Genomic DNA, 112,539 nt, shown 5'->3' with positions numbered 1-112,539 from the left:
TTTCCTTTGAGAAATTATATTTCTAATTCATGTGTGTGAAATGATGCCAGTATGTAGCTACAATACTGAGTATAAAGACAACGCTTTAAAAAAAAAGCTGTTTTTTTCTGTGCACTGTCCGCCAAATCCTCCCAAGTCACTTCTCAATAAATTTGTAGCAATAAGCAAAATAAATATCATTAAGATTGTGTGATTAAGTGTTCTCTTTTTAACTCCTGGGCCAAAAGTTTGAATGATTCCTGTGACCTGTCCAGGGACGCGGACTTAGAAAAAATATTGGGGGGGCCCGGGAAAGCTCATGAATAATAAATAAGCTCATGAATATGCAAATAAAGTGGCTCCGGCCCTAAATAGGGCAAGCCACGCCCCCCAGCCAGCCGATTGGCTGGCTGGGAGGTGTGGCCAGTCGGGATTCCCCTGTTCTCGCGGGATTTCCGGCAGTGCCTTGGCGATTAGGGCGCGCGGCTGGCTGGCTGGCGAAGGAGCAGGTGGGGAGGAGGCGGGGGACGGCGGCGGCGCTCTGCTGGAAGGGCGCCCGCCCGAGATTATTGGGGGGGCTGAGCCCCCCCAAAAATTTTTTTGAGGGGGCTCGAGCCCCCTCAAGCCCCATGGAGTCGGCGCCTATGGACCTGTCCCACTTGCACATCTCTGGCAAATGACCTTTATTATAAAGAGTGTGACCTGATGCTTGTTTTCTCACAGAGCTCTTCACAAGGCTTCAAAGTTTGAGACTTGCACTCAGAAACAGTGATAGGAAACAATCTAACATATTGCTTTGTTTTAAAGTGATTGTGCTTTAGTTACACAATCACTTTCCATAAAGTCTGCTGTTTGCCTTGTGAGGTTGCTTAATGGTTCGCCTTCCCAAAAGCAAAGCCCCTCTGTAGTCCCTATGCAGTGTTAAATGTCCTCCTCCTTTCTGCCATTCCTGGATTTGGCCCTTGCACCATCCAAAGCAGGAACATAGGAGAGCAAATGCAAAGGGGATGGTGGTTTAGGTTTGCTGATGAGCTGCATAGCAGTGATGAGGCTAGCAAACTTCCCATTGAAATGGAATACTTTTATTTACAAGTACTGTAACTGTATAACAGGCTAGGAAAGCCTTTTGGGAATTTCATATGGCTGCTCTTGTGTCAATCTGGGCATGAAGAACAGAGGTTCTGCAAATTAGTGGATTTATTTTATCCTAAACTTTGTTTTCAATAAATTAAGGACCTGTGATTTTCATATATATTAGAAAGTTTATACTGGCAAATCAAAATTCAAGTATGTTCGCTGCTGCTAATTAGTGCTCATCATAGATTTTTGCATTCCTTCCAGTCTTTTTTAATTCTTTTAGTTCAACTGATGGATGCAGATTTAAATTCTTGGGTTTCAGAACTGACGTTTAAAATGCCATTGACACAAGTACTTAAACACAGTACACAGAAACCACTTGCAGGACCAGGCATCAGGGTCCCCAACCCATATAAATAAGAGACCAGTAAGAGTGGTTTTGGGTAAAAACAGGCCACAGCTTTATTGAATACAGATTAAAGAGGTTTGGCTTGGGCATGGGGCAATCTAAATACTTCCGGCCCGCTCACTGGAAGTGACGCCTGGTCAATCCAGGTGGGGGTTTCTAAGATTTACATCAAATAGGGTGACTTCTGCAGGGACCACCGTCTGGGGGAGTCCCTTTGATCCTGGCCCCTCTGGGCATGTGGATGTAGCCACTCCCCCCGATCCCTTTAATGGGATACCCTAGCATTTGGAGGGGCAGGCAGAGACTACAACCTTGCCTCCATCCAAGACAAAGGATTGCCCCAATGCCCAAGCAGTTGTGACGATTGCGATGAGGTGGGGAAAACCACCAGGTCAGAGCCAATTAGCCCGGTGGGCAAATTCCTACCCGGCTCCATGAAGAACACCAACCACAGCAAAGTCATCGACTATCATCGTAAACCAAGGGTGGATGGGCAGGGAAACCCAGCGAAGGAATGAACAGGTAGTGCCCTGGGTGCAGGCTGCTTAAATGGGCAAGGGGCAGATCCAAGGGAATGCTACCTGCTCCTTCAGTTCTGCCCCCTGGTACAGCCCATGTCCCCAGTCTGCATCCCCATTAGCCAAAGCCAGGAACAGGCTAGGATCCTTTTCCTGATAGGCAGCTGGGGCTTATGCCTCCACCGCCCATCAGGAAGGGCACTGAAGTTCAAGTTCCCTCATTGGGGCCCCAGTGAAACCTTTGCCATCCTGCAACGCTGCCACACCAAGAGCAGCATTTCTTTCTTTTAGCATATGCTAAAATGTGGAACTGCATAACATGAGAAACTTGCACAAGTCATTAAATTTCAGGATTGTCACACCAGCAAATCCTTTACATTTCTCTCTTAAAGCAAGAGAAGTGAGACAAAAGGGCAGGGTCAGCTGCAAGGGCTCTAGCGAAAGCGACTCCAGTCATAAGGGTGTTGCACTGTTGGAACTCACAAAATGTTCCAGGGTAGGCATGAAGGAGAGAAAGTCTCTCCATGGGCAACAGCACCAGGGGCCCTTACAGTGCTGTTGTCCTGCTGTAGTCTCAACCACAAAAGAGATACTGTAAAATTGGAAAGGTTCAGGAAAGGGCAAACAAAAGCATCAGGGGGTGGAGCAACCCACCCACCCATGTGAGGAAAGGTTGCAACATTTGGGACTTTTTGGTTTAGAGAAAAGATGAATAAGAGGTAGAAGTTTGTAAAATTATGCACCTTCTAGAGAAGGGGGGTAGAGAAGTGTTTCTCTCTGACATAACACTAGAACACTCGTGGGCATCCCAGGAAGCTAAGCAGTGGAAGATTCAGGACAGGTAAAAGAAAGGAGTTTTTCATGCAGCACATTGTTAAACTCTGGAACTCCATCCCACAGGAGGCAGTGATGGACACCAACTTGGGTGGCTTTAAAAGAGGATTAGACAAATTCATTGAGAGGACTACAAAGGGCTATTTGCCATATGCCAATCTTCTGCCTCCACAGTTTGAGAATGTTTCTGGATAGCAGTGAATTTGTCTACCCCATGTTTTAAAATTAATCCATGGGGGGGGGACATGGATGCAAGAGCTCTCTCCCCTAATGCAGTTCCCAACAAACTGGTATTCAGAAGCATTATTGCCTTTGACTTGAGCCAGAGCATAAGAATCATGCCTCACAGTCTTTCATAGTCTTATGATCCTTCATGAATTTGTCCAATACTCTTTTAAAGCCATCTAGGTTGATGGCCATCACTGCCTCCTGTGGGAGTGAGTTCCATAGTTTAACAAGGCACTGTGTGAAGGACTTTCCTTTCATCTGTCATGAATCTTCCAGCATTCAGCTTCATTAGATGGCAAAGGCTGCGGGGTATTTAATCTGGCTCTACTCGCATCAATAGGCTGGCTGCACGATGAAAAACCCTGAACAAAATCAGGGTTCTAAATTGCCCACATGATTACAGGAGGCTCCCTGCTGCACAAGGCTGCCCACCAATTCCTGGAGGAGGGCAATTTGGAATAAGGGTGGGGTGGGGTGCTTGCCTCCACAACCTTCAACATTTGTCCATTTAGTTAAAAATAAGGAGCTTAGTCAGAAGACCTCCGCACAGAAGTCCTGCAATTCTACAGGTCCAGTTCCTGAAAATATGTGCTGTGTACATGTCAGAAATTATGTCTGATGCATCCACAGCATGTACTATATTCCCTCCCACAGTGATGTGTCCAGACAGAAATTATATAGGTGCAGCTCTCCCCCCCAACAGTTGCTGTGTACATACCCAACAATTTATGCCTGATGCATCCACAAAATACACAATGTTCCTTCACCATGGCAACATGTGAATGTCAAGACAGCTTCTGCAAATGCAGCTAAGAATTTCTACCTGATGTGCGCCCTTAAAATTTCTGCAAGCACAAAAGACTGTTGAGTCACCAGAACAACATGTAGTGAATGTCCAGGCAGAAATAGTACAGATACACTTCTTCCACCAGTTGCTACAAATACAGATGAGGAATTCCTGCTCCAACACACAGTATACTCTTCACATAACAAACTAAGCCCAATTGTCAATTGAAAGAAGACACGGTGTAAAAGAAATCTGGCCAAATTATACACTGCCTCAGATCCTATACAGTGGTGCCTCGCAAGATGAAATTAATTCGTTCCGCGAATTTTTTCGTCTAGCGAATTTTTCGTCTTGCGAAGCACAGTTTCCCATAGGAATTCATTGAAAATCAATTAATGCGTTCCTACGGTCAAAAAAAGTCCAAAGAAAGCCAAATTTGGTACAACAAGAGTTTATTAAGTGCTCTTTAAAGTCACACATACTGTAAAGAGCATTTCAAAATTCAAACCCAATTTTTTTTTTAAAAAAAAGCAGAGTGGCCCAATGGTGACAGAAAATCATAAAAATGCTGAAAAAAACCCAAAAGCTTCCAGATTCTTGCAAACCCCTCCCCAACTGTTCCCCCAGCCACCCAGCACACAAAAATTCAAATCCAGAAGTTTTTTTAAAAAAAACAGCAGAGTGGCCCAATGGTCACAGAAAATCATAAAAATGCAGAAAAAAACACACAAGCTTCCAGATTCTTGCAAACCCCTCCCCAACTGTTCCCCCAGCCACCCAGCACACAGAAATTCAAATCCAGAATTTTTTTTAAAAACAGCAGAGTGGCCCAATGGTCACAGAAAATCAGAAAAATGCAGGAAAAAAACCACAAGCTTCCAGATTCTTGCAAACCCCTCCCCAACTGTTCCCCCAGCCACCTAGCACACAGAAATTCAAATCCAGATTTTTTTTAAAAAAAACAGCAGAGTGGCCCAATGGTCACAGAAAATCATAAAAATGCAGGAAAAAAACCACAAGCTTCCAGATTCTTGCAAACCCCTCCCCAACTGTTCACCCAGCCACCCAGCACACAGAAATTCAAATCCAGATTTTTTAAAAAAAAACAGCAGTGGCCCAATGGTCACAGAAAATCATAAAAATGCAGGAAAAAAACCACAAGCTTCCAGATTCTTGCAAACCCCTCCCCAACTGTTCCCCCAGCCACCCAGCACACAGAAATTCAAATCCAGATTTTTAAAAAAAAAAAAAACAGCAGAGTGGCCCAATGGTCACAGAAAATCATAAAAATGCAGGAAAAAAACCACAAGCTTCCAGATTCTTGCAAACCCCTCCCCAACTGTTCCCCCAGCCACCCACCACACAGAAATTCAAATCCAGATTATTATTTTTAAAAAAACAGCAGAGTGGCCCAATGGTCACAGAAAATCATAAAAATGCAGAAAAAACCACAAGCTTCCAGATTCTTGCAAACCCCTCCCCAACTGTTCCCCCAGCCACCCAGCACACAGAAATTGAAATCCAGAATTTTTTAAAAAAAACAACAGAGTGGCCCAATGGTCACAGAAAATCATAAAAATGCAGGAAAAAACCCACAAGATTCCAGATTTTTGCAAACCCCTCCCCAACTGTTCCCCCAGCCACCCACCACACAGAAATTCAAATCCAGATTATTTTTTTTAAAAAAACAGCAGAGTGGCCCAATGGTCACAGAAAATCATAAAAATACAGAAAAAAAACACAAGCTTCCAGATTCTTGCAAACCCCTCCCCAACTGTTCCCCCAGCCACCCAGCACACAGAAATTCAAATCCAGATTTTTTTAAAAAAAACAGCAGAGTGGCCCAATGGTCACAGGAAATCATAAAAATACAGAAAAAAACACACAAGCTTCCAGATTCTTGCAAACCCCTCCCCAACTGTTCACCCAGCCACCCAGCACACAGAAATTGAAATCCAGAATTTTTTTAAAAAAACAACAGAGTGGCCCAATGGTCACAGAAAATCATAAAAATACAGAAAAAAACACACAAGCTTCCAGATTCTTGCAAACCCCTTCCCAACACCAAGTCCTTGAATTCCAAGCACCCCAACCCAAAATCCAACCCCCCCCCAAAAAAAAGGTTTTAAAAGCTTAACTTACCAAATGGCTGCAAAAGAAGTTTTGGAAAAGCTTCAAAAATCACCAAAGTCTTTAAAAACCTCAAAAAAGGCTACTATGTACACTGCGTTCTATGAGTTGCTCCTCGAAGTCAAGTCGCAACTGTATTAATGGTGTTAAGAAAAAGGAAACAAACTTGCAAGATGTTTTCGTCTTGCGAAGCAAGCCCATAGGGAAATTCGTCTTGCGAAGAAGCAGCTCAAAAACGGAAAACCCTTTCGTCTAGCGAGTTTTCCGTCTTTCAAGGCATTCGTCTTGCGGGGCACCACTGTATACCAAATTTCATACTGACACAGTCAATTGTTTTAATTTTATAAATAATAGAATTTAGAAAAGAACCAAGGGAAACAGGGATTCAAATCCCCACTCAGCCATGAAGCTTGCTGGCTTACCTTGGGCCAGTCATAATCTCTTAACATAACCTACCTCACAGGGTTTTCAGGAGGATAAAATGTAGAGGGGGAGAACAGCACAGCCTTTGACTCACATATGAGGAAAGATTGCAGTGTTTGGGACTTTTTAATTTAAAGAGAATGCAAGTAAGAAGAGACATGATAAAAGTTTATAAAATTATGCACCGCCTGGAGAAAGTGGCTAGAGAAATGTTTCTCTCTGCCATAACACTAAACAGGATTAGACAAATTCATAGGGGATAAGAATGTCAAAGGCTACTAGTCACAATGGCTGTGCTCTGCCTTCACAGCTGGAGACAGCAATGCTTCTGAATACCAGTTGCTGGGAACCGAAGGAGGGGAGAGGGCTCTTTTGCCCAGGTCCTGCCTGTGGGCTTGCTATTGGGGCATCTGACTGGCCACTGTGAGAACAGGATGCTGGACTAGATGGGCCACTGGCCACATACTTTCCCTCTAGTTAATTTGTGAAAAATCAAAGACACTCTGCTTTAGAAGAAGAAACAGTCCATTGCCCAGTTTCTGACCGTCTTGACGCCAGAAAAAAAAAAAAAAAGGAATATGCAGGCACAATCTGCCCTTGCAGTGAAGTTCAGTGACCCTCCAGAAATTTCTCGTTTGCTTTAGCATAACTGCATGTTGTAATGCTATTTTGTTTCTTGCACCACTATGCATGCTGGTTTTGTAATAACTGCCTTCGTGGAAGAGACCAGAACATAGACTGTCTCGCCAGAGTGGTGCATGCGTTATCTCCCACCTGGACTACTGCAACGCGCTCTACATGGGACTACCTTTGAAGGTGACCCGGAAACTGCAATTAATCCAGAATGCGGCAGCTAGACTGGTGACTGGGAGTGGCCACCAAGATCACATAACACCAGTCCTGAGAGATCTGCATTGGCTCCCAGTGCGTTTCCGAGCACGATTCAAAGTGCTGGTGCTGATCTCTAAAGCCCTAAATGGCCTCGGTCCTGTACAGTGGTGCCTCGCAAGATGAAATTAATTCGTTCCGCGAGTTTTTTCGTCTAGTGAATTTTTCGTCTTGCGAAGCACGAAATCCCATAGGAATGCATTGAAATCCAATTAATGCATTCCTATGGTCAAAAAAAGTCCAAACAAAGCCAAATTTGGTACAACAAGAGTTTATTAAGTGCTCTTTAAAGTCACACATACTGTAAAGAGCATTTCAAAAACTGAAGGAACAATAAATTAAGTTTCTAAACATGACAGGAAAAACATTTTAAAATCAACAAAGTGTACATTACATTTTCTAAGACTCTGGGGGACCACTCGAAGAAGGTTCCTCTTCTACTCTTTGCTTCTTGCTGAAGAACCTGTCCATGGTCTGCTGCTTCATCCGCCTTTTCAGCACCTCCCTGAAAGGCGGCATGACCGCCGTATCAAAAGTGTTCGCAAGGTCATGTGCCACGTGCTTGTCAGGGTGGTGCCGCTCTGCAAAAGCCTGCACATCCTTCCACTTCATGCAAATGTCCCTCAGTTCTTTGGAGGACAGCTGTTCCTCAGTTGCTTCCTCCTCTTCCAGCGAGGCCTGCTCCTGCGCAGCCTCTGCCTGCAGTTCGACCAGCTCCTGGGTGGTCAGCTCGTGGTTGTGCTCCTCAACCAACTCGCTGATGTCCTCCTCTGTGACCTCCAGGCCCATGGTCCTCCTCAAGGCAACAATGTCCTGTACCACTGTTGACTCTGGTGCATCAGAGTCACTTGGTGCCACACAATCCAGCCACAGGCTGCGCCAAGCGCAATTCAAATTTCTCTGGCTGATCCCTTTCCAGGCCGTGGTGATCATCTTCAAGCAGGTGACGATATCGAAGTGGTCCTTCCAGAATTCCCGCAGGGTGAAGGTGGTGCAATTAGTCACCTCGAAGCATCGCCTGAAAAGCTCCTTGGTGTAGAGTTTTTTGAAATTGGCGATGACCTGCTGATCCATCGGCTGGAGCAGTGGTGTGGTGTTAGGCGGCAGGAACATGATGTTGATGAAGCTGAACTCCTCCAACAAGTCCTCCTCAAGGCCTTTAGGATGAGCAGGAGCATTGTCCATCAGAAGCAAAGCCTTCAGTGGCAGGTCGTTGTCCAGAACAGCTGGGCGGTTCTTCATGATCCAGGTGACTCCCTTGGCTGCATCAGTCGCAAGGATCTTCTCCCTCATCTTCAGGATGGTCCCGATGGTCAATGGGTTCCTGCCGTACTCCCTGGCGAGGTCTGTCACACGCATTCCACCGTCGTGCTTCTGAATGATCTCCTTCTTCATTTCCAGCATCACCTTCTCCTTCTTCCTCTCGCCGGCCTCTGCAGCAGCAGTCTTCTTGGGTCCCATGGCAGCACAGCTCCTAGCTTCGTAAACTCAGAAAGAAAAAAAATCAGTGCTTCACACCCAAAAAATTCAAAAGCACCCAGCCACCCACCACACAGGAATTCAAACCCAGAACCAAGTCCTTGAATTCCAAACACCCAACCCAAAATCCAAAAACCCCCCAAAAAAGTTTTAAAAGTTTAACTTACGAAATGGCTGCAAATCACCAAAGTCTTCAAAATCCTCAAATGGCTGCAAAAGAAGTTTTGGAAAAGCTTTAAAAATCACCAAAGTCTTCAAAAACCTCAACTTTTCCCCCAGCCACGCACCCACCACACAGAAATTGCAAACCCCTCCCCAACTGTTGCAAACCCCTCCCCAACTGTTCCCCCAGCCACCCACCACACAGAAATTCAAACTCAGAAATTTTTTTTGAAAAAAAACAACATGGCCTAATGGTCACAGAAAATCATAAAAATTCAAAAAAAAACCCACACAAGCTCCCAGATTCTTGCAAACCCCTCCCCAACTGTTCCCCCAGCCACCCACCACACAGAAATTCGAACTCAGAATTTTTTTTTGAAAAACAACAACATGGCCCAATGGTCACAGAAAATCATAAAAATTCAGAAAAACCCACACAAGCTCCCAGATTCTTGCAAACCCCTCCCCAACTGTTCCCCCAGCCACCCACCACACAGAAATTCAAACTCAGCAATTTTTAAATAAAAAAAACAACATAGCCCAATGGTCATAGAAAATCATAAAAATTCAGAAAAACCCACACAAGCTCCCAGATTATTGCAAACCCCTCCCCAACTGTTCCCCCAGCCACCCACCACACAGAAATTCAAACCCAGAATTTTTTTAAAAAAACAGCAGAATGCCCCAATGGTCACAGAAAATCATAAAAATTCAGAAAAACCCACACTAGCTCCCAGATTCTTGCAAACCCCTCCTCAACTGTTCCTCCAGCCACCCACCACACAGAAATTCAAACCCAGAATTTTTTTTAAAAAAAACAGCAGAGTGCCCCAATGGTCACAAAAAATCATAAAAATGCAGAAAAAACCAACACAAGCTTCCAGATTCTTGCAAACCTCTCCCCAACACCAAGTCCTTGAATTCCAAACACCCCAACCCAAAATCCAAAACCCCCCAAAAAAGTTTTAAAAGTTTAACTTACCAAACGGCTGCAAAATAAGTTTTGGAAAAGCTTCAAAAATCAGCAAAGTCCTCAAAAACCTCAAAAAAGGCTACCACACTATGTGTTGCTCCTCGAAGTAAAGTCGCAACTGCACCTCTTCAAGCAAACACCCTGGGTATTAACGGTTTTACGAAAAAGGAAACAAACTTGCAAGACGTTTTTGTCTTGCGAAGCAAGCCCATAGGGAAATTCGTCTTGCGAAGCAGCTAAAAAAACGGAAAACCCTTTCGTCTAGCGAGTTTTCCGTCTTGCGAGGCATTCGTCTTGCGGGGCACCATTGTATACCTGAAGGAGCGTCTCCACCCCCATCTGCCTGGTTCCCTGTAACTTGGCTTCTCGCAGTGAGGGAACCGCCAGAAGGCCCTCGGTGCTGGACCTCAGTGTCCGGGCAGAACGATGGGGGTGGAGACGCTCCTTCAGGTATACTGGGCCAAGGCCATTTAGGGCTTTAAAGGTCAGCACCAGCACTTTGAATTGTGCTCGGAAACATACTGGGAGCCAATGTAGGTCTTTCAAGACCGATGTTATGTGGTCTCGACGGCCACTCCCAGTCACCAGTCTAGCTGCCGCATTCTGGATTAGTTGTAGTTTCCCGGTCACCTTCAAAGGTAGCCCCACATAAAGCGCATTGCAGTAGTCCAAGCGGGAGATAACTAGAGCATGCACCAGTCTGGCGAGGCAATCCACGGGCAAATAGGGTCTCAGCCTGCGTACCAGATGGAGCTGGTAGACAGCTGCCCTGGACACAGAAGTGACCTGCGCCTCCATGGACAGCTGTGAGTCCAAAATGACTCCCAGGCTGCGCACCTGGTCATTCAGGGGCACTGTTACTTCATTCAGGACCAGGGAGTCCTCCATACCCGCCCGCCTCCTGTCCCCCCAAAACAGTACTTCTGTTTTGTCAGGATTCAGCCTCAGGCACTCACACAGGACTTTCACCGCCTTCACTGGTTCTGATTTGAAAGAGAGGTAGAGCTGGGTATCATCTGCATATTGATGAACACCCAGCCCAATCCCCCTGATGATCTCTCCCAGCGGCTGCATGTAGATGTTGAAAAGCATGGGGGAGAGGACAGAACCCTGAGGCACCCCACAAGTGAGAGCCCAGGGGTCTGAACACTCATCGCCCACCAACACTTTCTGGACACGGCCCAGGAGGAAGGAGCGGAACCATTGTATGACAGTGCCCCCAGCTCCCAGCCCCTCTAGACGGTCCAGAAGGATGTTATGGTCAATGGTATCAAACGCCGCTGAGAAATCCAGCAGAACTAGGAAACAGCTCTCACCTTTGTCCCTAGCCTGCCAGAGATCATCGACCTGTGTGATCAAGGTAGTTTCAGCCCCATGATGAGGCCTGAATCCTGACTGGAAGGGATCCAAATAGTCCGCTTCTTCCAGGCATGCCTGGAGTTGTACAGCAACCACTCGCTCAATCACCCTGCCCAACAATGGAAGATTTGAGACTGGGTGATAGTTGGCCATATTGGCTGCATCTAAAGATGTTTTTTTAAGAAGCGGTTTGATAACCGCCTCTTTCAGCGGGTCTGGGAAGTCGCCCTCACAGAGAGAAGCATTCACCACCCCGCAAAGCCCATCACCCAGCTCTTCCCGGCTAGCTTTTATAAGCCAGGATGGGCAAGGATCAAAGAAACAGGTGGTTGGTTTCACTCGTCCAAGCAGCCTGTCTACATCTTCGGGGGTAACAGATTGAAACTGGACCCATGCAACTTAACTAGACAGGACTCTAGCACTCTCCCCCCACGGCCCAGCTTCCACGGTGGAGTCTACCTCTTCCTGAATCTAAGTGACTTTATCTGCAAAAAAACTTTGCAAAATCATTGCAGGAGACCATGTGGCCTGTACTGGGCCCCGATGGAGCAGGTGATTCCGCTAAATTGCTAACCACCTGAAAGAGTCTCCTGCTGCTGTTTTCCACAGATGCAACAGAGGCGGTGGAGGTCTTCTTCGCCGTCACTATCGCCACTTGGTAGGCTCGACTTTGAGCTCTAACCCATGTACGGTCAGATTCAGAATGAGTTATCTGCCACCAGTGCTCTAGCCATCTCAGTGACTGTTTCATTGCCCTCAGATCCGTGGAAAACCATGGGGCTGTCCAGGCTCCATGCAATCGGAGAGGGCGCTTCAGAGCCGAACAGTCAATAGCCCTGGTTAACTCCACATTCCAGCGGGCCACCAGGGAATCAGCTGAAAGGCCATCAACATGGGATAAAACATCCCCTACCACTCTCCGGGAACTATTTGGATCCATTAAGTGGCAGTTTCAAAGGAAACTAGGCAAAGGAAACTAGGCAATTTGCAAACTGGCACAGTGAACTGCAGTAGTGAACAAGCCAAATGTCAATTTCGTGGGGTCCGCTGGTCTGAAATATTATTACTGAAATATGAAAAGTACATGTTTTCATGATGTTTCCAATGCATATTTATTTGCTCTAGTGAGGGTAAACTGGTCCTAGCCTGTAAAATTATGCTCTGTGCATTGTTTAGTTTTTTAATAAGTCAAGACATGCTGTAACTTTGGTGCAATTGGCAGGTAAATGCCAGCATTGGAAACTAGCTGACTGTACACTTATTATTTGCCCATGTAGTGAGAGAATCAGAAACAGTTGAATGGTGTGACACAGGGAGACTGAGCCCTTTCATGATGCATAGCCAAGTTGCATGTGTGCCTTAGAGAATGGCAAAGAATGCAGAAAATGCATGTTTGGGTGTGTTTTTATAGCTGAGGATACTGTCCTTCTGCTTATAACATGGCCATGCAACATGATGCAATGAAATTACAGCGACGTATTTTCTAAGTTTGTAAGTTTTCAGTTCACGTCTTTGAGCTTTTTTTTTTGAAATTTGCAAACCCCATGGTTTGCTATACACCCAGGTTCCCCCAGACATTTTCCCTGATTTTTCAAAATTCCACCTAGACACCAGTTCCAATGGATGAATCCTGGATACATCCGGGGAATTCTGGGTTTATGGCAGCCCTAGAACTGTCTAAACAATACAACCCCAACATTGGTCATGTTACCCAGCTTTTTTTCAGCCGGAAATCACTGGAACTCAGTTCTGGTACCTCTCAGGTGGGTGCCATTGCCATTCTAAGAGAACAAGGGAGGTGTTCATGCTGCACCTCTTTTTCTAGAAAAATAACACTGCCCAGCACCCATTTTCAGTGGGGGTATCTGTCACAGCCTCCTCTTCTGCTTTTTTTACTGGGATATCTTTGCACAGGATTGCAAAGTTATAGGGTTGTGTAGGGTGCCTCATGTTGTCTTTGCAAATGAAGGAAGAAAACATGAGCAAATTAAGCCCTAGCAAGGCAAACACAAGCTGCTATAAACAGAAGAAATGTGGAATGTTTGAAGGGCATTTCCGCAGAAACAGGAGAAAACAACACATTTCTGCAGGAGAGATACAATTCCACAGCAACTCTCAGATATGATATAGACTAAATTGTATTCTCCACCATATACATTTTCTTAAAAAAGCGTATTGACAGCACTTCTTTTGAGGCTTATTTTTTTAAAAAAACATGATAACAGTTAAAGATGTTTATTTCCGAAGTGGCTGTCCTGTACTGAGTGTTTCATAACATGACTTCTATCCTTCATTTTGCTCTAGTCAAATTCAGAACTCAGCTGCAGGAACTAAAAACAAAAGGAGACCCAGTCACATATCTCTGGAACAGCATGGAATTTGGCCCTCAATTTTTATGCAGATACATGTTTTTCTCCTTCTCTTGTAACACCACAACTCCTGCACACCCTGGGATTCTAAATGTCGTAAGATTCAGGACAGACAGAAGGAAGCCATTCATGCACTGCCTTGTAGAACTATGGAGTTCCCACTGGAGGCAGTAATGATCACCAACCTGGATGGCTTGAAAAGCGGATTATACAAATTACTTAAGCTCTTCTTACTGGATGGAAACTGAGGGCTATTGTCTTTACACCCTGCTTGTGAGTTTCCTTGGGGGATCTGGTTGGCTGCTGTTAGTTACTGAGTGTTGAACTAGATTGGACAGAACATCTGACCCATTTGTTACATGCTGGAGAATGGCACGTGGCTAACAATTCCCTTGCTTTTTGTTGTTTGCAGCTGTTAAATGTTCAGAAAAAGTCAGAAACCCAAGGCAGTATAAGTTCCTCAACTAAGTTTCTTCAACATTTGTCAGTGACAACAGCTCACTCATAGGAACACAAGAACCAAGCTGACTGGACTACGCAAAAATAATGCCAAGCATGAACTGACCGTTGTTGACAGTTGAAAGAGCATGCACTTACTTGCCATTAGAATGTTCATCTACCAACGCTTATACAATTGGTTAGAACGCGCCTTGTAACATAAAATGTGTTAAACCCAATACATAACACTCCTCCCCCCAACTTCCTAACAAAAGGAACAAACTAGTCATCAAGGTGTGCTGGCCTTTTCCACTCCTGCTGGGACTGTGCCTGTTCCTGTGTCTGAGTGGGTGACCCAGGAGGTTCCTCCGGTACCCATGGTCTGAGTGGGGCGGTCAGCAAGGCTGATGGAGGGGGTCACTGCCGATGAAGCCACTGAGGATTCTGGCCTGAAGTCGCCCTGCTGGGGTTACTCAGTCACCGGCAACCTGTCTGGTTCCCACCCTGGCCTGGGCACAGAATCTCTTGAGGTACCCATTTCTCTGTCCTCTGGTTCCGCTTGAAGTTTCGTGTTCAGAGGTGCTCTGGCTCTGATATGGTTGATGTGTCTCTTCCAAACCAGTCCCCCCTCCAACCCTACCTTGTAGGAAACCGGACCTGTACAGCGGGCAGTGATACCAGGGACCCAACCCTATTTGGACCCATAGTTTCGGAGGTACACAGTGTCCCTGGGGAGAACCCTCTTGGAGCCCCCCACACCACAGTGGATGGCCGTTGCTCAAGAGCCCGGTTGGGGTGCATACGATCAAGGAGGGTAGTGAGCAACTCCGCCAGGCTCCGGCCAGTTACTGCGCTTCGGGTGATGTGTTGAGCCAATAAGAACTCCGCTAACCAGAGAGTCCAGTCTCCATGCACCATGCACCTAAGCGCATCTTTGGTAGTACAGACCATGTGTTCAGCTTGGCTGTTAGTGGCCGGGTGAAAAGGAGCGGAACGAATGTGGATTCCATTCTTGGTTACATTATCACTCACCAGTATATCTGGAAAGCCGTGTGTTGCAAATAGCTTCCTGAATGCGTTTACAGTAACTCTAGAGGACACGGTTGAGGTCGGCACCACCTCAAGCCACTTGGACTGAGAGTCGACTACTATTAGGAAGTGTTGGCCCTGAAAAGGCCCCACGAAATCCATGTGCACCCGAGACCATGGGGACTGTGTGGACTCCCAGGACTGTACTGGTGCCTTGGGTGGATCCGGCCGGGAGACCTGGCAGGGCTCGCAACATTTCACCCAGCCCTCTATCTCCGCATCTATGCCTGGCCACCACACATAGCTACGGGCCAATGCCTTCATCTGGACGATCCCTGGGTGAGACACATGCAGCCCTTCTAAGACTTTTTTCCTTAACGGGGGGGGGGGCTATGACACGGCTACCCCATAACACACATCCTTGGCGAGTAGACAGCTCATCCTTGCGGGCTGTGCAGCATAAAATTTCTGGACCCGGCTTCCCGGGCCACCCCCTCCCCACCCAGTCCGAGACACAGGACAACAGCCTATCCTTCACAGTCGCGGAGGCAATGTCCTTCACATGCAAGGGCTGGTCCGGTAAGTCTTCCTGCCGCAGGATCTGCATGTCCAATGCTCTTGGTTTCCTCCGCAGCTGGCGCATGTTCCTCAAGGTGCGTCAGATGATCGCTGGTTTGACGATGCTCTCGTAGCTTGGGAGCAGTGGTGTCGGTTGGATCAGTCGAAAGCTCGGTGGACATCCTCATTGTGGGAATCTACGGAAGACAACCGGTCTCGCTGGATGTGGTGAGTTCTCCTTATGTGGGTTGTGGGCCGCCTCGTGGGCATTATTCTTCTCAAAGGCTGTAGCCATATTCATTGCTTCCATCATCATAATAATGTCTTTTGCCAGCAGCTTGCGGCAGAGACGGCTGTCTGATGAACCTTTCGAGAAGTCCCTTGGTGTCAGTGAATTGGCAATACATTGCAATCGCCCAGAGCGCTGTGATGTATTCACTCACTGACTCTTGTGCTTGTTGCTCTCTATGAGCAAAGTCGTAGTGGTGGTGGTTCTTAGTTGGCTGAGGCGTGAGGTGCCTTGTCATACATAGCCTGTATCAGCTCATGGAAAGTGCATGCCACTATGTCCCTGGGTGCCATCAGACCTTCCAGTAGAGTGATGGTAGAACTTCCCAGCACCATCAGTAGCACATCCGCCTTGTCTGCCTCCCTAGTGAAGCCTTGTAGTCGGACGTAGCTCCTTATTCGGCGGAGGCACTGCGGCCATTCTGTAGGATGGCTCATATCAAAGTCTGGTGGCAGCCGACTATGACTGGTAGCCATCCTCGGACCTGGGGCAGTCGCTTGTGCAATTGTGAGTGGTTGCGAAGACACGGCAGGTGCAGTCTTGTTTCCAGGACTATTTGCTGAATCCAGTGTGGCGGTGAGGTCGCGCTTACTGCGAGGTGGCAGGCGGCGGTGCTGTGGTGCGGTCTTGGGCCTCTGGCAGCCGGTGGGAGCTCATCAATCCCACCCTCGTCACTAGTGTTAAATGTTCATAAAAAGTCAGAAGCCCAAGGCAGTATAAGTTCCTCAACTAAGTTTATTCAACAGTTGGGAGTGACAACAGCTCACTCATAGGAAAACAAGAACCGAACTGACTGGACATCGCAATAATAAAGCCGAGTATTAACTGACCGTTGTTGACAGTTGAAAGTGCATGCGCTTACTTGCCATTAGAATGTTCATCTACCAACGCTTATACGTTTGGTTAGAACGCGCCTTGTAACATAAAATGTGTTAAACCCAATACATAACAGCAGCCCTGCCCCAAGGCAATACAGTCGTACCTTAGAAGTCGAACAGAATCCATTCCAGAAGTCCGTTCGAATTCAAAAATGTTCGGAAACCAAAGTGCAGCTTTGGATTGGCTGCAGGAAGCTCCTGCAACCAATCGGAAGCTGCAGAAGCCCCGTCGGATATTTGTGTTCCAAAGAACGTTCTCAAACCAGAACACTCACTTCTGGCTTTGCGGTGTTCGGGAGCCAAGACGTTTGAGTACGAAGGCGTTCGGGATCCAAGGTACTTGAAAAAGGAAATGACTGGAAGAATCCGAGACCAGGGAGAAGAGTCGGTGGAAGAAGATTGGAGGAAATTTAAAATTTATTTACAGAAACATTGTAAAATTTTTGAATGTTGATGACGTTGAAATGAATTAAAGGGGTTCTAGCAACAAGGCAAAATGTAAGATGGGATTGATAATAAACTAAATTGATTATGAATTTGCTGAACCAACTTTTAAAAAAGGGATACAAAAAAGGGAGGCGTGAGGAAGTCAGGAAAATAAGTTAACTAAAGAGGAGTTCAAAAAGAGGGAGTTTTGTTTTTTTGTTTTTTATGTGTTTTTCATTTTTCTCCTTTTTTGTGTTTAATGTTTGTATTTTTGTATTTTGTATTTTTGTATTTTGACTTTGTATTTTTCTGTTTTTGTACTTTTTTCTTCTGTTTTTGTATTTTTTTGAACTTCTTTATTGAGAAAATTTAATAAAATATTAATAAAAAAGAAAAACAGAAAAAGGAAGTTTACTGAGCTGCTGGTAGGCTGCATATACAGTAGAACAGCTCAGGAGTTATGAGTGCAGCTTGGAAGAGTCTCCCCTTTTACACGGTTTCCCCTGCCACTTGAGAATGCGATAACACAGAAGGCTGGTTAGGTCATTCAAAAATTTGGCAGCATAGGAGAAAGCCTTTGACAATATTTCTTGGAGCTTTATGAAGAAAAATCTTCAGGGGATGGGGGTTGGACAGAACTTCAAAAATGGTATAGGTGCGATATACTCTGAACAAAAAGCTAAATTGATAGTAAACAATATGGTTACAGAAGAGTTTAAAATAGAGAAAGGGACACGACAAGGCTGCCCAATTTCCCCATTGCTTTTTATTTCAGTTCTGGAGGTTTTGCTAAATATGATTAGAAGGGACCATTCGATTCAAGGTATTCAGGTCGGAGTTAAACAATACAAACTTAAAGCCTTTGCAGACGATCTCGTTATGACACTACAGGAGCCGATATCCAGTACTAAGAGGGCCTTAGAAGTAATCCAGGATTTTGGTCAAGTGGCAGGTTTTAAATTGAACAAATCAAAAACTAAGGTTTTGGAGAAAAACTTGACGCCGATAGAGAGAGAGAGGTGTCAGAAAGAGACAGACTTAACTTTAGTAAAGAAGGTAAAATACATGACATCTAAGAATGTGAATCTATTTAAACACATGACATCTAAGAATGTAATCTATTTAAACACAACTATGAGAAATGCTGGTCAGAGGTGAAAAAAGATCTAGAAATTTGGACGAACTTGAAGCTTTCCTTGCTGGGTCAAATTGCTGTTATTAAGATGAATGTATTGCCGAGGATGTTATTTTTATTCCAATCATTGCAAATTATTGATAAGATGGACTGTTTCAAGAAGTGGCAAAGAGATATATCTAGATTTGTCTGGCAGGGCAAAAAGCCCAGAATAAAATTTAAAATTCTTACTGATGCTAAAGACAGAGGGGGGTTTGCCCTGCCAGACTTAAAACTTTATTATGAGTCAGCAGCTTTTTGCTGGCTGAAGGAATGGCTGCTTCTTGAGAATACAGATGTTTTGGATCTTGAAGGGTATGACAATGTATTTGGGTGGCATGCATATTTATGGTACGGCAAGATAAAAGCACATAAGGCATTTAAAAACCATATTGTCAGGAAAGCATTGTTTAATGTCTGGATAAGGTATAAAGACTTTTTGGAGAGTAAAACTCCAAGGTGGCTATCACCTATGGAAGCGAAAGCTCTGAAAAAACTCAACATGGAAGCTAAATGGCCAAAATATTGGGAAATTTTAGAACAGGAAGGTGATAAATTGAAATTGCAGAGTTACGACAAGCTTAAAGAGAAGGTGCGAGACTGGTTACATTATTTTCAAATAAGAGAGGTTTATAATTTGGAGAGAAAAATTGGTTTCCAGGTGGAAAAATCAAAGCTAGAAACAGAATTGTTAGAACCCAATTGTCAGAGCTGCTCGAAGATCCTAGCTCACAGAGGATCACGCTAGCCAGCGATCATTAAGTAAAAGTCTTTATTGAGTTACAGTTTCCATTTTCAAGCTGCTGCGTGCAACTCTACGTCTAGTAGCTAGATCGGCGAAGCTCCGTCTGATTCTCCGCCCCTTGTGCACCAACTTAATATCCTAGCCCTGCTCCACCTTTTCCGCCTGACTGTTCTCCTCTGGGTCCCTCTGCCCCCCGGGGTTTCTTCCTTCCGGGATTCTTCTGACGCTGACCCGGACCCTCCTGCCTCCTTGCGCCGGGCTTTAGGACCTGGCTCCCTTTCCGGGCTGCTTACTGCGCCGCCTTCCTCTGCATTTGAACTTGGCGTGCGCGCCCAACCTTCCACTTTCCGCTTAACCGTTTCTTCGCTCCCCGATGGAGGTGTGGCCACTCCTGACTCATGCCCCCCCTCCTGTGGTGAGCTGCCAGCGCTTGCCCCCTGGCTCCCTTCCTCCTCCCTGCTCCCTAGCGGTGACGCTGGTCCCGATTTCCAACTGCTCTCCTCTGAGTCCCCTCTGGCTCTATCTTCCTGGGGTGCCCCCCTAAACTCCCCCCTTGCCCTGGCCACTGGTGCTCCTTTCTGTGAATCCTCTGATTCACTGGAAAGACTCGGAGATCTCGGGTCGTCGTCATCACTCATCCTTTCTTCTGCCTCCTCCCCTTCGCTCTCTGTTTCCTCCCTTGCCCTTGCCTCTGCTCCTAAACCCCTGACATCCATCCCCCCCTCGAAGCCCCCCATTCCCCCCTCCCCTCCTTCCGGTGCTGGAACTGGGTGCTGCTGTTGCAAAGGGACGAATGTCGGATATCGTTCGCTTCCCGTGGCGGGCCTCCATCTGAAGGCTCCCGGGTCTTCCTAACTGCTCCCGTCGACGACGGTCACCTCCGCTTCCATCTCTGTGCCGCTGTGCTCGAAACCAGGGTCGTCCCCGAAAACGTCCATGTCCGTCTCTCCCTCACTTCCTCCTGGCGGCGTTGCTCGTCCTGGGCATTCCAGCCACTTTCTGCGGAACTGCTCCTCTGGTCGATCGTCCCACCAATACGAGGGTTCTGATGCAGATCCCGAGGGTGACCCCTCCGGGGAACGTACGTCTTGTGTTGGGTCCTCGTCCGAGTCGAACCCCCGGAAAGTGCTGGCCGAAAGCGTGGGCGTGAAAAGCCAGTCGTCGAAAAAGTCTGCTGGCATTGGTCTATGTGGGAAGAGGGCGTGAAACTCGTCTTTGAGTAGAGGTTCGTCCAAAGCGTAGCCCGGCACCCAGCTGTTCGCACTGGCCAGGGTGCCCTCCTTGGCGAGAAAGTATTCTACCCCCTCCTCCCCCCATCTGGAGTCCAAAATCTCCGTGACTTCGTTGATGCGCTCCTTCTGTGCCACTCCCGCGTGCCCTGTTCTGTCTCTGACCGGACTCGGCGCCGTTCCGGGTTCTTGGAACCTGTGCGGTGCCTTGTAGGGAGTGAGCACCGATCTGTGGAACACCGGATGCATTCTGGAACCCTCCGGAAGTGCCAGTCTGAAAGCTACCGGGTTGACCTGCTCTTCGACTTGGTAGGGCCCCAGTTGTTTATGCCCTAGTTTCTTCTTGGCCAACGACCTGGCCGGCACTGCGTGGGCTGCTAACCAGACCCAGTCTCCCACGTGGAGCTCTTCGCCAACCCTTCTGTGCTTGTCCGCTTGTACCTTGTATGCGTGTTTGGCCAGCTCCAGGTGGCGCCTCAGCTGATCGTGGACTTCCTGCAGCTCCGACGCGAACGCATCTGCTGTCTGCGGCTCCCCCTCCCCCATTCTTTCCAGTCCCGGGAAGGTTCTGGGGTGCCTCCCATTGTTGGCGAAGAACGGCGTGACCCCCGTGGACACGTGCTTCGTGTTGTTGTAGGCGAACTCGGCAAGCGGCAGGTAATCCACCCACGTCGCAGGCTGTTGATTTGCATAACATCTCAGGTACTGCTGCATGATGGCATTGACCCGCTCCGCTTGCCCGTTGGTCTGCGGGTGTCTCGCCGACGCCAGGTTGATCTTGACGTTCAGGAAGCCCATCAGCTTCTGCCAGAAATTCGAGATGAACTGCCGCCCCCGGTCGGACAGAATAGACCGTGGCAGACCGTGAACCTTGAACACGTGGTCTATGAACAGTTTGGCGGTTTGCTCCGCCGTGGCCACCTTCGCACACGGAATGAAATGTGCCATCTTGGAAAACAGGTCCACCACCACCAGCACTGCCGTCTTGCCTCTCGAGCTGGGCAGATCTGTGACAAAGTCCAGAGCCACCCTCTCCCAAGGTTCGACCGGAGTTTGCAGCGGTTCCAACAGTCCGGCCGGCGGTCTGTGCACTGGCTTGGCCCTCTGGCAGGTGTCGCACCTCGCCACGTAGTCTGCGACCTCCCCTCTCATTCCAGGCCACCAGAAATCCCTGGCTACTAATTCCACCGTCTTCTCCTTGCCAAAGTGCCCGGCCGTGGGCGCGTCGTGCAGCTGCTGCAGCACCTTGGCGCGAAGGTCGTCTCCCGGCACGTAGATGGCCCCTTTACGGATGAGCAATCCATCTCGTAGCTGGAAACCGTCGGCCGCAGCCTTGCCCCTTTGCACCTCTGCCATCTTTGTTTGCGCGAAGGAGTCATCCTGCAACGCTCGGCGCACCGCCTCCAGGTCCACGGTGGCCGCGGCGCACGCCCACACTGTTGGTGCGAAGATGTGCATGGCGGCCGCTGGCGTTGCGTCCTCCAGATACTGTGGCTTACGGGAGAGGGCGTCCGCCATGATGTTAGTGTCCCCCGGGACATACTCTATGCGGAAGTCGAAGTTCGCAAAGAACTCAGCCCAACGTATCTGCCTCTGGTTTAGGAACTGTGCCGTGCGCCAGTGCTCCAGATTCTTGTGGTCCGTGCAAACCTGCACCGTGTGCTTGGCGCCGATCAGGAAGTGCCTCCACGCTTTGAACGCTGCATGAATGGCCAGCAACTCCCTGTCCCAGATGGTGTAGTTCTGCTCGGACTTGCTGAGCTTCCTGGAGTAAAACGCTCCCGGTCGCCACACCCCCTGCTGGTCCTTCTGCAGCAGGACCGCCCCCACGGCTCTGTCCGAGGCGTCTGTCTCCACCCTCATCGGCCTGCTGGGGTTGACATGAAGCAGCTGCTCTTCCGACGCGAAGAGACGCTTGAGCGCCTGAAAGGACTGCTCCGCCTGCTCTGTCCAAACGAACTTCTTTTTCTTGGAGCTAAGCGTGTCTGTGATGGCCGCTGTCTGCATAGCGAAGCCTTTGATAAACTTGCGATAGAAGTTCGCGAAGCCGACAAACCGTTGGACCTCCTTCCGGTTGCGTGGACTCTTCCAATCCAACACCGCTCGAACCTTGGCGCTGTCCATGGCGAGCCCCTTGTCAGACAGCTTGTAGCCCAGAAAGTCCACCTCCGTCACGTCAAATTGGCACTTCTCCAGCTTGGCGTAGAGCCTATGTTGCTTTAGCCTGCTCAGCACTTCCTTGACGTGCCCGTCATGCTCCTGCTGCGATTCCGAAAAGATCAGGATGTCATCTAAGAAACAGACGCACGTCTTGTAGAGAAGTCCCGCCAACACGTGATGCATGAAAGCTTGAAAAACGTGGGAGCCATTTTGCAATCCAAAAGGCATAACTCTATACTCGTAGGTCCCCAGTGGCGTGAACATGGCCGTCTTCCACTCATCTCCTTCCCGCATGCGAATGAGGTTGTACGCCCCTCGCAGGTCCAACTTGGTGAACACTTTTCCCTTCCGCACCTTCGCTAGGAGGTCGTCGATTCGGGGCATGGGGAAGTCCGATGGCTTGGTCCCACTGTTCAAAATGCGATAGTCCACGACCAGTCTTTTTTGGGGCGTGTCTCGCTTTTTAACAAAGAATACAGGACTGCCCCCTGCTGCCTTGGACTCTCGGATGAAACCGCGCTCCAAATTATGATCTATGAACTCCTTGAGTTCTTGCAGTTCGTCCTCTGACATGGAATACAGTTTCCCTTTAGGCAGCGCCGCCCCCGGCAGCAGGTCAATTTTGCAGTCATATGGTCTGTGAGGGGGTAGTCTGTCCGCCTCCTTTTCGCAGAAAACTTCCAAAAATTCTGCGTACTTGTGGGGAATCGCTTGCAGCGTGCCTAGCAGCAGCTGTGACTCCTCTTCCTCTCCTTCCTGCCGGGGCACGATGCAGTGTTCAGCACAAAAGGAAGAGCCGAAGATCAGCTGCCTCTGGTACCAAGCCAGCGTTGGGCTGTGCTTGTCCAGCCAACTCATTCCCAATACAATGGGCGTATCCGATAGCTGAGTGACATTGAAGCTGATGACTTCTCTGTGATTCCCAAGTCGCATCACCATCGGTGGCGTCTGCTTCACCACTCGCCCCCCTAGCAGCTCCCTGCCATCCACCGTGACAACCTGCAGGGGCAGTGTGGCCGGCAGCAACTGTATAGCGTGTTTGTCGACAAAGTCCTGCCCTATAACGTCCGCGTTGCTGCCCGAGTCCACGGTGATTGCCACGTCCATGGTGATGCCATTGGGCAGCTGGAGAGATGCGGTGAGCCTCACTACTGGTTTGGGCGGGAGGGGGTTCACGGGCTGTAAAATTTCTGGGGACTGCGTCACTAACACGTCTGGCTGGGCCCCAGTGCCTCTTCCTCCAGCCAGACTGCGTCGTTTCCCTGCTGTGGTCCACCTTGCTGCGTCACTGCAGTCACCATTGCTGAGGCTGCAGTGAGCTTGTGGGGCCTCTGGGGACACTCTTTCGCCATGTGCCCTGGCTCCTCACAGACGTAACACTTCCTGTTCCCTCTAGGAGGCTTCGCTTTCACTGCTGCCGGTGCTAGGGCTCTGGTTGCTGACTGAGCCCTTGCACCTCCCACCTCCATAGGTTCCGCTCCTCCTCCTGGTGGAGGCGTGGATTGCGCCCGCGCTGCGTCTCTGGGAAGGAAGGAGGGGCCCCTGGCTGGTTCGCGCCCTCCACGCCCTTCGTCCCTGCTCCACGGACGTTCTTCCAGCCGCACCCCCACTGCCAGTGCCCTCTGAACGACCTCCTGGGTGGTCCGGGGTCGCTCCCCCCTCGCGATCTCATCTTTAATCGAGCTGTGCAGCCCCTCCCAAAAGAGGTCTCTCACAGGGGCCGAATCTCTGTCCCATTCCAGGGCACTGACCAAAGCGAAAAAGCGGGCATGATATTGCCTTACGCTGGCCCTCCCTTGCCTTAGTCCATGCACCTCCTTCCGGGCAAGATCCACGTCAATGCTTGATAAAAAACACCCATCCATCGCTTTAATAAAGGCATCCGCATCTCGGAGCGCCGGATCCTTATCTCTCCATAGATTGCGCAGCCATGCTTTAGCATCCCCATGCAAATGGGACATGATGAATCCCACCTTCTCTTGCTCATCTCTAAAGTCTTTATTCAGCAGTTGCAGTGCGCACAGTACATCTGCTCTAAAGTTGGGATACTGTTGCAGGTTCCCATCAAAGTGAGAGACCAGACCGCCTGTACGTCTCGCCAACCCAATTCCCTCCTGTCTGGGTGTCTGCTTTGTAAGCACGTCTAACCTGACTTGGAGATCCCTGCAAGCGGCAGCTGCCTCCTCCTCTCTCTTCCGGGATGCGAGAGCCTCTGCAGTCAGTTGTGACACTGCTTTTCTGAGTTCCTCTATCTGCTGCTCAGCCGTCATGTCGGCTGCCGTTCGTGAGCTCGCTGGTAGGCACCTGCTTCTCTCCCCTCCTCGAGGCTGTAGATGCCCACACTTGTGAGACGGAGCTTACTGTCAGAGCTGCTCGAAGATCCTAGCTCACAGAGGATCACGCTAGCCAGCGATCATTAAGTAAAAGTCTTTATTGAGTTACAGTTTCCATTTTCAAGCTGCTGCGTGCAACTCTACGTCTAGTAGCTAGATCGGCGAAGCTCCGTCTGATTCTCCGCCCCTTGTGCACCAACTTAATATCCTAGCCCTGCTCCACCTTTTCCGCCTGACTGTTCTCCTCTGGGTCCCTCTGCCCCCCGGGGTTTCTTCCTTCCGGGATTCTTCTGACGCTGACCCGGACCCTCCTGCCTCCTTGCGCCGGGCTTTAGGACCTGGCTCCCTTTCCGGGCTGCTTACTGCGCCGCCTTCCTCTGCATTTGAACTTGGCGTGCGCGCCCAACCTTCCACTTTCCGCTTAACCGTTTCTTCGCTCCCCGATGGAGGTGTGGCCACTCCTGACTCATGCCCCCCCTCCTGTGGTGAGCTGCCAGCGCTTGCCCCCTGGCTCCCTTCCTCCTCCCTGCTCCCTAGCGGTGACGCTGGTCCCGATTTCCAACTGCTCTCCTCTGAGTCCCCTCTGGCTCTATCTTCCTGGGGTGCCCCCCTAAACTCCCCCCTTGCCCTGGCCACTGGTGCTCCTTTCTGTGAATCCTCTGATTCACTGGAAAGACTCGGAGATCTCGGGTCGTCGTCATCACTCATCCTTTCTTCTGCCTCCTCCCCTTCGCTCTCTGTTTCCTCCCTTGCCCTTGCCTCTGCTCCTAAACCCCTGACACCAATGCTAAGATACTTTCAAGAATGTATAATCTGCTGTTGAAATGGAATATGGAGGAAGAAACGGTAAAATCTGCAATGATAAAATGGGCACAAGATATAGGTCACAATATTATGTTTGCTGACTGGGAGAAGTTGTGGACGGCCGGGATTAAATTTACGGCATGTAATGCCTTAAAAGAGAATATTATGAAAATGATATACAGGTGGTACATGACTCTAGTCAAGCTTGCAAAAATATACCATTTGCCCGATAACAAATGTTGGAAATGTAAAGAGATTGAAGGTACATTCTTTCACCTTTGGTGGACGTGCCCAAGGATCAAGGCCTTCTGGGAAATGATATATAATGAACTGAAAACGGTATTTAAATATACTTTCCCGAAGAAACCAGAGGCCTTCCTCCTGGGCATAGTGGACAAATCGGTGTTAAAGAAGGATAGAACTCTTTTTATGTATGCTACAGCAGCAGCAAGAATCCTCATCGCAAAGCATTGGAAGACACGAGATCTACCCACCTTGGAAGAATGGCAGATGCAACTAATAGACTACATGGAGATGGCGGAAATGACTGGCAGAATCCGAGACCAGGGAGAAGAGTCGGTGGAAGAAGATTGGAGGAAATTTAAAATTTATTTGCAGAAATATTGTAAAATTTTTGAATGCTGATGACATTGAAATGAATTGCAGGGGGTCTAGCAACAAGGTAAAATGTAAGATTGGATTAACAACAGATAAACTAACAGGATATGAATTTGCTGAACTAATTTTTAAAAGGGATACAGGAACGGGAGACGTGAGGAAGTCAGGAAAATAAGTTAATTAAAGATGAGAAATTAAGAAAGAGGGAATTTTTGTTTTTCTCCTATATGTGTTTTTTCTTTTTTCTTTTTTCGTGTTTAATGTTTGTATTTTGTAACTTGTATTTTCGTGTTTAATGTTTGTATTTTTGTATTTTGTAATTTGTATTTTGTGACCTTGTATTTTCTCTGTCTTTGTATTTTTTCTGAATTTTTCTATTGTTAAAACCTAATAAAATATTTATATAAAAAAACAAAATAAAAAAAACAAAATTTGGCAGCATAAATTTTCCTGTAGGTTGTATGGGGTGACTTGGTCCCCTGCAGAAAATTATTTTATTTACTCCTTTGGAGTATTTGGTACCAACCCAAAAGAGTTATCAGAGTGGCTTTCATATGATTAAAACAAGACAGTCCCCACCTGCAAGATTACAATCTAGAGAAACATGATACACAAGGAAAAAGGGAAAGCGAGAGGAGGGGGAAAATCAAAATTAAGGCACTGATTTTTAAACCGTTCTTCCTGTATTTTATTTATTTTTATTCATTAAATTTGTATTCTGCCCTATACCTGCAGGTCTCACGGACCAGCCTGCACAATTCAGGGGCAAGAGGTGCTTGATGGAGCCTTCAAGGAACTGTTTGTGGTTGTGTTTATGTTTAATAGCAGCACGGTATTATCATTATCTGAAGGGGAACTTGTGACTACTTTTCCTCACCCTGACGATCTAAATAAGGGTAAGGAACTTTTAGAGTTTACGCTCAACGAGGTTATAGCTTAGTGGTTACTTTTGAAAGGCACAACACTCTAGGGCTCATCTGCACCTCTGCTTGTTCTACCATTTCCCCAGGGGAAACCTGTGGATTACAGCTGAATTGGACCAAACAGCAATTGAGTTCTCCATGGATGGCTTTTTCTTGCAATTCGGTAGTAAAGAATGTGTTTTCCAGGGGAAAGCTGCAAGGCATGTGCAAAATCACCTGGACCCACATCTAGAAGCAAGGGACAAGCAGGAAAGCACAGGACAGCTGGAGCTGTGCAGCAGCCCTTTGTTTCAAACAAACACTTTGCAGAGATATTTAGGGTTATTCTTAACGTCACGTTTTAAACTTGTCACTGGATGGTTAAATTGTTTCTAGCATGACTATTGACTTGTACTACCCAAATAAACACTCCCATACCCTTCTAGAATCCTAACCCTTCTGTCAGGGAATCAAAACTGGTGTGTCCTGCCTAGGCTAACCCCACTCAAATTGTTCAGTCTTGTCTACCCACAGACAATCCCTAATTCTAACTGAGACCCAGTTTCAGAAGAAACCTATGGCACATCTATGGAACAAGGAGAGGGAACCTGGGAGGATTAGCCATAGACCCCTTCTGTCAAACTAGGCTAAAAGTCCCTATCTGACTATTAAACTGCCGGCATCAAACTGTCACTCTCACTCACCTGGCTAATGGCCTCACCAACTCTTACTAGTAGCTGGGTCACCAGGAAGCAGACCCATGACCTGTCCTTCACAGAGGGCTTCCTTATTTAACAGGCCATGCTTTTATTATGATGGGGTATGTGAATGAATATATAGGATGTGTAGATTGAAAGGGCTCAGGGAGTATCCAGGAGACAGGTTAATGCAAGGGTAGGAGAAACAAGCTCATCGTGCACAGAGGCGTATTGTATACCTTCGAAAATATCTGTCAGTGAGGGTCTGGGCTGCCCTGTGCCCCCCTGCCCTGCTTCACCACAGCCACTTTTAGACATCCTGTTGATTGAACATTCATCCAGATTTGTTTGCGCAGAGATCAGACAATGTTGTCTATTCAATTAGCATTTACCCTGATAGGTTTGCTGGGATGTTGGCTGACAGTTTACTAAGGATGCTGAGAAGTGGCTGCAGTTCTCAGCATCCACCACTCCAGTTCCCAGAATTCTCTGAGGGAAGCTCTGAGAATTCAAGTGGTATCATAAGGCTTTAAATGCATGGTGTCAATGTGACTGGCCTTGTTGCTTTTCGTAGAAAGGTGCTACAAAGGTTTGTTCATATTTGGTTTTGAGGCAGAAGAATCCCACCCTGTCCTGAGGGAATAATGCTCTGCAGCCACTTATTCACTTCATCTACTCCAATCCACTCTGGCAAAAGAGGAAAATTGGTACTTACTGTTAATTTCAGTTTGAAGAGTGGACTGGAGAACATTAACCCACCTCATTTTTTCCTCTGCTTTCTCTTAGACTCAGAGTGGCTTAATATGTTTTTGTTCTCTTGGTTTGAATAAAAATGTAACTACTGTTATGTAATTTCCAAATGCTAGCTTTGTCTGTTCTTAGAATCATTTAATTGTAGAGCTGGAAGGGATCCCGTGGGGTCATCTAGTCCAACCCCCTGCAATGCAGGAATCTCAAAGAAAACTTCCATGACAGGTGGCCCTCCAACCTCTGCTTAAAAACCTCCAAGAAGGAGAGTCCACCACTTCTTGTGGGAGTCTGTTTCATTGCCAACAGCTCTAACAGTCAGAAAGTTCTTCCTGATGTTTTGTCAGAATCTTCTTCCTTGTTTCTTCACTCCATGTGTCCTCCTTTTGAGCCCTTAAGTACGTTAAGTTTTTAACTTTGAAAACTGTTTTCTTAGTAGCCATGACTTCAGCTCATAGGTTTTCAGAGTCGAGGGCCTTGTCCTCTGATCTTCAACTCATTGTTTTCCCACCAGGATAAAGTTGTGTTCTTCCCAACCCCTTCTTTTTCATGCCCAAAATTAATTCAGTTTTTCATAGAACCCAAGACCAGGTGCTTGCTCCTTCCTTCCTTCCTTCCTTCCTTCCTTCCTTCCTTCCTTCCTTCCTTCCTTCCTTCCTTCCTTCCTTCCTTCCTTTCTTTCCTAGTCCCTCATGCAGTCGAGGATACATCTAGGGATGGTATTCCCTAGATGTAAGACATGCCCTACTCTTCCACCCCCCTTTTTTTAAGCAGAGCACTAGAGTTCTGCAAGGTAGGGTCCCTGTATGTCTTACTTAGGTCCATTTAAGGAGAAAAAGGTGTCTTCATCCTCTGTTATCTAGATGGCTTGAATTCTGTATCACTCAGGCATATGGGTCACTGGGGAAGGATCCTTCTAGGGGATCTACCACTCATTCTTTAAGAGAAGTGGCAATAACAACTGCTTTTAAGAGCATTTATTCTGGGTACTTTGAAGGAAAAGATTTTTGTATCTGATTGAGTGGGATCTGACTTGGGGGGTGGTTGGAATAGAAACACCAGTTTGGGTAGGATCATAATTTTTACTGTTGCTAATCTGTCAGGGAGGGACACGGGTGGTGCTGTGGGTAAAACCTCAGTGCCTAGGACTTGCCAATCGTGAGGTCGGCGGTTTGAATCCCCGCGGTAGGGTGAGCTCCCGTCGTTCGTTCCCAGCTCCTGCCCACCTAGCAGTTCGAAAGCACCCCCAGGTGCAAGTAGATAAATAGGTACTGCTTACCAGCGGGAAGGTAAACGGTGTTTCCGTGTGCTGCGCTGGTGCTGGCTCGCCAGAGCAGCTTCGTCACGCTGGCCACGTGACCCGGAAGTGTCTGCGGACAGCGCTGGCCCCGGCCTCTTAAGTGAGATGAGCGCACAACCCTAGAGTCGGACACGACTGGCCCGTACGGGCAGGGGTACCTTTACCTAATCTGTCAGGGAGGGTAAAATGAGTTTTGCTCCATTTTTTTTCAAATTTTGAAGAATTGTCCGCCATACAAGCAGGACGGTGTTTTGAGTAAAGGTTTATTGTTATAATTAATCTAAGGTTTGTGTGACAGAATCAAATGCCTATGAGTTATGTGAATTATTTTTTTTTGGGGGGGGGGAGATTGGTGGTAAAGTAGTGTTGACTAGCATGGACATAAAGATTTTATAATCCTGATTAATCAGATAGATTGGCCAGAAAGATTCTACCTTCTGTTGGTCTTTAAATAGTTTTGGAATAGGTACAGTTGTGTGGTTGTACCATGTTCTGGGGAGGAGGGGCTCCTCTCGCCAAGTCAATAAATAGGTGGACAATATATGTTAATAACATTTCTTCAAAATTGTTTATAAAACCCAGAAGTGAGCAAAGATTTATGTGGTTTCAATGTTTTAAGAACATTGTCAATTTCTTCTAGGGAGACGCGGCTATCTTAAAAGGTTTTCTCATCATGAGTTGTTTCTAAGAAATTGAGGGTATCTTTTTTTATTTGGAGATTGCGAAGCAAATTCTGAGCAGATGTCTTAAGGAGAGACATCTTCTCAGAATGTGATTTTTCAGGTTTCCTGAATCCTTTTGCATTCCACTCTACTTTCTTCAAGGTTTGGGCTTTTTTAGACAGTGGGGGCTTTTGCTCCAAGCTGTTTTTCTGGGCCTTCAAACAGAACTTTAAGCCAGAGTTTAAGCCAGGGACAAAACTAGGCTTTCTTTCACCAGAGTCAAAGACTCAGTCTGTCACACACACAAGCCCATAGGGAAATTTGTCTTGCGGAACAACTCAAAAAACGGAAAACTCTTTCGTCTTGCGCGTTTTTCGTCTTGCGAGGCATTCGTCTTCCGAGGTACCACTGTAGCAGAGCTCGTTACCCGAAGTGTTCATAAGGAGAACGGTACGTAACCCGAGGTTCCACTGTACTGTACAGTGGTACCCCGCAAGACGAATGCCTCGCAAGACGGAAAACCCGCAAGACGAAAGGGTTTTCTGTTTTGGAGGCGCTTCGCAAGACGAATTTCCCTATGGGCTTGCATCGCAAGACGAAAGCCCATAGGGAAATGCTGGCGGTTGGGAGCAAAGACTTTCGCCCACAGCCGGCCTTCAGAAGAGGACCTCTTCTGAAGGCCGGCGGAGGGCAAAAGTCTTTGCTCCCCCCCCCCGCCTGCCTTCCCCCCGCCTGCCCCAGGCGATCTTAAAATGCTGGCGGGCGGGAGCGAAGCGTTCGCTGCCGACCCCCAGCATTTTAAAATCTCCCCCTGTCCCGGGGAGATTTTAAAATGCTGGGGGTCGGGAGCGAAGCGTTCGCTGCCGACCCCCAGCATTTTAAAATCTCCCCGGGAAGCGCTCCCGCTGCCCCCGGACCTCTTTTGAAGCAAGCGGCTGCGGGGAGATCGCTTCTCTCCGCAGCCGCTTGCTTCAAAAGAGGTCCGGGGGCAGCGGGAGCGCTTCCCGCTGCCCCCGGACCTCTTTTGAAGCAAGGGGCGGTGGGGAGAAGCGATCTCCCCGTGCTCCGAAGCCGGGCGGGGGGGTGGGAACACCTGCCCCAGCTACCCCGCTTCGGAACGCTGCTCCGAAGCGGGGTGGGGGGGCGGGAGCACCTGCCCCAGCCGCCGGGCTTTGTAGCGCTGCTGCGAAGCCGGGCGGGGGGGGTGGGAACACCTGCCCCAGCCACCCTGCTTCGGAACGCTGCTCCGAAGCGGGGTGGGGGGCGGGAGCACCTGCCCCAGCCGCCGGGCTTCGTAGCGCTGCTGCGAAGCCGGGCGGGGGGTGGGAACACCTGCCCCAGCCACCCCGCTTCGGAACGCTGCTCCGAAGCGGGGTGGGGGGGCGGGAGCACCTGCCCCAGCCGCCGGGCTTCGTAGCGCTGCTGCGAAGCCGGGCGGGGGGGTGGGAACACCTTCTGAAGGCGGGCGGGGGGCGAAAGTCTTTGTCCCCCCCTGCCTGCCTTCCCAGGGGCTTTTAAATCGCCCCGGACAGCGGAGAAGTCCTCCGCTGTCCGGGGCGATTTTAAAATGCCGCCAGCATTTTAAGATCGCCCGGACAGCGGAGAAGTCCTCCGCTGTCCCAGGGTTTTTTAAAATGCTGGGGGTGAGAAGAAAAGCCCTTGTCCCCCCCCAGCCTTCAGAAGAGGTCCGGGGACAGACTGTCCCCGGACCTGGTCTGAAGGCGGTTTCCCTAGGAACGCATTAATTGATTTTCAATGCATTCCTATGGGAAACCGTGCATCGCAAGACGAAAAAACCGCAAGACGAAGAGACTTGCGGAACGAATTAATTTCGTCTTGCGAGGCACCACTGTACTATAAAATAAATAAGACAGTATTGTAGATGATAAAAAATTTAATTTTTTTTTTTCTTAGCTGCACTGATGATAGTCACTGTTTGAATGGGGGCTTTTATCCATTTCCGCAGTCACACAATCAATCAATCAATCAATCAATCAGTAGCTGAACTGGGTTCTACACAGTCACAAAAACAAATTAAACAAAAAGGCCTCAAAAAACAAAAATGCAAAATAAATAGCAAAAACAAAAGTACCAAAACTAATCTGTTCAAGAAGCCCGTTTGACTTCTGAAATGTTCAAAAACCAAGGCACAGCTTCTGATTGGTGCAGGTGCCCTGGAAACAATAGCTGACAGCCACATCGGACGTTTGGCTTCCGAAAATCGTTTGAAAACCGGAACACTTACTTCCGGTTTTTCAGTGTTTGGAAATCAAGGCGTTTGATAACCAAGGTACCACTGAAAAGGGTTGCAGTTTAAGAATCTAAGGAATAAAATAAAAGAATGAAAAATAGAAGCATCACATTTCTTTCATTGCAAGTATTTTATTTGCAGTATAAACAAGTTGAGTTTTTATAGCTGATTGTATGCCCTCTTTATGTATTCACATGGTGTAAACATGTATGTTGTCCTCTAGATCCTAACAAACACAGAGAAATTAGAACAGCTGTATTAGAAGCAAGCAATACTCCAAAGTGCTTGTGGACTTGCCATTTAATCATAACAAAAGATCCTGTTTCAAAAAAAGGACAGAAGGTGGTGGAGGCTTCACCCGGGGCAAAAAACAACAGCTAGCCCCCCCCCCACCTCCACCAGCTACAGCTCTGTTTAAGCAGCCATCTTCTTCCTTCAGGCCCCCACCCCTCATCTATAATAATATATACTATATATACCACCCTGGAAACTAATATAGTCATATGATAGTTAGCTCATTCAGCTTTCCAGGCTGTATCAAAAACTTAAGGGAAAAAAGCCACAGTGGTACAGAGTAAGGAAAAAATTTCCTTATAGGGGAAAAGGAGACCTGACAAGATGATCAGGGGCAAAGCAGAAATGGAGGGTGGGATGGCTCCTGCCCCCAGATGAGGAGACAGAAGACTTGAAAGGCTCTGCCTAGCCATTTCAGCAGGATGAGTCATCCTATTCACTGAATGTCCTTCAGTCGATTCTGGCAAAATTGAATTATTGGAAGAGTTACTATTTTTGTTGCCGCTGTCCTATCTAACATAGTCGAAATTCATGCCATCTCTTGAAATAATGAGTAATGGACTTTTAACACCTGAGTGTAATTACCTACAAAAAATAGCTTATTAAGTTTTCCGGTGCTGTTTTTCTAGAAAAAAAGAGGTGCCGGAACTCAGCACAAACGCTTGTTCTCTTAGAATGGCAGTGGTGCCAACCTGAGAGTGGCCAGAACTGCGTTCCGGCTGAAAAAAGGCTGGAAGGGAATAGTATGATCATGCCACTGATCTCCCTTTCGCACAGACATCATGCCTTACCTATAAAAGAAAGGAAGAGAAAGCTATAACAACATTTCACTTTATGAACATTATAATATAATTTGCATGTCTGTAAAATCATAAGAAATATGACACATATGGAGTTTCAGTATTTAATCTATTAGTGTGCTGCAGATGTATGGTTGTGAGTTTTATCCTGTTATGGTGATGGTGGTGATGATTAGGGGTTGCTTTAATGTTCTCATATATATTTTTAATTAAGAGAGGGTACCATAGTGGGGGTGGGGAGCACACTGAATAAACCTCCAGCTCTCCGCACAAAAAGGAGATTACAAGGAACACGTTGTGTGCCATCTCAGAGAAATGAAATGAGTTATCACAAGCATAAGCAGGTGGCACGCAACCGTGGAGAAAAACAATGGCAAGACACACAACCCATCCGCCAAGGATGCTTGCCCATCGTTTATGGGAGGTGTGCGAGACTAACTCCCACTGATTCATGCCCATGAGCCGGGGCAGAAGGGGGATCAAATACCACCCGGCTTTCAGGAAGCGGACTGTTGCCTGGATTAATGAGATCAAGAGATTATAACTCTGATAACAATTAACATCACTGGGTGGGGGTGGTGGGGATAAACAGCCTTGCAAAGCCTGACACTGACTGAAGCTAGATAAGTAATTAAAACTTGGCTTGAGCAGATTTCAGGATATTTGAATCTGATTTTTCCATGTCCTTGAGGACACGTCAGTGCTAGAGGACTGGTCCTTGTTTTCCGTAATCCACACCTCCGCTGTCTCATTTTCAAGATCATCAGATTTCAATTCATCCTCACCCCGCAGGACTGAGAGGTCAAGCGGAATGAGGGTACGTATGAGTTACTTCTGAGCAAGAGACAGCAGAGTGCATGATCCAACCCATTGTAACCAACAGTCAAAAGGGGAAGCCTCAACGATAGGGGGTCTTGGCCTCACACAAGTGCTCCATGGCCAGAACTAAATATCTCCTACTTTTAAAAGTTTCGCTGCAGAGATTCTGTAGGACTGTAAAGGGAAATTCCTTGTAATTTTTTTTTTTTTTAAAGCAGACTCTGTGTAAGAAATCTTCCTTAGTAAGGTGATAGGTAAAACAAACAACCGCATCCTGGGGTTTGGCAGAATGCTGTATGCTTGCTCAAAGTCACATAGGATGTTCCCCCATTTGGGGAACAGCTTAGACCACCAAGCGATCTCATGTCCTGCCCCTCAAGATCTCATCACCTCGCTGCCCAGCAGTGTCTTTCCCTGAGCTGAAAGAGTTAGTTATGGAAGTAGTGTTGAGGACATAGGCGCCGACTCCATGGGGCTTGAGGGGGCCCAAGCCCCCTCAAAAATTCGTTTGGGGGGGCTCCGCCCCCCCAATAATCTCCGGCGCCCCTCCAGCAGAGCGCCATCGCCGCCCCTCCCCCAGCCCAAAATGCACAGGATCGGGCTGCATGCCTCCTGCCCTCCCGAGCAAAAGCTCCACCCAATTTCCGCTCCGGAGCTGATTAATAGGTGCAGCACGCTCTCCCCTATTCGCTCACGAGGAGGCGGCGCCACTTTATTTGCATATTCATGAGCTTATTTATTATTCATGAGCTTTCCCGCCCCCCCCCCCCAATATTTTTTATAAGTCCGCGTCCGTGGTTGAGGATGCCCAGACTGCTGGTTCTGCGGGACTTCATCATGTTTTGTCTTCTTCTGGCAATGTTAAAGAATGTGGGTTGTATTCAACTAAGTCCCACTCAGAGGCAGATCCACTGAAATTAGTGAATCTAGGTTAGTATTGCCCATAAACTTCAATTGGTCTATTCTGAATAGGACTACCATATGTCACAAATAATAAAAATGCAATCCTTTTCCCCAATACTGGAGTGCTGTACTCACAAAAACCCTCACCACCAGTCATGCCGGTGATTTTAACAATAAAATGCACAAATAGATGTGTATTGTATGTAAGGGCTAAACCTGATGAGAAGAGGAAGAAAGGAGCACAAAATCAAGTTGTTGTTGGGGTGTGTGTGTTTTGCCTCCTGATGCAATTTTGCGCTGGTTCCCACAGCACTTTTTATCAATACAATGGTACCTCGACTTTTGAATGTAATCCGTTCTGGAAGACTGTTTCAAGTTCCAAAATGTTTGAAAACTGAAAACTCAATACAGGAGCCTCAATATGGAAAACTCAGTACAGAAGGTGTGTGGCATGTTCAACTTCCAAGGCATGTTCGAAAACTGAAGCATTTACTTCCGGGTTTACGGCGTTCAAAAACCGAAATGTTCGTCAACGTTTGAAATGTTCATTAACATTCGAAAACCAAGGTACCACTGTAAATGCATACCAGCAACTCATTTTTACCCACCCACCCCCACCCACCCACCCAAGGCACATGGGAAGACTATATCTATTTTGCTGCCCCACTAAAAATGATTCTAATACAGTGGTGCCCTGCAAGACGAATGCCTCGCAAGACGGAAAACCCGCTAGAGGAAAGGGTTTTCCGTTTTTGAGTTGCTTCGCAGGACGAATTTCCCTATGTCTTGCAAGTCTTGAGATTTTTTTCCGCTCCCCCCCTTTTTCTAAGCCGCTAAGCCGCTAATAGCCTTTTAGCAGCTAAGCCGCTAAGCCGCTAAGCCTTTAATAGCCGCTAAACCACTAATAGCGCTAATCCGCTAAGCCGCTAACAGGGTTGCTTCGCAAGACGAAAAAACTGCTAGACGAAGACACTCGCGGAACGGATTAATTTCGTCTTGCGAGGCACCACTGTACAGTGTAGTTTTGCTTTAGATGGAACATAACGTTAATTGATGCTCATAAATATTCAGATGTCTATTAACTTAGCAGCATAAACAGTTGCCTTTTATTGAGTCTGTTCACTAGTCCATCTAGTTTAGTATTGTCTACACTGACTGGCAGCAGCTCTCCAGGGTTTCAGGCATGGGTCTCTCCTGGCCTTATTTGGAGATACTACTGGGGATTAAACCCGGGACCTTCTGCATGCAAAGCAGGTGCTCTGCCACTGAGCTACACTCATCCCCAGGAAGCCATTCGTTCTTAGACAAGGAGACCCCGCCAGGCAACTTTAAGCAGAATCATGTTTTAGAGGAGGAGTTGGGGTGGGGGACCTTAAGGAAGGGGGCCAAATGCAGCCCTCCAGGTCTCACTAATCTAGTCATCAAAGCTTGCCTTAATCCTCACTGGCCCTGTGACGCATTACAGGTGTCTTATCGTTGCTGAAATATCACCTTGAACTTTTATAATGCCTCTTGTTTATCCAGACAGAGGAAAGCCGATATGTGTGAGTGGGTGTAAAAACTAGACAGCTAAACCCAGGTAAAATGTACCCACTGTTGCTTTCTGATCTACCAGCATGTGGCCCTCAGGGAGTCGTCCAGAAGTCCTTGGGCTGTTTTAGAGTTTAGAAGTCCCTGTTTTAGAGTTGCTCCCACACTCTGCAAGGTGTTCCCATTGCCCAGCTGCTCAATGGACAAGATTGCTCTTCCCCTTGCTCCCTGGTGCTAGCTTCCATCCTGATAGCTGATGGCAACAATCCACCTCTTAAATGTCTGAGAAATGTTTGGTGTGACTCCCCTCTTCCACCTTTTCCCTGTTTTTTTGTTTTTTTAACTTTTCTACTAAATTGCATATTCCATCTCCTCCCCCCCCCCCCCGATTATATGTAACACTCAGGCCCAGATGAGACAGTTTATGTATGATTTTTCTTCTTCTTCTTCAGTGACAGTGTGAATCACGAGAGCTATATACAGTGGGAGGGGTGTTTCTCTCTCTGAAACATGAAGTACACTCTGCATATTTGCTATTTTTTCATGTTTGATGCTGTTAAATCGAATAAGGGGGGGAATGAAGGTTTTATGGTCATATTTGAAGGGGTTGGACTAGATGACCTTCGGTAGTCCCTTCCAACTCTACAATGCCATGGCTTATGGTTCTATGATATTTTGGGGGAGAGGTAATACTAGTGTTTATTTTTCTGTAAGAGGCCTAGTTTGGTCAGAATCAAGTATCAACTTCCAGAGTTAATGAAAAATACATTGTCTTTGTTAAATGAGCCACCATAGCCGCTAGAGGGCCATGGAAATTTGTGTCCCAGGCTTTTTAGACTTGTCTACCCATGTACTATCTGGAACCAAAGTAGCACATTGGTTGCCAGATGTGAAATATTTTGGCATTATTTTCAGCTCTCCCACTCCACTAATTAGCTAGGAGGGCCCGTCACTTAGTTGTAGTTCTTGCAGCCCAACTCATTCTTTTGGGATGCTGATGAGGACATTTGAGTGGCTAGTTAAGGTCACTGTCTTACAAAGAAACCTCCCTGTTTAGTTCAACAACCTCTTCTTTATGATTGTAAGCCTCACTTGGGGACAGAACCCCAAGAATTGGAAGGGACTCAAGGCATCATCCAGACTGACATCCCCCCAAAAAACAATCCAGAAAAATATTTAATTGAAAATACATGTGATTGGAATGTTTTCTTTCTTTTCTCAAGGGGTGGGGGATGATAGAGAAATGCTGACTGCTCCAGCATTACTTAGTTCCAATGGCTGCTAAATTTGACAGCCACTGCAGTTTGCAAAACACTTTCCTTAGTGGCGGCCCTCCAGGGCAAGGACACCCTCAACTTCCCCATCTTGAGCAGCTGTGTTGCTACCCTTGAAGAAAAGTCTGTGCGGGGTGGGTGGGTTGCATTGCATACGGAGAACAAGATCTGAGAGTGACTCAGCTGTGCAAAAGCACATGCATCATTTTTTCATTATATCAGCAGCGCTGGCTCCAGAGCTCTGATAGCCTTTGCGCAAAGCATCGCCACTGCACGCTTTTAACCTGGAAAGTGTGTCTATTTCATGCCGACACCATGCCTTGCAAAGTGAGAAGGGTAGTCCTGTGGTGTGGTGCCCAGTGAAAGACTTTTTTGGTCCTGGGTGCCTTGAAAACACCTGAATCTGGCATCTGTTAGAGCCACAGATTGCAATGACTTACAATTATAGAATTGTAGAGTTTGAGGGGATCCTGAGAGTCATCTAGTCAGGAATCTCAACTAAAGAATGCATGTCAGATGGCCACTAAACCCTCTGCTTAAAAACCTCCAATGAAGGAGTGTCCACCACCTTCTGAGGGTGTCTGTTCCACAGTCAAACAGCTCTCACGGTAAGAAAGTTCTTCTTGTTTAGTCAGAATCTCCTTTCTTGTAACTTGAATCTATTGGTTTGTGTCCTTGCTCCACCTTCCTTTTGACAGCTATTTAGATATTTGAAGATGGCTATCATACCTTCTCTCGGTGTCTTCTTTTCCAGGCAAAACATACCCAATTCCCTCTACTGTTCCTCATAAAGCTTCATTTCCTTGATTATTGCAATGTGGTCTCATATTTTGACTTGAGTTCTGCATACACCCTTCAATCCTTTTGGGTCTGTTTTCTGTTAAAGGAATGAACATTAATCAGTATGGACCAAATAAAAAAAGTCCAAAGTTGTGCTTTAAGAACATCAGAAGAGCCTGGCTGCTGTATGAGACCAAATTGCAATCTAGTTCAGTATTAGGGTTGTCAAGCCAGAAGCATCCTAGACCTGAGATTTCAGGGCCAAAACCTGAGACCTAGGTTAAGACAGTCGCTGGTGATGTCATGGGGGAAGTCCCTGGAGACAGATTAATTGGGAGAGGGGAGCAGAGGGGGACTAGCCCCCATCCTGAGTGCTTACACTATAATTTGCAGCCAGCTCCTGCCAGGCTGCAGCTTGTAAGTTGCATACAATCTTTATTATTATTATTATTATTACAGTGGACACTTGGGTTGCGAACATGATCCGTGCGGGATGCACGTTCGCAACCCGCAGCGTTTGCAACCCGCGTCTGTGCACGCGTGGGTTGCAATTTGGCGCTTCTGCGTATGCGCAAAGCACAATTTAGCGCTTCTGTGCATGTGCGACTGCCAAAACCTGGAAGTAACCCGTTCTGGTACTTCCGACTTCCGGCGGTCCGTAACCCGAAAAAATGCAACCTGAAGCATCTGTAACCCTAGGTATGACTGTACTATTGTTATTATTGGATTCCCACCTGGGAATCCAAGCCCTCCTCCTGCCACCTCGAGGGGACCAGGCAAACCTGGAGACTAAGTCAGCCATGGAGGTCTGGCAACCCTATTTAGTATCCAGTTCTCACAGTAGCCAACCAGAATATCTATGTCATGAATGGAGCAGCCCTTCTCTCACTTGTGAGTTTTGCTTTGGGAACCTTGATAGCCTGGAGAAGTTTATCATGCTGCAAAAGTTGCAGCTTTTTGTGCTGTAAAACCAAAAAGTCCCCCAATTCTGAGTTCAAAGGGCAGTGTGCAGAACTAGTGTATTGTCTCACCCACCCACCCCCACAAGAAGCAGGAGGGTTATTAATACAAGGTGGCACTAGGTTTGTCTCTAACAATTCTAACCGTCTAGATGCTTTCAGGCTGTGACCTTTGGTTGTTCTATAAATATGACCCTGCAAGAATGTATATAATAACAAGATGGAAACAGCTTCAATTGTTGTTTTGAAAGATTGTGCCAGCAAAGAATATTTGCCATATCATGTCCCTTTCAGGAGGTCAGCTGCCGGATTGTTATTGGGAACTGGCCTTGGTTTTTTTTAAGTAAGGTTCCGGATAAGCCTAGGAGGTTACAGGGCAATTACTCTAGTCCCCCCCTCCTGCCAACCCAATAATTGGCCAAGTCAGATGCAGGACTGAAAACTAGCTGCAACTTTACTGACAGACAGACATCCCCCCCCCGGGGGGGGTGCTGGCGGGCTGGCATAATGTTGAATTTGGATCTGTTGACCAAAAGGATTTCCAGTCCAAAGTCTGGCCATCCCAATTCCTCCACAAGAGTAAAGAAATGGCAGGTCCTTTTAAAGGTTCTGCCATCCTGCCCATTTGCAAGTTGTGAAAGATGCTTGAGCCCCAAGATCTTGAGAAGTCTCCTCTTTTGCTGTGGCGTCTACCACACTGCCCTGCAAACCAACCTGACAGCTTAGCTGGGCCAAGAGTTAATGCAAGAACACAAGAGTCAGAGAGGAAGGTTGTAGTGAAGAAGCTACCAGGTTAAGACAGAAGCTTTCGAGCACGTGAGCGTAATTTATGGAAACTGGCATTCAGAAGCATTGCTGCCCTTCTGCTGTGGAGGGCCGAGCAAAGCCATCCTGGCTAGTAGCCATCCATAGGCCTCTCCTCCTCCATGAATTTGTCTAACCAACTTTGCCTTTCTGAGAGGGCATGTGAATGGATTGGTTAATATAAACATTTTATATGCATCAATAATAATAATAATAATAATAATAATAATAATAATAATAATAATAATAATAATTTTTATTTATACCCCGCCCTCCCCAGCCAAAGTCGGGCTCAAGGCGGCTAACAACCAATAATAAAAACGATTTGAATGAATACAACTTAAAAACAAGATTAAAATACAACATTAAAACAATTAAAATGCAGCCTCATCACAGGAGGAGAAAGGAAAAAGAAAGAGGGGGAGGGAATCAAATTGGTTCCAAGCCAAAGGCCAGGCGGAACAACTCTGTCTTACAGGCCCTGCGGAAAGAAATCAGATCCCGCAGGGCCCTGGTCTCATGAGACAGAGCGTTCCACCAGGCCGGAGCCAGTGTTGAAAAGGCCCTGGCTCTGGTTGAAGCCAATCTAACTTTCTTAGGGCCCGGGACCACTAGAGCAGTGTTTCCCAACCGGTGTTCCGCGGCACACGAGTGTGCCGTGAGACGTTGCCTCGTGTGCCGCGAGATGCCTGGAGGGAGGCGGGCGAGTCGGGCGGCGAGAGGCGGGGCGGCGGCGGCGAGGAGAGGCCGCGCCTCCTGCTGCTGCCTGGCGCTCCTCCTCGCAGCCGGCAGCGCTGCCTGGGCGCCTCCGCGCGACTCTGCCTCGCTGGGTTTGGTCTCCCAGCAGAGACGGGTCACACGCGCACCTCCCTCCCTCCCTCAGCCTGCGCGGAGGGAGAGCCAGAGAGAGGCATCGCTCCTGTGCGGCGGGAGAGGGAGCAGCCGGAGCGATGCCCCAAACGAACGCATGGGACCGGAGGGGAAATCCTCTCCGAGGCGGATTGAGCGCAGCTGAGAGAAGCCTTTCGAGGAGCTGCAGCAACTCCCGGCGACGGCTCCTCAAGCCCCGCCGCCGCCCCCTCCTCCGCCCGCTATCGCCGCCACCACCACAACAGCCGCCGCTGCCTCAGTTGCCGCCGTCCCTCAGTCCCTCGCTCTGCTGCCTCCTCCCACCCCCAAAGCTTGGAGGTTCCCCGGCAAGGGGGAGGGAAAAAACTTTCACTTTCGTGCGTCCCTCCCGGCGTGACGCTGCGCGCTGACGTCACGGGGCGGGGCTTTAATGATGGTGTGCCGCGAGATTTTTTTTCAGTAAACAGGTGTGCCGTTGCCCAAAAAAGTTTGGGAAACACTGCACTAGAGTGTTGCTATTTATGGACCTTAAGGTCCTCTGTGGGGCATACCGGGAGAGGCTGTCCCGTAGGTACGAGGGTCTTAGGCTGTGAAGGGCTTTAAAGGTCAAAAGCAGCACCTTAAATCTGACCCTGTATTCCACCGGGAGCCAGTGCAGCTGGAAAAGCACTGGGTGAATATGCTCCCATGGCAGAGACCCCGTGAGGAGCCTCACTGCAGCATTCTGCACCCACTGGAGTTTCTGGGATAGCTTCAAGGGCAGCCCCACGTAGAGCGAATTACAGTAGTCAAGCCTGGAGGTGACCGTTGCATGGATCACTGTGGCCGGGGCGGGGCGGGAAAGGTAAGGGACCAACTGCTTGATGCGGCAAAGGTGGAAAAATGTCGCCTTGGCTGTTGCTGTAACCTGCGCCTCCATAGCATTTCTGTCAGAGAAAGTATAGATCTATTCTATTTTAAGGGTTCCCAAAATTAAGAAAGGCTCTCAGGTTGGATGTGTTGATATACAAAGCGCTAAACAACCTTGGCCCAGTGTACCTTAAAGACCACCTGAGCCTTTATATCCCAGTTAGTCAGAGCTTATCTGGAAGAGGACTGTTACTTGTCCCCACACCAGGGTTACTGAGGCCCACTGGCCCCAGCTAGAAGTTGGGCATTTGGTGTCACCAGAGATTTGGAAGACATCCTCAATGTTGACTTTCAGGCATCTCTTGGATGGCGGACAACAGGACTTTGTAGCTGCTTAATTTTTCAATTTTTTATTAGCTACTCACTTTGTTTTTAATGGTGTTTTTTGCTTTAATGCTGCACACTGTGCTGATATTTTCTGTTCACCCACTATGAAGGATTGCCTGGGTGGCTGTTCACACCTCTGAAATACTACATAGGACAAAGGGTAGTACATAAATGTTTCTAAATAACAAAGGCCACATCTGCACCAGACAGTTAAAACACTTTAGACCATTTTAACAGTGGTATAAGAGAACATGGCTTCCTAGAAAGCATTCTGGGAGCTGTAGTTTGTTAAGGGTGCTGGGAGTTGTTATGAAGCCCCCATTTCCCTCCCAGAACTATAGTTCCCAGAGTGCTTTAACTGTCAATCCCTCTTCTCGGGAGATCTGGGAACTATAGTTCTTGCAGGGGGAGTAGGAGTCCTCTCACAACTCTTAGCGCCCTGAGCAAACTACACTTCCCAGGATCATTGGGGGGAAGCCATGAGTGTTTAAAAGTGGTGTCATAAAGCTTTAAATGTGTGGGGCAGATGTGGCCTCTGAATGACATCAGCTGATCCAGTCTGCACCTATAAATACCCACCATGATTCTCGCCCGCCCCTTCAACTCCCTTTCCAAACCTGACACTCAACAGGCCTGCTCCATTGTATCAGGAGAAGGCCTCAGACCTGACAGTGGCACTATGATGCCCTCAGAGGTCACAGAACCATTTCACAAAGCAGAAAACATAGGCAGGCAGACATATATTCACAGCATGTCCTCACACTCCCCAGCCCCTACTCTGCATCCTCTGTTTTTCTTCCCTGCTCCCCAACTACCTACCTACCGTATTTTTCGCTCTATAAGACGCACCCAACCATAAGACGTACCTAGTTTTTAGAGGAGGAAAACAAGAAAAAAAATCTCTCCCTCTCTGCAGAGCGCCTCTTCAGCAAAGTGGGAGGAGAAATGGAAGGGGCTCCGTTTCTCCTCCCGCTTCGTTGAAGGGGCGCTGCACAGCTCTCCTTCTCTGCGCAGCGCCATTTGCTCCATAAGACGCACACACATTTCCCCTTACTTTTTAGGAGGTAAAAGTGTGTCTTATGGAGCGAAAAAGACGGTACTTTTCTTCAATTGCAGGGGTCGGCAAGGTTTACCTCACTTAAGCCGGTTCACTCCAATGGAGATCCCTCTGTGGGCCAGATCGCGCATTCACAGCTGCGATTTCCAGCATCTGCGCAGACATGATTTCCGGTGTCTCTGCATAGACGCAATTTTCGGCATCTGAGCATGCACAGACGCAATTTCTGGCACTACGGAAGTGAGTCCCCGCACCGTGCTGTGTCAGTTTAGAGCAATGCACAGGGACTTGCCGAGTAGGCAGCTCGGTTTGGGGGTGGCTCGGGGGCCAGTTAAGCGACTCCCGTGGGCTGCTTGTGGCCCATGGGCCTTAGGTTGCCTACCCCTGAATTAAGGCCACATCCATCCTGTGTGTTTAAAACATTATAATCCCACTAAAATTATCACTTAAATGTTTGCTGCCTTGGGCTCCATGGGGTGGATATAAATCATAACACTTAAAAATAAATCAATTAAATGTGTTCAGTTTCTATGAAACTGACAGGGCTTTTTGTGCTTGAATTTTTAGTTCTAAATGTGCAGTTCAGGTGTCGAAGTCTCTCAGCCCATTTAGGGTTACCCTGAAACTTGCAAACTTAGCAAATATACATAAAATGTGAGCAGAAGGAGAGGATGCAAAAAATGGAGAGGCGGGGGGAAGAAGTGTGTGTTGGGGAAAAACATCTGATTTTAAAACAAAGTTCTTTCTAAAGGTCATGCAGAAATCGAGACATAACTATTACAAGGTTCTTCCAAATAAACCCTTGCGCCTGCAAACAAGTGCATTTTTTTCTTCCATTCATTGCAAAGGTGATGATACTGCTTTCCCTTGTTTTTTTATTATAATCAACCAGCTTACTCCAATAATGTCCTTGATGCATTCATCCAATTGGAAGGTGCCCCTCCTTTCTTTTCCTTTTTGAACAGAAGAGGGAGGACGAAGGTACCCTGGCAATGGTATAAAAATCTGTGATACACTGATGCAGTTGTCCGGTTCGCAGGGAGCAGAGAGAGGGAAGTTTTGTTCACTGCACCCTTGAAGGATTCAGTTCCTTACTAGTTAGCACAGAGTGAGGAGCAGTCAGAGTAATCAGTCTCTGGCAATCATGGCCAAGGTAGCTTGGCTGTGGTTTCTGCTGCTTGCACCCACTATCCATGGAAAAGGTAAGTCCTTTCAGGATTAAATTTTAATATTGTTTAAATGAGATGTACAATACTTCGTTCTTCAGAACTCATAAGAGTAACAATCAGGGCTGCAATGTTTCATTTTTTAGATTAAAACTTTTAAAGGTTTTTAACTTTTTGTGCTTTTAATGTATAGTTTCATGGCTTTATTGCTGTAAGCTGCTTTTATTTTTTTTATGATGCAGAAATATACTCAGGCTTTTTAAAATATAAATAAGCCAATAAGCTAAATAATGTGCCACACAATTAACCAGGTGGCAGACTTTAAAAAAATATTATCTTTAATACACAGAGATGAGTGAAGCTGCCACTTTTGCATTTCCATGTCAATTTGTAATTCCCCCCCTTCAGATCCACATGAAAATTAATCAGCATTTCAGTGAGAATTTCTCCTAATATATACATGTTTGTGTGCATTTATATACATTTCTGTGCACATCTTACCACAGCATATGCAGTTCTGTTTGCATTACTTGGATGGAGAACTGCAGGGTTCAGAGAAGTGTGGATTTAAAAGGATGGCTGTATTTTGATTAACATATTATTTCAGAAAGTTAGGGAGGTTTGCCTTTAACTGAGGACTGAATCCGATCTCTCCGGCTTCTCTATTAATGCAACAACTCATTATAAAAGCAGCCTTGAGACATTTCTTCTTCCACTTTGGAATGTTTCTTCTTAACTGATGCCTCCCGCTACGGCAACCGGTGTCTCATCTACAAAGTTGTTGCTTGGGTTCAGAACTAGGAATGGGTTGGAAGACAGTAAAGCCGCAGATTGTGTGTTGCAACTGAAATGTGTGCTTAATCACTCCTGGCTATATATTATGGCTTTGATTAAATTACACAAAACAAGAAAACTTCCAAAGAAGTTGTAGAACATTTTGTATGCTTTTTTTCTGTAAATCTGCCTAGGCACTTAAGTGACTGCAATTAATCTGATGTTTTTATGCCACTCTACATTTGCTGTACCTTTAAAATTTTGCAAGGCTTTTCATCCTTTTCATTCTGTCCCCTCATTCACATTTACTACATAAGCCAAATGTCATTCTTTGATATGTTTAAGAAAGAAGTATGAAGTGTTTAGCATGTCATGGGGGCTTTAACAGGTGGGTGGAACAGGTGTGGTTTTCAAAATGTAGCAGATGCCGTAATCTTGCATAATCTTAGCTTCGTGCCAAATTACTTATGATGTTGTTTTCTAGCATTGTTTTTTTTTTAGAAATGTATTTCTTAGTTGCTTTGAGCTCAACATTTGTTGCCGGAAAAGCAGAGTTTAAATATTAAATTAATTACTCGGAATCAGAGGCAGTAGTGCTGTTGCACGCCAGGTCCTTCTTGTGGGCTTCCCATTGAGGCATTTAGCTGGGCATTATGATAATGTGATGCTGGACTAGATGGGCCCATGGCCTGATCCAGCTCTTGTTATGTACTTATGGTAAATAATCCTTGTGCGAGACCTCTGTATTTATATAATTTTAAAAGGTAACTGAACCTCTTGTCTTGTGTCTTTGGTTTCATAAGTGTTCTGGTTGTTAGTTGCCTATTACCTTCTCAGAGAGATGGCTTCAGAGGTCAGTTGGTGTCTCTTTATGCAAGGAGGTGTCCGTTATTAGCTCTTTATGCCTGTCTACAAGCCACAATGGCTATGTGCTAACTTCATTGTCAGAGGCAGATTCTGCTTGTGCGCCTCCTGCTTGTGAGCCCTGTGTACAAAAGATGGCAGGTTCAGCCCTTAATAGGGCTCAGAAAGGCACCTGTATGATAAAACCCCCAAACCCCCAATCTTCTATCAAGAGAGAAGTGCTTGCATGAGATATACAACCCAGGTTTTTTTTTTGGGGGGGGGGGTTACTGCTGTTTATGGTAAGCACTGTTAAGAAAATGCCTGGGAAGAGGGCACTTTGGTGATATTTTCTCTCTCTGACAGGGCTAGCATGAGCGTATTCAGGATTTATGTTGGGGGGGGCAAGCCTCAGTTAAGTATTTTTATTGATTTACTTGATTTGGGGGGGCTGCCCTCTTGGCTACGCTCATGTTGGGGGGGCAAGCCTCAGTTAAGTATTTTTATTGATTTACTTGATTTGGGGGGGCAAGCTCCTTGGCTATGCTCATGTTGGGGGGCAAGCCTCAGTTAAGTATTTTTATTGATTTACTTGATTTGGGGGGGCTGCCCCCTTCGCTACGCTCATGTTGGGGGGCGAGCCTCAGTTAAGTATTTTTATTGATTTACTTGATTTGGGGGGGCTGCCCTCTTGGCTACGCTCATGTTGGGGGGGCGAGCCTCAGTTAAGTATTTTTATTGATTTACTTGATTTGGGGGGGCTGCCCTCTTGGCTACGCTCATGTTGGGGGGAGCCTCAGTTAAGTATTTTTATTGATTTACTTGATTTGGGGGGGCAAGCTCCTTGGCTATGCTCATGTTGGGGGGCAAGCCTCAGTTAAGTATTTTTATTGATTTACTTGATTTGGGGGGGCTGCCCCCTTCGCTACGCTCATGTTGGGGGGCGAGCCTCAGTTAAGTATTTTTATTGATTTACTTGATTTGGGGGGGCTGCCCTCTTGGCTACGCTCATGTTGGGGGGGCGAGCCTCAGTTAAGTATTTTTATTGATTCACTTGATTTGGGGGGCTGCCCTCTTGGCTACGCTCATGTTGGGGGGAGCCTCAGTTAAGTATTTTTATTGATTCACTTGATTTGGGGGGCTGCCCTCTTGGCTACGCTCATGTTGGGGGGAGCCTCAGTTAAGTATTTTTATTGATTTACTTGATTTGGGGGGGCTGCCCTCTTGGCTACGCTCATGTTGGGGGGGCGAGCCTCAGTTAAGTATTTTTATTGATTTACTTGATTTGGGGGGGCAGCCCCCTTCGCTACGCTCATGTTGGGGGGGCGAGCCTCAGTTAAGTATTTTTATTGATTTACTTGATTTGGGGGGGCTGCCCTCTTGGCTATGCTCATGTTGGGGGGGAGCCTCAGTTAAGTATTTTTATTGATTTACTTGATTTGGGGGGGCAGCCCCCTTCGCTACGCTCATGTTGGGGGGGCGAGCCTCAGTTAAGTATTTTTATTGATTTACTTGATTTGGGGGGGCTGCCCTCTTGGCTACGCTCATGTTGGGGGGGGCGAGCCTCAGTTAAGTATTTTTATTGATTTACTTGATTTGGGGGGGGCAAGCTCCTTGGCTACGCTCATGTTGGGGGGTGAGCCTCAGTTAAGTATTTTTATTGATTTACTTGATTTGGGGGGGCTGCCCTCTTGGCTACGCTCATGTTGGGGGGGCGAGCCTCAGTTAAGTATTTTTATTGATTCACTTGATTTGGGGGGCTGCCCTCTTGGCTACGCTCATGTTGGGGGGAGCCTCAGTTAAGTATTTTTATTGATTTACTTGATTTGGGGGGGCTGCCCTCTTGGCTACGCTCATGTTGGGGGGGCGAGCCTCAGTTAAGTATTTTTATTGATTTACTTGATTTGGGGGGCAAGCTCCTTGGCTACGCTCATGTTGGGGGGCGAGCCTCAGTTAAGTATTTTTATTGATTTACTTGATTTGGGGGGGCAGCCCCCTTCGCTACGCTCATGTTGGGGGGGGGAGCCTCAGTTAAGTATTTTTATTGATTTACTTGATTTGGGGGGGGCAAGCTCCTTGGCTACGCTCATGTTGGGGGGTGAGCCTCAGTTAAGTATTTTTATTGATTTACTTGATTTGGGGGGGCTGCCCTCTTGGCTACGCTCATGTTGGGGGGCGAGCCTCAGTTAAGTATTTTTTTTATTTACTTGATTTGGGGGGGGCTGCCCTCTTGGCTACGCTCATGTTGGGGGGGGGCGAGCCTCAGTTAAGTATTTTTATTGATTTACTTGATTTGGGGGGCTGCCCCCTTCGCTACGCTCATGTTGGGGGGGGAGCCTCAGTTAAGTATTTTTATTGATTTACTTGATTTGGGGGGGCTGCCCTCTTGGCTACGCTCATGTTGGGGGGGGTGAGCCTCAGTTAAGTATTTTTATTGATTTACTTGATTTGGGGGGGGCTGCCCTCTTGGCTACGCTCATGTTGGGGGGGTGAGCCTCAGTTAAGTATTTTTATTGATTTACTTGATTTGGGGGGCAAGCTCCTTGGCCACGCTCATGTTGGGGGGGGAGCCTCAGTTAAGTATTTTTATTGATTTACTTGATTTGGGGGGGCAGCCCCCTTGGCCACACCCATGCGGGCTAATGCTCTGATCTGGTAGACAATATTGTTACTGGCCCCCCATCCTCCGAGCTGCGAGAGCCTCTAGGGATTCTTGTGCTTACCCAGGTTTAGTTTCCTTTGAGTGAAGGCCAGCGGAGACTGTGATGTCTTTAGGATATATAGGTTTATTTACACGTGTATTAACAGGTACAGCCTGAGCAAAAGATGAAAGCACTTACTGCATTAATGCTACAGAAGATCTGGTATTAGGTTTCCAGAGAAGCCTCAAGTCACAGTTTGGGATCCAACACAGAACAACACATGTCTCTACGTCTCTATGTCTCTACGTCTGAGGCTTCCTAAATCAGCGACGGCTCACACACAGCCCCACAATAGGATGTCGTTATTCATCCTAGGATGACAGTGGTATCCAGCAGAGGAAAAGGCCCACTCATTTGTCTGTGTGTGTTTAAATAAATAAACAAACAAATAAATAAAATTGATTTGCTGGACCAGATTCTTCAATTCACTTTAATTGCACAGGCCTAAATTTCTGGCAGGACATGGGTGGTGCTGTGGGTTAAACCACAGAGCCTAGGACTTGCCGATCAATAGGTCGGCGGTTCGAATCCCCGCGACGGGGTGAGCTCCCATTGCTCGGTCCCTGCTCCTGCCAACCTAGCAGTTCGAAAGCATGTCAAAGTGCAAGTAGATAAATATGTACCGCTCTGGCGGGAAGGTAAACAGCGTTTCCGTGTGCTGTTCTGGTTCTCCAGAAGCAACTTAGTCATGCTGGCTACATGACCCGGAAGCTGTACGCTGGCTCCCTCGGCCAATAAAGCGAGATGAGCGCCGCAACCCCAGAGTCGGCCACGACTGGACCTAATGGTCAGGGGTCCCTTTACTTTTACAAATTTCTGGCATATCAATCAATCGGTCCTGTGAAATAATATAATAACCTTTTTATCTTGCTGCTCCCCCAGTTGTTCTGGATTTGACTGGCCCACATGAGACCCATGGCACTTGGAGGGCTTCGGTCACTTTGCCATGTTTGTATGACCCATCTCCTGACTTCCTGGAACAAAGTGTTGTTTGGAGGCAGCGGGATCATCACAATAGAGCCATCTTTCACCGGGATAATGACTCAGGGGACCAAACACCTGTGGCGCATTTCAGAGACCGACTCACCGTTCCTAAGCAACCCCTGGGAGATGTCTCCCTCCTGATCCACGATCTCGACATGGCAGATAGAGGGCGATATGCCTGTGAAGTTACCTTCCTGACCAAAAACAATACTAGGGTAACAATATCAAGGATCATCATACTGAAGGTTAAAAAAGGTAACCTGTATTAATATGCTGAGAAGGCTTCATGGTTAAAAATGCAATATATATGTGTATATATATATATTTAAGTTGCATAGTATCATTTTCAATTTTGTTTATTCAGAGAATGTGTGGTTTGCTTTTTATTAAAGATTCTCAAGCAGGATTTTAAAAATGTGAAGAAAGAAGAAAATATAGCTTTGCTTTCACCATTCAGGTGCTCAGCTGCTTCTTTGCAAGGTGCCTTGGTGACAGATGGGGCTGGCTTTAAAAGAGGACGAGGCAAATTCAGGGGGGAGAGGGCTATCAATGGCTACTAGCTACAATGCTCAGCTCTGCCTTCTCAGTTGAAGGCAGCAATGCTCCTTTCTGATAACCAGTTGCTGGAAACCACAGGAGGGGAGAGTACTGTTGTGCTTGGACCCTACTTGCAGCTTTCTCAGAAGAGGCATCTGTTTGGCCACTGCGAGAACAGGATGCTGGACTAGATGGGCCTAATCCAGAAGGGCTCTTCTTATGGAGAGAGGGGTCAGGTCCCCAAGCTTTTTATCAATTGTGAAAAGAGGTAGAACCTTGAGGATCACATTCTCCTTGAACCTTACAATTCCAAAGTATCTTCAGTCATCTTCCTTTACTTTCCTCGCATTCTATGTCTGCTTGAGCTGTGCAAGCACCAAATTTGCTGCAGGTGCTTGATAAGTATCGTTTTGCTCCCCAGTTCCAGTGGCCAAGCCTGTCATTAAGGCCACCAACAATGATGAGACCAGCTTGCCTGGCGTGATGAGGTTCAACCTGTCGTGCTTGACCAGCGGCTCTCCGCCCATCACTTACCGCTGGTTCAAACAAGTGGAAGGAAGTAATGCAACCCTTGTGGGCAAGGAAGCCGTACTTACCTTTGACCGGCTGGAGGCATCGGATGCTGGCAGATACTACTGTGAAGTTGAAAACAGGGTCAGCAAGCAGATCCAGCAGAGTAGAGCTATTCGGATAAACGTGCAAAGTAAGAGCATCCAACAACCTCTGCTATGCAACGATCCACAATGTAGCTCCAGAGTGATTTAGTTTTAGGAAACCCAATTCATTCATTTATTCAAATAATAATAATATTTAATTAAAAATGCAGTAAAATGGCTACATACAAATTCAAGAAAACCAGAATACAGCACAAAGCAATACGTAGTGTAACAATAGCCTCTCCAAAGCAGCTACCCCCCCCCCCAAAAAAAAAAATTTATAACAATCAGTTTTGTCCAGGCTTGGCCTCTGTGTTAAGAGCTCCAGTATCTGAAATTCTTTGCATGAAATAGATAGATTTTATTCTATTTTATTTGACAAATTTATAAACTACATTTTAAAAACATACCAGAGCAGTGTACAATAATCAATACCACAGTACACAATAAAACAATGCATTCTGCTCCCTAGTTTCCCTTAGGCATTTGGCTGGCCACTGTGAAAACAGGATGCTGACCTAGATGGGCCATTGGCCTGATTCAGCAGACTCTTCTTACGTTCTTACTTTCTTAACATAAAATTCAGTTCAGAAAGATCAATAATGCAGAAGGCTGCAATCCTGTATCTAAAAAACAAAGGACAAGTGTGAATTGGGAGCCCACAGCATTTTAACTCCACAGATCTTACCTGCCCATTAAGTTCCTAGGGAAGCCCCAAGTCACAGCTTTGGGTCTAGCGTACAGCAGACACGTCCCTGCTTCTGCAGCTTCCAAGATCAGCCCAAACTCTCTCTCACACAGAGTTCCCCATCTTTGATTGATATGGCATCCCACCAGGTGATGTGGAAAAAAGCCTACCCACTTATCTCTATGGCAGCCTCCTACAACATGTAAATGGCAGTACTTAACTGGCCAGCCAAGGCCATTACCTTAAAAGAAAGACTAGTTTGATTGATTCAGCAGGTTTCCTGTCCTAGATTTGCACTCTACACACACGCAGGATTGCAGGTTTGGAAGGGACCCACTGGTATCATCCAGACTGACACACACACCCCACCCCCCAAAAAACAACCCTTTGCAGTATGTTAGCTGCCCTGTAAAACACCAGTTACATTGATGGTGCAAGATACATATATTAGAAGGAATAAAAGCTGTGGAATACCAACAGTTATTAAGCACTATCAGTGCATCTAGTGATTATCAGAATCTTACATGCAAAAAAGAACTGATCTATTCTCCAGAAAAGGAGAGGGATGGAGAGAGAAAAATGCATTCCTGCTTTTGCTTGCAGGTTCTGCTGTGCCATCTACTTTGGGGCCTAGCACTGAGTTCGCAATGAGCACCACAGCTGTGGCAGGTAAGCTGTCGCCAAATGATAGGCTGTTCAGTTTTGAGTTGTGGGTGGGAAATGCATGGGTGATTGAGGTGGGGTCGCCTGCCCCTCTGCCTGGTCTTCAATGGCTACAGCAGGCAGCCTTTGGGGAATGCCCCCAGTTGCCCTGCTCCTGCTTTTGTTCACTGCCCCCCCCCCGTTGAAGGCATCCTCTAGTTGTCCACGTAGTCGTGGATGGAGGGGAAATAGAAATTAAGGACTCCTTCACCCTGCGGCCTCAAAAGGTGCCCCTGTAAACTCAACTCGTCTCTAGTTGTGTATCAAGTGTGAGGAGGCAGAGGCCCAATCTAGACAGCAAAGGAGTGTGCAGATGAGGGATGCCAAAACCTTCCCAGTGCCTTGCAATGCCACACCACAGCACTTTCCAGGGCATGGTTTTCTCCCAGCTGAGTCCTGCCGAGAGAACAGTGGCCCTGGGGGGACAAGAGTGCATATGGGGAAGGAACAGCATGGGGACTTGCAACTTGACATATCTCTAATATCCTCACAGATGCCACAAGCACGGCTTGGATGGCGTTCGGAGGAAGAACTACATCTGGCAGCTTCAACTCAAGAGAGCTCACCATGGCAAAACGTGAGGAACATTAGTGTGGCCTTCCTGTTGTTTTAGACTGCTGGAGGAGGACAACCTGAATTCCCTGGGAGGGGAGGGGAATGTGCAATGCGGCAACTCTTTAGGTTTACTGGGAAAGCTCTGGGGTTCACTGCAAAAAATTCTCTGGTTGCAAGTGACAGGTAAAGTTTACCTCATTACAGGGGCTAGCATTTTCAGCTCCAAAAACTAGCCAAGCTGTACAGTACTGTGGGGCTTTCATTGCCTCTTTAGGACTCGACTTGAGGAAGAGGATACTCTCACTAGCAGCCAGGAATGTATTTCTGCACCCACAGAAGCACAAGCGTCATTTCCTCCAGAGCAGACACACTGACATGGGTCGACCTGAATTAGTCCTGTTCATGCCTTTCAGTGAGTCTTCTCTGAATAGGGCTAACATGGAATACAAATGTACTAGTAACTGGTGTATCCCGGCTCAAAGATGTGTTCCAAAAAAGATCAGCTTCCTAAGTGGCCTACATATACCTTGACTGCTGGTGGGAGTTCCCAGTTTTGAGGAACATTTGTGCACTGTCATTTCCAGAGGGAGAGGGAGAATTTACATTTTTATTTCATTTAGGGCTCATCCAGACTTAACTTTCGCCCTGCACTTTCTAGGCACAGGTCCATGGTTTCCTGGTTTGTGTTTGAACATGTGTGTGGGGGGGTTGTTTTTGGTGCCCCACAGCTTTCCACAGGAAAACTCGATATTTACTGCTGAATTGGAGCAAACAGCTATTCAGATTTCCTGCAGGTTGCTGTTTGCTCCAATTCGGTGGTAAAGAGCTGGTTTTCATGGAGAAAGTGCTGGGGCAAAAAGAAGAACAAGACCCTGTCTGACATGAGCCTGTTTCTAAAGGTCACCCCAGTTGACACGCCAGCAGAAGTACCCGACATCTCAACCCTAAAGTCTTTTGTGTGGCTCCAGAGATGAAATTCACCCTGCGAATACACTGGAGTGGGCTGGGGAGTTCTAACAGCTGCTGCATAGATTCTCCTCCAGCCTTGCTTCAGTTGCTCTTTGGGTGAAAGCCGGTCTCCTTTCTGCTGACGCAGCATCTTTGCCTTGATTTGCAGGTCCAGCTACAACACCAGCAACTACGACAGCGTCTACTACAGGGAAGCCTTTACCAAAGCCTACTGGTAAAGACCGCACTTGATAGCAAAGTGAAGGGAAAGGAGGAAGTGAAGTTGCCTATGTGGCAGGCTTGGGGGGGGGAGCGGACTTGCTAAAAGTATTTTGGGTTTTTAACCAAACCCTTTACATACTAGGGAGTACAGGAAAGTTAGGCTCCAACCCTGCCACTTTTCAGGATACTTTTAACATGGGAAAGGATTTAAAATGTTTTGATTCCTCTTTAAGCTGAAGTCCTGTGACCTATTCTCAGAACTAGGGATTGGGAAGAATTAAAATTTAGTTCACATTTAAAGGCAGTTGTATGAAATCCACACTTTTCAAAACAGTGTGAGTACCTAAACAGTGTCACCCTACAAAATTCACCCTTTTCTGAATTTTGCGGTGTAGTTTTCCAAGCAGTGTTTACAAAAATGTATATATTTGGGGAACATGTGCATTAAAATGAACATATCAGTATGAATAGACATACAAATATGTAAATCTCATCCTCTGCTGTGTTGTCCTAGGGTCCAAGATGTCAACTTTCGCCATCATCATGCTTGTTCTGCTCACCCTTGTTCTCACTGGTATTCTTACGTGTATTGTCTGCTACAGAATAAATGGAACTGGTGAGTGAGTTAGATTTCACTCAGAAAACAATGGCTTCTCTGATTTGACAGAGTGAAATGATATATGAAGAACTGAAGGGAGAGACTCTGCTGCATTAGTCCTCAGGACCAGGGTGGGTGGACCAGGGTGAAGGATTTAGGAACCCTATCTATGGGACTAGTGAACTGCAGGTAGTTCTGAGCATAGCTTTGTACGTCCCTCCCGAAGCTATGTGCTTGGTGGAAAAGGACGACCATGCCAGACAGAAAGAGTGTTTATAGGCCGTTTTGCCTAAGAGCTGCACCAGTGCCCTCCTGCCACATACAGCACAGAGTTGTGCAGCAGCTCTATGTGTTTTCCCCTTGTTGGGATTAGGGTATAAGCTGCACTTCTATTGTTCATCTGATATTGCTTGTTACATTTTTAACAAAAGCTGTTTGCAGTTTTGAAATGATTGTACTTTTCTGGAGGGACATTTGCTCATAAAGTTCTGCTGTTTGTTTTTTGTATTTCAGGTGATGGCTTTCCAATTTCATAGTAAGTGATTATCTGATTATCTAGGGCAGTGTTTCCCAAACGTTTTTGGGCAACGGCACACCTGTGTACTAAAAAAAAATCTCGCGGCACACCACCATTAAAGCCCCGCCCCGTGACGTCAGCGCGCAGCGTCACGCCGGGAGGGACGCACAAAAGTGAACGTTTTTTCCCTCGGCAGCTCCTCTCAGCTGCGCTCAATCTGCCTCCGCGCAGGCTGAGGGAGGGAGGGAGGGGCGCGTGTGACCCGTCTCTGCTGGGAGACCAAACCCAGCGAGACAGAGTCGCGCGGAGGCGCCCAGGCAGCGCTGCCGGCTGCGAGGAGGAGCGCCAGGCAGCAGCAGGAGGCGCGGCCTCTCCTCGCCGCCCCCGCCCCGCCTCTCGCCGCCCGACTCGCCCGCCTCCCTCCAGGCATCTCGCGGCACACCAGCCGGTGTCTCACGGCACACTCGTGTGCCGGGGAACACCGGTTGGGAAACACTGATCTAGGGGTTGTAGAACGGACATGTTTGGGCTGGCAGCATATTGGAAAGATGAATATGAATAAGTGAAAAGGACCTGAAATATAAATGCTACAGTGCATATGTGTTGTGGTAGGAGGAGGGTGAATGAGAAGTAGGTCTCATCCGGAATGGCCAGATTCAGGGCTGGATTATCCAAAAAGATGTGGTTAGGGCACTAGCAAAGCAGGGGTACCCAAAAAGTGACCATTTTGTTTGTGTGTTTTTTGGGGGGAGGGGAATGACCTTTGATATTTTAAAGAAGAAGTATTGAGGTGGTCATGGGAAAAATCAGAACTTTGCTAGTCTTCCTTACACTCTACTTGTACTCTTCTTGATTTTTCTTTTCTCTTTTTTATTTTGAATTTATTTTGAACACCATAATCTTTTCAGTGCTCAGGGCCTCTGGCAGTCCTAATCCAGCCTCAGCCAGATGTCACCAGTGGGCTCAGCAGATCCCCTGCTCTTGCAAAGGACATAAACTATTGGATCAGATATTTGGGCTAAAATCTAGGAACTCTTTAAAACAAGAGTAGACACTTCCAGCAAATCAGGCCTTGCTCAGTAGCTTGACAAGCTCCCTGATTCGTGTGTTTTTTGGCAGTGGCATAAGTTCCGCTACCACTAGAAAAATAAAAGTGTGCAAAATGACAGCAAGGACCACACAACTCCATACAGCAAGTGAGCCTCATATCTCCTTAGAAAACATGGATAGAATAGTGGTATGTTGTGAGTGGAAAGTGGCCAAATGTTAATCTTTGCACTTGTTTAAAAGTTGAAGCATGGATTTCAGAAGCAGACTGTGCACATTGGAAAGGCTGAAACAGGACATAGGAAGCTGTGCAAAGAGAGCTGTGCAGAAATGCCACTCTGTCTTTGAAGTTCCAGCCCTCCAAAGTACTTCGTTTTCTTCCCTTACGCCTATTGCAAGCCCTTGGTCTATTGACCTGATTCTCACCTTTTCCTTTCTGTTTCAGCTTCTGTATTACCAGAGGCACAGATGAAGACGATGATGACAACACAGGTGGAAGTGATGGGGACAATCCACATGGCCTAGGAAGAAACGACAGGTGTGCATGTTCGTATGAGTACGAGTTACTGAACGGCAGTGCTGACAACAGCCGCATCCTGGCACCTATACTAGGCCTTGAGGAAGAGGCGATAGAACTCAAGACAGTCAATATGTATGAGGCCCTGGTCAATGAGTCAGATTCTGACATTGAAGTGCTAGATGCCCCCCTGTGAGGCGCCTTCCTTTTTTGCATTGATGAGAGCCAGAGTGGTGTAGTGGTTAAGAGCGGTAGACTTGTAATCTGGTGAACCAGGTTCGTGTCTCCTCTCCTCCACATGCAGCTGCTGGGTAACTTTGGGCCAGTCACACTTCTTTGAAGTCTCTCAGCCCCACTTACTTCACAGAGTATTTGTTGTGGAGGAGGAAGGGAAAGAAGAATGTTAGCCGCTTTGAGACTCCTTCGGGTAGTGATAAAGCGGGATATCAAATCCAAACTCTTCTTCTTCTCCTTAACCCAGCCATCGTCAGGCTATTTTCCGTATTGTTTCTAGAGGTAAAATTGTGCCACCAATTGGGCAAAGAGGCCATACATCTTGACTTTCCGTGACACAGCCGGGATGCAATAAGAAAACGGACGCAAATTGAGAATTAGCAATTAAAAAAAGCTCAACAACATTGCACAAAAATTGGCCAAAGCTCAAAATTGATTCAGTTTTTGAAAGATGGCAACCCTAGTTAAGTAGGGTGGAGTGTGGATCACAAAAGCAATGGCTTATGTTCAAGTGTGCCTCAGGAATGCATTGTCGGCTCTCTGCCTCAGAACTGCCCTGTATAAGGTGGAGGATAATCAGATTTTTTATATGCTAGTGGTGGCGGCAGCAGCAGTGGTGGTGGTAGTGGGTGCTATGTTGTTGTTCTTGTTGTTGTTCTTGTTGTTCTTGTTGTGGTTGTGCTTGTAGTTGTTGTTGTTCTTGTTGTTATTATTAAATTTATTAGTGATATTTTCTTTGCCAAAGCAGCTCATGTTCATTTCATTCAGTATTGCTGGTCTGGAAGACAATCAGACTGTGTTGCTTTTTTAAAGGTTTGTGTCATTTACATCAATGGTCCTCAACCTTTTTGAGTCCATGGCTCCCTTGACCAACTACATTCTTTCTGCGGCTCCCCTGTGGGGCTCAAGATCCCAGTTATTTCACCCCTTGCCTGCAGAGCCAGCAGCCTCTCACCCCTCCCTTGTGGAGGGTTCCCTCAACCTCCTCTCCTTTCCCCTCTCCTTGGGAGTCCTCCAGGCAGCCACTCCTACCGCCTCTAGTCTCTGAGCTGCCCCCACCCCCGCCCCCACCCCAAAGAGAGGTGCCACCTCACACCGCCCCACAAGGGCCTGAGAAGAGGATGCCCCCGGCCTTAGTGGCCCAATGGAGATTGGCCAAAGGTGAACATGAGGCCAGCACCAGGGGCAGCAATGGCAGCAATGGGCGCTGCTTGCCCTGCATGGCAGAAAGACTTCCCTTCAGCACTGGGCACTCAGCTTCCAGGCAGGCTTCGCACACAGCAAGTACATGAAAGTCCAGTGCAGCACCTGCCTGAACTGGCTGGCTGGGCTCCCTCGCCCACTTGCTTGCTTATTCAGCTCCTGGCAGCCAGCACCCCCTGGCCAGCCCCAGAGGCACCATTCACCTGGGGAGCTTGTAGCTGTGTAAGCCTTTGGGAGGCAGAGACCAGAGAGGGCATCAGAGGAGGGAGGGAAGGAAAGAGGGACGGAGGCCAGTCTTGCCCGCAGCACCCCTGACCACCATTCAAAGCACCCCAGGGTACCACGGCACACTCTTTGAAAATCATTGATCCAAGCTATTTGATAATTCCCCCTTTGCTACACTTGGTGGGCGGGCTGTTCTTCTCTTGCATTGCCATCATTTATAGATCTTATATTGTAAAGAGGCAATGCATGAGTTCCACTTGGAGGAGGGAGGATTACAATTTTTCTATCTATCTATTTGTGTGACAGAATGTTGGACTAGGACACTGGAGAGGCCACGGTTAAAATCCCTACCGGGCCTTGAAGCTCAAATGGGTGCCACAGGCCAGTCAAAGACCCTCAGCCAAACCTACTTCACAGTACTGTGAGGATGAAACGGCGTGAGGGTGAAGTGTGTACGTCGTCTTGAGCTCCTCGGAGAAAATATGTGTAACATGAATGCAGAAAAAAACACCAAAAAAATAAATAAAATTTGTTAAATTCACTGTTTGCCGTATTTATATTGTGGTTCCCTATGCCCTTAAATTTGACCAAACTGCGGGAGGCAGTGGAAGACAGGAGTGCCTGGCGTGCTCTGGTCCATGGGGTCACGAAGAGTCGGACACGACTAAACGACTAAACAACAACAACAACATGCCCTTAAACAACAAAGCTTTAGATATGCTAAAGAGAGATGCCTTTGCACAGCCTGACAGGGCTCCCAACCCTGAACTTACAAGGGGGGGGGGGAACAAACCCATCTCATTTTCCTTGTTTTGGGTTTTCCTTAATGCCCTCTATTAGTTTTCCCTCCCTGAATTCTTTTGCAGTATTGCTGTCATCCAGCAATGGGCCCAAACATACTCTTGATTGTGCTATAGCTACCTTCCCCAACCTGGTACCCTTCTGATATTTTTGGGATACAACCCCCAGGTTGGGCATGACTCCACTCTGGATTCTGCCCATCTTGTCCCCCCCCCCTTTTTTGCCTTCCTCCCTACCCCTTGATTTGCTGCCACCTAAGCAGTTTGTGATCTGTTAGCTCCATAGCTGTCAACCATCCCTTATTTGGCAAGAAACTCCCTTATCCCAGCGCCGTTTCCCGCTGCTGTCCCGGATTGATGATGTCCCTTAAATTTCCCGGGTTTCAAAGAAAGCAGCTCCTCTCCCTCTCTCCCTGCCGGCCAGGGAGGAGAGAGGCTCCAACTGTGTTGCTTGGCTGCGTTGCTCACCCAATAAGGAGTCTAAGAATGACTGGGGATGGAGCTTGCATGCCTTGTGCCGATCAAATCGGCCACGTTGCCTGGGGACTCGCCTTTGCTCAGCACTTCCCAGCGGAGAGGTGACGGTGGTTTTCCTTGCTGCATCCCCTTTGCCGGTTTGTTGCGCTGTGGGAACCACCACTTGAGGCTTCGTTTGGCCGCTGGCTGACTAAAATCCCTTATTTTGGCTGCGGGTCCCTTATTTTCAAATCTGTAAGTTGACAGCTATGGTTAGCTCCTCCCTCCCCAAGGTTGTATCAGGTGGATACAACCCCCCAAGTTGCTACACAAATTTGATGGTTCTGATTCTACACTTAGGGTGGCTGGGACTGTCTTCTGCTGCAACAACTAACAACCTTCCTTTGCCCGCCCCTGTGTCCTTTCCTTGCCTGTCTTGTCCTGCCTAAACATAGGAAGCCAACTGAATTAGGCAAATGGGAAACTGTCAGTCCAGTTTGGTCCACCACACTCAGTGCTATTTACTCTGACTGGCAGTTGCTCTCCAGAGTTTCAGGTAGGGCATCTTCCCCAGACCTAACTGGAGACACCAGGGATTTAACCAGGACACTTCTATATTCGGAGCAGGTGTTCTCCCACTGCGTTATGGCACTTGAGATTTCCTCTGCAGCAGTGACCACTAACAGCATCTGAGGAGAAGTAGGATAAAGGATAGAGCAGGGGTCAGCAACCTTTTTCAGCCGTGGGCCATGTAAAAACACGCGGATTCCCGGACCATCCGCAGGCCGGATTGAGAAGGCGATTGGGCTGCATCCCAATCCCCTTAGGTTGCCTACCCCTGGGATAGAGCCTCAAGGAGTCTTGCAATGGGAAGAACCTAGAGGGGAGAAGTTTGGGCAGGGAAAAGGGTGTGGGAACTAAGTACCAGTCTCCCTCCTTATCCTGACATTAGCAGCAAGAAGGTGTTTGTTACCTGCTGCATTTCCAGATGAGATGTGAGGGGAAGGGATAGCTTTCAGTCCTTCTGTTTTCTTCACTATTCTAGTTGAGGAGTGTTAAATTCCACCCCCACCCCCCGTCTCTTCCATGTGCACACACACACACCCCATCATCAGGTGTGGAAGCTCTAAATATCCAATGTCCCCAGAGAAGAGATTGTCTTGCACAGAGACAGGTCGAAACTAGCCAAGGAAATGACCATTTGGCTCTCTGAGGCAAAATCCTGCTCCATTTGGGTAAAAAAGGGCACAGAACAGCACCCTCCATTTGTAGGTTTCAAGGGACAGGGAGTCATGTATGGGAGAAGGTGCTGTCTGTCACCCAGAGATGAATGCCAGCAAAATAAACACTGAGCTTTGTTTTTAATACAGGCTTTAAATGTGACATGATATTCCCCCTTAAAGAACTTGAGCATCTACTTCACAAATAAGCAGCATGGTGATTGAACCGCAAGAGATTGAACCGCACCTATCATCCATGGATATTTGGCCATGCTGACTGGGGCTGATGGGATTTGGAGTCCAACAACTTCTGGAGGGCACTACACTGACTACAGCAGGGTCTTGTGTCACCTTAGGAATCCAGCAACATCTGGACTGACTACCCCTTTCAATTATCAAGGCATATCTTATCCTTTAGCTTAATTTTTCACTTGGTGTGTGTGTGTTTTCTGTTCAGTAGTAAAAATGTAACAGTTGGGTTTGGAAGTCAAGTATTTAGGACACACAGGTGGAAAACCGTAATTGATTTGTGAAACTCTGGCTTCCATTAAAAAAAAAAAACCTAAAAAAAAACTTGGGCCAGGAACTGAGTAATGGAAGAATGGATAGCTGGTCTAGGAATAATCTTGCATTGGTCCACCCAGAGAGAAAGAGAAAGACACAAACAAACAAACAAACAAACAAACAAATAGGAGTGTGTGTTTTTGCAGGGTGCCCAAGTGTGGGTTTGAGACTCTATATACATATTGTTTTATGTGCACAGATGCTCTCTTATTCATTCATTCAGTTTTAAAACATTTTTAGACCAACAATCATCACACATTCTTGGGCAGTCAACAATAAATAAACAATATAAATAAACAAAATAAAGTATTGTTACAGAAGTTGGGTGCCACCCCCACTCTCTGCCAGCAGTAGCAAGATTCCACGGGGCAGGGGTGCCAACTCAAATAAAATATGGGGGGGGGGACAGGTAAGCCCTGACCTGTATAATCAATCAAAAGATGCAGCATACACACCATTTGAATGGCAACACCCATCAAATAGAGGGGGCACTCTCAAATATTTTATTGGGGGGAGATGAAGGGACCTCTGCCCCTAGGAGTTGGCTCCCAAGCCAGGGGGTTCCAGGCACTCCTCCAGGGTGTGTGTTCCTTTGGATAATTTAGACACATCAGAGACTGTTGTAGCTTTAAGAAATATGGTTTATTCACCTATTTACACCTTCAGTCTGAGTGGGCAGGGTCCAGATCTTACAGCACAGTCATCTCAAACATAGCTTGTTCCCCATAGCAGTGCAGCCCTGGAGTCAAAGACATCTTTCCCAGCCAGCCTTCAGCCAACCTGCCCAAGGTGGATCTCCCTCATTGTTTTCCCCCTTCTTTTTCCCAACACACCTTGCCCTAAAGACTCCCCTTTCCTGTCACCTCAAATACACACCCCATCACCATGGCAACCTCTGTCTGCCTAAGCCCCAATTTCCTGTATGATGGGCCATCAACACTTTTTGTCATGTTTATATATATCTCTATTCCAGGTGAGGCCCTGTCTTGGAAGGGAGGCCTGGCCTGGCCTTTTCCACTAGCCTGCAATCTTCCCTTTAAATAATCTGCCACCATTTAATTTCTAGGGTTTAGTGGGGTCCCCCAAAATCTTTAAGAGTATAAATTAGTTAAAACCTAATACTACACAATAAAACTCTAACATTATTCAACCATAATAAATGACAGCAAATTAAAGTTATTAGGCAGCCTGAGGAATTGTACAAATTTAAAATGCTTGAATAAATAGAAACGTACTAACCAGGTCCAAAGAGATTGCAAAGGAGGAACTAACCATACCCCCTTAGTTATGCAATTCCACATGGCCCCCCCTTAGCAAGAAAGCCATCTCCTCCCAAGAAGAGAGACCCTCAGAACTGGGCCATAGCAGAATGTCTTAAGAGCAGAATGCTCTTAATAGTATTTGGATCCCAAGCCATTTCTTTCGGATATTATGGTAAATAGAGATGTGGAGGAGAGGGCAATGGACACAATCCAATTCCCCCCACCTTTGTGCATTCAGTCAGTAGTATCAACATTGACTGCAACATCGTCACACAATAAATCCATTGCCACATGGAATACACTTTGAAGCATCTTTAAGTGCATGCAAACATTTCAGAATATCATTACGGCAATAACTATCACCATTGTACTGATGCTGTTTCATTCTGTTGAACCAACGGAAATGGAGCAGTTCACCTTTACCACTTTGACCACCCTTTCCCAACCTGGTGCCCCTCAGATGTTTTGGTTTATAGCTCCTCCCATCATCTCTGACAACTGGTCATGCTTGCTGGGGCTGATGGGATTGAGAGCACAAGAATTTCTGGTGGGCACCAGATCTTGGAATGCTGACATTGGCCTTGATGGAGACCATGCTTTGCTGTCATAGCTGCTGGCTACAGAAAATACAGAGGGCTCTGCCTGTGTGTTTGTGCTCAGGCGCACACAGTACAGCCTGAGCTTCCTATTCATGATGTGAATAGGTGTGGACCTTCACATTTTCTTCAAAGCATAAATGCATGAAGTAGAATATTGGGATCCAATTCCACTCTGCACAACTAGTGCAAAGTAAAAGAAGCAACATTTAAACATGGCCATGGTCCATTTATAAAAACACCCAGAAAACCTTAGCAATGCCCCCCCCCCAAAGCCAGCTAGAAACATCTGGAAACCACCTAACATCATATTGGGATACATGGTAACATAAACTGCATCCAGGGCTTCAACATTTAGCACAGTTTAACTCCCCAAACCTTGATTAATTCAAATTTTTATTTGATCTAATAGCTTAGGTATATCACACCCCACAAACTCATAACAATACCAAACTCTGCCATTCATAGAGCTCCCCTCATCCCTCTTTGCCAGCAATGACTCCTGCTCTGCGGAGAGGTCCTGTGATGACTTGCTGGATGCTCAACGTTGCTGGGCAAATGCCGCACTTTGCATATTTGACAAACTGACACTCTGCCACATTGAGTGTCGAACTCAGCTTGTCAAATACACGGAGAGAAGCACTGCAGATCCTCAGGGAACATTGAGAGAAGCACTCAGGAAACACTGGTGATGTTATATCCGGCCAGGCAGCACCCTAAAGTGAGGGAAGAAAAGACAAGACCAGAAAAGGCTTGTTTTGATGGAAACCAGAGAACAGGAAAGGAGAACCAACGTAGACTTGAGTTTTTTTACAAACTTTTTTTGGGTTTTGTTTTTTACAAATATGGAGCAGATATTATGTGGCACCTGTAGCAGTGCCAATTTAACTGATTGAAGTGGGCGAGTGGGCATATATGGGATAAGGTTACATCACAGGTAAACTGGCCAAGTTGTTAAGGGCTTTGAATACTATTAGTTACACTTTGAACTTGGTCCAGTAGCAAACAAACTCTGAGCGCAGGTGACAAGGCTTCGTTCTCATCAGCAGCCATGCTGCAAGATTCTGCACTAATTGTAGCTTTTGGATCAAGCACAAATGAAGCCCCATATAGAATGCATTGTAGTAATCCAGTCTTTTAAATTTATTTTTTATTTATTAAAAGCCCATAGCACTCAGTATTAGTAACCCAGTCTTGAAGTAACCAGTGCATGAACTACGCTGGCAGAGCTAAGACAAAAAGACTTCTTCCCAGGTGTCTGAGTTTGTAGGGTGTCTTAATGCTCCAATTTTCCTTCTACTAAACACCTTAGGCATCCAGAAAGAAGTCTTTTTTGTCTCAGAATATTCTCCATAACTCACAGAGAGTTCTACAGCCTCTCCCAAACATCCTTTAGTCTCCCAGACAGGGTTAAATGTTCTTTTTTATTTTATTTTTAGGAACTGCTTCATGATAATGCTTTGAAGCAGCATAGCTTGTGTTCCATAATAGAAGCCTAATCTCTTCAGCCCTCCTAGTGACCCTGAACTTTTAATTATCTTACTGTGTGGATCTGGTTGTTAAGCACTGAGCTTTTACCAGTGATGTTTTTCTAGAAAAAGAGGTGCCGGAACTCCCCACAAACTCCTCCCTTGTTCTCTTATAATCTTATAATGGCAAAGGTACCCACCTGAGAGGAGCCATAGCTGAGCTCCGGCGAGTTCCAGCTGAAAAAAGCCCTGCAGATAATTGTCTATAAAATGGGTGCTCCCCCCCCCCAATTTCTCTTGCTCTCAGATGTTGTATAAGAGTGCCTGGTCATCTGACTTAAAAAATTGAAATTGGAAGATAAATGCACCTGCTCTCCCATCTCACTCACACACACACACACACACACACACACACACAGAGAGAGAGAGAGAGAGAGAGAGAGAGAGAGAGAGAGAGAGGGAGAGAGTTTCTCTCTCTCTTTTTTTCTGTTAAAGCTGACCTGACTGTTGATACAATAAAAGTGAACTCTTTCGTTGTGAACAGTAACAATGAAAATAAATTGATCTTATTCGCCCATCTTGTTCATGTGTTACAACAACCCCTAAAGCAGGCTTCCTCAAACTCAGCCCTCCAGATGTTTTTGGCCTACAACTCCCATGATCCCTAGCTAGCAGGACCAGTGGTCAGGGATGATGGGAATTGTAGTCTCAAAACATCTGGAGGGCCGAGGTGGAGGAAGCCTGCCCTAAAGAGAGAACAGAGTGTGCAGCCTACAAAACTTAAAAAAAAATAAAAAAATCATCAGTTGCATTTATAGCTCATCTTTTTTCTCTAGGTGGCATATATAGATCTCCCTCTCTTCAACACCACAACAACCCAGTGAGGTAGGATGGGCTGAGGGGCAGTGACAGGTCCAAGGTCACCCAGTGATATTCATGGTCAAGTGGGGATGTGAACCCTAGTCTCTCCCAGGTCCTAGACTGACACTCTTAACAATGCAGAGCATTATCGCATTCTAATATTTATTGGAAGCCACTCCGTCAAGTTTGTCCAATAACTCAAGTGTGCTGTGCTACAGCAAGCTCATTATGAGGAGTCTGTCGGCTTGTGGAAGTGGGAGCTCGGATGAGCCTGGTCTGAGACAGAGCAGCAGAGGGGCAGAAAAGTCATGCCCCTGGTCACACTTCCCTCTTTTGCACAAAAGGGACAGGAATCCTGTCCTCTGTTGATGTCAATACACGCACACTGTTTCACAAGCAAAGAGCCAAAGCTCACCATTCTGTGAGGGTGCAACAGTTGCATGTTAAAGACATACACACAGAGACACCTATATGTGGCGCATTTGGTGTGAGAGACAGACAGAGCGACAGGGCCGTCTTAAGCATATCCAGCGCTGTGCTTCAAAGCTCCCTCCGCCCCCACCCCGCCCCCCATTTCCCATAATTTTTTAGGGATGACGGCACTGCCGGCAGGGCTGGAGGAGGCGGGTGAGGGCGGCGAGCATCCAGCCTCCGCCTCTTCCCTGGCGCCCTCCAGAACTTGGCGCCCTGGTGCCCTGTGCCACTAGCCTCTATGGGTAAGACGCCCCTGCAGAGCAAGAAGCATTCAGCAGTCAGTTCTATCTTTTTTCTATCTTTTTATTAATAACCATGAAATAGGTAAAGGTAAAGGGACCCCCTGACCATTAGGTCCAGTCGTGGCCGACTCTGGGGTTGCAGCACTCATCTCGCTTTATTGGCTGAGGGAGCCGGCGTACAGCTTCCGGGTCATGTGGCCAGCATGACTAAGCCGCTTCTGGCGAACCAGAGCAGTGCACGGAAACGCCATTTACCTTCCCGCCGGAGCGGTACCTATTTATCTACTTGCACTTTGGCGTGCTTTTGAACTGCTAGGTTGGCAGGAGCAGGGACCGAGCAATAGGAGCTCACCCCGTCGCGGGGATTCGAACCGCCAACCTTCTGATCGGCAAGCCCTAGGCTCTGTGGTTTAACCCACAGCGCCACCTGTGTTCCTAACCATGAAATAGTGCCGGACATTTCCAGGACAATTTAGGCTGCTGGCTAGTGAGTAAGCCTTACTGAATACTCTGGGAGTTACTTCTGAGTATGCATGCAGTGGATCATACCGCACATCACTTTACATGGATATGTAATTAGGAGCATTAGGAACTGCCGTGTACAGAGTCAGGACATTGGTCCTGTAGCCCAGTATTGTCCACAAAGGCAGTAGCTCTTTCCAGGGTTTTAGACCAGGGACCTTTCCCTGCCCTTCCTGGGGACTGAACCTGCATGCTGGATAATGTCCACTTGAATCGTGAAAGCATTATTTTGTCACTGGAACACTGCTGGTTTTAACAAGTACTGTGAAATAAAGTGGTTTGACAACTGTAGCCTCTGAGAGCAATAGTGTAAAGCACTAAAGGGATTTACAAAGGGATTTTTTTTCAGCCGGAGCTCCCAGGGGCTCAGCTCTGGCACCTCTCAGGTTGGCGACTGCCATTCTAAGAGAACAAGGGAGAAGTTCATGGTGAATTCCAGCACCTCTTTTTCTAGAATTGTTTGGGGAGGATCATGTCATAGCCACCAGGGGCTTATTTCAGAGACTATTTCAGTTTTCAGATGCAGAATGCCATGATTTTGTGCCTAGTTACTTTTGGGCTACTTTAAAACATGATCTCTATGGTTAGGCCAGCAATATTTCTTCTTCTTTTTTCAAATCTGTGTTGCATGATTCCCCTCCCCCATTATAAAGAGTATTATGAAGCTTGAAAACTTGATGCATTTCTACTGAAAGATACTATACATGATCCAGCAACAAACGTTTGCTGGTAACTCCTGTTGAAATATATCCAGGCCTTCCCCATTCCTAAGGAGCTCCAGGCAGTATACATGGTTCTACCTCTGCATCTAATCCTCACTACAACCCTGCAAGGTAGGGTACTGTCAGAGCTGCTCGAAGATCCTAGCTCACAGAGGATCACGCTAGCCAGCGATCATTAAGTAAAAGTCTTTATTGAATTACAGTTTCCATTTTCAAGCTGCTGCGTGCAACTCTACGTCTAGTAGCTAGATCGGCGAAGCTCCGTCTGATTCTCCGCCCCTTGTGCACCAACTTAATATCCTAGCCCCGCTCCACCTTTTCCGCCTGACTGTTCTCCTCTGGGTCCCTCTGCCCCCCGGGGTTTCTTCCTTCCGGGATTCTTCTGACGCTGACCCGGACCCTCCTGCCTCCTTGCGCCGGGCTTTAGGACCTGGCTCCCTTTCCGGGCTGCTTACTGCGCCGCCTTCCTCTGCATTTGAACTTGGCGCGCGCGCCCAACCTTCCACTTTCCGCTTAACCGTTTCTTCGCTCCCCGATGGAGGTGTGGCCACTCCTGACTCATGCCCTCCCTCCTGTGGTGAGCTGCCAGCGCTTGCCCCCTGGCTCCCTTCCTCCTCCCTGCTCCCTAGCGGTGACGCTGGTCCCGATTTCCAACTGCTCTCCTCTGAGTCCCCTCTGGCTCTATCTTCCTGGGGTGCCCCCCTAAACTCCCCCCTTGCCCTGGCCACTGGTGCTCCTTTCTGTGAATCCTCTGATTCACTGGAAAGACTCGGAGATCTCGGGTCGTCGTCATCACTCATCTTTTCTTCTGCCTCCTCCCCTTCGCTCTCTGTTTCCTCCCTTGCCCTTGCCTCTGCTCCTAAACCCCTGACAGGTACGCTGAGAGACAGTGAGTGGCCCATGGTCACTCAGTCATCTTCATGTGGATGAGTGAGGATTTGGATCCTGGTCTGCCAGGCTGAAGTCCAACACACAAATAAGCCCATGCAATTATAAGCCTTGAGGTTGCAACCAACCTAGTCTTACCCATTGAAATAAATTGACTTGTTAGCCGCAGCCATTGGGTTAAATCATTCTAACATATTTTGGTTGGATTGTGCTCACTTTCTAACCCTTTTATGTGCAACTGAAGAGAGAGACACATCTCCTACTTCTGTCTGTATTTTGTATTTTTTTTTAAGGCAAATAAAAATGATCACCAATCCAATACTATGCTTAGAACAAGCTGGGGGTTGTTTCTGAAAGAAATATCCCCCTTTAAGACTGGAGCTGGGGTAGCTCAGTCGGTAGAGCCTGGATGGCTCAGTTGGCTAGAGTGTGATGCTGATCATGCTAAGGCTGCAAGTTCGATCCCTGTATGGGTCAGCTGCATATTCTTGCATTGCAGGAGAGTTAGACTAGATGACACTCAGGGTCCCTTCCAATGCTGCAATACTATTATTCTATGAGACTTGTAATTTCGCAGGATGTTGGACAAAAGATTCCTGCACTGCAAGGGACGGTCCTTGTGGTCCCTTCCAACTCTATGGTTCTATGGGTTTGTTTGTTTTTGAAAAATCCATTCCAGGATTGGCCTGAGGTGCTTTCTGGGGAACTATCAAACAATCACTAGTTTTCCTGGCATTTTGAATTCAGGACTTATGCATTACAGTCTCTGAAATTAAAAAACACACACAAAGTAAGCGAGAAAATGCCTCAGTTTGGACCAATTTCTTTTAACTCGTTTGTGGCCTAACCTATTTGGATACAAATCCCATGAGTTACTCTGAATTAGTAAATGTGTTTAGCATTACTAATCCTTACAGCCAGTGTGGCAGAGTGGTGAGTGTGAGACTAGAACCTGGGAGTCCAGGGTTCTAAATCCCCACTTAGTCATAAGGCTCCCTGGCTGACCTTGGGCAGTCACTGCCTCTGAGCTCCTTGGACGAAAAGGTGGGATATAAATGCAACAAATAAATAATAATCCTGATTTAAGCATGCTTCCATCTTAATTCCAAAATCAATGAAAAGGGGAACAAAGATACACTCGACAAGTACCCTCAAGTTCAAGCTGGGGAGGGAGACTGTTAAAAGCAATACCATTTTGATAGGGTGTTTGACAGTTCGAAGTTTCTCATAGTCTATCTCTGTGATCTACCCTCAGTACATTTACCTCCCCTTAAAATAAGCACACAACAGTGCTAAATACTGGGTAATTATTAGCACAATTAGTGAAGATCACCAGCAGCTAGTAGTCTGGGAGGCACTACTCTCTCTGAAGAGGGCTGCCAACTTTTCAATCAGCAGCTGTACCTTTACAGTGCAAAAAGCAGCAGCTGAAATTTTCAGAGAACAATACTGTTTAAGGCTTACTTACTTCGCCAAACCTTTATTAGTATAAAAAAGGGTAAAGGGACCCCTGACCATTAGGTCCAGTCGTGACCGACTCTGGGGTTGCGGCACTCATCTCGCTTTATTGGCCGAGGGAGCCGGCATAGAGCTTCCAGGCCATCATAAAACATCCATATATAAAAATTATTATTATTATTATTATTATTATTATTATTATTATTATTATTAGCCTTTATTAGCCTTTATTGGCATAAGTTTAAACAATGAAATCATAAAATCATCCAAATACATTGATAATCCAAACACATACAATATATAAAAGACTAGATAGCCACCATTGAATAAATCAGGCAACTTGAGATTTAGCTTTACAGATCTTGGCTAAAATTTTAAAATATATACAAATAAACAGCCAGGTAAAATACCATATATAATGACGAGGATTTTTATTGGGATTTCTTCCTGCTAAATAGTGCCATTCACCACTCTAGGAGATACTATTGACAAAAACTCAGTCACCCTTGCACAGTTACTTCCGGGTTAATATCAGACAGATAGAATCTGATATTTTCATTGTGCCATGATGTTAGATTACCCAAAAAAGGGATAGTACGCATTGTACAATGGACATAGCTGGTTGTACAATGGACAGTAGAAAAGGATATGTTCTACAGTGCCTGGCACATTCAAAGAACATCCGCAGTGTCTATCATCCTGTTCTCACAGTGGCCAACCAGATGCCCCAATGGGAAGCCTGAACTCCCCAAGCACAAAAACACTCTCCCCTCCTGTGTTTTCCAGCAACCTGGCATTCAGAAGCATTACTGCCTTGGAAAGGTGAGGTAGAACATAGGTCCCCATGTGTGCAAGTTTGCTTGTTTGTTTGCAGTGCCCACACAGTCATTGGCATCAAAATGCCAGTTTGTATTCTGCCACCCCTTTTAATCTGGATCTACACTTTCTAGGGAGAATATGATTTTTTAAAAAAAAAATCTGTTGCAATCTCTCTCAAAAACCTGTTTGCAATATAAAGGTTTTTGCAGTAAACCCCCCCCCCCGTCCCACCCATTCTGGAAGCACCCAAATGAGCAGAGTTATGCAGACATACTCTACCTGTCCCTGTGATCATGCAAAGTGGGTAAGACGAGCCCACTCCACCTGCTGAGGAGCGTCCTTCCAGCAGAGCAGAAGAGGAGCAAATGCAGCTCCGGGAAGGACAGAGGCTTGTTTTGAAGGGGCCTCTCCTCTTTTCAAGAGGAAGCTGAAAATGGGGAAGATAAAGCTGAGGTTAGATGACAGGAAATATCTGGATGTGAAGTGACAACATGTCAGCATTGAGAAATATTGCTGCAAAAGCAAGCAGCTTCTTGTCTTTAGCTGTGTGGCAAACACCACCAGCTGCTCCCAGTTGACACCAAATTAGGACTGCATTTCTAAGTAATGTCCTCTCCATCCTGCAGCTAAGGGTTTATCCACATTAACCTTATCTTTGCCCTTTGCAGGCACGGTCCACACTTTAAAGCTCTGTGTTCGAGCACACCCACCCTTTTCTTTTCTTTTTTGCTCTTGAGCTTTCCCTACAAAAACCCACTCCTTAGCACTCAGTCAGAGCAAACATCAATCTGCAGAAAACCCGAACTGGTGTTTGCTCCAACTGAGCGGGTTTTGCAGGGAAAGTTCTGGGGTGGGGGGGGGAAGAGCACTCGGACGCAGAACTTTAAAATGCAAACCTGTGCCTGGAAAGAGCAGAACAAAACGTCACTGTGGATAAGCCCTTTGAGTATGAACTAAAATGTTGGGAGATGCAATCCATTTAAAGCAAGGCTTAAGAAATGAAAGGGTGGTAGTGGTTGGAGCTAGGGGAGACTGTGGAGCTGGCCCAAGAGAGTTTGCCATGGCCAGTGGCTGGCAGCACACTGTACCTTCTGCACAGGGCACCCCCCACCCAGCATACCAAGAGATCCTTGTTGGAGGCCATGTTGCTTCAGTGATGACCCTGAAACCATTATCATTCCATTGAGTGCCATTCAGGTGGCTTGTTCAGTTGAGTGGGCCCTAGGCAGTGAATCCATTGCCCCCCCTCCCCCCGCTTCCAAAAAAATTGCCCTTTGAATTTCTGGCTTGGTTTGGTTAGGTTTCTAGAAGCATGTGGTCAAGACAGAATGACCAATGCTCTGTTTGGTGTGCATGAGTGGCTAGCACCAGAAAACTTGATGGGTGGTAATGCTCATGCTAATCACCTCAATGGAAACATCACCATGGGACTTGCATTGAATGTGATCAAAGGAACAGTGAGGACTTGGGGGAAGGGCCAAAACTCAGGAATCTGGCAGATAGAAGTCAACATGACAAGTGACACATGGTCTGTGTCCAGCACCATGTAATGACAGCAAAGACATGTGAGCCAGTGTATGTTGTAGAGCAACAAGCCTAAGAGACAGTGAACCTATCTGGTGTGGCTGATACACATCAAAATCCACTTTTGGTGAGAACAGGTGAGAGTTAAACAAAAAAATTCTTTTAAGCGTTCGTTCATTAACCAGCTAAGTTAGACTTTGGCTTGGCTTATTTGGCATTACATATAATTTGCTTGTTAAACCCCTATCACAGCTGAATATCAGGGTATTAGAATTAAAATTGCCATGCATATTCAGGACTCAGTCAACGTTTGAAGTTCAAATATCAGCTTGACTCAACTTCCTTCTTAAATGTTCTCAGAGAGAAGGCGAAAACCATAATGTAAAATGCAATATTCGTATTGAAATTCAGGAGAAAGGTTGAGAAGACAATTGCATGTTTCGAGTTCAAACACTCGCTCAGGTGCCACAGCTCTTGTAACTGTGTGGTGGTAGAGATCCTTCAGTGTGTTGTCCCTCTAGAGCAGTGAGACATAACAGCGGAAAATGGAATGTAGGCTTAGCTTCTCTGCTTAAAGTTTGAATTCCAATAGACTTCCTCATCTGTGGGGGCTAGAAGTGGGAAGGTTCTAAATCACACAGTAAAACGTCGCCATCATCATAATCATGTTATTATTTATATGCCACCCATCTGACTGGGCCGCCCTAGCCACTTTGGGCGGCTCCCAACAAAATATTAAAAACACAATAAAACATCAGCCATTCAAAACTTCCCTGAACATTAAGGGATCATGGTGGCACTTAATAAGCTTGTTCGGCTGGCTCCCTCATACTCATTTTTAATGGAGGAAAGGAAGATGCAAAAACCTGAAGTTTTCCTTCTCTCCTTAGTCGTTAATTGATGATTCAGCTGAAAGCCAGGCACAGGTTGTCCTGCTCTCCCCACTGCCCAAAGCAAACTTGCAATGGGTTATACCAGAACTTAATTAGCGTGGGTGCATAATTACATTGGCCCTCCTTGTGCTCTCGCACACACGCACACACAATGAAGGTTTGCCTCATCACCTACAAACTATTCCCATCCATTGCTAACAAGCAGTAGATTCACTGAGAATGTGGTTGCTGTAGTCTTCCTCTTTCATTTCAAGTGTTTAATGAAAGAGGAATGGAGAAAAATAATGTTTATTTAAAAATAGACTGCACAGAAGGAAGATACTACCCCAAAAGTATGCATCATTTAATTTTTTGAAAAACACTGAAGGTGTCCTCCCTCTTTGATTACCTGCAATCCAACGGGCGTGATGAATACCTCTTAGAAACTTATGTTTGGTTGGCGGGTTATAATGCTGTGTTGACACTTGTGGTAGAAATGGTGGAAAGTTTCGAGTCTTACAGTGGTACCTCAGGTTAAGTACTTAATTCATTCTGGAGGTCTGTTCTTAACCTGAAACTGTTCTTAACCTGAAGCACCACTTTAGCTAATGGGGCCTCCTGCTGCCGCCATGCCACCAGAGCATTATTTCTGTTCTCATCCTGAGGCAAAGTTCTTAACCCGAGGTAATATTTCTGGGTTAGCGGAGTCTGTAACCTGAAGCGTATGTAACCCAAAGCGTATGTAACCCGAGGTACCACTGTATATAGAATCACAGGATCATAGAATTGTAGACCTGTAAGGGGTCCCAAGGATCATCTAGTCCAACCCCCGGCAATCCATAAATCTCAACTAGATCCTACATGACAGATGGCCATCCAGCCTCTGCTTAAAAGCCTCCAAGGAAGGATGTTAACACTTGTGAATTGCTCTCTGGTTGCTGGCAGCAGAAAAGGCCTTAGGTCCAAAATTCAAGTGCCAATAAATGAATGTGTCCCTATATGAAGTGAATTTGGACTAGTAGGTTGCCATACCAAAAAGGCTGGGAACCACTGATCTAAAGCACTTTTATGCCACTTTAACAGTCATGATTTCCCCATCAAAGAATCATGGGAACTGCAGTTTGTTAAGGGAACTGAGAGTTGTTAGGAAACACCCCCCTATTCCCAATGAAAGCCCTCCAATCACTTTGCAATTTAAAAAGAAGTCGGCATGCACATGCACATTTTTGAGTGCATTTTACTAAATATCTGAAATTTTGCAGATGTCACTGGATTCCAACTCTTATCAAGCCTAGTTAGTGTGGCCAGTGGTCAGGGATTTTGCTTAGGACCACAATACCCCAGGGACCCATATGAACCTATCTGGACCCTGTGATCATCCTCTGAGGCCCTTCTTTGTGTGCCTCTTCCACGAGATGTCCGGAGGGTGGCAACATGAGAACAGGGCCTTCTCTGCAGTGGCTCCCCGTTTGTGGAATGCTCTCCCTAGGGAGGCTCCAGCCTTTGGCTAATTAAACAATCTATGGCCTTTTAAACTTTCTTGTTTTTGTTTGTTACTATGGTATGTATTTCTGTGTTTTTATAAATTACTTTGGGATCCTCAGATGAAGGGCAGTATAGAAATTTAACAAACAAACAAATGCTCTTCCTCCTTACAATAAGTAGTGAATTTGCATGCTTGTACACTTGCACAATTGTAGATGGTGGACAAAGATAAGAGCCCCTGATGTGAAGGAAGATGACTGAAAAAGGACCAGGATTTAAGTTTCTGCCAAATTAAAAACAAACATGGCAATTTGTTGGGCTTCATAATACTCAGGGCATCTTCTAGCAATTCCTTAGGGTGTTCAGTGTGGAGGGAAAGAAAGACAGAGAACTAAATGTTGCAAAGTGAGTTCCTGTGTTCCTCCAACATTCTGCACTTACTCTGTCTCCAACAGCAGCTGGAAATTGTGTTGTGATGTAATGGAGTACTGTAGAACATTTGATCATTCTGATTTTGAAACAAAATATCTTACTGGGACCTGAAATTGGTACTGATTACCGTATTTTTCGCTCTATAAGACGCACCAGACCACAAGACGCACCTAGTTTTTGGAGGAGGAAAACAAGAAACAAAATATTCTGAATCTCAGAAGCCAGAACAGCAAGAAGGATCGCTGCACAGTGAAAGCAGCAATCCCTCTTGCTGTTCTGGCTTCTGGGATAGCTGCGCAGCCTGCATTCACTCCATAAGACGCACACACATTTCCCCTTACTTTTTAGGAGGGAAAAAGTGAGTCTTATACAGCAAAAAAAAACGGTAATTAACAAACTTTAGAATTTTGCAATTTAATAAATAAGGATTTAATTTAACACTTGTTAACTGCTGCAAATGTAGTAATCACTAAATCATTGGAAGTGCCTTGATGTGGACCTCCTTGAAACCCAGACTGCACAGATTTGGGACTTAATACTTATGGACAAACTTACCATTTTGCAACAAGAACACTGAAAGGGAACAAGAGCATTGCTTTTATGCAACATCCTCTGACTTTATTCACCATGTACAATCAATTGAACACAGCTTCTGCCCTCCAGAAATGAACTGGAACGGTGCATTTGTTTAATGATTTTGTACATCTACGTCAGAAATTGGAACATAATGGATACCGTATTGTGTATAAAACTAGTTCCACACTGGGGAAGTGGGGAGGACTTACATTTTCTGGATGCTGCATTTGTAATTGTTTATAGATCTTAAAAATGAATTTTTAAATAAAAAATATAAAATAAAAATAAATTTTTAAATAAAAAATAACTTAAGAAGAGTCCTGCTAGATCTGGCCCATCTAATCCAGCATATTGTTTTCACAGTGGCCAAAAAGATTCCTGTGGGGAACCTGCAAGCCGGACTCAAGCACAAGAACATTTTGCCCTCCTGTGTTTCCCAGAAGCTGATCTCCATAAGCATTTCTGCCTCCAACCATGAAGGTAGAGCATACGCTCCGTCATGACTAGTAGCCATTAATAGCCTTGTCTTCTGTGAATGTGCAGATATAATAAACCTGCAAGTGTCTTGGGGCCTCCTATCTCCTCCCGTTTTGTTTTCAGACTTCAGCCGACACTGAAGATTCATTTTTCTTCTTTAAAAATGTAATGAGTGGGGGATATTGCTGCTGCTTGATGATTATGTGTTTGTCATCTTTATTTAAAGTTCTAAGCGTCTTCTTTTCCCCCCTGAAAAAAAGAAACTGTGAAGTCTTAGCTGCTTCTCATATGAGACGGGTGTGATAAGAAAACCCCAACTAACGGTTACAGACCTTGGTTATGAAGAGTTCCAGCCTCTGGACGGCCTTCAAAGCATCCTTCACTAAACACAACATCACCATTGTACATAGTTCCTTCCACTTAGAGTGCCCAGGGGTTTAATTTTGTAAACGGGTCATTTAAACATCACAAAGAGGTAGTTGGCAACATTTTTTTTAAAAAAAATCCAGCCGTGTGAATCGCCTGCCCCACAGTACATATGGATTGAAGGTGGAGATGGCAACAACATACTGTAGTTTTTGCTCTATAAGACGCATTTTCCCCCTCCTAAAAAGTAAGTGGAAATGTGCATGTGTCTTATGGAGTGAATGCAGGCTGCACAGCTATCCCAGAAGCCATAACAGCAAGAGGGACCGCTGCGCAGCTCTTGGGGGCTTCTCCCTCCTCGGGGAAAAGCCTGCAAGCGCCGCACACATGCTCCACGCGGCTCGTGAAAGGGAGAGCTGAGCAAAGCCTGGGCTGCATACAGGCTCTGCTCAGTTCTCCCTTTAAAGAATTTTTTTTTCTTGCATTCCCCCTCTACAAAATAGTTGTGTCTTATGGTCAGGTGCATCTTATGCAGTGAAAAATACGGTAATCTGCATGCTGTAAAAAAACAGCCCCTTGTACTCATTTATGGGAGCACCCATCCTATAATAACCTCCCCCAAATCCTCACACAAACTGCAAGTGGCACCCCAACATGGCACCAGTAACACCAGTAGACACCCACTCAGGGCCCACCAAGGCCTCACCCAATTTTATTTTATTTTTAAATGAGTTTTGGGGAAAATGGTTGTTTGGTTAGGGTTGTTGGGGTTTTTTAGCAAGTTCAGACACATCTGTCCTGGTGGGTAACATGGCGAGAAGAGTGAGAGACAGGAATAGAAAATGCTTTACTTCCTACCTCATGGAGGTAAAGGTACATGACCTAGCTGAGCCTAGGAACAGAGCTCTCTGGTCTTAACCCCTTCATGTAATAACTCACACTTATGCATAGTTATGTTTCACTGCAATTTCCCACTCTAAATTTGATGCACTTCCAAAAGGGAAGGATAAACTGTGCCCTTCTTCGCCTTGCCCAACCTTGTTCTTTTGCTTCACTGTGGTTGATTGCTTCTCTGTGGTCTTACACGAAGATGATGTACAGATGGTACACAACACCAGTGCAGTTAGGGAAAATGTACAAAACTAGTTCAAATATGCGTTGGAAGTGTAAGGAAAAGGAGGGGGCATTTTATCATATGTGGTGGGATTGTAAGGTAATTCAACAATTTTGGGAAATGATATACAACGAATTGAAGAAAATGTTCCATTTAACATTTGTTTAAAAACCCGAGGCATTTTTGTTGGGGATTGTAGGGAAAGACCTGCCAAAAAAGTTGAAAAACATCTTCATGTATGCGACAACGGCCGCGAGAGTTCTGGTAGCACAAGGATGGAAGACTGAAGAAACCCCAGCTAAAGAATCATGGCAAGAAAAATTGATGGACTATGCAGAACTGGCAAAATTGACATATAAGCTACGGGACAAGGATAACCGTGACTTTAAGGATGAATGGGAACCCTTTACAAAGTATCTGAAGATGCAACAAAGCGAACTGGACTCCTTGGCAGGTTTTGAATAAACATTCACAAACCTTTCTATTGAGGATAATCAGCTAAATAGTTTGAGGATCTATACAACTTTGTAACATGCAGAAAACTGGAACTGAGGGAAGTCGGGGTTGGGGTGGGAGTGGGTGGGTTTTGTGGGGGTGGGGGAGGAAAAATTGGGGGGAACAAGGATGATATGTTTTTGGATAATATGTCTTGTTATAATTTTGAATAATTTTTTTTTAAAAAAAAGATTGCTTCTCTGTGGTCATCACACATCTTAGTCTACCCACCCACAAATTCTGAAGAAAAACAAACAAACAAACAGCTCTTTGCACATAGGCTGTATTCAAGCAGCATTTCATTTCATTTCCATAACTGCTGACTTCCACATTATATTTGAACAGTCACATGATGTAGAATGCATTTCTAGAAAACTAAGGACAGCTTTAGCACTCATTTCCGTGTTGGTCCAGAAAAAAATACATTTGCAGCCCTCTTAACCCAGAAAATCGCAGGAGTAGAGCTGGAATTTGGGGCAATACACCAGCATGTAGTTCTTCCCTGATATTTTCAGGGGAGAATAATGGGTGAACAGAAGCGGGCAGGTCGGGATAGAGTGGGGAAGTTATGACATGGCATTTGTTGTTGTGCCACACCATGCCCACTGGTGTGAATGAAATTTAGCATGACATGGCGGCATATTGGTCAAAATGCCACAGTTCCATAAAGCAACAGGTACAGCAGTGTGAAAGAAAACAAGACAAAAATGCTAGCATGATAATCAGGCAAACTAACGCAATATTCCTCATGTCTGAAGGCACTTTGCTTATTCCACTATTGATATCAATGAGAGGATTTGATCTGAGAGGTCTCATATACATAGAGACACTTTAACCATGGTGGTAAGTGGTAGGGCATAGGGGATTTTAATTCCCCTCCTGAGTGGAAACCACCAGGGGCAATTGGAACCAAACCAAACCAAACCAAACCAAACCAAACACCACTTACATTTATAATAATAATAATAATAATTTATTATTTATACCCTGCCCATCTGGCTGAGTTTCCCCAGCCACTCTGGGCAGCTCCCAATCAGTGTTAAAAACAGTACAGCGTTACATATTAAAAACCTCCCTGAACAGGGCTGCCTTAAGATGTCTTCTGAATGTCAGGTAATTATTTATCTCTTTGATATCTGATGGGAGGGCGTTCCACAGGGCGGGCGCCACTACCAAGAAGGCCCTCTGTCTGGTTCCCTGTAGCCTCACTTCTCGCAATGAGGGAACCGCCAGAAGGATCTCAGTGTCCAGGCTGAACGATGGGGGTGGAGACGCTCCTTCAGGTATACAGGACCGAGGCCGCTTAGGGCTTTAAAGGTCAGCACCAACACTTTGAATCGTGCTCGGAAACGTACTGGGAGCCAATGCAGATCTCTCAGAACCAGTGTTATGTGGTCCTGGCGGCCACTCCCAGTCACCAGTCTAGCTGCCGCATTCTGGATTAATTGCAGTTTCCGGGTCACCTTCAAAGGTAGCCCCACGTAGAGCGCGTTGCAGTAGTCCAAGCGTGAGATAACTAGAGCATGCACCACTCTGGCGAGACAGTTTGCGGGCAGGTAGGGTCTTAGCTTGCGTACCAGGTGGAGCTGGTAGACAGCTGCCCTGGACACAGAGTTAACCTGCGCCTCCATGGACAGCTCTGAGTCCAAAATGACTCCCAGGCTGCGCACCAGGGAATCCCGCACACCAACCCGCTCCCTGTCCCCCAAAAACAGTACTTCTGTCTTGTCAGGATTCAACCTCAATCTGTTAGCCGCCATCCATCCTCCAACCGCCTCCAGGCACTCACACAGGACCTTCACCGCCTTCACTGGTTCTAATTTAAAGGAGAGGTAGAGCTGGGTGTCATCTGCATACTGATGAACACCCAGTCCAAACCCCCTGATGATCTCTCCCAGCGGCTTCATATAGATATTAAAAAGCATGGGGGAGACGACAGAACCCTGAGGCACCCCACAAGTGAGAGCCCAGGGGTTTGAACACTCATCGCCCCCACCACTTTCTGGACATGGCCCAGGAGGAAGGAGCGGAACCACTGTATGACAGTGCCCCCAGCTCCCAGCCCCTCTAGACGGTCCAGAAGGATGTTATGGTCGATGGTGTCAAAGGCCGCTGAGAGATCCAGCAGAACTAGGAAACAGCTCTCACCTTTGTCCCTAGCCCACCGGAGATCATCAACCAGCGTGACCAAGGCAGTTTCAGTCCCATGGTGAGGCCTGAATCCCGATTGGAAGGGATCCAAATGGTCTGTTTCCTCCAGGCGTGCTTGGAGTTGTTCAGCAACCATCCGCTCAATCACCTTGCCCAAGAATGGCAGATTTGAGACTGGGCGATAGTTGGCCAAATTGGCCAGGTCTAAAGATGTTTTTTTAAGAAGCGGTTTAATGACCGCCTCTTTCAGCGGGTCTGGGAAGGCTCCCTCACAGAGGGAAGCATTCACCACCCCGCAGAGCCCATCGCCCAGCCCTTCCCGGCTCGCCAGGATGGGCAAGGATCAAGGAGACAGGTGGTCGGTTTCACTTGTCCAAGCAGCCTGTCCACATCCTCGGAGGTAACAGATTGGAATTGATCCCATGTAACAGGACCAGACAGAACTCTAGCACTCTCCCACCCTGGCCCTGCTTCCACGGTGGAGTCTACCTCCTTCTGAATCTGAGCGATTTTATCTGCAAAAAACTTTGCAAAAGCATTGCAGGAGATCTTGGGGTCCCTACCAGGCCCCGGTGGTACAGGTGGTTCCGATAGATTGTGAACCACCTGAAAAAGTCTCATGCTGCTGTTTTCTGCAGATGCAATGGAGGCGGCAAAGAAGGCCCTCTTTGCTGTCACCATTGCCACTTGGTAGGCTCGACGTTGAGCTCTAGCCCGTGTCCAGTCTGATTCAGAATGAGTTTTCCACCACCGGCGCTCTAGCCGTCTCAACGATTGTTTCATCACCCTCAGCTCCGGGGAAAACCACGGGGCTGTCCGGGCTCCATGTAATCGGAGAGGGCGCTTCGGAGCCAGACAGTCAATAGCCCTGGTTAACTCCGCATTCCAGTGTGCCACCAGGGAATCAGCTGAAAGGCCATCAACTTGGGATAAAGCATCCCCTACCACTCTCTGGAAGCCAATTGGATCCATTAAGTGGCGGGGGCGGACCATCCGAATCGGTCCCACCTCCCTGCAGAGGGGAAGGATTGCGGAGAAGTCCAGTTGCACCAGGAAGTGATCTGACCATGGCACTTCTTTTGTTTCGCTTTTAGTTAGTGTCAGATCACCAACATCCATAGAGGTGAACACCAAGTCTAAGGCATGTCCACAGCTATGAGTTGGGCCAAACTTATTCAGGGACAGCCCCATGGAGGCCATGCTTTCCACGAAGTCCCGAGCGGCCCCTTGTAAGATCGTGTCGGCATGGATGTTAAAATCCCCCAGGACAACCAAGCTAGGTGTCTCCAGGAGCATATCCGCCATGACCTGAAGCAGCTCGGGCAGGGAATCCTTGGTGCAGCGGGGAGGTCGGTACACCAGTAGAAATCCTGTACTGCCCCTATTGCCCAACTTCCAGAACATGCACTCAGAAAACTGGGTCTTCCCAATAGGACGCCTGGTGCAGACTAATGACTTCCTAAAAATCACTGCAACCCCCCCTCCCCGCCCACATGACCTGGGTTGCTGTGCGTAAGAGAAACCTGGTGGGCAAGCAGCGGCAAGGACAGGCCCATCTGCTTCATCTAACCAGGTCTCTGTCACACATGCCAGGTCAAATCCTCCATCCACAATCAGGTCGTGGATGGCAGTGGTTTTATTCATCATTGACCTGACATTGCACAGCAACACTTTCAGGTCATGTGGGTTTCCCTTGCTGATTACTGTATCCTTCCGGTCAGGACCAGACCTGGAGGCAGCGGTAGTCCTCAAACAACGACTATACCTGCCTCCTCAGTAATGACATGGTCTGGTCTTAGCATAAATCCTCCTCTTGCCCGCGATCACTGAGATCAGGTGTCCCAATACATCCCCCCCTGTGGAACCTGCCCCACCCAATCTATTGGCTGAGGCCCACTCCCAGGCAGCCATGACCCTTCCCCTTAAAAAGCAAAATACAAACTATATAATAATTTAACAGAATAATAATAATAATAATAATAATAATAATAATAATAATAATAACAAAACAAAACAAAACACAGCAAGAAACAATAGCGCTGACTAAATGCTTATCCCACCCCAAGCAAAAATAAAATAATGAAATAATATAATATCATAAAAAACAACAACCACCATTTAAGGTGCTGCAAATTAAAAGCAATTAAAACATTTAAAACCATTTTGTCCATTGCTGCCGGTAGCTGCTCAGGCCTCTAAACTGTAGTGGTAGTGCAGGCCCCGCCCCCTAGGCCGGATGGAGTTGGCCGGAGAGGGAGCGGTCTTCCCAGCACTCACACAAGCAGCAACAGCAGCAGTCTGTATATTCTCTCAAGAACTGTCCTGCTCAGATTGTTGTTATTCACATGTCCCAAACAGGTAGATCACTCTTATGTTGGCTTATGTGGGGCCACGTTGTTGGCTGTAGCCCTCATATATCTTGACCAAGGTATGTTTTGTTTTGTTTTTTATTTAACACACTTATATCCTATCTTTTTCTCCAAGGAGCTCAAGGTGGCATACATTACTCCCCCCCCCCCTTGAATTCCCACAACAACCCTGTGAGGTGGGTTAGGCTGAGAAACAGTGGCTGGCCTAAGGTCACAACCCTGTCAGCTTCATGGCTGAGTGGGGATTTGAACCCTGGTCTCTCACAGGTCCTAACTGACACTCTAACCACCACACCACACTGTCTATAAATCTAACCATTGCTTCACGCTGCTTCCTATATGAAAGTGGTTTCCTTGTAAGCCAAGAGTGGGGAACCTTTTCAGCCTGAGGGCCACATTCCCTTGTGGGCAACCTTCTGGAGTCCACATGCCAGTGGTGGGCAGGGCCAGGGGTGAAAGTGAGGGAGCAGATTGATGGATTTCACTCTCAAGTGTATTCTGGCCACACAAAAGTCAGAGGCTTCATCCAAGCAAACAAAAGGTATTCGTATTAGAATTACTACTAGAATTACCACTGCCTTTCATCAGTAGTTCCCAGGGCAAGTCACAACAATTAAAATTTAAAAAGAGTTATATTTCAATCACAGGAAAAGGTTGGGCCCTAAAACACACAAATCTGGCGCCTGGCATTTCTGAAGCCAGACACATCTCTGTGGGGAGGGAATTCCACAATACAGGGGCTGCCACAGAGAAGGCCCTCTCCCAGGACAACTCCCCACCCCCACAAAAAGAAAACACCCGAGGGAGGTAGAATTAGTAGAAGGGCCCCTATGCTGATCTTAACACTCAGGAGGGCCTGTAGGGGATGAGGAGTCCTTTAAGATAACTGGGGCCTGAGTCTTTTAGGGCTTTGAACACTAACGCAAGAAATCTTGAATTGCTCATGGAAATGAACAGTTAGCCAATGCAGCTCTTTTAGAACAGGGGTCTTATGAGTTCTAAATGCAACCTCAGCCAGTAACCAAGCTGTTGCATTTTGGACCAGCTGGGAGTTTCTGAGTTATCTAGTCCATTAACAATTATCCAACCTGAAAGCTACAAGAGCATAGTAAACAAGTAATCTATCATTTGTTCAAGCACATATTCTAGCCAGGCAAAAGCACTTGAGAAGAGCATGGAGCAGGAGTGGTAACGCATGAATCCTAGGGAAGGGCATGGCCCCAGAGGTAATTCTGGGGCCAGATTGAGAGGCCTGGAGGGCTGCATTTGGTCCCCTAGGCCTGAATTTTCCCACCCCTGTTATAGGGTGTGTGCGGAACATGAAGCAGACCTGTAGCCGCAGAAAGTTTTTAGGGGGCTGGTGACAAGCAAAGGCCAGCTTATCAGCCCCTCCTGAAGCTCCTAAAGTATCTGTCACAGGCCAGCCCTATAGATTTGTGTGTTTATCCCTCTTGCCTGTGAAGAGGCAGCGGATGTGTCATTTATCTGCCACCACTTGTCTTCCCTAACCAAGACAACATTTCGACACTGTTCCCTCTGCTTGCAGAGTCATTGCCAGGGGGAAGTGACTGACCGCTGGGCTTTCAGCTCCTCCTGGGTGGACCGTCTTGCTCAAGACTTGACAGTTGGGGCTTTGCATCAGCTTCTATCCGCTGTGGCAATGAAGGTTCTTCCTCAATAGCTCACTATGCTTTTCAGCTGCTGCAGAATCGGAGAGGGAGGGGGCCAGGAAGGGGCCAGGGCTGTGCCTAGCTCAGGCTATGGGGACACATTTTTATGCCCTCTTAAGGAAACACATCTTCTATTTAATTATTTATTTCTGTAGGCTTCGTGAATCGACCCCACAAGTTGATAAACACCATGGCAGTGTGCAAAAAAGAAATAAATACAAAATACAAATATAAATCCACCTGTACAGCCAACAAGGACAATATTCAACAATGCCTGCCTGAATAAAAAAGTATTGAGGTGCCTAAAATGACAAATTTTTGGCACCATCTAAATTTCCAGAGGGAGTGTATTCAAAGAGCGAGTGCTACCCATTGCATAGAACAAACTTCTTTGGTTGAATAAAGTTCAGTGAAGCATTTAAAAAATATCTGAACTACACCTGAAAGTAATTCCCATAATTACTGGGTGAACTAAAGGTGTCTTAAGTTCATTTTGGGGTAAAAAACTGAATAATTTCTAGTTCATCCTCCGGCAGCAGCCATGGACTCTTATCTATAAAGTTAGAAAGCAAAATGTTGAGGCAATTTTCTAAGGCTTGTTAGGCAGATATGGAGGTGCTGTTGTTGTTAATGACTTAGTCACTTGATCACTGTTGCTATGACATCAGAGGGAGAGAGTTCCCTTCCAACAGAGCCACTTTCAGTGAGAAGGATAGGGTCTAAGAACAAAGTGAATGATGCTTTGTCTTTAACAGCTGTGTGGCAGGCAGAAATTAAAGAGTGAGCTTTTGCTGCTATGGAAATGCAATAATGGAGAAAGCTTCACCTGTTGACATTCTGTCTGTCAGGCTTCTTACTACCTGTGTATGACCCATTTCACTTTTGAATCGTATATTTCAATAAATAATTTTTTAGCAACTTATTGTGAACTAAAAATGTTCGTTTGGTTGAACGTAAACGGAACAGTTTTGTTTTGCAAAAGTACAAACTTCAACTAGAAGCAGTTCCTTTTTGGACAGGTGGAACTTGAACATAGAACTAGTTTCTTTAAAAAAACCCAAACATGAACCTCCAAGCACTGGGGCTACTGTCCCAGGTGCTTGTTGAATGAACTTCAGCGGCATGTGATACTCACAAGAGTGTATCACTTGATGACCTATAAAGGTTCAAGCAGGATGTTATGAGAAAAGGTGGTATCTCAGGTGAACATTGCTAGGGTGATTATAGGCTTCATACGTTAATAGTAAAAACTTAAGCTTGGCCTGGTTGCTAATTAGCAGCTAGCAAAGATCACTCAACAGTGATGTTACATGCTGGCAGCAGGTTACTCCTAACAGCAGCCTAGTTATGGCATTCTGCCTTAGTTTCAGCTTCCAAGGGCAGCCCCACAGAGAATGTGCTATCATAATCTAACCCCAAGATTACCAGTACGTGAATCACAGTGGCCAAGCTATCCTTGCCAAAAGCTGGTATATCAACTGAAGCTGTTAGAAAACACTTCAAGCCACTGAGGCTACTTGGGCCACTGGTGACAAAGATGGATCAAGGAGCATAGCTAGGCTATATACCAAATCCTTCAGCCCTGTCCAGAACAGGTAATTGACCTATCTCTTGCACCCGAGAACCATTCACACACAGGGTCTCCATCTTGCCAAAATTCAGCACATTTATTGGCCCTCCTCAGCATCTAGGCATCAGTTTTTAAAAGTTACGGTAGAATGGTAAGGCAAGTGTCCCTCACCAGACCTCAAGTTTGTAATGTTGTTGTTGTTTACTGGGAGGGGTGAGCCAGTGGGGAGGTTGGTATAGTGCAGATATACCAACAGAAACACCGGATTTGCTTTCCCCATATGTCTGTATCACACTGGCCTCACTACTGCCTCCCCCTCTATGCCCCCGCCCTCCATAAGCAGCAACAAAATTGACCAGAAGCCCATCGTCGCTCCACTTGGGCACCAAACAGTTGAAGAGGTTGCAAAATGTGAAGCTGTAATTAACACAGGGGGCGGACATGTGGGAGAGTGGCTCAGGTCTGGAAGGAAGCATTTGTTCAAATAATTGCAATTACTAGACAAAACATCTCAAAATATCCAGCTCTGGCTATGCTCAGTCATTTCATGGGAGATAATACTATCTTACAGCTCATTACAACAAGATAGAGGAAGAACTTGAGGGTGCTTGTCTGACTGATGGGTACGATAAAGTGCAGCAAATAGCACATGTGGAAAATTGACCAATAAAATAAAATTGGCACAAGGCTTGAAGCACAATGACACCTTTGCAACCGAGTGGTACAGCTTTATAATGTACAGAGCTAAAAGTGAAAACAGAGGACTCCTCTCACATTATAAAACCTTTCTGTTAACACAAATTGTTTATTGCCTTCTATACAAATGGTAAACTGGGATAAGAACTTAAGTTTCTTGGACGTTATTTTGCATGAATTGACTAAACACCATCTGCTGGGTTAGGGCGGGGTGTTTTATTACTTATCTATATAAGAAAAGAAAAAAGAAGAAAAAAGAAAAACAACACCCCAGCTAACTGGAAGCACCACACCATGCCCTCAACAACTGTTTAAAGACTTACATGACTTCCCTTGATTCATATGGCCAGAGCAATCTACTTATTCAAGTGTGCCATCTGACTTGGTCAGAATTATGGATACTCCATGTCCGCCTGAGCAGGACACAGGATTACATAGGCAGAAACAAATATTCAGAAATATTTGAGATTTGCAGATAGTTTGCATTTTTAAATTTTCAAAATACAAAAATAAGCAGCAAAATACAAGAATAACAGCCTAATTTCCAAAATACAAAAATAACAGAAAATTTCCCAAAATACAAAAATAACAGAAGCTAATGTGTTTAACTTCTTCTTCTAATTGCCCTTCACCTCACCAGCAGAGCATGTTCTGAAGTTTCCTTCTTGGTTATTACTCAAAGTTTTAAACAGGAAATCCAAATGCTAATTTTTGAATGTGAGTTTTTACTTGGGAATTTTAATGCATTACTTAGACTTGTTGGCATCTACTGATTGTTTAAAATGAGGAAGCTCTCAAATAGTCAGCCTGTCAAATACCAAATGCTATTGCATACAATTATCTGATGCAGGATATTTGTGTGTGCCAGCCACCAAATACTGCCTTAGCACCAACTATCAAATATTAGTATTAAATATCATCAGCTAACAAATAGCAGTATCAAATGTGCGGTGATTAATATTTGAAGTCTCTGAATATTTGATATCAGAATTCACAACTTCTGGACCCTAAATCCAGTTGTTCCCTTGTCGAGTTGCAATCATTTTCCCACATTCCCTCCTAGTGATAAGAACAGAAGAACATACAGAACCTTCTGCATCAGGCCTTTGGCCCATCTAGCCCATCATCCTTTCCCCCACTTTCTTCTTCAATAAGATTCTATTAAAGTGTTTTTCCAGCTGATGCTTGCCTCAAGGAAAGGACAAGTGGAAAATGCACCTTATTTAGGAATCAGACCATTGCTGCCACACACACCACTGTGGTTGCTCTAGGCCAGGGGTCAGCAACCTTTTTCAGCCATGGGCCAGTCCACCGTCCCTCAGACCTTGGGGGGGCGGATTGTATTTTTTTTGGGGGGGGGAATGAACGAATTCCTATGCCCCACAAATAACCCAGAGATGCATTTTAAATAAAAGGACACATTCTACTCATGTAAAAACACGCTGATTCCCGGACCATCCACGGGCTGGACTGAGAAGGCGATTGGGCTGCAACCGGCCCCCAGGCCTTAGGTTGCCTACCCCTGCTCTAGGACATAGTCTTCCGCATTTTAATGCCTCTCTAGGAATACAGTGTCCTGTTTCCCTAGGCTTTGCTTGAGTGCCCACTACAGTGGTGCCTCGCAAGACGAAAAGAATCCGTTCTGTGATTCTCTTCGTCTAGCGGTTTTTTCGTCTTGCGAAGCAAGCCCATTGACGGATTAGCGGATTAGCGCTATTAGCGGCTTTTAGCGGCTTATCGGATCAGCTTAGAAAAAGGGGGGAAGGGGAAAAACCCGCAGGAACTCGCAAGACATTTTCGTCTTGCGAAGCAAGCCCATAGGAGATTCGTCTTGCGAAGCACCTCCAAAACGGAAAACTCTTTCGTCTAGCGAGTTTTCCGTCTTGCGAGGCATTCGTCTTGCGGGGCACCACTGTAATCTACCAGAGATAAGCACTACAATAAGAAACCTCTGGTGTGCAAATTAAATTCACCTCCCAGAAGTTCTTTAATAGGGATTTTCTGCGAAAGCTCCAAACACATGGGAGATTTTTAACAACAACAAAAAAGGAAGGGAAAAAAGGAACGGAAATGAGAAAGTAGGAGTTTCTCATGGAGCAAGAAAGATGAAACAGGCTAATGGGGACTGTCCACACCTGAAAATCCAGAGAAATGTGTTCAGGAATGGTATGAAAAAAGTTTTTTTAAAAAAGATATTTATTGAGAACATTTTTTGAATATAAGAAAAAATAAAAAATAAACATACAAAATAATAAGCAGTTAAAAACACACATTAATTTTCAATAACATAACTTCCATACCCTTATTTCCTCCGACCTCCTCATACTTCCCTTCTTTGTATTCCATTTCAGTTTGTTAGTTCAGCAAATCCTTACCATTAAACTTTTACCCATTTATAATCCTTTTTGCATATCTCCTAAAGCATTACAGCTGGAAACCGCTTAGTTTCTATCCAACATCTTTCTAACATTCATTAATTTTACAATATTTCTTTAAGTAGTCTTTAAATTTCTTCCAGTCTTCTTTCACCGACTCTTCTCCCTGGTCTCGGATCCTGCCAGTCATCTCAGCCAATTCCATGTAGTCGATCACCTTCATCTGCCATTCTTCCAGAGTGGGTAGATCTTGTGTCTTCCAATACTTAGCGATGAGTATTCTTGCTGCTGTTGTAGCATACATAAAAAAAGTTCTATCCTTCTTTTGCACCAATTGGCCGACAATGCCCAGGAGAAAGGCCTCTGGTTTCTTCAGGAAGGTATATTTAAATACCTTTTTCAATTCATTATATATCATTTCCCAGAAAGCCTTAATCCTAGGGCACGTCCACCAAAGGTGAAAGAATGTACCTTCAGTTTCCTTACATTTCCAACATTTATTATCGGGCAAATGATAGATTTTTGCAAGCTTGGCTGGGGTCATGTACCACCTGTATATCATTTTCATAATATTCTCTCTTAAGGCATTACATGCCGTGAACTTCATACCTGTGGTCCATAACTGTTCCCAGTCAGCAAACATGATATTATGTCCAACATCTTGTGCCCATTTAATCATAGCAGATTTCACCGTTTCATCCTGAGTATTCCATTTCAACAGCAAGTTATACATTCTTGACAGATTCTTAGTTTTGGGTTCTAACAGTTCTGGTATGAAAAAAGTTTTAGAAGAGAAACAGATTTCTTTCTGGATTTTCTGAGCAGTGAGTAACTCTGAATTTACCAAGAAAAAAATTGTTGGACCACAGCTGTATATTATTATTATTGTTTATTCAATTTATATACTGCCCTTAATCAAAAGACCTCAGGGCAGGGAAGAACACCCAGACACAGGAGATTTAATGGACCCACAAGGCACGGGTTCGTCCTTGTCATCAATCGTGTATGACTTAATAATGCAAGTTAAATTCTTCTATAGTGGCTGACTTATCAGTTGATAATCTTGTGTCAAACCTGGTTTTTATGCAGTTTATACAGGTCAGCATTTTTAAGCACCAGAAACTATTACATTTGAGCTACTCTTTTTTAAAGGTTGCTTTTGCTCCAATAGCTTTTTAGAAAACCCTCGTACAGAAATGTGGCAAGGAAAGCTAAATCTTCCAAACACTAGGGGGAGCTGCACCTTTAGGCATAGAAGCAAAAGTGGGTGTGGCATTTCCCCTCTTTTTCTCACTGTGAATGTGAAAGAAAGAAAGAAAGAAAGAAAGAAAGAAAGAAAGAAAGAAAGAAAGAAAGAAAGAAGCCACAGAGAAGATAGTCAGGAAAACTTGTCTTCCTGGGAAGCCACTCGCTATCCCTTTGCTGTGCTTCAGGCATTTGTGTCCAGTGACGAGCTATCTAAGGCGGGTTTCTCCTTTTCCATAATCGGTAGCACCAGCTCAGTTGCCTGGGAACATTCTTTGTAATTGAATAGTTCCCAGGAGAAAGTCTGAAAATAAAATAGAAGGGCTTTTTGGTTTTATTTACAACAGTGCCCAAAAAAACTCATGCACAAAACAAAACAAAACCTGAAAACCCCCCCACCTATTTAGGTTTGGTCTTTGGCTAGTGGCATCAAGGACTGTGCAGGCCATAAAGGCCAAGGGGAAGGCATGTTCTGGGGCAGCTTCTGCAAAACAGGCACTTATGGAGACATTTCACAATGGTTTTCCATGCTAAATCTAAATCAATAAATGGAAATAGGACAAAACCACTTGGACCCATGCCTAGAAAGCAGAGGAGCAGTGGAAAACCACTCAAACCCATGCTTTCTAGGCACAGAACAAATGAAAGCGTGATGAGCCCAATGTCAGCAGCCCACAACCCTGTAGTGGCATGAAGTTAGCCATGCTTCTCACCTCATCATTCAGTGGAATGTATGAAAGGGGACCCTAATCGTGGAAAGTGGTGCACCTGCCGGAGCTTCCAACATGATATGGAGTTCTGCACAGTCATGATTTCATTTCATCTGCAGATCCCTGCATGCATGGTGGGCCCTTTCTGGCAGTTTATAGAATTATGCATAACATAAAGAAGTGGCTGGGGAAGAGTTTTCCTCCCTGTCTCATAAACACTACAATTCATGGGCAGTCAATGAAGCAGAATGTTGGAAGGTTCAGGACAGTTAAAAGAAACAGGGCATAACAAGGCTTTTTTTCAGTCAGAAATCACCAGAGGGACGTTTTTGTTTCGGTTTGCATGTTGATTCAGAAAGTGCAAATTAGGTAAGCCCACCTTTAAGTATGAACGGAACTGAATTTCTTCCCCATCCCTCGTGTCAAGCAAGTGCCATCCCATGCTTCCCTGCACATTTCTCCAACACTTTCCTTATTGCAAAAAGGCTGCCAAACAGTGAAAATCTGGACAGGAAAGTTGTTGAGCTTTTATTGGCCAAAGTTGATGAGTTTTTTGGCCAAAGTTGATGGGTTTTTTGGCCAAATTCGCAGAAAATAAAATAAATTGGAATAAAAGTTTTTAAGGGAAATTGCCAAAACCAACACTGCCAACATGGGTTGCCATATGTCTGCATTTTCCCGGACATTTTTTCTAATTTCTGTATATGTCCAGGAAATTCCAGACACATGACAACCCTACAAAAAGTCCAAATTTAGGCCCCCTGATCAACTTTGAAATGCAATGCTGAGCAAGAGAGGCCTTTGGTTTGATCCAGCTGAACTTTTATTTGTCCTTATAGAAAAAGCAAAATATATTGTAGCCTGCCTTCATTAATACTGTTGGGTTGTCTCTCTATAACTTCAACAGCCATAGATTAGGTATACAAATATTATTTATTTGTGTAGTTACAAAAAACCAAGATGCATAAGACAAAATAAAATACATTACACAGTTAAAATAATTATTTGATAATTATTTAAACCAGGCAGAATTTAACTGATCATTCCCACAAACCTTTTCCCTTAAAACTGCCAGTCTACAGGTGAAGCTGACCACTTTGTCAGTTGTGCATTCCCTAAAAATTAATCAAGTAATATATTATGATGTACAGGGAAACAAACCATGAAATCCTTGGAGAAAAAAGACTGGATATAAATGCAGCAAATTAATAATAATAAATAACATCATACCCCTCAGCTCAATTCACTCCCCAGCCTCAGTGCTTTGAGCGCAGATGCCTGCGGGGTGGGGATTGCAACCGTTTTGGCAAATGACCTTAGTGTTGTTTGTATAGTTAGCCATTGAGAGGGGACTGTTGAAGCAGTTTGAAGAGGTGTGCTTGCTTCTTATAGGGAATGCAAAAGTAAGGTAACTGTCAGTGATGAAGGACTTGGCAACGACAGATTCATCCTCATCTATCCTGAAAACTGTGACCAAACATATTGCGTTTTGACCAAAATACAATATTGTTGGTAAATTACATACTCTGGAATATGCCAAAAGTCCGCTCACCTCTCTTGGTGTGGCAGCATTGCTGGACAGAAGAGGCTTCACTGGGGTATATTTAGAAGATAATTTTGTAAGGGGGCATTTGTTATCTGAGGAGTCTTGACTATGATTACCCCCTGTGGAGTTTTAGTTGTCATAAGATAACCCTAGTGGTTCGGCTTGCTATTGCTCACGATATTGCCATAAAACATTAAGTGTGCACCTCCACACAGTGGACAAAATGTGCAGTGTTCATGAGCTTCTTGGTGTCAGCTTATTGAGCCTCCATTAACTCCAATGCACCGCCACCACACTGGATGGCAATGGATCATGAAGTTGTTCCAGCAAACTCCAAATATGTGTAGCTACACATATTTGGGACGTTCCAGCAAAGCACAGTAAAATACCAGTGGACTCAAGAAGATGTTCTAAAGATTTGATACAGTGGTACCTCTGGTTAAGTACTTAATTCGTTCCGGAGGTCTGTACTTAACCTGAAACTGTTCTTAACCTGAAGCACCACTTTAGCTAATGGGGGCTCCCGCTGCTGCTGCGCCGCCAGAGCACGATTTCTGTTCTCATCCTGAAGCAAAGTTCTTAACCTGAAGCACTATTTCTGGGTTAGCAGAGTCTGTAACCTGAAGCGTATGTAACCTGAAGCGTTATGTAACCCGAGGTACCACTGTATTTGCCTCAGTGAATTTCTACACTCTGGCTCTTCTCTGCTTGACTAGGCTATTAAAGAGAGCATAGGTTCTTTGGGAAAGATTTATCAACTGATTTTATCTTTTTTATCTGTGTTTTTGTAACCATTCATTAAGGTAGATCCTGGGCTCTAATAACTTGAATTTTCAGATCACCCAAAGTATGAGTCTTGTTGGGTCAATTATAGAGAGGAGAAACCAATTTTAAAAACACTGTTTTCTTGCCCACTTTCAGGCAGAGCCTCAGTTTATTAAGGCAAGGAGCACTTCGCTTCAGAGGTTTTTTTAAAAGAAGAAGAAGAAATAATAATAATAATAAAATTTTAGTTATATCCCGACCTCCCCAGCCGAAGCTGGGCTCAGAGCGGCTAACAACAGTGAAAATAACACAGTTTACATAAAATCACAATCAATTAATTGAAATACATTCTAAAATCAAGAAGAAGAAAAAGAAGAGAGTTCTCCCCTTATGTAACCTACACAATTGTTCACAGAGATTGGAGGCAGTGGACAAATTAAATTCTTCCCATTCTGAAGCCCAGTGGAAGCTCATCAGAACATGAACTATTGCTCTAAGAATAGATCCGTATACAGCATTTTCTAATTTTCAATCATGGCTCAGAAGGAGGCTTGAATCAAATTTAATATGTAGAAAGAAATGAGAGAGAGATAGAGTGGGAGAGAGGGAGAGGGAGGGAGGGAGGGGGGGGGAGAGAGAGAGAGAGAGAGAGAGAGAGAGAGAGAGAGAGAGAGAGAGAGAGAGAGAGAGAGAGATTGTTCTCCCAGGCACCTGTCCAATACGCTAACCACTACACCACACTGTTGCTACTGGAAGTCATGCCAGATTCTAATCATAATCATCACCATCATCATCATCTTTCTTTTCCACCCACCCTCTCAAAGGAGCCCTGGGAAGCTCTTCTGCAAGTATAGTTCAGACAGGTTTTGTGGCAGTGGAGGACTCAGAATATTTTCTATTCCATTTCGACCATCCCAGAATAGCCACTCTGCTTTCGCATCCAGTGACACCCGTTTGAGACAAGCAAGAAAGCAGGCAGGAACTTTCCACAGAAAACCCACTTTCTCCATAGCTGCCTTTTTTGAAGCTCCATTTTGGCTGACTGCCAGACGCTGGTCCACATTCACTCATTCTCTGGTTGGAGGCCAAGAGTGCCGTCTGGAAGCTTGGGCGTCACCCTCAAGATGCCATTTGGCTGACAGATGTTCTGGCTGCCTCCCTCCTTGTTGTTATTTATTCCTTCCACTGATTCCTTTCTTAGGATGTTTCATGGCAGGCAGTAGTCGAGGAAAAGAGACTCATCCTGTCATGGAACTTTCTGCTAAAAGGGTGCTTTTCTGCTGCAAACATTTGGCTTTCTCGGTTATGGTTTTGCAGACCATGAATATTATCTTGAAAACGAAGGGGAAATGTTATATAATCAATAGGGACAAATGTAGGTTTCTACACTTTGGCAGGAATAACCAGCTGCACCAATGTAAGATGGGGGACACCTGGCTTTCCAGAGTATATGTGAAAATGATCTAGGGGTCTTAGTAGACCAGACATGAGAACAGTGTAATGCAGCAGCAAAAAAAGCTAATGCTATTCTAGGCTGCATCAACACAATGAAAGTTGTTGCTCTACACATATGGAAATCCAAACAACAGTAATTCCTCTCCCCTCACCCATCCACACCCACCCACCCCTAATCTGCCCCCTCCAGCAGGAATCAACCTTCTTCAACCATCTCCTAACCTATATTGCAGTGGGAAGAGGAAAACTCTGTCACAGAGACGTTTTCTCTGCTGACATTCTACTGTTTGGATTTATTTTTAACAGCAGTTACATTATGCTCGTATATTGTTGATAATTATTTTTTACAACAGGCCAAGGGAGGAGTTTCTATGTGGTTTGGAAGGTTTAAATCACTTGGACCAAGAAAAACAAGCTTTGGAAAGGGTTTTGATTCTGCATTTGAGGAATGCTGCTTACTATGATCCAGGAAATATCAACATTCCGGCCAAATTCTGCCCTTACTTAGACTCAATATGGCCGGTGCCACTGATTGGGATGGAGGCACCATTTTAGCTCATGTCCATTTTTGTTCAGGTGGTACTAAGTGGGTTACATGCAGAAGGTCCCCGGTTCAATCCCCAGCATCTCCAGGTAGGGCTGAGAATCTGTCTGTTTTTTATTCCTATCCTGCCCTTCCTCCTGAAGGAGTACAGGGCTGCAAACAGATACACAATTTAGCTAAAGACAAGTGCAGCTGAAAATATCTAAAAGCAATTACATTTGAAAAGGCTCTTAAAAAGTTTTTATCATTATTATTATTCTTCCACGCAAGGATCTTGTGGTTGCCGAGAAACAGCATTTCTCAGCCACCAAATTCCTCCTGAAATTAACAACATACCCTCCAACCTTTCTCTGATGAAAATAGGGACCTCACATTCCCTAATGATAATTTTACTGCCACTCTGGGCAGCTTCCAAAATATATGAAAATATAATAAAGCATTAAACATTTTTTTAAAAAACTACCCTATACAGAATTGCCTTCAGAGACAGCTCGGGAGTCGAATAACTCCATACCCTCCAACATTTCTCCAGTGGAAATAGGGACATCCTAAGGAAAAGCGGGACATTCCAGGATCAAATCAGAAACTGGGACGGCTTCTCTAAATCAGGGATGACTCTGGAAAATAGGGACACTTGGAGGTCTGCAATGGTGGGCACAGACACACGTTACTAGAAAAGGGCATTTCACACATAGGGAACCTCAAATATTTTATTGGGGGGGACGAAGCCCCCACAGCCCCAGGAGTTTGCTCCTATGCCACTAATTAACAACCATCTATTTTCTATAAGCCAATATTTTTTCAATCTTCAAATCTAGATATTTCAAGTTCATTTTCTTTGTCACACAAAAAGTCCATAAGAAGTTTCCAATCTTTAATAAATGTCAATAATGATTTTTCTCTAGTTAAAGGCATTAACTTTGCCATCTCAGCCAAGTCCAATGATTTTATCAGTGATTCCTCCATAGCAGACGGGGCTGTATTTTTCCATCTTACATGGAAAAGATGCATTCAATCTTGCCATTGAAATAATATATTGGCACAATCTTCCATAGTTTTGTTTTCTGGTTATATATCCATTAACCCTTAAAAAAAAACCAAGTTCTGTCTTCAATTGCATATTAGCCTTTAGAATCTGCTGTATCAACATATGTATTTGTAACCAATATTTTTAAGCCTTTTTTCATATCCACCAAGCATAATAAAATGTCCCTTCATGTTCTTGGCACTTCCAGTAACCATTTGAAACACCTTTAATGCATTCTTTAGACACACACAAATACACCAATTCACCCAGTAATCAGATTCTTAGGCCTTTGGGACATATTCTCCCAATTGTTTTCCTGGCTGGGGGGGGGGGAGTCCAACATAGCCATAGCAAGCAGGATGTTGAATTCCAGAGACTCAGGAAACCCAGCCCGATGATTCCTGGGAGTGAAGAAAGCGGGTTTGTCACCATGCTGCATACCTTTAAAGTAAGGACATTTCCTGAGCCCTTCTCTCCATGATATTGTGTACACTATCACTGTTTCCGTCATGCGGCGCATAAAGGAAAAGTCCTAGGAAAGCGGGAAGGAAAGAGGGTCGTGGAATCCCTGTCACTACTGCTGCTGCTGCTGCTCTGTTAAGGCCACATGTGCACACTTTGACCTACATCAGAGAACGAGAGCTTCTGCCTCCCCAATGCTGAATTGTGTTTTTTCTCTCCAAGTGTGAGCAAAGCCGCTCTTGCTGTCCCTGGCTCAGCACATGGATTTGTCACATACTTTGAAGTCACTGCGTGCACTGAGATTGTGACTCAGGAACGAGAATTTACAGGAGTTTTCAAATGCCACCCCCTCTGAGTCAAGGGATATGGGAGGTTCCTGCCAAAGCTCTGTTTGGACCAAAGCTGGGGAAAGATGTGCAACTTTCTTCTTCAGAGTGATTTTGTTTAAAAACACTATAGATAGTTTACTTACTTACTAATTCATTCATTCATTGCATTTCTATGCCAGTGTTATGTACTGAGTTGAATAGGATCCAAACTGCAGCAGTCTGATTGGTCCTAGAACAATAGGATCCAAAATGCAGCAGTCTGATTGGTCCTAGAACAATGCAGCAGTATGATTGGTTGGCAGGAACCACCCAATCCTGCTCCAGATAGAAGTGAATCCACAACCTGATTGGCTTACAGTAGAATTCCGGAATTAGCCAATCATGTGCAGCCCATTGTGTAAATAATGTATATAAAGCAGATACTGTGAGGGGACATTCATTCATTCCTCCTCACCACTATGAGCTGAATAAAGAGCATGAAATCACTTTGCGACTCTGAGTATATTTCACTAGCGACGAAGGTGGGATCCCGCTGAGCTGACGGCCACACACAGCACTGCAGCACCGCCACCTGCCGCACCACTGCCTCGCACCGTGTATCCAGGCTTCAGCCCGGGACACAAGGAACTCAGAATGGCAGCCAACAGCAGCTTCTCGCCATTCAACCCAGCATCTGGAGACTGGGAAGCGTACGCCTCCCGTTTCACCTTCCTCCTAGAAGCCAAAGGGGTCACCGACGAAGAAGACGCCAAGAAGAGGGCGATATTCTTCAGCGTCTGCGGAGAGGAGACGTTTGAAATCGCCCGGGCTCTCCTTGCGCCTGAAGACGTCGCTACTGTTCCATACAAAACAATAATGGAACAGCTGAAGGGGCACTTTTCGCCGCAGCCCTCAGTGGTGGCTCGTCGAAATGCCTTCTACGCGAAGCAGCAAGCCCCTGGGTTTGTGACCTCTCTCCACCAAGCCGCCCGGTTCTGCAACTTCTCAGAGCTGGAGAACATGCTTCGTGACCGCCTCATCGGTGGCCTAAAGGATGAGAAGCTGCAACGACGCCTCTACGCTAAGAAGGACCTAACGTTCCAGGTCGCTCTGGAGGAGGCCCTGGCAACGGAAGCTGCCGAGAGGTCGACGCAAGAGGCACGGCCGAGCCTGCCATCCCAACCGAGGGTCCACCACAAAGACCTCACCGACGACTCAGGATCCGACAGGGAGGAGGTGCACCGAGTACAGCAGCGCACTCAAGCAGCGCACAGACCACAGCTGCCTCGACGAGAAGGAGGAAACTGCGCAAGCTGCGGGGAGAGTCACGAGAGGAGGACCTGCCGTTTCCGCAACGCAGAGTGCAGGCAGTGCAGAAAATCGGGACACATCGCCCGGGTGTGTCGGGCTCGGCCCACCCGACACCAGGCATCAGATGACCAACCCAAGAGCCCCAGGTCCTGGGGCCCAACGCACCAAGGCAACTCGACGGAGCTCACGGATTTCCAGGTATACCAGTTGCCCCACCCCAACGTAGAGAAAATTTATGTAGAGGTACAGATAGAGGGGGCCCCATGCCGCATGGAGCTTGACACAGGTTCAACTCTATCCATAATCTCGGCAAGGACATTAAGGAAACTGTGTCCTACTGGGGGTCCCAAACTCAGGCCGGCCCCATTCACCCTACGGGACTTCCAGAAACGTAAGGTCCCCACAAAGGGGGTGGGGACCTTCAGGGTGCAATACCGAGGGCGGACGCGGCAACTGGACTTGCTTGTGGTCAAGGGCCCCTACATTGGCATGGTTTGGACCACTGGGGCTAGCTGTCACCAGGGTGAACCACACTAGCTTACAAGTGGACGTGGACGCCATATGCAAGGAATTTCCAGGGGTTTTCGATGGGAAATTGGGACAGTATACCCCCCCATTGCACTACAGCTTGACTCTGCAGTACGACCGGTCAGGCTCAAGGCCCGCCGGGTCCCGTTCGCCTTGAAACCCCGTATAGACGAGGAATAGGACCGACTTGTGGAGCAAGGAGTGCTGGAGCCAGTGCCTAATGCCCCCTGGGAAACCCCAATCGTCACACCCATCAAGCCTAATGGTTCGGTCCGCATCTGCGCAGACTACAAATGTACCATAAACAAGGCCCTCACGGCCCACGCATACCCAGTGCCAGTGGTCAGCCATGTCCTTGCCACCCTGGCTGGGTCGAAAATTTTTGGCAAGCTGGACTTGGCCCAAGCTTATCAACAGCTGCCAGTAGATGAGGCCACAGCAGAGGCACAGATGATTGTGACGCACAGAGGAGCGTTCAGGGTAAAGCGGCTGCAATTCGGTGTCAGCGTGGCACCAGGCATATTCCAGAATCTAATGGACTCTCTCCTTAAAGGGATTCCTGGCGTCACCCCCTTCTTCGATGATGTGTTGATTGCCGGGCCCACACCAGAGGAGTCTGAGGACCGCCTCCACACCGTTCTGCACCGTTTCCAGACGGCGGGTCTCAAGGTGAAGCGGGAAAAATGTCTACTAGGAGTGCCTCAGGTGGACTTTCTGGGATTTATGGTGGACGCAGAAGGGGTCCACCTGTGCTGGTCCCAGGGGGGAAAGGTACTGATACCGTAGCCGAAGTTCAGTCCAGAGTCACTAGCAGGGTAGACGATCACTAGATGAGACGCGAGGTCCGAAACAGGGAGCCGGGCGGGGGAGCAGGAACGCTGGTATCCCCCCTCCCAGGCCCCCCCCTCAATTGAGGGTCCGGACCCGGCTTGTTGGGGTACGCCGCATGAAACTCTCGGAGGCAGGCAGGCGCGTGGACGTTGGCCGCTGGTTCCCAGGAACGGTCCTCCGGCCCATACCCCTTCCAGTCTATGAGATACTGCAGCTTTCCCCTGCGGTATCGGGAGTCCAGAATGCGTTCCACCTCGTACTCAGGCTCTCCCTGAACCAAAACTGGCTGCGGTCGGGGACGGTTCGGGTGGAACTCGTCGGGTGGGGCCACCGGACTCAGAAGGGACCTGTGGAATACCGGGTGAACCTTCAGGGTTGCTGGCAACCGGAGATGGAATGCCACCGGCGAGACCTGGTGCACGATGGGGAACGGGCCGGTGAAACGGGCGTCCAGCTTCCGCGAAGGTCGAGAAGGGTGGAGGTGGCGAGTGGAGAGCCATACCAGGTCACCGACGTGGAGTTCCGGCCCCACCTGGCGGTGGCGGTCGGCCTGGACCTTGTACGCCTCCTTGGCCTGGCGCAGCTGCTCCATCAACAGCTGTTGCTGGGACTGGAGCTCCTGAAGCCACTCTGTCACCGCAGGGACCGCAGATGCCGGCAGCACATCCGGAAACAACCGTGGATGAAAACCGTAGCTGGCCTGGAACGGGGTCTGCTGGGTGGACGCATTCACCGCGTTGTTATAAGCGAACTCCGCCAAGGCTAGGTGGTCGACCCAGTCATCCTGCTGGTAGCTGCAGTAACACCGGGGGTACTGCTCCAGCACCGCGTTCGCCCGTTCCATCTGGCCATCATTCTGTGGGTGGTAAGCAGATGAGAGACAGACCTCTGTTCCGAGGGCCTGGTGCAAAGAACGCCAAAACCGGGACGTGAACTGAACGCCACGGTCAGACACCACACACTCAGGTAGGCCATGCAGGCGGAAGACATGCTGAAGGTACAGCTGAGCGGTTTCCTTAGCTGAGGGTACGGATGGGCAGGGGGCACAGTGCACCATCTTCGTGAAATGGTCGGAGAAAACTAGAAGGCAGGTGTAGCCCCGAGACGGGGGTAGCTCCACTACAAAGTCCAGAGAAACTGTGTGCCAAGGACGTGGTGGAACCGGCAACGGCTGAAGAAGGCCGGGGGGTCGCCCGGTAGGCCCCTTGGCCCGCCTGCAGACATCACAACCAGCGACATAGCGAGCCACGTCAGCCTTCAGACGGGGCCACCAAAACTCACGGCTTACCAGATGGGTGGTCCGATACCGCCCAAAGTGCCCCGCTGCTGGAGCATCATGGGTCATCCGGAGAACCTCAGCCCGCAGCGGCCCTGGTGGGATGTACAGGCGCCCGTGGTGCAGCAGAAGACCCTGATGCAAGACCAGCCCTGGATACTGAGGGCATGACCCTTCGGCCAGTTCCCGGAGTCGTTCCTGGGCCCAAGCGTTGACCCGCTGCTGTTCCCGCACCCGAGCCTGCAGTGGCTCAACCTCCTGGGTGGCCAGGAATGCAGCTGGTGGTAGGATCGTGGTGGGTACTGCTTGCTGTACCGTGTCTGCGTTGTCTTCAGGTTTCCGGGACAGGGCATCCGCCTTCTGGTTTTGGGAGCTAGGGATGTAGCGGATCCGGAACTGGAACCGGGAAAAGAACAATGCCCACCGGATCTGCCTTTGATTCAGCTTGCGGGTGGTCTGGAGGTACTCCAGGTTCCGGTGGTCGGTTCTCACCTCCACTGGGTGTCGTGCCCCCTCAAGATGGTGGCGCCAAACCTCAAAGGCCACCTTGATGGTCAGTAGTTCCCACTCCCACACGGTATAGTTACGCTCCGCTGGGAGGAGCTGGCGGGAATAGTAGGCGCAGGGTAAGAGTGGCACTTCCGGTCCGCACTGCTGAGACAAGACGGCACCGAGAGCCGTACTGGAGGCATCAGTCTCTACCACAAAGGGTCAAGAAGGATCCGGATGTTGCAAGATTGGCGCTCTCTGGAAACAGGCCTTCAACCCTTGAAATGCCTCCTCTGCCTCTTTGTCCCAGGAAAACGGCGTCTTGGGGCGCAGTAGCCGGGTCAACGGGGTGGTGCGATGAGCATAATCCGCAATGAAGGTCCGGTAATAGTTGGCGAACCCCAGGAAACGCTGTAGGTCCTTGCGGTTCCGAGGTGCCGCCCATTCTTGAACCGCTGCCACCTTCCCAGGATCCATCTGCACCCCACCTGGTGAGAGTCGGTGACCCAGGAAGTCCACTGACCGCTGATGGAACTCGCACTTGCTGAGCTTTGCATACAGACGGTGCTCGCGCAGGCGCTGCAGCACGGTCCGGACATGACCCTCATGACGCGCCGGGTCACGGGAGTAAACCAGAATGTCATCCAAGTACACCACCACGTACTTGTCTAGCAAGTCCTGGAACACGTGGTTGATGTACCGTTGGAACACAGCAGGCGCGTTGCACAAACCGAAGGGCATAACCAGGTATTCGAACTGCCCGTACTGGGTCCCGAATGCTGTCTTCCACTCATCCCCGGCTCGGATCCGAATCAAATTGTAGGCACCCCGGAGGTCTAGCTTGGTGAACACCTGCGCCCCTTGCACCCGCTCCAGTAACTCCGAAATAAGGGGCAAGGGGTACCGGTCTGGGATGGTAATTTTTTTCAGGGCCCGGTAATCATGGCAAAGGCGGAGCTCCCCACATTTCTTTTTAACAAAGAGCACTGGCGCAGCAGTGGGTGAGGTAGAAGGCCTAATGAACCCACGCTCCAGGTTCTTGTGTAAGAAGTCCTGCAAAGCCTCGCGCTCTGGCTCTGTTAATGAGTATAAGCGACTCACCGGTAGGGGCGCTCCGGGCTGAAGGTCTATGCCGCAGTCAAAGGACCGATGCAGCGGCAGCTGGTCTGCCCCCCGTTCCTCGAACACGTCGTGATAGTCCCGGTACTCAGCGGGGAGCGTTGCAGCAGCCTCCTCAGTGGGCGCAGCTGCTAGCATTTCAGTCTCAGCAGGAGAACTTGGGTCTGGGAAGTGTACAGTCTGTTTGACCCAGTCAATCTGCACATTGTGAGCCTCTAGCCAGTCCATCCCAAGCACCAGGGGGAACCGGGGCATGGAGGCAATATCCAAAGTTCGCATCTCATGGTGCTGCTGGAGACACAGGACCAGGGGCTGGGTCTCCTGAGTAACGGCTCCCGAACGCAGGAGCCGTCTGTCGATTGCCTCCACCTGTACCGGTTCTGGCTTGTTCTGAAGTGGCACCCGATGACAGGCAGCAAAAGCAGCGTCCATATAAGAGCGGGTTGCCCCCGAATCCACTAGAGCATGGGTAAGGATCCAGGGCCCACCTGGAGGGTATAGACGTACCGGAACCATAAGGTGTTGCAGTTCAATTGGTGCGGCCCCATTCTGTGCGGTTTGGGACCCCAGGTAGCCAGGGCCATCAGCTACTGGGGTTGGCGGTTTCTCAGGACAGGACCGGGCATAGTGTCCACTTCCGCCACAATAGAGACATAGATTCCCCTCCCGACACCGCGACTTCTCTGCGGGGGAGAGGCGTGGCCGCACTGCCCCAAGCTGCATAGGTTCCTCCAATGACTCAGCTGTGCCTGTGGGGCTGCTGGTAGAAACTGGTGCTGAGAACTGGAAGTGCCGGCGGCCCTGAGCCTGACAACGGTCCTCTAGCCGATCGTCTATCTGTAGACTCCGTTGAATGAGGGTGTCTAGCGTGGTGGGGCGTTCCATAGTGGCCAGCTGGTCCAGTATCTCGTCTGAAAGCCCCTCAAGATACTGGTCCCGAAGAGCAGAGTCATTCCAGGTCAAGTCCTGTGCCAGCAGCCGGAATTCCGTGGTGTATGCGGCCACCGTGGACTTGCCCTGTTTCAACCGCCGAATCGCCCGGTTGGCTTGACTCCACTTCTGGGGGTTGCCGAACGTGGCCTCCAACAGATTGCAAAACCCCACATAGTCCGCCAGCAAAGGGGAGTCCTGCCTGAGCAGCGGCAATGCCCACTTGGCCGCCTGGTCTTTTAACAAACTAATCAAAAAGTGCACCTTGGTGCGGTCTTCAGGGAAGTTCCGGGCGCGCCCCTGAATGTACAGCTTGGCCTGGGCAAGAAACATGGGAAAGCTGGCCGGAGCCCCATCAAATTTCTCAGGCAAGGCCACTGGGTACTTGCCAGGAGCCGGGGCGTCGGCCCCAGGAGTCGGTAGGGCGTCCAACCGCTGCTGAAGTGCCGTAACCGCGTTACTGAGCTGCTGCACGGTGTGCGTCAAGGCCTGGTTCTCCTGGGCTATTGCCAACAGTCTAACCGCTTGGTCGGCCATGGCCTCTGACTCTTCCCGAACGCACCCCAACAAAGAGGGAGTGCGGGTGTGGCGGGAGCAAACTGTGCTGGTCCCGGGGGGGAAAGGTACTAATACCGTAGCCGAAGTTCAGTCCAGAGTCACTAGCAGGGTAGACGATCACTAGATGAGACGCGTGGTCCGAAACAGGGAGCCGGGCGGGGGAGCAGGAACGCTGGTAGGGCAGCAGCAGGAAGCCAGGCGGGTAACAGGAACACTGGTAGAGCAGAAGCAGGGAGCCAGGCGGGGAACAGGAACACTGGTGGGTCAGCAGCGGGCAGCCGGGCGAGGAACCGGAGCACCGGAGAGTCAGGAGCAGGAAGCCGGGCGAGGAACAGGCACACTGGGAGTGCAGATCTAGGTCTGGGTAAAGCAGGTACTCCACAACGACGTTGCTCCCGCAACCTGGGACCGGGCTGCCTGACCTTTATCTTCTTCTAAGGCCGGGGGCGGTCCCGGCCCCCAGGAGCCCCTCTCTCCTGGCCTTAAGGCGAGCACTCCTCCTGGGAGAGACCAGTTCCCTTCGCCTCTCTGCCCTAAGCCTCTGCAGTTCAGGAGAGGCCGAAGGGTTACTGGGCCCCGGGGGAGGCTCACCTGTAGCCACTGAGTCTTCCAGCACCTCTGGGGCCAGAATGGTCTCACCTGGTGCCTGCCCCTGAGGATCTGGCACAGGTGCAGGCTCCTCAGCATCTAGGCCTTGCCCCAGTTCAGCCGGCCCTGGAGGCGGGGACTCCTGTGCCGGCTGGGATTCCTCCGGTTCACTCTCAGACTTGGAATCCCAGGCCATCACACCACCCGACTGGGGACAAGGTACGAGCCATTTGTGATGCCCCAGCACCCAAGAGCAAGACTGAACTTCAGGCCTTCTTGGGACTATTGAACTTTTACCATTCCTTCCTTCCCCACAAGGCGGCGGTAGCGGAGCCCCTACACAGACTCCTGGACAAGCGGGTCCCTTGGGTGTGGGGCCAGCGCCAGGAGGCCGCATTCCAGGCAGTCAAGGACTTGCTTGTCTCAAACTCGGTCTTGACACACTTCGACGAGAGGCTGCCGGTGGTGCTAGCATGCGACGCTTCACCCTATGGCATCGGCACTGTCCTAGGGCACCAACTCCCGGATGGAAGAGAGGTACCGGTGGCGTACTTTTCCCAGACACTCAACGCAACCGAGCGGAACTACTCGCAAATCGACAAGGAGGGTCTGGCAATCGTGAAGGGAGTAAAAAAATTCCATGATTTCTTGTACGGGCGGCCCTTCACCGTGGTGACTGACCACAAGCCGTTGCTTGGCTTGTTTGCCCCTGAAAAGCAGACCCCCCAAATGCTGTCTCCTCGCGTCCTCAGGTGGTCAATTTTCCTTGCCAGCTACCAGTATGCATTGATTCACCGACCTGGGAAGGTGATGGGCCATGCGGATGCCCTCAGCAGGCTACCACTACCGGAAACAGGCCCTGACCCAGCACCTGCACAAGAGGTTATGAGCCTGGAGCTGCTTCCCGACCGCCCCATTCAGGCACAAGAAGTTGCACACCATTCCAAGAAAGATAGGGTCATCTCCCGGGCCCTGGACTGGGTATGGAGGGGATGGCCCAGCAGCAGCCCGGGCCAGAATTGGCCGGCTACACAACCCGCAAACATGAACTGTCGGCCCACAAGGGGTGCCTGTTATGGGGAAGCAGAGTCGTTGTTCCCCAGCCCCTCCGCAAAAGGGTCCTCACAGCCCTACACGAGACACATCCAGGGGTAGTAAGAATGAAGGCCCTTGCCAGGAGTTATGTGTGGTGGCCGATGGAGAGATAGAGACCTGGGTCAAACACTGCCAGGCCTGCCAAGAATCCCGCCCAGATCCCCCAAGGGCCCCAGTCCAGTCCTGGGAGTCCGCCCGAGCACCATGGTCACGCCTGCATGTGGATTTCGCCGGCCCCTTTCAGGGGAAAACATTCTTCATAGTGGTGGACTCCTACACCAAATGGCTGGAAGTCACACTGGTACCGTCCACTTCCACTCCGCAGCCATCCGGGTACTATGCAGGCTGTTTGCAACCCACGGGCTCCCTGACACTCTCGTCTCAGACAACGGGACTGCATTTACGTCAGGAGAATTCCAAACCTTCACAGGGCAGAACGCCATCCGCCACATCCGTTCGGCGCCGTTCCACCCTGCCACCAATGGCCAAGCAGAACGCATGGTGCGGACCACCAAGGACACCCTTCGCCACATGACGCAAGGGGACTGGGAGTACCGCCTTGCCACATTCCTTCTAGCACAGCACAGCACCCCCAGCTCAACGACTGGCCGGAGCCCTGCTGAACTACTAATGGGTCAGCGCCTTGCAATCAGATTGGACCGCCTTCACCCCGATAGAGCTCAGGATGAGGTAGTGGTGGGGGAAGGCAGGAACCCCCGGACCTTCGAGGCCCAGGACCCAGTGTACGCAAAGAATTTTGGGGCAGGCCCAGCATGGGTACCCGCCACAGTCACCAGGGTCACTAGCCCCGTGTCGTACGAGGTGCTAACGGATGGGGGGGCAATGCTGGTGCCGCCACTGCGACCAGATACGGCGACGATTCCCGGGAGAAAACCAGGAGGAGGACAGGTCAGAGGAGTCCCAAGGGAACAGCGGGGCAGTGAGGCCCATAGAGCAGGAGGGGCCAGCAGGAGAGGCAGAATCAGTAAATACAGAGAGGACCCGTGAGGCCGAAAGGACACCGGAACCAGAACCACGACTAAGCGAGCCGGTTGCACCAGACCAAACAGCCCCATCACAGCCAGCATCCTTGGAACACGAGTCAGAACCTGGAGCCCGGACCAGGGAACACCCCAGGCCGCAACGCACACGTAGGCCGCCGGCATACCTTGAGGACTATGAATGCGACCTCCCGGGCAGGACTGGAACTTAGAGGGGAGGGGTGTTATGTACTGAGTTGAATAGGATCCAAACTGCAGCAGTCTGATTGGTCCTAGAACAATAGGATCCAAAATGCAGCAGTCTGATTGGTCCTAGAACAATAGGATTCAGAATGCAGCAGTCTGATTGGTCCTAGAACAATGCAGCAGTATGATTGGTTGGCAGGAACCACCCAATCCTGCTCCAGATAGAAGTGAATCCACAACCTGATTGGCTTACAGAAGAATTCCGGAATTAGCCAATCATGTGCAGCCCATTGTGTAAATAATGTATATAAAGCAGATACTGTGAAGGGACTTCCATTCATTCCTCCTCACCACTATGAGCTGAATAAAGAGCATGAAATCACTTTGCGACTCTGAGTATATTTCAGCCAGCTTTTCCACCAAGTTACTCAAGGTGGCATACATGGTTCTTCCCCTCCTCAATTAATTCCAACAACACCCATGTAAGGTAGGAGGAGACCGAGAAGCATTGAGTGGACCAGGGTCAGTCAATGAGCTTCATGGCTGAGTGTGAATTTGCATCCTGGTCTCTCCCAGGTTAGTCTGACACTTTAATTGCTACAGCACAATTGGCTCTCTTCCCCTAGTATATATTTAAACCAGGCTCCACTGACCTGGTGCCCTCCAGTTGTTTTGTGCTACGAGTCCGTACCTGCCAAGTGCCCCAGGGGGGAAACGGGATGTCCCTTTTTTTTACAAGAGGTCACTGTGGCCATTTTGGGTGCTGTGATCTCATGTGCCATGATCTTACCCTGAAAAATGCTCTCCCCCCCCCCACCCAGGACAAGATTGCAATGCGGATCACGTGACGTGCCTGGGAGCATGTTCTGGAAGACGCATGTCCCAGCTTTGATCTGAAAAAGTTGAACTGTATGCATATCCCATTAGCTTCAACCAGCACAGCTGTATGCTGATGGGAGTTGTGGTCTGGTTTAAACAATACATGGATTGCTTCCTCCTTACTGAGCCCACCTGCCCTTTCTTCAGGAGTGTATCTTAGCCCCTCCTCCTCCTCTGGGTGTGCAAGAAACTGTGGCTTCCATGACCACAGGATCATTTCTGCAAGCATCCTCTCCAATGCATGCTTATTACAGGGTTGTTTTTTTAAAGTTAAAAAGCTCAGTGCCTTCAGACATTACAATAAATGTATTTCATAGGACAAAACAAAACAGAAACCATGCGCTTTTGTCCCATTGACTATCATGCTGACAAGTGGAGGCTGATGCCATCATAACAACATTTCCCTTTCACTCCTCTAATTGAAACCAACTCTTTCTTTCTGCAGCGGGAAAAAAGCATGTGCTCAGAAGATGTTCTTTGGCATGTCAAATGTTAACTAGCAACACATGGGCAGAAAGAAAGAGGGTGCTGCCCTTTAAAAAAACCTATCTGACAGTTTGATGTAGGCAGAGGAAAGTCTGCTGCGGGCAGTGAAACTGTAATACATATGTGGACCTCTCTGAAAGAGTTTCCCCGTTTACTTAACTGGAGGAAGTGGCTGCAATACCTTCATCATCTGTTTGCATTCAGCATCTGTCCTGTTTACGTGCTACTTGCATATAAGTCACTCGTGGATCAGGCCTTGCCCCAACTAGTGTAGTGTAACAGGACTAGGACCTGGGAAAGACCTTGGGGGCCAGACACTGCCTCTCACTCTTACCTATCTCACAGGGTTCTTGTGGGGATTAAATGAGGAGGGGGAGAACCATGAACTCCTTGGAGAAAAAAGACTGGATATAAATGCAGCAAATTAATAATAATAAATAACATCATACCCCTCAGCTCAATTCACTCCCCAGCCTCAGTGCTTTGAGCGCAGATGTCTGCGGGGTGGGGATTGCAACCGTTTTGGCAAATGACCTTAGTGTTGTTTGTATAGTTAGCCATTGAGAGGGGACTGTTGAGGCAGTTTGAAGAGGTGTGCTTGCTTCTTATAGGGAATGTAAAAGTAAGGTAACTGTCAGTGATGGACTTGGCAACGACAGATTCATCCTCATCTATCCTGAAAACTGTGACCAAACACCACTCTTAAAGATCGTCACAGATGTAAAATCCTATATTGCTTAAACCCAGGCTCTCTGAAAAAACGCATTCCCTCAAACGAACCTGCCCAGACGCTGAGGAGGCTATTCTTTCAGTCCCGCCGCCCTCACGCTTGCTGGGGATGCAGGATGGGGCCTTCTTGGTGGTGGCTGCTCCCAGACTCTGGAGCTCCCTCCCTAAAGAAGCCAGACTGGTTCCCTCCTTGCTGTCCTTCCACCAGCAGGTGAAGACTTTCCAAACAAGCCTTTGGAAACTGACTGATTCTAATGAAAGGGCTCGTTTTTTGTTTGTTTTTATTTTTTTAAGTTATTGTCTGTGTTTTTAATGGATTTTAAAAAATACTATTTTAATTCTATTAGTGTTTAATAGCATTTAATGACGGTTGTCTCAATGTTTCTGGCTTGTTCTGTTTTATCTGTGTAAGCCACAGAACTGGGAAACTGGCAGGATATAAATATAAAACCAAAGTTAGGTAAGGTTTCATAAAAGTGTGACCCAAACTGAATTTATCTGCTATCCCTATTGGCCGTGTGCTCTTCAAGACATGGGGAGAGGAGGGGTGTTGTCAGCAGAGCAAGGCATTATTCAACAGGAGATTGTTGGAACTGGCTGAGAGTCAAAGGGAACCAAGCGCTTCAGGCATTCCTCTGCCTCAGGCTCTGTTCCTCGATGCAGCTCCTGCAGCTACCATGCAAAGGCTTCAACAGGTGCCTTCCGTGCCAACTTTTAAACGCCTGCTGAAGATTTTGCTATTTTGTCTGGCCTGTGCAGGCAATTATGAATGCTTCTTTCCATAACTGATGTCTGGTTTTAACCTTTTAAATATGGTTTTACTGTATGGTTTTATGCATTTTAAATGAAACAAAGCTTCAAAATAAACAAACGGATGAAATGAAAGCTGAGCATTTTGGTGTAGATTGTTGCAGCAAATAAGAGGGTGTTTCGGGTGGTTCTGGCGGCTGCATGGACAATAACTGGAAATGGCCCGGTGAGAGAGAAGCGAGGGAGGAGTATGTGTTGAGAGGAGGGGGTGGGGATGCCTGCATGGATTTCAGCCCATGTAGCGAAGAGAAAATAATAATTTGAGAGCAAAAGGAATGATGGCGTTTGTGAAAGGAAAGGCAGCAACTCAAAACAAGATGCTGTGGGTGGGTGAGAATTCTCCCGGCTTTATGTGTGTGGAAAGTGTGTGTTGTGTGGTTGCACTTACGTACCAGAAAGATGAGTTTTCAATGGCTTTTCGGCGGTTTGTTAGTCCTTTTCCTTGTTGGTTTGTTGCCCGTTCCACTGTCAATCAGTCTTCCTGATTCCTGAAGATCCTCCTGATTTTTAGTCAGAATCTCCTTTCCTATCACTTGAATCCAATTAAATTTCAGAAGGCTGAAAGGCTGTTTAGTGGAAGCACTGGGAGAAAAATAAAGATATCCACTTGGTGGCAGGCAGCTGCAGTGAAGTGAGCAAGGAGGAGGGGCCAGTTTGTGCTGGTTTGATTCCACTACCCCCCTTCCCTCTCTTGGCGCAGCTCCACGCTTTCACAATTTGCTAGGCTGATTTTGACTCGTTTTTGTTTTACTACATTTATATCCTGCCCTTATTCCAAGGAGGTTCAGGCAGCAAACATGGTTCCCCCCCCCAACACACACACTTCATTTTTTCTCTCACAACAACCCTGTGAGGTAGGCTGGCTGAGAACAGCTGACACGACGTTACCTAAAAGAGTTTCATGGCTGAGGGAACCTACATCTTCCTGGACCTACTCCCACTACACCATACTGCCTGGCCAAGCCTAAGGTTGCCAAGAGGTAAAAATACATTTTCATTTAACATTTACATTCCAGCAGCGAGAGAAAAGCGAAGCAGGGCTCCCTCCATCGGCTCTACTATGGCAGGCCAACCCCACCAGGCTTCCTCTCCCCTCAAATGGCACTTGAGGGAAAGCCATTCCCTCAGGCTGCCTGGGGGCTTATCCACACTTCCCCTTGTCTCTCTTCTTTCTCAGGGAAAACCCACTTTTTAGCTCTAAATCGGAGCAAAGCTCAGTCTCTGGAAAACACAATTGCTGTTTGCTCCAACTGAGTGCTAAAGAGTGGCTTTCCCTGGGGGAAAGCAGCAGAACAAGAGGAACTGAGACCTCAGCGGGAGAGGTGGGAAGCAGGAAGCTACCTCCATCACCTTTGCCAAAGACCCTGCTCCACCAGGCACCTCCTCCTGCTGGTCATTCTAAGAACAGCTGTTTAGAAATCTACCTGGGTTTTTGTTTTTCCTCTTCCCTCTGTGTCTTTGCCCTTGTGTGTCATTTTTTAAAAATATGGTAACCCTGTGGAAAGATACTTTTCTTGTTTTGATTGTTTATGAACCACTCTGGGAGCTTTTTTGGCTGAAGAATCGGGTACAAACTCAACAAACAAACAACGCTTCTTTCATGTAGACTTTTTGCCATTTTTGAAAGGGTGGGTAACACCCTCCCAAATTTTGACCCCAGAAAATGTCCAGATATTGTTGATACCACCCATAATTAAAAAAAAATATCTCTGACTTCTGTCAAAAGAAGGAAACAAATAGGAAACGCATGACTGTGTGACACTACCAGGATCCACAAAGGTGGCTATTACGCCCAATCCCAGCACAGGAGCCACAATGAATCAGGGATACTAAGAGCATATTAACAGTTCCTTTGCC

General features: G+C 47.1%; 1 protein-coding gene and 3 long non-coding RNA genes across 10 annotated transcripts; 3 read left to right on the top strand and 1 right to left on the bottom strand.

Annotated features, from left to right (window-relative positions):
• The first annotated feature begins 14,879 nt into the window (after positions 1 to 14,879).
• VSIG4 (V-set and immunoglobulin domain containing 4) lies at positions 14,880 to 77,190 on the top strand. Of its 6 annotated transcripts, none has more exons than XM_081178781.1 (11): positions 45,033 to 45,363; positions 50,529 to 50,885; positions 51,589 to 51,870; positions 53,115 to 53,180; positions 53,707 to 53,790; positions 54,886 to 54,951; positions 55,453 to 55,554; positions 56,050 to 56,071; positions 57,546 to 57,638; positions 58,600 to 58,664; positions 59,586 to 59,820. In XM_081178781.1, the coding sequence occupies exons 1-11, from the start codon at positions 45,306 to 45,308 to the stop codon at positions 59,702 to 59,704; spliced, it is 1,314 nt and encodes a 437-aa protein (XP_081034907.1). In that variant the 5' UTR covers positions 45,033 to 45,305; the 3' UTR covers positions 59,705 to 59,820. The 6 variants fall into 6 exon arrangements, with proteins under 6 accessions (XP_081034905.1, XP_081034906.1, XP_081034904.1 ...); XM_081178782.1 differs by lacking the exon at positions 45,033 to 45,363 and adding an exon at positions 46,184 to 47,246; XM_081178779.1 differs by lacking the exons at positions 45,033 to 45,363; positions 58,600 to 58,664; positions 59,586 to 59,820 and adding exons at positions 14,880 to 15,661; positions 76,885 to 77,190.
• LOC308578512 lies at positions 26,770 to 34,038 on the top strand. The gene is made up of 2 exons (XR_014003971.1): positions 26,770 to 28,018; positions 33,833 to 34,038. It is a non-coding gene; the product is annotated as an uncharacterized lncRNA (long non-coding RNA).
• Positions 63,290 to 111,265, bottom strand: LOC308578504. 2 transcript variants are annotated; one of them, XR_014003963.1, is made up of 4 exons: positions 111,075 to 111,265; positions 71,912 to 72,059; positions 65,847 to 65,982; positions 63,290 to 64,893 (listed from the first exon to the last, which is right to left on the bottom strand). It is a non-coding gene; the product is annotated as an uncharacterized lncRNA (long non-coding RNA). The 2 variants fall into 2 exon arrangements; XR_014003962.1 differs by having other exon boundaries at positions 63,290 to 65,982.
• On the top strand, positions 67,072 to 69,584 carry LOC308578375. Its single transcript, XR_014003905.1, has 3 exons — positions 67,072 to 67,305; positions 67,674 to 68,583; positions 69,342 to 69,584. It is a non-coding gene; the product is annotated as an uncharacterized lncRNA (long non-coding RNA).
• Positions 111,266 to 112,539: the final 1,274 nt, after the last annotated feature.

The sequence above is a fragment of the Podarcis bocagei genome (assembly GCF_964188305.1).
Source record: "Podarcis bocagei genome assembly, chromosome: Z".
Taxonomy (NCBI): Eukaryota; Metazoa; Chordata; class Lepidosauria; order Squamata; family Lacertidae; genus Podarcis; species Podarcis bocagei.
Note: the sequence above shows the minus strand (reverse complement) of the source record. Positions and strands in the feature narration are given on the sequence as shown.

What these genes read in the sequence shown, in the direction of transcription:
- VSIG4 (XM_081178778.1), top strand. Translation starts at nt 15,259, where the DNA reads ATGGGGACTGTGTGGACTCCCAGGACTGTACTGGTGCCTTGGGTGGAT. An exon ending in CACATGCAAGGGCTGGTCCG is followed by an intron (nt 15,662 to 50,528) that starts GTAAGTCTTCCT and finishes CTGCTCCCCCAG; the next exon opens with TTGTTCTGGATTTGACTGGC. An exon ending in TATTCGGATAAACGTGCAAA is followed by an intron (nt 51,871 to 53,114) that starts GTAAGAGCATCC and finishes TTTTGCTTGCAG; the next exon opens with GTTCTGCTGTGCCATCTACT.